Here is a 144,179-nt window from a genome sequence, read left to right as displayed (position 1 = left end):
CCATATCTGCTATCTTGTTATGAATTAAGGGGGGTGCCCTGACCAAAGGCTGGTCTTTCAGGTACCGCTTGAACTGAAGAACCGTGTCAACCACTGCTCTATGGATGCACCAATGTATTTTAGAAACAATTCATTTTGGAAAAGACCTTCATGTGATCGATGGGAGACTTATGTTGATATATAGTCATGATAACTCAGAGAAGCACTGAATCACTTATCTTTGTAGCTATCTTTGCAAGTGCTGGACACTAAAATAGTACCTAGTTACCATACTCTTTGGGGTAAAAATGCTTAAATCATTTTGATATTTTATGTTAGAAATAAGTAATTTACCCCCAACTATCTGGTAGTAAATGTAATCAAAAGGGGGGAATAGGTGTGCTAAAACATCAGTGTTACGATCTTCAGACCTAAAATGAAAAAGCAATCCCAATAGTGCAGCAAGCCTATAAACAACGAATGCAATATGCAGATATATGAAACTACTCACAAGCAACTTATGGTTGTCGTGCCTCTGTATGTTATGGGCTTTATCCGGACTTACGTCTATTTAGGTCGTGCCTGAGGGAAAAAAGCTAAAATAGTGCAATAGAGTGGATATTAGGTTTAGATGGCAAGATACCGTCTGCGCTTACCCCTCTGTAGTGTGTTAAGTGCGCTTATGCGGGTCGCCGGTCTGATCTCCCAAAACTGTAACTCTCCTCAGCGCCGTGTCTGTTCCCAGGTGCTGTGTCTTGAAGCGGCTCCTCCAGTTAGCGGCTGTGGGTATAGCAGGCGTCTACGGCTATCGAGGTGGTCGCCTCACACAGAGAATCCCTGGCGATGTGGTGGACGCTCCTATATGCACCGTCCGATCTCGTTCTCTGGATGGCGCCCTCCTCAGTGTGGTGTAAGTTCGGATTCGCTAAACTTCAAAGCGGCTTCTTTGGTTTCAGTTGTTTTTCGGTTTTTCTGACATTATATAGGTGCTCTGTTGGTAAATGCTCTCTAATCTCGTTTGCTTTTCTTCATTTCAAGCAGATTGTTTGAGGCTCCGGAACTGAACAGAACGATAACTAGGCCAGTGGTCAAGGGCAGGCAACAATAAAGGCAAGTCCGAGAAAGAGGCCAAGGTCGGGGGCAGGCTGAAGACAATAACAAGTCCGTATGGCAGGCCGAGGTCGGAGGCAGGCTGATGGCAAAGGGTAGTCCAGTAGTGTCATTAAGCATCACAGCCTGTTTCTACAGACCTGACATTACCTTGCCTGATTCCTGTCTTGTTCCAGAGTCCCCGTCTGGTTCCCTGTTCCTTCTTAGTGCCTGTGTTCTCCGCTCCAGTTCCCATTACCTGCTCTCTGTTGGATCGCCTGGTAATTGACCTCAGCTTTTTTACTGGACTACCCTTTTCCAGCAGCCTGCCTCCGACCTCGGCCTGCCATACGGACTTGTTATTGTCTTCAGCCTGCCCCCGACCTTGGCCTGTTTCTTGGACTTGCCTTTTACCTGACAAGTGGGCCAGTGGACCCACATTATATAGGTGCTGCTTGGATAGAAATAGGATATTAGGCACGGTTTCTTCAACCTCCCTTTACACTGATTATCTGGTAGTAAATGTCTGCTTTCTATAATGCTGCCTGCACATTTTTTATTATCTTGGACAAAGAACCCTTCTATCTTGGTTCAGTAATGTAGAGCTACGGTGGCCATCTCTTCCTGTGCTAGGCTTGCCACTTACCAGCTGCAGGAACTTGCTTCAAGAAGGACCTTGGGACTTGTAAAGATTAAAGTCCAGTAAGCTTCACAAAAACAAGCTGTTCATACAGGTAATAAAGACTTTTTGATTTGTCTAATCCACAACAAAACAAATTAGTGCTTAAATATTAAGAATAATTAAGAATTTTTTTTTTTGTTCTGAGTACTTTGATGTTGCATGTAATATTCAGCTGACTTACTAAGTGGGCTTTCAGAAAGGGCTTGAAGGCCTACGGTATGTAATTAAACGTCTTGGCATTGTGTCTGAAGGACATTGGCAAAATTCCAGAAAGCATTTTCCCCTCTCGAGTCATTTAATTGAAACCATAGGGAAGAAGAATTATTATTGGCAAAAGAAAGCAAGAACCTACACCAAAGGTTTTATGCTATTGGATATGAGCAGACAAGGCGACAAAGCTGATAAAACAGGATTAGCAAAGCAGTTTAGTTGGATGACACACACTGTGCCACAACACTACAGAGATGGGGTTTGGTAGGATTAATTTGAAGAGCATGAAGACGAAACAGACATGACTACTTTAACCATTCACATGCTGGCTTCAGTGTACACCTGAAAATAATAGTCATTCAATCTGTTTTAACTTTTTGGTGTCTAATCCAGTGGATATGTTTATATGTTTTATAACCCTGTATGACAGACATTTCTTGTGATTGATAAATATTTTTTCTTTTTACAATAATGCTTATAAGCTCTATTGTGAACCAGTTATGCTTCTTATTTGGTAACTCAGTATTATTAGACCAGTGGTGGACAACTCAGAAGCTTAACAAAAGTGCATTTAGTACTGTTCTCTTTTAGATAAATCAAGCCTCAGGTAGCACTTAGCAATACAAGGAAAGATGGCAAATGAACAAATTAGAATTAGAGTAATGTTGGGAAAAGACATGATAAATCTAAATCTAAAAAGAGATACTGACATCAGAAAATAACTTTTTTATATATTCATTATCTTTGAATGCTATTTATAATTTTGCCATAAAAGTATTTGCTTGATGCTTTTACATTACTTGTCTTACCCCCATGTTCCACTATGAGGTGGCTGCCATATTTGTGCAGCAGTAGTTTGTTAGCTTTAGAAACTCTAACTGACAGACTGAGATCGGACAGGCAGGTTGGCAAAACAATCAGGTTAAAGAACTTCAAGTTTTAATTACTTACAAAAGCAGAACTATCAGTAAAAAACGATCAACGTGACCTACGGTATATGTAACTTTTAATGTAGCATGATTGATATTTTGAAAATAAAATTTTTTGTGTCAGCATCACTTTACGTAAGAAGGTGCTACGTAGATAGGCAGGAGGATAACAATGAAAAGTGGGCTTTGGATTCTCTGGTAAGCCATAAGGGATCAGTTTTGTCTTTAATTTCTCTACAGCAGTGATCCCCAACCAGTTATTCGTGAGCAACTTGTTGCTCCACAATCCCTTTGATGTTGCTCCCAGTCGCATCAAATGGTGAAATTCGAATTTTCAAATTCGAATCGAATTCGTACTATTCCCTACTCGAAGTACACAAATATTAGCTCGATATTTGAATTTTTTAAATTCAAATTTTTACTTCGACCTTTGATAAATCTGCGTCTAACTTTCCTAATTACTATGGGGCCCATTTACTAACAATCGAACTGTGATTTCTCAAAAAATGTGTGGTTTTCCTATGTTTCTAAAAAGAGGTAAAAATTTTAGATTTATTTAATAAAAAAAAACACGAAAACCTTGCCAAGTAAAAGTTGTTGAGGTTCTATAGAAGTCAATGGGAGATGCGCTGATCCTGTTTCACCGCTTTAAATCAATTCGGACTTTTTTCAGATTTTTTTCTCCACTAGAAATTGTCAATAAATTGTCAGTAAAACTCTGATTTTTTTAACAAATCGTTTAACACTTTTTTTTTTGGTTGCACTTTTTATAATCGGATCTTTTAATCAGTTCAATGACAATTGTGGTTTTAGAGTTTGTGAGTTTGGTTGTGGTTTCAAAAATCTCTAGAATGCAACCTTTAATAAATAAGCCTCCAAATGTCATTCATGTCTGAATTCAACTTTTCAATTTGCCATTATCTCATTTTAGACGGTAAGGATTGCTGGCGCACTTGGCCTTCAAAGGCAGCTGCTGAGCTGAAGCCTGTCTAGCAATATAAAACTGTCTGAAACTGTTAAAACTAAATGCTGAATGCTCAGAGAATTACCCTGAATCATGTTTTTCTACTTGAATTTGTTATTTAGATCCACTTTAATAAATAGTTATTGGTACATTCCAAAAAAAGGTGGAAGCCATTTAAATGAGCAATGGAGCATGGTGGCGAATAGCTGAAGCTAGCCACAACTTTTTCATATCATTGCATTTCTATAAAATGTCAACACTGAAAATACACATGTAGGTAATCCACCTTACAAATATCTATATAGACCTGTGTTGTGGCACAAACAGTCATAATGATCATCTGGTGTCTGAAAAGCCACTGGCTATAATTGATTATGATACAAATTTATACTCACTCTGTTCAAATTCAGCTAAATATTTACCACTATGCAACTTCTACGTGTGGCTTTATTGTATGTGTATTTATTTGTTTCATATGGCTTCCTTGTCTGGCTGCACAGATTACTCACATTAACAATTTGTTATTTATGACCACATTATTGATCTATTACTTGCCCTGTCTGGGAATTTATAACGTATAATTGGGTTGCAATAGTCTTAAAGCGGTCCTGCCACCTACACATAAAAAGCTGTATAATGAAAGTCCTTTGCAAATTAAACATGGAACACAAATTCTTTTTTTCATTAAAATATCCATACCTGTTATAAAGGTATTTAAATATCTGAGTTGTCAATCAAATATTCCTGAAGCATTGAGGTGGGCAGTCCATTACTTTCACTTTCCATTCAGCAATTACTACATGACACTGCACTCTTCAAATTTCCCCTTCTGCCCTCACACTCTATAATGGCTCCCCATTCTGGTGCATACGCAAGATTTTGTGGTGATACACAACTTGCACAAAATGGCAGCTGTCTGCTTGTTGTGATTGTGTAATTACAAGACTGAAGGAAACAAAATGTAAATAATAAATATAGTGTAAGTAAAGTTTATTCTGCTCAACTAACATTATAGAAAATAATTTGGAGTTATTTCTTAGGGTGAAAGGTCCCCTTTAAGAAAGAACCCCAGGAGAACTCAAATACTAACTTAAACAGTACTCTCTACTTTATCTGGGACCTGGAGTGCCCCATTTCTTGTTGCATACATTATTATGGTAGTACATTTTTCACACGATGCAGTGTACTAGATTTACTAATTAGTAGATACTTTTATTGAGGTTTTGAATCTCTCTGATGGCCAAAATCCAAGTGGTTTCTATAAAAGCCAAAAAGTCTAAGTGGATTCTATGATGGCAGGAAATGTTATTCTCAGCTAATGTGTGAATTTCAGCCACATTTCTCTCACTGAATAAAAGGGTGTGCTTCATATGCATACAGGCTCTCGACTTCTTTTATATAGAATTTATAAAGATTCAAGGTTTGCACGACATCAGCTGCACCCTGGTATTGAAAAAACAGGTTGAAATAAATAGGAAGATTTACTTAAATATTGTATAACACACCTAAAAAACAGAGGTTGTTAGATCTTAAGGTCTCTTCCAGCTTTAATCCATCCCAGCAACCATGGGGCCATGCTATATTTCTGGACTGATTGCTTTTGGGTGATACAGTGGTGTGAATACCCAACATACATGGATTAAGCCCTTTTCAGACAGCAGATTCTGGCTAATGCTTTTTATGGGCATTATTAATCCTCCTCTGTGCAAATGCATTATATATCTTTTATCTGTGTGTTTGAATGTAGATCAGTGCTAGAGGAGGCAATGTAAATTACAGCATGCAAGGTTTACACAAGCATCAATGTCCTATTTCCCTGGCTCTTCTCCCAAAGCCATAGCTCATTCATATGTGCCTTTCTAATGGTATTACCGTAATGAAATGTCTGTATCCGACTAGATCTGCAAAAACGCCCTGGGGCTAAACTCTGCCAGTAACCATGCTGGAATTCAAAAGCAATTTAGTATGATTGAAATGTATATTGCTTCTTTATAAACATGCACAGGTGAATGATGCCAATGCAACACATGCTGGCAGGCATTGATCTCAGGCTCAGTTAGATAAGAATCACCAAGTTCTAAAAGAAATGTTATTGTATGTTTTAACATAAATGTATAATATGATGGAGGGCTGCTGAATATGTTGGTGTATAACTATATGTTCATTATAACATTACTAATTTGATATGTTTGCCCCATGAATTACACTCATATATTTTTTATAAACATAATGTATGACTGAGGGTACCTCTAAATTGGCATCTAGATACCAGCAACTGCAATGCAGGCAAACGTCATCTAAATGAGACTATTAAGGGATCTTTTTTTAGTATGGGTATGACAGTAAGCACTTGCTCCTCTTAGGGGGTTATTTATCAAGGTCAGAATTTATCTCAATATCGGCTGCTACAAACTCTAATCTAAGCCGCTCGGGTTTTTAACTCTTATTTATTATTAAATTTTCCCGAAAATCATCTTTGATATGCCGTGTTTTTATATTTGGGCTTTTTAGCCCTCGGGGTTTAATAAATTCCAAAAAATTCTTGATTTTTTTAAAAGCTATTATAACACAAAAAATCACAAATTTTTCAGATTTCGGGGAATTTCGGGTATTCGGAGCTTAGTAAATAACCCTTTTAGGGGGTTATTCATCAAAGTCCGAATTTATCTCACTATTGGCTGCTACATAGTTACATAGTTAAATAGTTAAATCGGGTTGAAAAAAGACAAAGTCCATCAACCCCTACAAATGAAAACCCAGCATCCATACACACACCCCTCCCTACTTTCATATAAATTCTATATACACATACCTATATTAACTATAGAGTTTAGTATCACAATAGCCTTTGATATTATGTCTGTCCAAAAAATCATCCAAGCCATTCTTAAAGGCATTAACTGAATCAGCCATCACAACATCACCCGGCAGTGCATTCCACAACCCCCTATGTTGCTTCAAATGAAAGTTCTTTTCTTCTAGTCTAAAGGGATGGCCTCTGGTAAGGTGATCCACTTTATGGGTAAAAAGGTCCCCTGCTATTTGTCTATAATGTCCTCTAATGTACTTGTAAAGTGTAATCATGTCCCCTCGCAAGCGCCTTTTTTCCAGAGAAAACAACCCCAACCTTTACAGTCTACCCTCATAATTTAAGTCTTCCATCCCTCTAACCAATTTAGTTGCACGTCTCTGCACTCTCTCCAGCTCATTTATATCCCTCTTAAGGACTGGAGTCCAAAACTGCACTGCATACTCTAGATGAGGACTCACTAGGGACCTATAAAGAGGCATAATTATGTTTTCATCCCTTGCGTTAATGCCCTTTTTTATGCAAGACAGAACTTTATTTGCTTTAGTAGCCACAGAATGACACTGCCCAGAATTAGACAACGTGTTATCTACAAAGACCCCTAGAGCCTTCTAATTTAAGGAAACTCCCAACACACTGCCATTTAGTGTATAACTTGCATTTATCAACATTGAACCTCATTTTCCAGTTTGCTGCCCAGTTTTCCAGTTTAGACAAATCACTCTGCAAAGTGGCAGCATCCTGCATGGAACCTATAGTTCTGCACAATTTAGTATCATCTGCAAAAATAGAAACAGTACTTTCAATGCCCACCTCCAGGTCATTAATAAACAAGTTGAAAAGCAAGGGACCTAGTACAGAGCCCTGCGGTACTCCACTAACAACACTGGTCCAATTAGAAAATGTTCTTTTATCTTTTAGCCAGTTCTCTATCCAGGTACATTGATTTTTATGCAACCTCGACAGGTTTAAGATGCCGTGTTTTTATATTTGGGCTTTTTAGCCCTCGGGGGTTTAATAAATTTTAAAAGCCTATTATAACATAAAAAAATCAGGGAATTTCCAGTATTCAGAGCTTAGTAAATAACCCCCTTAGTGTGTCTTATTTTAAGGCCCTTCTCCAGGGGATATTCTGGGGCTGTTGCCCCATATATTTTTATACATTGTTATCTTATCACCCCTTAAGTGCATCTTCTCCAGTGTGAACAACCCCAACTTGGCCAGTCTTTCCTCATAGCAAAGATTTTCCATACCTTTTACCAGCTTAGTTCCCCTTCTCTGCACCCTCTCTAATTCAACAATATCCTGTTTGAGCACTGGAGACCATAACTGTATGGCATATTGTAGATGGGGTCTTACCAGTGCTCTAAACAGTGGAAGAATAACCCCCTCCTCCCGTGAATCAATGCCCCTTTTAAATACAGCTCAAGACCTTATTTGCCCTTGATGCTGCTGACTGGCATTGCTTGCTACAGCCAAGTTTATTATCTACAAGGATTACAAAGTCATTTTCCATTATGGATTTGCCTAAATTCTATTCATATTCATGTCTCTCTTTCAAACCACTGACTGTTAAATTGGACCCTAGTAACCAGATAGAGACTGCAATTTCAAACTATACAGCCTCTGAACAAAAAGCTAAGTAATTCAAATAGGTGAACAGTGGCTTCCACTGGCATAAGTAGCAACAAACAAAAATTGTGAGTTAATCTCCAAAAAATAACAAAAATGTAATTAAACGTTCAAACCATTTATTTAGGACATACAAATGAGGGCCTAACGCGTACTTGCGTACGTACATAGGCTAATGAGCACACCTCTAAACATACCTTTTAAAGGGGTGACCAATCAAAGACAGTGTATACCTGAACCAATTACAATTGAGAAAGCACTTAACAATATAAGTATCTATTTACATACAGGCTAATTCAATCACAAGTATGGAGCCAACAATGTCACTTGGTATCTATTTACGTGTAAGTGATGGCAATAAGATCCGGAGAACACACAGAAGAAATATATATGATACATAGTACAAAAAATAAGCAGTACAAAAAATAAGCAGTACAAAAAATAAGCAATACAAGAAATAAAAAGTCAAAAAAGGAATAGGTACTACAAAGGAGTACCAAAAGGTTTTTCTTTCATCTTTTTTATTTAATTAATGGTGGTAGGTACTCAGGGAATAATATACACCTAGAAGTTAAGAACTTAAATACATCAATCGATAAATTGTGGTTCCAGAGTATTGGCTAATGTCATTCAATAGTATATAAATAATGTAGTCAAAGACTTTGAGGGTCTCTAAAAAAATTGTGATACAAGAGATTAAGATATTAATGGGTTTTATACAGCTCCTAAACAGCACTAATAATTTGTTATTTAAAGAAGCATGTGACATCAAAGTCACTATTGAGACAAAAGGGTTTTCTAGTTTGTAAATGGAAAATCCATTTGGTCTCTGAACAGAGTAAATTTGGAATGATGTCTCCCCCCACGTTTTCCACTTGTTATCCTATCTATGCCTATAGCGATCAGTTTGGTAGTATCACCACCATTGCATCCTTGAAAATGTTTCGCTACATTTGAATCAAGATTTACTTTTTTTAAGGTCTCAGACATGAACCCTCACGTGATTTTTGAGTGGACGGGAGGTTTGACCAACATACTGGATGTGACACGTACTGCATTCCAGTAGGTAGACTACAAAGGCTGTGTTACAATTGATGTATCTTTTTATAGTATACTCCCTACCTGTAACACTAGAAGGTTTTCTTAATATATGCACAAGTGAGACATTTCCTTGCTCAACATTTATACATACCATTAGTGTTTAGCCATCTTAAATTATTAGTGGAGGGAGGCTGGACTAAGCTAGGGGCCAATTAACTTCCTACTGTTCATGTACGGCGGGTCACAGATTTATAGCCTATATACAGAATTGTTTCAAGGACCGGATCAGTTCTTAAAATATTGAGATTTTTTTCAAAAATCTTTTTTATATTCTTATATTGGGAGCTATATTCAGTAATAAAGTAAGTGGAATTTTCCCCTTTATTATTTTGGGTGGTAACACTGGCATAAGAACAAATAGAGAATCAGTGTTCTCTTACAGTGTTCTTGAAATATTTCTCATGTCACTCTGTTACATGCAATTTATCATGAAAGTACGTAGAAACAGCAGATAATCTCTTGTACATTTCCTGTTTTTTCTGAGTATTTCCATGTACAGACAGAAAATAATGAATCTGAAATCTTGATCTAACTAGGGTTTTTGTAATATTGTTTTTTAATGAATACATTATACTACATAATAGGCATCTATTATTTGCTTGTCGCAAGGATTATTTATGTTAAAAATGCTAATCTTTTAGTTTGTGCTTGTTGTAGTGAGAATGTATGCTGCATTCATATGCCTCATTAGTTACAACAGGCAGACTCAGCTAATCATATTAATTACTTTATGCCTGTTTCACGTCATCAATTATTAAATACAGCTATGTTTTTTTTAGAAAATAAAGGAAACTGTTGTAGATACCCAAAAAGTCTGAAAGGTATTACTGAAAATAAAAATGTCATTGTACACCTGATACTGTGGCAATGAGGAAGTCACACCTGATTTAATATTGACCAAATAGACAGTTTAAACTCAATAATCAGAAATACAGTATAATAGAAATGTAAGTATGTGCGTTCTATTATTTTAGGTAAATTTATGGGATACTTCATCCAGAAACCCATTATCCAGAAAGCTCTGAATAACAGGAATTGTTTAATGTCCATTTTTTCTGTGATAATAAAACAGTACTTTGTACTCGATCAGGCCCGGATTTGCGGCAAGAAAAACCAGCTGCGCCGCCGTTTTTTCGCCGGCACGCTAGGAAGTGGAAGTGTAGGCGGGCGCTAGGACCGCGCGGCCGCCTGGTCGGACCGGGCAGCCGGCAAAGAAATCCGGCGCTGTACTTGATGATAACTAAAGCTGCATGAACTTATTTTGAGCTTTCTGGTTTATTCAAAGTTTAAGTAAGTGCAGTTCAAGAAAACCTCGACCCTAACCCGCACCCGGCTTTCCCTCTCTATTTAAAGACCCACACCGATCCTCCCGCTGATGATGTCACAAAAGGGGCAGGGCAGGCACATACCTATAAAAGTTGAAGCCAGCAGTGTGAGGGCGGGGATATACTCAACCCGAACCGGCCTGGGCCCGGAAAAGGTGTGATGAGGTCGGCCTGAACCCACCCCCACCTGCTGGTAAACCTGCAGGTATCGGGCTGGCCTGCACATCACTACTATATTTGTAGCAGACTTAGGGGATGGTGATTCAAATAACTTGAAAATCCCTTATCCAGAAAACTTCAACTTGTGATACTAGAAGATATTCCAGTACTGTAGATGTTCATTCTCTTATTGTATCATACCTTTGCTTATTCATATCAACTATTGAATAAAATGCATTCCACAGCCAAGGGACAGCTCATTAGAAGGGATTTTGAAAGCCACAATGTAATGTTTAGTTGATGAAATGCTTTAGAAGTACTAATATTCTAAACCTGTTGTATGTTTTTTATTCATCTATCATTCAGAAGAGATGCAGATGTTTATGTCACTTGTTTATTCTGAAGGCCAATCGACAGTAATTCATAAATAAAAACACAATGAACTATATGTATAGTCAGCAGTATATATATATATAACAGTTGTTTTTCATGTTTTATATACAGATTCTGCTCATCAGGAAGAGCAAGCCTTTAGCCATGAGATGGATATTTCCAGTGAATTATGGTGGATCCTGTGCTTTGAACTTTGTAAGGAACTTGGTGGGGCGCAGCAGCTGGTGTTGTGAATCAGGCCGTGACCACTGAGAAAACGGCTACTTCACAACACCAGGGTCGCTTCTCACCTCTGTCAGCATGTGGACATTCGAACTACCCCTCAGTGCCTGCAAAGGACGTTATATCACTATTTCAAGTGCATCCTTTTAACCAGCACTGTGCATTTAATGCATTCATCTGTTTTTACTTTGCTCTCTTTTATCAAACCACCCTACATCTGTTCAGTTATCCTTTGCATCTCATCTGCTTTTTGTAGGACAGCCACTTTCACATTATACCAACCCATACTGCAATTTACTGGCTTTATATCATACTGTACTTCATATTCCTCTCAATATTAAGTACCAAACTATAATCTTAATTTAGACTAAACACCTAATCTTCTTACATTTTGGGATTTATGGACCAATGATTCCAACACTATAGACTGCAACCAAACACATCACATTGACTATAAAGTCTCCATGCTATAAATCATCTTCATTTTGCCTCTCGATGCCAGCAACACAGTGTAATGAATAATATTTATTCACTCCATTATGTATCTTCTTCCTTGTCTGCCATATAAATGCTAGAGTGTCTCACAAAGAAATGATTCATAAATGAAAATAAACATAGTTACTGATGGTCTTGGATAATGTATTTTTTGGGGACAGTAATATATAATTAATTGTGTAGCAAGTATTTTTTAACATTCTACCAACACATTAATTTGAAAAGTTGGGTGAATGTTTTTCTAAAAGGAATAGCAAACAACAGTAAATTAAAGAAAAATAATATATTTTTTTTAACATTTTCCCCCAGTGTTCATACATCTAAAATACTTGGGGCATATTTATAAACGTCGACTGTATGCCAAAATGTTTTAAAAAACAATATAAAATAGACCATCGCAAAGAGTAAATGTATGTATGTTGAGGTTGGAAAGATGACATATAAAAAAATGTTTAAAGCTGCATCACTAAACATACTAAGAGCTCTCAACTACACATTCACAAAATGAGCACACAACTTAAATATATCTGTATCTCTCGGCCCACTGGCCATGAAGAATTTAGGAAAACTTTTTATGGAGTAGTATTGTAAGAATACATTTCTAATGTTCTGGAGTACAGTTCCCAGATTGCTTTAACCCTTTCAAATGTGTTGTAGCATGCTGATATTTGTACATGTGGGTATGGTTGAGTTATACTGTTACATACTGTACTGCGTTTCTGTAGATTAATTCCCTGTATTTCAATATTCTTTTTTATCTAGCAAATATTTTCCTGGGTGGGGGCACTATCTAGGCACACACCTCTGCTGACGCTAACTCCGGCCTGCAATCAGTTGCACATGGGGAAGCGATGGGGAAACAAAAGTAGCAGAAATGTTGCAGGAAAAGGTGGGGGGTGATGCAGAGCAGTGGGGAAGGATATGCACACCAGGGGCTTGCCTTGGGACCCTTTTGCCTCAGCTCTGCTAAATAGCATGCTGCATCTTATTTTAAGAGAATGTACAACATACAGGTATGGGATCCATTATCTGGAAACCCATTATTCAAAAAGCTCTGCCATAGACTCAATTTTAACAAAACAAAAAAGAATTTTCCCTGTAATAATAAAACAGTAACTTGTACTTGATCTAAGCTAACATAAAATCAATCCTTACTGGAAGCAAAACCAGCCTATTGGATTGATTTAATGTTTACAAGTTTTTCTAGTAGACTTTTTTCTAGTAGGTGTGAAGATCCAAATTACGGATCCGTTTCCAGGGAAAAAACCCAGGTCCCGATCATCCTAGATACCAGGTCCCATACCTGTATTTATTTTTTACGTACAGCATAAGATGGACCATTATAGATTTCTATAGATCTATCTAAAGAGTATATTTGGTTTTGTATACAGGTACTGGCTTTGGAAACCAGTGTAATATATATGGGCAACATTTTTGAATTATAAACAGAGTGAAGTCAATTAAAATGCTAATTATAACTCACTGAAATACTACTAAAAATGACTACAAAAATACTATTTAGCATAATGTAAGAAACTGTAATTCTAAGCAACTACTGGTCCTTATGACAGTACCATTAAAAAACAGTGTTGCAGTCATCAGCTCCCTTTCCATTTCCCACAATGTAACATAAATAATGCAGTTTATACTGTAACAGAGATAAGCAAATCTGTTCTGTAGATTTCATTCCATATATGGGATGAAAGCCGTGATAGAGACTCACCTCACATGTTGTTGGAATTATGCAAATATAGCATGTGTGAAGTGTACATTTGCATTTCATTTAAAGGGAGGGGAGATCTGTGAATTCCCAAAATAAATATAGCTAATTGTTTGATGTTATATGTTGCAAAGCTGTTGTTCTCAATCCTTTTTTCGAAGTAAAATAAAAAGCAAAATACGGGCATTTAATTGTAATTTATTTGTAAGCTTTACCAGATAAATAATCTTTAGCACAATGATTCAAAGGCTATATTTCCTAGTAACAATCTCCAGGAATACATAAAACCCCACTGAAACAATTAAGACAAATGTTTAAAGAAGGCTTGGCCTTTAAAGTTATTCACATGAGCCTGTGATCTTGGATTTTGGTTGACCATGTTCTCATTGTCATTTGCACTAAATATGCTCAACAGTCACTGGGCAGCTGTTGACAAGTTAAGTTTGGGGGTCACAAGAAAGCAGGCAAAGTATTCAGTAGTCTGTAGTAGTCTGCAACAGAAGTTGATGCTACAGGACTATGTATAATATTTTGATGCAGGGCCACCACATCATGTCAATTTGAATTAATTACCCACCGAAAATTTCCCCTGCTTACGTTAAATGTGTGCACGCTCAGTGTGCATGTAGTGCCGTTAACAACCTGTTCACTGGCGCAGTGAGAATTCATTGATGTGAGATCAGCCTGCATAATGAGCATTTGGGGACATCTCCCAATAGGCCACAACCATATTTAACAAGAAAGTTGACATCTTTGTTTTTGTCTGTTCCTGATTTGCCTTAACTGAGTAAGGTGAACTTCCATTATAAGTAATGTGTGAATTTTGCGTATGGATCAAATCAGAGCATATCTAGGATGTAAGCCTAATTGCACAGACTTAGAGCAGGGGTTATTATTATACTTTGTGTTTGGATCCAAAATAGGTCACCATTCTCATTTAGGGTGAGTCACCATTCCCATTTAGGGTGAGTCACCATCATTTGGTTAAATTGAGTGACATTTTTTTTTACAATAAATACAATATTTGTAGACAATAGTAACTAATAGTAGATAAATAATGCTTACTTCCAAGCACAATGGGGGTTCCACAAAGTCTTCATGTACACAAAAAGAAAAGTCACAAAGGAAGGGTTTGTAATACAGGTACCCAGCAAGCAGCTAATATAACCCTAAATCAGTGGGACTAGGTTAAATCCGACAAGAAGAACTTTTTGAATATCATACATTTATTTGTATAACCAGTGCCTCTCTACTTCTGCCAAATACCATTACTCTTATTAACTTATGCTTATGAAAATATACTGCTGTTTCTGGGGATATCTTATGTTTAAAACATTAGTACTACTATCCAAAACGCAACAGTTATTTAAAAATAACATTTAGGTTTTTATTTATGTTTCTGGATTTTAACACTATTTCTCCACTGCATGGTTGTGCAATGGGAAAAAAAAGCTGAGAAATGAATACATGTTTGTAATTTATAAAGAATTTCATATGTAAAACTCAATGCTTTGGCTTGTCTCCAACCCACTGGTAAGTTGGCATTCTGATGCCGAAGGAAATGATTAGACAGCATGGCATTGTGTTGCAAGGGAATAGTAGGAACCCAGAGGCTGTGTGCCAGGCTGGCATACTCCAATCCAAAAGCTGGTCTCTAGCCAAGTGCATTCTTACTCAATCACTGTTATTCCTGGCATCGCTCCAGCCCAGTTCTGGAAGCCCACCATGATCCATTGGCAAGTAAACTAGTAAGCACTATGTCTGCTCCATTTAGGCAATGAAATGACACACATCGTGAAGCTTGTGCTTTATAGGTACATTGAAACTGCATGTCTCAATGTAAATTGCACTTAAAGTAAAAAGTGATCAGTCTCTTTTGGTAAAACATGGAGAATATCTCCTGGTTGAGGCACAGTTAGTGTTGGGGTCCCTAAAAAGCCTGGCTAATTCATAGATACAGTAAAACAGAAATCAACTAAATGTTACTTTGTTGCTACTTATTCAATAGATGCCGCTATTTTAACATGTTTAAAAGGAAGTCAAAGTGACTAGGTGTGTTAGCTTGAAAAAGAGCCGGGGAAAGGCTTGAAACGTTGCTGTATCTGGTCTGTGCCATGTTTGAATAACGGCCTTTTTACTTCACCATAAGGTGCTGTTCTTCACTTCGTTAGATATATTACAGTGTGGGCGACCACTATTGAACGTGCACTTTAATACAGGAGAAGTTGTGTGATGACACTCAACTACGGACGTCAGCTCCCAGCACGCTTTAACCCTTGATATTATGTTACTATATGCTGGGATTTTTAGCACAGCGTAAGTGTGAATTAGATCTCCCTAAACATTTCATATTGATAACAATAGCCCTTTACCCCCTCCATGGTAATATCTATATTAATTAGGACTGAATTTCTGTACAAGTCTGCATCCTGCCAGCAGTAGACAGATGACACAAAATCTCTTACAAAGACAACTTTAGTCCTCTTCAGTATTTTGTAATTCCTCCCTGCTTTCTGCTAATAATTATGGTCTCTCTCTCTTGTGAAGGATAAAAATAGAACATGTTAGATCTTAAGGTCTTCTTATAAAACTAGGACACCAGAAAAATTCTAACAATAAATACAGCATTGCACCAAAAGAAAAAAACGATGCCATATCTCAGCAAACAGAAAGTCATGTACAAAAAATCCAAGAAACCGGCCCTATGACTGTCTTTTCTATCTGATATGATACAGCTGAGCTTCACAGGAACAAAGATGGAGGCACAGCAGTTGATTACATCACAAATACTGTCCACTAGGAAGAAGAAGATGCTCTCAGCAGTAGTCAAGAGATTTATGTATATTCAAAGGGGGGAAAAGATTTCTGATGAGTGAATGTGTTGGTAAAATATAATATAAAATGTTGAATTTTGCTACAGTCAAATTGTGGCTTTTTGAAATAGGTAGGGAGCCTTGATATATGTGAATGTCGTACATATTCTTTCATGTTTATGCTATGAGGTAAAATATATATATGACTATTAAGATAATTGATTTGTGAGAAGTGTTGGCCTGATTTTTCCAATACATTTCTTGCACTCAAGTACAGAAATAAAACTCCAGATAGAGAAGAACAAAACTCTAGTTCCATGTATATAACAAGTAAAGAATGTAGGAAAGGTTAAATATGTTGTTCAAATTATTAAACTGATAAATAAATTTATAATAGCGTTGGTTGTCTGTTTCTTCTTAAAATGTTAGTGGAGAACAGGAATGAGAGTATTTTACGGATTTTTTTCCAAGCCCAGAATTAGGATTTGATGTATTTTGATTTGGTTACGAGTCTGTTCTAATGTTTCCTATATACACATTACTTACGGAAAACTACCAAGTATAACTGCTTTTCCACATTTATATATGCCTCTTGGGGGTTTGACATAACTATTCATATGTATTACTTTTTTAGTAGACCCATTTAGAAGTGGGAAATTCAGTGCAATCACTGCAGGAATGTTTGTTCTTAATTAATGTTTAATCAGTTACTCAGTACCTTGCTAAAATACAGCACTAAAATGAAAAATATTTTTAGCAAAAAGTTGTCAAGGTTTAGGTAGGGGGCGCTGTGGAGACAGATGAGGGAACAGTGAGTCCTTGAGGCAGGAGCTGTATGTGCTTATGGGAACACGACAAGGTAAAAGCAGGACCAGGGTGATGAGGGCGTAGTCTGTCAGTGGAACAGGTGCAGAACAGGACGGTGCAGACAAAGATCAGGACTGGACAGGATGAAGAGAGCGACAAGTCAGCCTGACTAGGAGAACGAGGAGTCAGGACAGGAGCAGACTTGGTAGGAGTGGGATGGATCAGATCAGACTGGGGATAAAGTAGCAGGAGGATTGGAGCCGAGCCAGGCCAGGATTTCAGGCTGCGGCGCCCTGACGCCACTGGTGCCTAATCCTAGTGGCGGTACCAGGGTTCGTTCCGCCCCGCCACTGTGCGCAAGAACGCGCATGCATTGGAGCACTGGGGGTGATGCGTACAGCCTCGTCGGGCCTGACTAGAGCAGAAAGACTAAAGCAGAAGAAAAGGACTGGATAGTAGGAGAGAACTGGATCTCAAGAGAGAAAAGGTCAAGGCAAGGTCAGGATAGAAGCGAGGGGCAGAGCAAGGTTCAAGGTATAAGGCAGAACAGAAATAGAAGCAGGAACAGGCAAGGTCAGTTTAGGACAAGGCAGAAATAGGTTAGGGCAAAAAAGGATCAGAATAGGGCAAGGTAAAGAAAGGAAATGAGGCTGGAGCAGGAACCCTTAGCTAGGGGCGATGCCACAGTGCTAGTATGGGTAGCCAATGCTAGGGTAAAATAGATTCGGTGCATTCCTAATATTAACAGATTGACCCATTATAAGCAACCATTATTTTGAATGGTTTTAATTGTTTTAGAATACTGCTCTCTGCATCATACTACTACTTACTTGACATGAGCTTATTTGGTTGTATTAAACACTGAACTCATAAACATTATCTGAATAGTGTGAAATGATTTGAAGCATAGCTAAATCTTTCTGAAAGATCAGCAAATAAAGGATATGAAATTACGTAAATATGCACTTTGAAGTTTCATTTAGCTGTACATATATAGCTGTTCCAGTAACACCCTCATACTAATTTAACATGGTATGCTTTCTGGTAGATACAGTATCAACCTTATTGTTTTATAGATAAAACACTTCTTCAGATTAGCAGTTGTTACTCAAATTGAACTAGGATTCAAGCACAGTAAGTAATATTGGGAGAGCACAAAAATGTCTTCTCCCAAAAAGTCTTACAGGCAGGGTCAGACTGGGCCCAGACCCACTCCCTACAGCCACAGGTCTTTTCCGACTTCCCCATTTTGGTGCGCAAGAAGGGACACGCAAGCAATTACGCGGGGATGGGTAAAGAAGGACAGGGAGGGATTTGCTGGGTCAGGGGGCTTGTAGGGATTTGCGGCTGGAGAGGCCCGTGGTGGGGCCAGACCCCCTCAGTCAAATGCTGCTTACAGGCCGTGCAAAAATCCTCGCACTAGCTATGCATAAGTAGTAAGCAAGTAAGTAAGCAAGTGTTTAGATTAGAAAGGAGAACTAAACCCCCCTTTAGCCAAAAGTCCCTGCTAGCCTCCCCTCTAAATTGTGTCCCCTCTTAAAATACTGACCGCACATGTAGGGTCAGCGGAGCTCACGGGTGCCATCTTCCGGTGCTTCGGTATTCTTCAGGGTCCCTTCGGCAATTTCCTTTACCAGATTGCTCCAACCTGGCATGCGCCAATACGGTGCTCACATTATGAATGTGCGGTCAGTATTTCTAGAGGGGACGCAATTCATGAGTAAGACTGTGCAGGGGGGAGGCAGTGAGGGGGCCAATAGGGATTTTAGGCTAAAGGGGGGGGGGGGTTTAGTTCTACTTTAAAGACTATGTAAACCTTTCCTGCAAATCTCCAACATTAATTAGACATAGACAGTAAGACTATGCTCCAGTAACAATCAGCCCTAGCCTCTTTACATGAAAAGGAAATCTTGATCATTCTCGCTAGAGAAATCTCTTGTAGCATTATTAAAAAAATCTGGCAGTTCTAAATTGAAATGCAGGGGTGTGTGAATATCGGAGAATATTAGAAAAAGTTTTGTTCTTTTTAAAATGCAAAATTGATTCTGTATTTGATCAGTTTTTTATATGTGAATTATCTAAACCAAGAATTTAAAAATATTGCATTTGTATTATATTTTACATTTCTGAAATAGATACAAACCTGTGAGTACCTCACGGAAAAGAATGGGGTACTGAAGCCCATGTGTAATGGCCCCAACAAATAAATCTAAAAATACAGAGCATAAACATTATATCAGCTCCTAAACTGAGGCATCCAGTCTACCACATATTTTGACAAATATTTGTAATATCAAAGTAGAAATAAAAAACATCTAGAGAGCTTGTGATGCCTAATTTTAGTTGCCATGACATTTTTATATTAAATCCGTTCATTTTCAAATTAAATTAACTTTTACCATGTTATACAGTATATCAGACTTTAAAACAACAACATAGAAGGTACCTAATTCTAAAACCACAAAGAATGATAATAAAAACAAGGAATATTATTATTGAAAAAAAATGAAAAGATAACAGAAGCCACCATGGTTGCCTTTGACCTCTGCAAAAACCAGACAAGGGGGGCTGGATGATGGCATTGTGGGAGGAGCAGTGACGTATAGGAGTTGGGTTATGACATTTGGGGGCATGTTTGTGCCTTGTGTGTCTGGGGTTGTGACAGTTGTGACCCGAACAGCCCTAAGAAAAAACAAACTGTTCAGGTCAAAACCCAACAGGTGGCAACCCTAGAACTGAATCCTTTATCTGAGAGAGTGTAATTAAATTTGCAAATGTTAAAGTTTACACCAGCAATTGGAAATATATAGATTACCGGTAGTTTCATATTACCTTGTTAATCACCCATATTTGGGTGTTATAGGCACAGTAGTGATGTGTGGGTCGAGTAAAACCCAACCCGAAACCCACCCTCCCTCCACCTTTCCCCCGACTTCTGGGTTCCTTTTATAGACCCGTGCCGACCCACCCCACCGATGACGTCACAAAAACTATAAAAACCGGAAGCTGGAAGCTGGCAGTTTAAGGTGGCAGACAGGGAGAACAGGAAGAAAAGCTCAACCCAGACCCACGTGTCACCCACAAATGGGAGTGCAAGGTTGGCACGAACCCGAACCACCTGTGGATCCCGCGGGGATCGCTAAGGCATAGGGTAGACCAAGCCCTTTTATACGGGTCTCTGATAGCTGAGGCTGCATCTAATATGGTTATATTTTAAAGTAGCTAGAGATTGTTTCTGAGATTACAGGACCAAAAATATGAACTATGCAATATAATGTAAACATAGCTTACCCATATACTGCATAGAAGCACATTTGAAATTTATATCCAATCAAAATTTCAGGTCACATTCAGATTAATATAACTTCATATTGTACCTGAATGGAAATGTTTAAAGGGATACTGTCATGGAAAAACACATTTTTAATAGTGCTGCTCCAGCAGAATTCTACACTGAAATCCATTTTTTTAAAATGAGCAAATACTTTTTTTTATATTTAATTTTGAAATCTGACATAGGGCTAGACATATTGTTAGTGTACCCATTTGCCCTAGTCATGTGACGTGCTCGGATAAATTTCAGTCACTCTTTACTGCTGCACTGCAAGTTGGAGTAATATCAGCCTCCTTCCTACACCCCCCCCCCCAGCAGCCCATCAGCAGAACAATGGGAAGGTAACCAGATAATAGCTCCATAGTAAATTTAAGAACAGCACTCAATGGTAAAAATCTTTGTCCCACTGCAACTCTTTCGGTTCCATTGAGAAGGAGAAACAATTGCCTGCCTGAAAGCAGTTCCTGGCTCTTTCTGAAAACATGACCAGGCAAAATGACCTGATATGGCTGCCTACACATTAATATTACATCTAAAAAATACACTTGGGTTAGGAATGCAATTCTACATTGTAGAGTGAATTATTTGCAGTGTAAACAGTGTAATTTAGAAAAAAAAAAACACCATAAAAATCATGACAGAATTCCTTTAAAGAGATTCTGTCATGATTTTTATGGTATCGTTTTTATTACTAAATTGCACTGTGTACATTGCAGGTTTATTCTATCATTTACATTTTTTTCTTGAACCAATAAATGTATATTTTTTAGTTGTAATATTGGTGTGTAGGCAGCCAGTCATTTTGCCTGGTCATGTGCTTTCAGTGAAAACCAGTGCTGTACTATGGAACTGCTTTCAGACAAACTATTGTTTCTCCTACTCTGTTACTCTGTTACTGAAGGAGTCGAAACTTGAGTTAGCCAGACTTGGATTTTTTCTACTGAGTGTTGTTCTCATATCTACTATGTGAGTGCTGTTCTCTTATCTACTACTAGGTGTATGGTAGCATTTTTAGCAATGCACGTCAGAAAGCTGTTTTCTGGTTACCTTGCCATTGTTCTGCTGCAGGGCTGCAATGGAGGGGTAATATCACTTCAACTTGCAGTGCAGCATTAAAGAGTGACTGAAGTTTGTCAGAGTACACATAAGTCACATAACTGATGTCACCTGGAGAACTGAAAACAGTCTAGCCCTATGTCAAATTTCAAAATTAAAGTTTAAAAATGTGTTTGCCCTTTTGAAAAATGGATTTCAATGCATGAATCTACTGGAGTAGTGCTATTAATGGATTATTTTGTAAAAAACATATTTTCCTAAGATAGAATCCATTTAAGGATTTAACTAAACACCAGAGGTTTCATTTTTAGTTGGACTCACATTGTATTATTTATCATGCGGTGGTAGAAAAGGAGAGGGGGTAATCTGAGATAACTTTCTCCTGCTCTTTTTGAGAGGATGCTTTATTAATGTAGTATAGTAGGTGTCAGGGAGCCGGGAGCTCCCTCCAGGGAGGTAGTCAGGATCGAGGAGGAAGCCCTCTTGAGGGAGCAAGGTCGCGGTGTCCAAAGGGTTAATCCAAAGAGTAGTCGGAATTCAGGCAAGAGTTCACGGGCAGGCAGATAACAGCAAGTCCAGGGAAAGTATTCCTATACTTGGGCGCCATTCTGGCGTCTAGATGGCGTTTTTATTTTGAATTTGGCGCCATTGTGACGTCATTGGCGTCCTTGCGGCGACGTCGGCGCGCTGACGTCATCGCGCCGGCGCCGCTACCCACGTGGCGGCCATGGGCGCCGCCATTTTGGGAGCGACGCCGGCAGGGGAGGACGCGCCGCCCGGAGCTCCAGGACCTGCTCCGGGCGGCGATCGTGACAGTACCCCCCCCCTCACGGAGGGCCTCTGGACCACCAGGATTGGCTTCTGGGGAAATTTAGAGTGGAAATCCCTCACAAGACGAGGAGCATGCACATCAGAGTGTCCTTCCCAGGAGCATTCTTCAGGGCCAAACCCCTTCCACTTGATGAGGTACTGAAGAGAGCCCCTGGAGATTCTGGAGTCAGGGATCTTTTCCACCTCATATTTTTGTTGACCATCCACAGAAATAGTAGGAGGGGGAGACTGGTTCACAGAAAAGCGGTTGGAGGTAGCGGGTTTCACCAAAGAGACATGAAACACGTTGGGAACTCGCATCTCAGGGGGAAGCTGAAGTCTGACAGCCACAGGATTGATCACCTCCGAGATGGAGAATGGACCCACAAACTTCGGACCCAACTTAGGAGATGGCACCTTCAACCGAATGTTCCTGGAAGACAACCAGACTTTATCACCAACCTTGTAGGGAGGAGAGGGTCTACGTCTACGATCTGCAAACGTCTTGTGAACCAGAGCGCTCTTCTCTAAGTTCGACTTGGTTGCAGCCCAAATAGCATACATGTGGGCTGCATGGTCATCAGCAGCCGGGACATCAGACAACACAAAGTCTTGGGGGAAGGCTTGAGGATGCTGACCATACACCGACATGAACGGTGACCTTCCAGTGGAAGTGTGGCATGCATTGTTATGAGCAAATTCCGCCCATGGGAGGAGATCAGACCAGTCATCTTGACAAAGGGAGACGTGATTCCTCAAGAACTGTTCCAAAGCTTGGTTTACTCGTTCAGCTGCTCCATTAGTCTGGGGATGATAAGCAGAGGAGAACTGGAGAGTAATACCCAGATCTTTGCACAGGGAACGCCAAAACTTAGCAGTAAACTGAGAACCTCTGTCAGACACCACTTCCACAGGAAAACCATGCAGACGGAAAATATACTGGATGAAGAGCTAAGACAACTCCACAGCAGAGGGAAGCTTCCGCAGGGGAATGAAATGGGCCATCTTGCTAAAGCGGTCAATCACCACCCAAATCACAGTGTTTCCACTAGAGGGGGGAAGTTCAACAATAAAGTCCATTGCTAAATGAGTCCATGGACGAGATGGGATAGGCAATGGTTGTAATAACCCACTGGGGCGAGAATGGCTAGGTTTGGATGTGGCACAAACGGTACAGGCAGCAACAAAGTCTTTGACATCTTTACGAATAGTCGGCCACCAGACTAAACGTCTAAGGAGTTCAAGAGTCTTTTCAGGACCAGGGTGTCCTGCTTGCTTGGAGCAGTTGGTTTGTTGAAGAATAGGAAGACGTAACTCGGAGGGAACAAAAGCCATCCCAATGGGAGTATCCGGAGGAGCAGAAGACTGTCCAGCCAAGATTCGTTTGGCAAATTGGGGAAATAGAGATGCAATAATCTTGGTGGGGGGAATAATAGGTTCAAGTCTTTCTGGTAGACGATCGCCCGGAGTGAAACTTCTGGAAAGCGCATCGGCCTTCCGATTCTTGGAGCCAGGACGATAGGTCAGAACAAAGTTAAAGCGGGAGAAGAACAGGGCCCACCTGGCCTGACGAGGATTCAGTCTCTTGAGAGAATGTATGAACGCCAAGTTCTTATGATCAGTATAAATCGTGACCGGAATTGAAGAACCCTCTAGGAGGTGACGCCACTCTTCAAGAGCAAGCTTGACTGCCAGAAGTTCTCGATTCCCTACATCGTAATTCTGTTCTGCAGGAGAAAACTTTCTGGAGAAAAGGGCACAGGGGTGCAACTTCCCATCAGCAGAATGTCTCTGGGATAGAATAGCCCCAGCACCTACTTCAGATGCATCCACCTCAATGCAAAAGGGTAACTTAGGATCCGGATGACGGAGGACTGGGGCAGAAGAAAATGCGTCCTTTAGGGCCTGAAAAGCTTCTACAGCAACTGGAGGCCAAGACCTGGGATTACCCCCTTTTCGGATGAGAGTAAGGATAGGTGCAATACGGGATGAGAACCCCCTGATGATTTGCCGGTAGTAGTTGGCAAATCCGATGAACCTTTGAATAGCCTTGGTGCTCAAGGGAAGGGGCCACTCTTGGATTGCTGACACCTTAACGGGATCCATCTTGAAACCTTCTGGAGAGATGATATAACCCAAGAAAGGAATCTTAGACACCTCAAAGACACATTTCTCCAACTTGGCGAAGAGAGAGTTCTTCCTCAAACGAGAGAGTACTTCTTTCACCTGGGAGCGATGAGATACAAGGTCTTTCGAGAAGATCAGGATGTCATCCAGGTACACGACCACAGACTTTCCCAAGAGATCCCGGAAGATGTCATTCATGAGCTCTTGAAAGACAGCAGGAGCATTACAGAGGCCAAAGGGCATCACGAGATATTCATAGTGCCCATCCCGAGTGTTGAATGCCGTCTTCCATTCGTCCCCTTCACGGATGCGGATGAGGTTGTACGCCCCACGGAGATCTAATTTAGTGAAAATTTTAGCCCCTTTCTATCGGTCAAAGAGTTCGCCAATCAGAGGCAAGGGGTACCGGTTTTTAACAGTGATCTTATTAAGGCCCTGGTAGTCAATGCAAGGACGAAGGCCCCCATCCTTCTTTTCCACGAAGAAGAAACCTGCCCGGCAGGGGAAGTAGAAGGGCGGATAAACCCCCGCTGGAGATTCTCCTGAATATAATCTTTCATAGCGGAAGTCTCAGCTGGAGAAAGAGGATAGGTGCGGCCTCTAGGGGGCATGGTTCCAGGCAGAAGATCGATAGGACAATCGTAGGGTCGATGTGGAGGGAGGAATTCTGCAGACTTCTTACAGAAAACATCGGAGAATTCCTTGTAGAAGGAGGGTAGAGTCTTCAAATCAGATGTAGAGATATTTACCCTCTGGAGGGGTTCAGCAGGAAGACAGTGCTGCTGGCAAAATGGGCTCCAACGCGAAATCTGCCCTGCGGACCAATCAATGGTGGGATTATGCAGGCGCAGCCAAGGAAGACCCAAAACAACTGGAACGGAGGGGCAGGAAATAATTAGGAACGATAGTCTTTCTTTATGCAAAGTCCCAACCTGCACAGGCAATTCCCCAGTCGTCATGGAAATAAACTCAGCCTCCAGGGGTCTGTCGTCAATGGCAGTGACATGAAGAGGAGTAGACAAAGGAAATAAGGGAACTTCCATATATTTGGCAAATAGAGCGTCCATGAAGTTCCCAGCAGCTCCAGAATCAATGAACGCTGAGCCGACAATGGTCTTAGTGGCCAGACGAATCTGTAAAGGAAGGAGAAACCTGTGAGTGTTCTCTTGAGACTTCGGAGTAGTTCCCCCTACATGAGTTACCCTAGATATACCTCGGGGAACAGAACTCGTAGGCTTCACCGGACAAGAGTTCGCAAAATGAGATTGTCCACCACAATACAGACATAGGCCAGCCATCCGTCTACGGAGTCTTCCTTGCTCAGAGAGACGAGCTCTTCCAACTTGCATAGGCTCCTCCGAGGGAGAAGTAGAAGCTTGAGTAGCTGGAGTAGGCAAGAGAGGTCTTTGGAAGCGGATTGCCAACAAGGGTTGAAATTTTTTACTGTGCTCCTTCTCTACTAGATGCTCTCTGAGACGAGTGTCCACCTTAATGGATAGCGCAATCAGATCTTCCAGCAGGTCAGGGAACTCCCTGGAGACAAGATCATCTTTAATACGAATAGACAGACATTGATAGAATACGGCCCTATAGGCATCGTCGTTCCAGGAAGTCTGAGCCATCAAAGTTCTAAAGTCAATAGCATAGTCACTGACACTGTGGTTTCCCTGTCGGAGTTGCAGAAGACGAGAAGGGGCATTTGTGACCCGACCCGGGGCATCAAACACAGAACGAAATGCTTGAAGAAAAAAGCCTTGGCATCAAAAGTCAGTGGAGAATTCTTCTCCCAAAGAGATGTTGCCCACTCAAGCGGTTTGCCCACCAAACGAGACATCACATACCCCACCTTGGAACGTTCATTGGGGAAGTGCGAGGGTTGAAACTCGAACTGGATCTGGCACTGTGTAGCGAAACCTCTGCAGGCCTGTGGGTCCCCAATGAAGCGAGGAGGAGGCGGAATACGAGGCTCACCAGACGAGAAACCTGTGCTAGACGAGACGACCGCCATGGGAGGATTTACAGCCGCTTGGGAAGCAGGAGGCGCTGGAGGCACTCGGGTATCGAGTGCCTGTCCTGTGCGGTACTGCTGGGCTTCATATTCCTCCATGCGGGATGCCAGTCCGCGGAGCGCTCGTCCGACATCAGGCGTAGCTTCCTCAGTAGGATCCATGGCCCAAGTATAATGTCAGGGAGCCGGGAGCTCCCTCCAGGGAGGTAGTCAGGATCGAGGAGGAAGCCCTCTTGAGGGAGCAAGGTCGCGGTGTCCAAAGGGTTAATCCAAAGAGTAGTCAGAATTCAGGCAAGAGTTCACGGGCAGGCAGATAACAGCAAGTCCAAAGTCCAGGCAAAGGGTCAAGAATAATAATCAGGAACAAGATTAGCAATAATAGCTCACAGGGAAACACTTAGGGAAAGTATTCCTATACTTGGGCGCCATTCTGGCATCTAGATGGCGTTTTTATTTTGAATTTGGCGCCATTGTGACATCATTGGCGTCCTAGCGCCAACATCGGCGCGCTGACGTCATCGTGCCGGCGCGGCTACCCACGTGGCGGCCATGGGCGCCGCCATTTTGGGAGCGACGCCGGCAGGGGAGGACGCGCCGCCCGGAGCTCCAGGACCTGCTCCGGGCGGCGATCGTGGCAGTAGGGAACCTACTATGTTGTTTACTTATAAATCTAAGGTCTTACCAAAACCTATTTTATTGTGATTGTTAAAAAAAAAAACATAAGTACATAAATCAACACATTTTGTAGATTTAAAGCTGTTCACTTTTAACTTAACTTTTAGGGGTTATTTATCAAAGGTCGAATTGTAGAATAATGTGAATTTTTTTAAACTGTAATAAATTAGATTTTATCCACAATTCGAATGGTATATTATATCTAAAAAAAATTTGAACATCTAAAATTCGATCAAATAGTCCCGACCAGAAAATTTTAATCAAATTCAAACTCCTTCCCCCTCATTTCAGCTATTTGGAGAATACTAGGCATACAACACAGCAAACTACAGAGCTCTTATTTATGCATATCCTTACTACTAAGATTTATGGAGAGCAGGGCAGGAACTAGGGGTTAGCAAAGCTTGGGGGTGCCAGGCACGTACCTTTCACTGTTGCTTACCCCAGTCCGGTCTGCAGAGTCCTACTCTTTGCTCTTGTTTGCACACATGTGCTCGTCGTACATGAGGGGAGTGTGTGTATGGGAGGGGGGTGACGTGACCAGTCAGCGAGCATACTCGCTCACTCATGTACGTGCGCACGATGGAGTGGGCGATGTGGCCTACTGGGTAGCCTGGGCACCCAGCCGGCTTTGCTCGACCTTGATGGAAAGCCATGAAAAACATAAAATATGACTATTTAATGTGATTCATGCAGTAACTTGTACTGAAAGGGAAATTATACCCTCCCTCTTTTGTACATATTTTGCACAGTACTAGTACAGTAAGAAAAGAAGAAATAATTTGAAACAAGATGGTGATAACTCTGGCAGCTTCCGTTGCATGGGGATATAGTCTGTTCAAGTCAGGGGCAGGGTATTTTTTATCTTGCATGTTTTGCTTTATAACAGTAGAATTAGGAATGGTGGGACAGTGTCTGGGAAAACACTGAGAGAAGGTACATACATGCCAGAATGCTTTATGAGACCCAGCGTGTAAACAAAATTACCGGTAATATCTAATGCAGCTGCTGTGAGTTATGCCACTTCCTTGGGGAGCTCTCCACCAGGGAGGCAAGAAATGGGAAGTTTGTGAGAAGCTGGCTGAAGGAGTTTTCGCGTGGGGAAAATCCCCCGCGAGAGAGCAAAGGCTGATGAAAGCTATACAAGGCATAACTGCCTTAAGTGGGGTAGGACTTTGCCAGTGAGCCAGATTTTTTTGGTTAATGGATGTAAACTGTGAGTTCCTGTTACTTATGTAATATACTGTTACCATTTACTTCTCTCTTGAAAACCTGTGTTGTGAATAAAACAGACATAATTTCTCTCCTTTCTCCCTCACTATCCCTCCATTCCCTTACTGTAATCTGAGCCTAGAGTGAAGCCGGCAGCCAAAGACACAGAGAGGCAGGGAAATTACGTTACACAGAACTGATATGACAGCTACAATCTTAAGCAAACAGAGAAACCTTCTATTACTGTTTACTCATGTATGGTAGAGCAGCAGTCCCCAACCTTTTTTACCCCAGGGACTGTTTCAAGCAAGGCAATTTTTCCAATGACCGAGGGGGAGTGGGTGTTGCATAATAAAACTAGTCACAGTGCATACTGTATATAATTTAATTTAAACATATATAATGTAAATGCATTTATTACATTATGCATATTATGTCTATGAATTATTACTTTGAATTATATAAAATAAAATACAACTGACAATAATATACAATCAGTGGGACACCTGAGCTTGTTTCCCTCTCGGGGGTTATGGTGAAAGTGACACTCGAAGTGTGTTTCTTATGTCCAGTCTACTCCGTAATCTCATTTTGGTTGCTACAGAAAGCCAGCTTCACAAAGATAGGATGTTGGAAATGGAAGTAAGGTTTTTAGTGTTTTGTTGCAATTTCAGAAAATGCCGTCTTGACTCTATTCCAGAACATTCAAAAACTGTCCCTTGTGATCTTAAGCAGTTGATCCTCTTCTAACATAGACAATGTCAATTCACCTGGCTTATTCACAAATCAGTCATGGATCCATTCTTTCCCAGTTTGGTGATTGGTGGTCGTGCACAAACTGGGAGATGAAAGATCACTCTTAGGGGCACATTTACTTAGCTCGAGTGAAGGATTCGAAGTAAAAAAACTTTGAATTTCGAAGTTTTTTTTTGCGGTACTTCGACCATCGAACAGGCTACTTAGACTACGACCTCTACTCGAACGATTCAAACTAAAAATCATTCGACAATTCGACCATGCCATAGTCGAAGTACTGTCTCTTTAAAAAAAACTTCGACTACCTACTTCGGCACTTTTTAACCTACCGAGCACCAATGTTAACCTATGGGGACCTTCCCCATAAGCTTTCTATGCTTTTTTTGATTGAAGGAAAATCCTTCGATCGATGGATTAAAATCCTTCGAATCGTTCGATTCGAAGTATTTAATTGTTCAATCAAACTATTATCAAAGATTTTTCGGTATTTGCGGTAAATCCTTTGACTTCGATATTTGAAGTCGAAGGATTTTACTTTGATGGTTGAATATCGAGGGTTAATTAACTCAATGAGGTCATTGAGCAGGTTGAATATGTCCCACAAGTAATCAAGTTTTGCAACCCATTCTGTTCTACCGAAATGTGCTGCGAGTGGTGACTATTTATCTAAAAAATCTCTGGAGCGGCTCTTGTAACTCGAAAACTCTGGCCAGCGATCTACCTCTGTGTCCATCTCATCACAGAGCTGCTCAAACAGACACAAGTTAAGGGCATTTACTTTTATGTGGCTGATCATTTTAAGCACATTGTGTAAAACGTTAAGTTCTAGTACTGACCAATTCTTTGCAACTTTTCAATTGGTTTTTATTATTTTATTTTTTTTATAGTTTTATAGTTATTTGCCTTTTTCTTCTTACTCTTTGCAGCTTTCAAATAGGCGTCACTGGCCCCTTCTAAAATTCAAATGCACTGTAAGGCTACAAATGTATTTTTATTGTTACTTTTTACTATTCATCTTTCTATTCAGGCCCACTCGTGTTCATATTCTAGTCTTCAGATCAATGCATGGTTACTAGGGTAATTTGGACCCTTGCTACCAGATTGATTAAAATGCAAGAATTGCAGAACTGCTGAATAAAAAGCCAAAATACTCAAAAACCCTAAAATAATAAAAAATGAAAAACAATTGCAAATTATCTCAGAATATCACGCTCTACATCAAACTAAAATGACGACAGATGGGTGGTTGCTATGTATGGGTTATGAAACTTGGCATCAGTTACTACATTTCTGCTGAAAAACAATACAGTATAACAGGTAAATGGTCATTTCTTTACTTTCGGGAAAGAGAAAGAGTTTTGTGAATTTAGCAGAGTTGCATTTTGAAGTGCACACTTATATGGCAAGTGCTGCAAAAGCCATAATATATTCAAGGGTGTTAGGACACTATTGGTTTGTAGTATGGTTTAGCAGCACTCTCTGCCATGGAGACATTGTAAATGTCATCTCCAACACATTAAACCAACAGAGAAGTGGCTAAAAAAATTCCTTCCTGACTCCAAGATGCAATCAGATCAGTCTCTGGATCAGCTTTGTACTAAGATCTTTAACCCTGTATTCTTTATACCCCCAGAACGCATAGCCGGGTGGCACAGTGGCAACTCTATATACTGTATAAATACCCCAAAACTCATAGAATGATGAACATTATGTCAATTTCATGTTTTAATACCCAATTAACTTACAAGTACAAGTAATAAAAATTGCAATACTTTTCTTACTAGTAGCGGCACTGACAAATTTTTAGAGATTCGTGGGAAAGAAAAATCAAAATTCAATTGTTACTAAATGACCCTCCTAAGATATGAACATCCTAATTATGGAAAGATCTGTTATCAGTGACATAAATAATTTAGCCTGGGCCCGGGTGCAGGATGTGCACCAAGGCCCCCTGCTGGGCCCCACACCAGACTTTTACACAATGTGCACATTTACACAATGCAAATATTATATGCTCTTACAGTGGTGGATCAAAGTAACATGTACTGTAAAAGAAGCAGAAATCATAGATCCTTTTCTTTTAGGAATACCAAAAAGCAAAAATTAGAATCAGAGAGAAGAAAAGATTTTACCAAAGAGCTTAGAAGATCGTAAAAGCTGTTTAGCTTGTGATACAATAATCTAATTTGCAGAAAGGCAGATTTGTTGTTCTATTCAAAAGGCTATGCTGGTGAGTTTAGTGAGAAGCTGAGGTACATCATCTTCTCCAGTCTAGCAAAAATATACAAAATACAGTACATTTTTGTACAGGGCAGCAGTTTTAATCATTTAATGTTCTATATTAAAGTAATTTGTTCCAAAATAAATAATAAAAAGTATTCTTGCTCATTCCAATATTTAATTATATTGGGAATAATGTATTTCAGTTTGTATCTGAGCAGCAATCTTATTTTATGTCACAATGCTGTTCATCCTATGGGTATGTAGGCAGCTATGAATGAGACCTCTTTTAGTGCATTCTCAAGTGAGATTGGCATTTTCAGGCTAGTACATTTTGAAAATATATGTTCAACAAGGTCTTACGCGTTACAGATCTCTGGCCTTACTGCAGCACATGGGATAGTAAGAATAGCTTTTGGACCATAACTGTAGGAACATTTATAAACTAATTGTCACGACCGGCACCCAATACCAGAACAAGTGCCAAGCACCCTGGTCTCAGCTCGGCTTCACCAGTCCTCGGGAGGAGCCCTCAGCTTACTTGGGTGCCACTTGGACTTTACGAGGGGTGCAAGGCAAGATGTTCTGGCTGGCAAAGGGGCATGGCTGTTAGCAAAGTCTTTTTGGTCCGAAGGTCACGGTACAAAGGATTAGGCAGAAGAATGGTCAGACAGGCTGGGTCGAGGCATGCGGATATCAGAATAGTCAGGCAGGCAAGGGTCAAACCGGGTTGTCAATCAAGGGGTTAAGCTGAAAGAGTTGTCGTAGGCAGGCAAGGGTCAGGATACAGAATGCACAAGAGATCCGGCACCTGCGGCCTAGCTGAAACCGCACGACGCAGCGGGCGTCCCCGCCGTGGGGGCGGCAGGCATCCCTGCTGTCCCCCCACTAGACCAGGTATGTTTCTTACACTAATGTGAGATATCCATAGCAACATGTGGTGTTTATACCAATGGCCTGTATATTGTCACTGTGCTCAGACTTATACTGTGAATACTTTATACAGCTTAAAAGTGAAAGTTACTGTTGTGCAGTGTCGGACTGGAACACCAGGGGTCCACCCAAATACCTTAGACCAGGGGCCCACCAAAAAACCTTAGACCAGGGGCCCACTCTCTGTACTATATTCTTCCTCTCCTCACTCAACCTCCAGTCTCCTAGTCTCTTTTGTTTACATACCATAATCTATTATTACATCTATTTAGGCTCTTTGTTCTCATAGAATGGCCATGAAATAGGCCATCATTGAGCAGGATGAGGGCCCACTGACACCTGTGCCCACCGGAAGCTTTCCTGGTATCCCGGTGGGCCAGTCCGACACTGCTGTTGTGTAATGCCTGCATGACTCTGCTAATAACACACTGTTATACTCTACTCATCCTCGGCTACACAAAACATGACAAATGGCGACAAGGATGGCTCTTCTACCTCTGCAGCAGCCTGCACCTTTTCTTCCAAACCCTGGTGAGCCTACCATACCTTTTACTGCTTGGATTTGTATGTTTGAAAATTACATTATTGCTACTGACCAAGGGGAGATTTCTGCTGCTAGTAAGCGTGCTTTACTTATTTTACCTATGAAACTGCTCTTACTGCTATAAAGAACTTTTTTGTGCCAAGAGTAAATGTGGTGGCTGAAAGATATAAATTTCGCCAACATGGGCAATGTAATGGCAAATCCACAGAACAATTTGTAGCAGCTGTGAGAGAGCTGGTTGTTACCTGTGAGTTTGAGAATCTAACAGATGAAAATGAAACCCAGCATCTATACACATACATACTGACCCATCCATACTCGCATAAACTATATATATATACTCATACACTAACTATAGATTTTAGTTTCACAATAGCCTTGGATATTATGCTTCTCCAAGAAATCATCCAAGCCACTCTTAAAGGCCTTAACAGAGTCAGCCATCACAACATCACCCGGCAGTGCATTCCACAACATCACTGTCCTCACTGTGAAGAACCACCTACACTGCTTAAAATTAAAGTTCTTTTCCTTTAGTCTGAAGGGGTGGCCTCTGGAGAGGTGATCCTTTTTTTGGGTAATAAGGTCCCCTGCTGTTTGTCTATAATGTCCTCTAATGTACTTGTAAAGTGTAATCATGTTCCCTCTTTTTTTCCAGAGTAAACAACCCCAATCTTGACCAGTTTAGTTGCATGTCTCTGCACTCTCTCTAGCTCATTTATATCCCTTTTTAAGAACTGGAGCCCAAAACTGCACTGCATACTTATACATAGGCAAAATTATGTTTTCATCCCTTGAGTTTATGCCCTTTTTTTATGTAAGACAGAACTTTATTTGCTTTAGTTGCCACAGAATGACACTGCCCAGAATTAGATAACTTATCTACAAAAAAACCTCAGTTAAGGAAACTCACAACATGCTGTCATTTGCATATATATAATTTTTGCCAAAGTGCATAACCTTGCATTTATCAACATTGAATCTCATTTTCCAGTTTGCTGCCCAGTTTTCCAATTTAGTCAAATCATGCTGCAAAGTAGTAGCATCCTGCATGGACAATTTTGTTTCATCAGCAAAAATAGAAAGATTACTTTCAATGCCCACCTCCAGGTCATTAAAGGAGAAGGAAAGGTTAAAACTAAGTAAGCCTTATCAGAAAGGTCGATCAAAATATACCAGTAAACCTCAAAAGTAGTGCTGCTCTGAGTCCCCTGTCAAAAGAAACACTGCATTTCTTTCCTTCTATTGTGTACACATGGGCTTCTGTATCAGACTTCCTGCCTTCAGCTTAAACCTCATTGCCCTGGACAAGAGCATGCTCAGTTTGCTCCTCTTCCCCCGCCCCCCTCCCTTCTCTACTGTAATCTGAGCCCAGAGCAGAGAGAGACTCAGGCAGGAAGTGATGTCACACCACGTTAATACTGCAGCTCCTATCCTAAACAAACAGAGTGTTTCTAGAGCTTTTTATGGTAAAACATTATACAGAATAAATATAGCATTCTAGCTTGCACTATTGCAGCTAATCGATTGGCAATAATATGCCTCCGTAGCTTTCCTTCTCCTTTAATAAACCAATTGAATAGCAAAGGACCAAGTACAATGCCCTGCGGTACTCAACTAACAACACTGGTCCAATTAGAAAATGTTCCATTTACCACCACTCTTTGTAATTTATTCTTTAGCCAGTTCTCTATCCAGGTACAAATAATATGTTCCAGGCCAACATTCCTTAAAGGGATACTGTCATGGGAAAAACATTTTTTTTCAAAATGAATCAGTTAATAGTGCTGCTCCAGCAGAATTCTGCACTGAAATCCATTTCTCAAAGGAGCAAACAGATTTTTTTATATTCAATTTTGAAATCTGACATGGGGCTAGACATATTGTCAATTTCCCAGCTGCCCCAAGTCATGTGACTTGTGCTCTGATAAACTTCAATCACTCTTTACTGCTGTACTGCAAGTTAGAGTGATATCACCCCCTCCCTTTTTCCCCCCAGCAGCCAAACAAAAGAACAATGGGAAGATAACCAGATAGCAGCTCCCTAACACAAGAGAGGTTGTGTGGAGGGTGTGCTCTGTTTGCTGTGTTTTCTCCCAGGCCCTTGCGGGTCTGGGGGGTTAGTTTTCTCATTTATTTTTTAATTTATCTTTTCTTTTTTTTTCCCCCACCCTAAGTTTATTTTTCTGCAAAGCTACCCCCTCCCCATTTTTTTTTCCTCCCCCTCAACACCCCTTTAGCCCCTCTTCTATCATGAAGAAGAAGGGAGCCTTGCCTTCAAGCCGTGTGCTGAAGACCCGGTTGGGTTCTAGCAGGAGGACTGCCACTTCCAATATGGCAGAGCTTGTGGAGAGTGCTGTTGTAAGCAAGCCAAATCTGACGCTGGCTACAGATGAGACTCCGATGGAAAGTGATGGCTTTGCCTACGGTGAGGCCCAGGAAAGTCTGGAAATGGACGCTGCGCTGGAGCAGGGAGCTGGAGTTGGAGTATCTGCGGGAAGCTGTAGAGCTGCAACAAAGGCAACCTCAAAAGTCAGTGCTGAGACTGCTGGAAAAGGCAGTATGGAGTCTGGTGAACAGAAAATGGCCGCTGATGCTGAGGAGCCAGGTTGCTACATTGCACTGGAAGTGGCTGAGAGTGCTCTCAGAGACAGCATGGAGTTAAAGCATTCTCCGATGGAGGCAAGAAATAAGAGGCCGGTGAAAGAGGGGATAGTCGGAGCAGAGACTGTGCTACCAGGTGAGGGGGAGGCTGAAGTAGAGACTGCAGTGACCAGTAATGGAGGGATTGTGATACAAACTGCATTGCAAGGTGCTGGTGATACTGGTGCAGAGACTATAAATAAAGGCAAAGCTGGAGCAGAGACTGTTATAGAATATGAGAAGATCATTACATCTCTAAGAGACATAAAATGTTTGGAGGGTAAACAGATTTCTCTGACTAAAGGTATTGACTCTCTGATTCAACAGCTGAACCTGCTAACTGGGGAAAGCAGAGCCAAGGCTATAAGGGAATTGGCTTTTGTAAACAAGGAGTTGGAGGAGACTGACCTGCAAATAAAAGACATTTTAGACTATACTGAGCCATGGAAAGAACTCTATGATAATAAAAAACGCTTTGAGGAGATGCGGGAGGGTGGAAGAAATGTTGCATCTGTGAGAATAATGAAAGTTATAGAGCTGCTAAAGAAAAATGTTTCAATGCAAAGTTCTCATGCAAATAGTTCTGTTTCTGTGGGTCAGTGTACAGGCTCAGGTGTGCTGAATAATCCACTAAATGGCAGGGGGAGGGGCAGCTGGGAGTGAGTGGCAGCTGGGAGTGAGTGGCTGCAGGCAGGAGAGTGAGCAGCAAGGTGTTTCTCTGCCTGGGGGTCTCCGTGCAACTGCTCCAGGTATGTCTGCAGCGGGAAAGGGGGCAAATGCTTCATCTGGAGAGATCACAAATGTTACATAGTTGCTTAAGGAAAATGTCCCTATGCCAAGTTCTGATGTTAACGCTGCTATTACTTTGGATCATGATACTGGCTTAGGTGGCTTGTATGATGAAGTGAATGGGGTGTATGGGGGGGAGGTGCAGCTGGGAGTAAATGATTGCAGGCAGGTGAGTGCAAATGAAAGTGAGCAGCAAGGTGTCTCTCTGCCTGGGGGTCTTTGTGCAACTGCTTCAGGAATATCTTTTGGGAGAGAGGGGGCAAATGTGTGGGGGCAAAAGCGTCTGTTTGATGTGAATGCAGATGAGGAGTTGGAGGAAGATTTTGACAAAAGAAGGAATGTGGTTAAAATCAAATGGGTGAAAGAGAGGGAGGAATTTCCAGGCCGGCGCTTTGTGGCAAGAAATTTGATTAAAGGACTTATGGGATTTACCCCTGCTGATGTGTATGCCCTGCTAAGTATCACTGACACTGAGTTTGATGTAAGTTACAAACTGCCACAGGGTCTGGAGGAATTCTGGAGATTGTACCATCTGCAGAAGGGGACAAAGGAGTGGGAGGGTTTCACCTGTCTCTAAGCCACAAACTCAGAATGTCACCATAAAAGTGAGTCTGTGCACCCAGAAGACATTATCATGTGGCTAAAGCAGCAGTGCACTGTGTTGTCTCCCCTAGTCAAGATATATGATGAGGAGGATTTCTGGGTGGGGGGGGGTACAAGGTCCAGGTAAAACTGAATTCCCAGGGGTATGTTCAGCAGCACTTGGCAAATTCATTCTTTATTGGTAAGAGCAGGGGTGTGTGTTACTATGTTGATCAAGTAATAAACTGGTATAATCACCCTTGTTGTTTTTTCTTGAAGGTATCTTAAACCCCTGCATATTTGCAACAGAATGTAACTGTTTTATTACTGTGTTTAAAGTATGCCTTAAAGTGTTTTTGTCCTTGCAATTACCTTGGAACCATTAGGAACCGAGGGGGGAGAAGTTTATGGTTATTTATTGAATGTTTCACTGTTGTGATTTATACACTTGAAAAAGAGCTACCTAGCTCGAAACATGTAGTGTGACGGTGAATAAAGGCACCTTTGCAGCTATAAGCGATTTTTGGTATTCTTTCCCCATCTCGTTTGCTTTGTGTTACTATGTTGGGCAGCCAAAGCTGTGCTTTAAATGTGGCTTAAAATCCCATTTTTCAGGGAAATGTACTGTACAAAAGTGTGCTTTCTGTGGGGAGATTGGGCATCCCAGCAAAGTGAATACGATCTGTGCTTGAGGGAAGGCCATGCTTATAGGGACTGCCCAGAGGCCTGGCGCAACATAAAGAAGTCCTGCCCAAACATAGAGGAGCAAATGAGCAAAGAACTTTCTAAAGCTGTTCCCTCTGTATTGAGTACTGAGTGTGTGCTGGGTGCTGGGGAGAAGGAAGCTACGGTGCCCATTCAGAAGAGAATAGAGGGTGGGGGAACAAAAAAGGTACAAAGAGACACACATGCCCCTGCAAAGAGTAGTCGGTGGATGAGTGGAAAACTGTGGGGAAAAAGCATCTAAGGCAAAGAATATACCTGGGAAAGTGACTTTTTATACTGGAAATAGGTTTGCGGTGTTGAAGGGGGGTTCTTGGGGTGAGATGGTGGAGGAGGAATTGGGGGGAGCTGGTAAGGATGACTGAGGAGGAGGAGGAGGAGCGGGAGAAAATGAAAAACACTTGTCAGAAAGACAGTGTCAGTAGGAAAAAGAAAAAGAAAGATGTTGCTGGGGAGTCTCAGGAGTTAGAGTGGGAGTCTCTAGTCTAGAGGAAGAGGAGATGATGGATGAAGGGGAAGAGGTGCCTTTAGGGCCAAGAGTTCAGGGGAAGAGAGAGGCCAGTAACAGATCAGTTATCAATAAAAACAAAAAACATAAAATGCATCTGTCGCTTGATTTCCATACTATAAATGCCTGTAGCATTAAGAACAGTAGAAACCGCTTTGTTGCCTTTGAATATCTGAGAAATACAGAGGCAGACATTATTTTCCTACAGGAGACCAGACTTTCATCCCTACAGGAGATCAGGGAAGCAATAAGAGATTGGAGGGAGGGACTTTCCTTTTGGTCCATAGCCTGTGAGCCAGCGGGGGAGTAGCCATTCTCTTCAAGGGCAGTAAGCATTTTGTGGTGAAGAAGGTGGCGGACATACAGGTAGGCAGGTGTATGATGCTTGATATTCAGCATGAAGGGAAACTCCTACGGCTAATTAACATGTATGGGCCTCAGTCTATTTCTGAGAGGAGGGCTTTATTGACTGATGTCAAGCAGTTTCTATACACTAATGTCCCAATCATTTTTGCTGGGGATTTTAACCAGGTCTTAACTGCTGAGGACAGAACTGGGAGGCTGAATGAATATGAGATAGACTGTGATAGAAGATGCAGAGCTGCAGGACTTAGCCATTGTAAATGGGAGAAAAGGAAAATACACATATAGTTGTGGGGAGCGCAGCAGAATCGATATGGTTTTTATCAAAATGAAGGAAAGTTTTTCTAATTTTAAGGAAATAGGGGTTGAATTTTCAGACCATTTAGCTTTATTTTTTCATTATGGTCTGTTAGGTAGGATGGGTTTTGGCAAAGGGCTTTGGAGGTTGGGGAAGGAGCTGCTAGAGGAGGAGAGTGTTAGAATGACTTTTAAGAATCTTTTACAGAATGAAGTATCTAAGAGAGATTTTTTCGATTGTGTTTCAGATTGGTGGGAATCAGCTAAGGATACTTTCCATACTTCTTTCCGAACTGCCTCTTTTAAAAAAGGGAGGGCTAAAGAGAAAGAGAGCTGGTCTCTAAGAAGGAAACTTGAGATCTGTATTTCGAACGGGGAGGGGGGAGAAAAAGTTAACCGGCTTAAGTACTTGTTGAGGCAGTGTCAGTACAACCGGCTTAAGTCCCTGGTTCTGGAGAGGGACTACGGGAACTCAAATTCCCCGGACCCTTACCAGAACTGTAAGGAGACATTTAAAAAGAAGTGGTTTGAGGGCCTTTTCAGGGTGAATTAGAAGTTTCTAGGGAGGGTATCCTGGAGGTTGTGAGGTCTTACTACATTGACCTTTACAAAGAAAGGGCTTTAGATAAAGGTAAGATTCAAGCTTTCCTGGAGGCGACCCCAGTTTCAAACACTGACAATTTGGACTTTTCCCCTTTGGTGTCAGAGATAACAGAGGAGGAAGTACTGCAGGCAATTGAAAAACAGCAGAAAAGGAGGGCCCTTGGGCCAGATGGTTTCATTGCGGAGTTTTACAGCACGTTTAAAGAAGAGTTGGTTACTGTTCTTACTGAAGTCTTTAATGACTGTCTGACCAGGGGATGCCTTCCTAAATCTATGCAGTCCTCCTCTCTGGTTCTGATATCAAAGGGGAAGGATTTGAGGCACGTTGAGAATTGGAGGCCAATTGCCATTCTCAATTGTGATAGGAAGATTCTGGCTAGGATTCTCTCGCAAAGGTTGAGTGTGGTGGCTGAGTCTCTTCTTTCTAATTATCAGTTCTGTTCACTGGTGGGAAGGGACATTTTTGTTGCTGTTCCATCTCTCAGGAAAGCACTGGAAAGGTGCAAGGCTTGGCAATGGGGCAACTACTTTCTCTCTTTAGACCAAGTAAAAGCCTTTGATAAAGTCAATCATGAATATCTATGGGCTGCTTTGCAAAGATACTGCATTCCGGATGAATTCATTAGATGGCTTAGGGTTTTGTACAGTGGGGCAAGTAGCTTCCCATTGATTAATGGTTGGAAAGGTGAGGACTTTTTGGTGAGAGCTGGCGTGAGACAGGGATGTCCTCTGAGTCCACTTCTGTATGTTTTCTCATTAGATCCATTCTTGAGGAGACTGCAGTATTGTGGGCTTGAGGGCGTTCCATTTCCGTCGGATCGATCCTTTAAGTCCATAGCCTATGCAGACAATGTCTTTCTAGTAATATCAAAACCTGAGGAGGAGGGAAAGGGTTTGGAGTGCATTGAAAGTTACTCTGAGGCCTCAGGATCTCAGATCAACCAGGAAAAATCTGAGGCTTTTTGGACTCTAGAGGGGGAACCAAGCTTCAGGCTTGAGAAATTCCCAGTGGCCCCAGGTTTAGTTAAAATTTTATGGATTAAATTTGGGAAGGGAGATCTTGCTAAGGCAAATTGGGAAGACAAACTGAATGCAGGTTTGGCAATGGTTCAGCGGTGGAAATCCTGGAAGCTGACCTTTAGAGAAAGGATTCACATTATTAAGACTTTCCTGGTTCTTCTTTTTCTCTTTGTTTCTTACATCTTCTTGTTACCAGAATCTCTCTATGCCCGGATCCAGAGCCTGTTCTTCCAAATGCTTTGGGGGGAATAGGCTCAACCTGGTAAAATGGGGGATCACGTTCCTGCAGAAGAAAAGGGGAGGGTTGGACATGCCATGTCCCGTAGCTTTCTTCTGCACCATCTTTCTGAAGTTTAACTTTGGAGGGGTGGTGCGGGGGAGAGAGTCTCTGTGGGAAATCAGTATTAGAGACTGGGCATCGCGTTTTATTAGAGATTGGTTACTCGGTGGCAGAGTGAAAGAGGTCCGGATAAGAGGAGGCTTTTTACCCACCTATCTGAGGCAGACTGTAAAGATCCTGAAGAATTGGAACATTAGTGCAGAGGATTTAAGATCAGTGCATAGGAAAGTCATTTATTGGAGAGTTTTAGATCTGTATTTTGTTTCTCCAATAAGTGTTGCAGATTGTCCTGGGGAGGTGATGGAGGAGAGTCTCCATTTTCTTACTAATAAGAGATTGCCAAGAAAGTTTTGTGACATCACATGGTTATCTCTGCAGGGCAGACTATTTGTCAGAGGCAATATGAAATATTTAAATGTGGTTGACAGGGAGTGTCCATGGGGTTGTGTGGTGGAAGAGACGCAGCAGCATTTCCTACTGGAATGTCTAGTTTCCTCCTCTCTAAGAGACAGTATGGCAAGAGCTTTAGCTCTTAATATGTTCAGAGATTTGGACTTTGCTGAACTTTCTTATGGTGTCATTAAGAACGATAAAGCAGGAAACATAAACAGACTCACACTGTATATAATTCTGGCAGTTATGAGGTATCACTTATGGCAAATGAGGTGCAGAATGACCCTGAGTCAGTTGCAACTGTCAATTGAAAATGTCACCAATGCTATTTGTCGAGATATTGTTATTATTAAAACTAAGGAGACTGGGTTTTTTGATATGTGCAAAGATTTGTGGGAAGGGGTTAATTTGTATTTTTCAAATGTTTGATTTGTAAGTAATGTAATATTTTTCTTTGTTCTATTCTGATTTGTTGTTGTAATTTTTATTATTTTAAATAAAATTCCCTAACACAAGATAACAACTACCTGGTAGATCTAAGAACAACACTCAATAGTAAAAACCCATGTCCCACTGAGACACATTCAGTTACATTGAGAAGTTAAAACAGCAGCCTGCCAGAAAGCATTTCTCTCCTAAAGTGCAGGCACAAGTCACATGACTGGGGGCAGCTGGGAAATTGACAAAATGTCTAGCCCCATGTCAGATTTCAAAATTGAATATAAAAAAATCTGTTTGCTCTTTTGAGAAATGGATTTCAGTGCAGAATTCTGCTGGAGTAGCACTATTAACTGATGCGTTTTGAAAAAAAACATGTTTTCTGATGACAGGATCCCTTTAATTTAACCAGTAACCTTCTGTGTGGCACTGTATCAAATGTTTTAGCAAAGTCTAAGTAGATTATATCTCCTGCCATCCCAGAATCGAGGTCCTTGCTCACCTTATAAAAATAAATTAAATTAGTCTGGCACGATCTATTATGCATAAAACCATGCTGGCACAAATTCATAGTATTATTATTTGTAATGAAGTCAAGTATTTTATCCCTTAACACCCCTTTAAAAAGCCGATAGTTTTGAGGCTGAGAACTCATAAATGCTCATATCCTGTGGCTGACATCAGAGCCCATGTCGATCCAAATATAAATGTTTAACTTTGTATAAAAAAAATTTTAACAAATTTTCACTGGTCCTGTGGATCCGTTTGAGTGCCGGTCGGCCCTGCTTCTTCTTCAAATCCTGTGCCTTGCTGCTCTCTAAAGCTGGGGGTCTGGAGCTGGTGCACCCAGACCACATTTACTATCTGGTGAGTTATTTACAATATATTCTGGGGCACCTTGTTTTTCCCAAACTTCTCCTTGTACTTGATCAACTTGTTGGCTGCCCCGGCTAACTTGAAACTTAACCACCTCAACACCAACACTTCTATTTTTGATTTTATTTTGCAAAACTGTTCCTTGCTTAAAAGCTGAATAAATTAAAAATTCTGTACCATTTATGAAATAATCAAGTTAATCTTCAATCTCCCCCTCTGAGCAACCTGTCTCTCTTCATTCAGTACTGTAGGTGGAGTCAATTGATGATGAAAATCCTGTTTCATCTGTGTAGGGTGTTTGCTAGAGTCTGTTATTTTGTTACCTTTTGTTTGTGCTATAGTCGGTTATTTGAGTTATTCTGCTAAGAAAGGGAACCCCCCTAAAAGATGTATTAGACCAACCTTTCAATCAAAACCTGAGCCAGACCTCAGCATGAAAGGAACAGGCTGTGGAGAATGAGATAATGAAGAGTATTTCTTAAACAGTACAGAATTTTTAATTGATTGTATTTAGAAAGTGTTTTATATCAGTGGGATGAAGCTTATATTATTTTTTCATTTCCGTGAAGGGTCTCCTCTAAATGCTCACCCACACGAATGCTATTCAGTAGAGGCATGTTGGTGGGTAGATAGTGGGCAGTCTACAGATTCAACACATCTGGAAGACACTAGACATCAATAATTTCTACCCTAATCCTTTCATTTCCCCCACCACTGTGATCAAAGGGCATGACCTGGGCTACTGCAGCACGGTTCGAGACAGGCATGGCCAGGCATACCAAGGTCCTCTTAAATTCAGGTTGGCTCCTCTGATAAACTGAGTATATTTTGTAAGCTTGTAAACACTTTTGCAAACAGGGCTATATGGGCCACAGTTACAGACCCCAAAGAACACCATTCAACTTTCCTGACTCCCTCAGTTCCTGAACACTTACATGCAGCCCCTATTGCATTCCCTGAAATCTCTTAAGGTGCATGCAACCTGCTATATTATTTTACCCATATTGCAATGTTATTTCCAAGACATCAAGCACAATTGGGAGAGCCCATAATGGAGCATGGGGCATAACTTGCAAAATGTACTTATCCAGATGGCATTGCATTAGTAAGTTGTTAACTTTAAGTATGTTATAGAATGGCTAATCTAAGCAACTTCTCAATTGGCATTTTTCTTTTTTATAGTCTTTGAATTATTTTCAGTGCCAGGCCATGTGTCCAGGCTCCATAGGCAACCTGGCTGACTGTGTTCTCCCTCCTTATGCACAGAAGAGAGCACACTCCCAGGATAAAGGAATTGCTGTCATAGGCGAGGGACACAAGGGTATAAACTAGGGGAAGACAGCAGAATAGGTACGTGCCAGACACCCCTCCAACTTTGCGCCCTAGGTACCTGCCTAACCCTAGTACCGGCCCTGATTATTTCACTTCTTCTTCTGACTCTTTTTCAGCTTTCAAATGGGGGTCACTGACCCATTCTCTGTAGGGCTACAAAATTATTGTTATTGATACTATTTATTACTCATCTTTCTATTCAAGGCCTCTCCTGTTCATATTCCAGGCACTTATTTAAATGAATACATGGTTGCTAGGGTAGCTTGGACCCTAGCAACCAGATTGCTATAATTGTAAACTGGAGAGCTTCTGAATAAAAAGCTAAATAACTCAAAAACACAAATAAAAATAATGCAAGTTGTCTCAGAATATCACTCTATATTTCATACTAAAAGTAGGTACAACAATTCCTTCAGGCAGATATACCTCAAAGTGGTCCAGATCTCACCCAGTGGAATGGTCAGGGAAAAGGAGTGTAAGCCTGACGCCCTATCAACTGTGGTCCCTTCACTAAAGGAGCCTTGGGAAGCTACTCCCTGCTACAGATCCTTGATGGAGCACAAAGCTGCTCTTGCTATCTGAGCTCTCTATCTTACTCTCCTAGAGAGTCTGTAACAGATATTGTTCTAGCTAAACCTTGTTCATTGGGTTCCCTGGTCCCTAAATTAGACACTAAAGGTGCTGGTCCCTTTAGGGCAATGGCTTTACTGGGCCTTGGTGTACCCAGGCTCAATGGTAACATCCAGTATGTAAGGACATCAGCAAAGAGGAAGATCCACCCCTTTCCTAACACTATATTGAAGTGTGGTAATAAGTGGTCATTACACCTCTTGGCCAATAATGTTAATATAACTAGATACATGGGATTTTGCCCAGCAACTAGGAAGAAAGGATTGAAGGGTAGGGATTTAAAGCTATAGAAGTCTATTAATCCTATAGGTCCCTACATATATTTCTAATGATAGTATCACTTTAATTATACAAAATGTCATGCAAAAATGTCAGGTATGCTATTATAGTAGAGGTAATAGAACCTGTCTTTTTCTAAATTCACAGCTTCTCTCTACAGATTTGCTTTCCTAACTGTACCCTATAAAAAATTTACCCCTAGTAATTGCTAGACACAAGAATACTGAATACATTCCTTGGTACAAACAGGTAAGAAATAAAGGTGACCAGGGCACAGATCCAGATGTTGATGCAATGCCATCTCACTACATCTTATGCCCCTGGGTAGGACTAACAGCAAGGAAATATTTTGTTCTTGGAAGGTATTCTTGGAAACTAAAATCCACCTTATAAGCAGATGGGATGGGGTCATATAGTTTAAATGCCTCTAGATTGTAGTTTGAGTAAAAATAAATGATCATTTAACCATGTGTAAAGTTTTAAATTACACATTTGCCATGAAAGTCTGCACACTAAGTAAAACACTCTCTTTCGATATTTATTGTTGGGATTCATAAGAAATTCCATTGCAGTTTTAGATTACTTAGATGTTTTTGTGTCTGGAGAAATAAACCCACTGTTATCGATTTAGTGCCATCTAGTGACACACTTCTGAAACTGAAAGTTTATATGGTGCAGGTTCATTTAAAGATGACTGCAGCTTATGTGTTTTTGTACAGTTTTAGGGATCCAGAGGGGTGCCAGTTACCACCAGAAAAACTTAGACTACAGGTTCACTGTCCAAAAAATGTTTACCTTCTATCTTCACTTTATTTCTTTATTCTCTTAATCACTTCTCCTTACATACTATCATCTATCCCTCTTCCTTCCATTTCTCTTCTTATTACTCATACAGAAATGGGGAATGGCTGTGGTATGGGCATACAAGTCAAATGGTTGGCTGAGTAGAAGGGCCAACTGAGACCTGGGCTAACTGGCAGTTTTCCTAGTATCTTGGGAGGGCCAGTCTGACACTTAAAGGAGAATTTAAGCCTAACTAAAGAAGTAGGCTAAAAATGTTGTATATTGTGTTTTTGGATTCTATACCAGCCCAAGGCAACCACAACCCTTTAGCAGGGAAGCTCTGTCTCTCTGAAGATGCCCCAGTAGCTCCCCATCTTCTTTTCTGCTGATTCACTGCATATGCTCTGTGCTGCTGTCACTTACTGAGCTTAGGGGCCGACACAAAATATACAATATGCATAAAATATAAATGTCACAATATAAGGCTGATTAGTAATTAATACTGATAATGCCTACATGGCAGCACAGAAACCAGTGCAACTAGCATCAGAATTTAATAATCTGCTTTGAAGCATCAGTTTATAATACAAGCCAACCTCATTTTCTGCTAGATAATTACCAACGACCCCTCAGCTTAGCTTCTCAACAGCTGCTCAGAGTGAGAGCGTTGCAGACACTTTCGAAGATGGTGACCCCCTGTGACAAGTTTGAAGCCCCGGATCATTGCTGCTATTGAGAAGCTGAAACTTTAGGCTGGTGCAATAAGTTCAGTATATAAAATATGGCATTTTTAGCCATATTCATTTTTAGGGTTTAGTTGTACTTTATGGCACAAAATGTCTCAATGTCTTAAATATATTGTTAATGTGTGACTACAGAGGATTTCTTGTTTTTGTCTATATATATGAGGGATGCACCGAAACCAGGAATAGGCCTTTTTCAGCAGGTTTCGGATTCAGTCGAATCCTTCTGCCTCGCCGAACCAAATCCGAATCCTAATTTCTTTTCCAATTGTTTTTATTGGCATTTTTGAATAAACAAAAAGTACAGAAAGCAGCAAAGCAATAGCTCGGCCAAACATTTGTCAATTTCATAATAAGAAGAGAATTAATACACAACAATTCATTCATAACCAAATATCAAACAAAGATAATAAAATTCATCAATGAAAGTAAAATTATATAAAATAAGATACAGTAAAAAAAAAATTTTCCTCTCTACCAACCAAAAAAAAAAAAAGAGGAGTCTTCGCCAGAATTATACATACATTTTTCTATATAAACCATATCTTCAAACCCACATTCCCATACCTAAAATCTATTGCTTCATCTATGCAGAGAGACTTAAGGTAGGATAAAATAACCTTAAGATCTGGAGAAGTTTCCTGGATCCAATATAAAAAAATGGATTTACGGGTAACAGCAATAGCTAGATGTACAAAATTCTTATAATTATTCCAAAATTTTGTCTTTGGAATACGAACAGTAGAAGATGTTACCCGACAATCAAGCAGTGCAAATTCAGGAGACAATTTAAGATCAATATTCAAATCCTAATTTGCACATGCAAAGATGGTGTGAAGTTTGAAGTCCTGGATTATTGCTGCTATTGAGAAGCTGAAACTTTAGGCTGGTACAATAAGTTCATAAAATATGGCATTTTGACCCATATTAATTTTTAGGGTTTAGTTCTCCTTTAAGGATCCATTATTTTAACTTTAAAGCGCTAAGTTATGTAACGATGTGTAATATCTGTGTCCATCAAGCAGTCTGCCCAGGCAGGGTGCCCACTTTAGTGCAAACAATGTTCTACTGTGATCTTCTGATATTCCAAGATAGTAATGCCTCTGTACATGAACTTTAGCATAAACATTAGAACACTGTTATTAGGATAACTTAAACACTTTCCATATCCCCCTAATCACCAGATCTAAACATAATTTACCAAACCAAATCCCAGCAACATATACAGTATGTGGATCACTCTTTATAAGATACTGTAGCAAAATTCCAGATAACAACTAATCAACATGTAGAATTTACCTGCCAACAGCTTTTTTAATCAGACATTTGATTGATTGGTTGCTATAAGTTACAAAAATGAGTGCAAACTTTGATCCTTTTATTGCAGTATCCCTTGGGGGCATAATTATAAAGATGTACAAAAAGACCAGTTAAAATAATTCATGCTACTTGAGTATTTCATGCTTCATGTGTATTTTTAAAGGTGTGTATTGAATGTGTAAAAAATTTCAAAAGTTGGTGTAAAGGTGTAAATCAAACAAAACTTTATAAATCACACCACATTTTTATTACATGCACTTTTTATGAGATTTATTTCATTCTGCTTTCTATACTGTTTTGTGATGTCAAATAATTTACAAAGCTTTATATATATATATATATATATATATATATATATATATATATATATATATATATATATATATATATATATATATATATATATATGCCCCTTAGTGTTCACTCTCTGGGGTATATTTATCAAAGAGTGAAGTTAGAGATCGCCACAGTCTGCTAGAGTGATTTTAAAAGGCGTTTTTATCGAATGATGAGCTTTCACTTTCACCCTTTGATAAATTTAAAGGAAATTTGTAAAACCCATTTGTAAAAAACTGAGTACCCCTCACCCCAGGTAGACCACCTCCTCCCCCCAGGCTACCTCCCCCCCCCCCGGGGAAATGCCCCATACTTTATACTTACCCCTCGGCACAGATTCTGCCAGCGGAAGATCTGTAGTTGGAGCAGTTTGCTGGATTGCGACAACTGTGAATGCGCGGAATTACATGGAAATTGGCAATCTCCCAGTCAGCTTACTGAGGACGTGGAAGATGGATGCGTGGAACTCCGCTGGCAGAATCTGTGCCGAGGGGTAAGTATAAAGTATTTCCCGGGGGGGAGTTAGCCTTGGGGGGGGCATTTTTACAAATGTGTTAAATCCTCCTTAAAAGACAAAAGAAATCATATAATGCCATAGACATGAGCCCACTGTAAAATGAATGTTCCATGGCCCTCAAAGATGTTAACCCAAAAAAAATTTGTTAGGACTTTTGCAGGCAATCCCGATTAAAAAAGGAAAACTCGCCAGCGTTTTTTCAACTTTACTGCATTTTCGGCAGACAGGATATGATGTCACTGACATAAGATTGATGAAGATCTAGCTTCATTTTAGCAGTTCGCATGGTCTGAGGTGGCGAAGTCAACGTTCAGTAAAATCCGCCTAAGCGAAAAGTCACCTGGCGATAGAGTGCCAACAAACGCTAGTGACGGTCTCTTTCACTAGTGAATTGTCGTCTGCACCTGTAAGTGAATTGGCGATGTCCCTGCAGATTGGATTTCAGGCGAATTTTAGCTAGCAATGGCCTCTTCAGTAAATCTGCCCCTTAGTGCCTCTCATGTTTTTTACTTCAACTTTCCCAAAGATTTCATTATATTATAAGTTGATAGGGACATATCAGTATGGGTAGCAAAGCAATCATTTGCATTTGTTATTCTGCTGCCAGATATAATGCAAAGGAAGAACACTAATCTTGCTGACATTTCATACACCCATACTATTTTTCATTACTGCAGCCAGAATAGTCTATTTTTAAGATTTTTCCCATTTACTGTACCATGTCAATTGTTACTGAGAAAAGCGAGATTGCAAAATACAGCTGCATGCTTCATCAATGTAACTATGGCAACGGACAACCCCTATGTATAATACTAGTAAAAAGAAATTGCCATTTAAATTGTTCAGTGCACCATGTTTTCTAAAACGAATGGCAGATAAAGTTGGATAGAGATTGTATAATGTTTTGATACCCATTATATAGTCTGACAAATGGTATCATTCTTGACCATGCCGCAAGCACTACACTAATTAAACAAAAATTCTAATTTTTTTGTCATAGTCCTTGAAAAATAAATTAATATATTAATATATTTATTTCCAGAGATTTTTTTCATATAGTGTGCAGGTGCTTAGAAATCTCAGGTAACAAAAAAAAGGAAAAACTTGACTTGATGTAAATCATGACAATAAAGTATACTGAAAAAATAGCATAGTTATTAGTTGATTGACATCCTATCTATGATTTAGTTGGTCGCAATGCTGACCTTGCCTCAATGCCGAATTGGCGACATGCTTTCTCTTTCATGGCCATTCCTAGTGGAGCCAAACCCAATCAAGCCACACCAGCATTTTGGTAAAGCTCGCCATAGACTCAGAGATCCTCTCGTTTGGCGACATCGCCAAACGAGCGGATCTTTCCCGATATGCAACTAACGGCAGGGCTTTATCGGGGGGAATTCGAACGTTCGGCCGTATGGCCAAACGATCGAATTACGATACACCAAGGGGCTCCGACGGGTCGGTCGGTTAAAAATCAAACCTTCCCGATTGATATCGTGGCTAGATATCGATCGGCAAGTCCCGTCGGAAGCCCCCATACACGGGCAGATAAGCTGTCAAATTGGTCCGAACAACCGGTATTGGCAGCTTTATCTGCCCGTGTATGGCCACCTTAAGACCCACATTTTGTGGGCATTCAGACTAGAGCTATCCCACCAACATATACACAATTGGAAGGAAAGCCAAGATTTACTGCTCAAGCCCCACTGCCCTACAGTTATCTGGACACACTATTCCCACCAGGAAACCTGGGCTTCTGGGCAGATTTATTAAGGTTCGAGTTGTAAATTCGAATTTTCAAGTTGGATTTTTGGTCAAAACTCACAAATTCGAGATTTATCATACCTTGACCCTGGGAACAACTCGAATTTGACTATTCGCCACCTAAAAACTGCAGAGTTCATGTAGAAATCAATGGCAGAGGCAGAAGATTTTAATAGTCTTCCTGACATTCAAGTTTTTTTCAAACAAGAAACTCGATTCGAGTTTAGTCAAGTTAGTCAAGTTTTTGGGTCGGTAATATTAATTTGATATTGAGTTTTCTTAAATAAGAGACTATGCAAGTTTCCAGTTCATTTGAGGTAAAAAAAAAAACTCTATAACTCGACCTTTGATAAATATGCCCCTAAATATCCTGAAGCAATTTTCATAAGGGATATCCACAGTGGGACTCATTTACAAACAATGGGTACAATTGCAATAGTACCCAACCCATAATAATATATTATATTTGCTTTAATTTTCTTGCACCTGATTTATGAAAACTAATTGTTGACCAGTGCATTTTTTAAAGAAGCAGATAGTAGGCCTGGCGTATTTATAATTAGTATTAAGAGTTAAGCAATTAAAGTCACTTGGGGGTGCTTAACAAATTGTCATCTTTAGTGACTTTACCTTTTTTTTGTTTTGACCGAGTCACAGTATAATTCTGCACACTACAATACACATTGGCACCCCTAGATGGGTGGGGAAGGCTGCAGCCGATAAACGCTATATCATAAAAATAAGAATGTTTCTAAACATAATTACTTATACCCGTCTAAGCAATCTGTCTCTCTTCAGTTTCTGGGTGAAGACAAAAGGTCCCCCATTATCAATAATTAAGGTCAATGAGACATTATGTGCATAAATCAAATTTAAACAAAACAGGGATTGTTTGTCCACATATTGCAATGAGGCCGACCGCCTCCTGCGCAGAAAATGTGAGCGCCGTGAGGAGGGGTCGGGGTGGCAACGGAAGGCGGCATAAAGGCGCGGATCGTCGCTGACAAGAAGGCTCTACACTTACCTTATATACAGGATATTATTTAATGCAATAAACTACTAGAACAATGTCCTCCCCTTTAAACAAAACAAGGATTGTTTGTCCATGTATTGTAATGTATTCAAGCTGGCTAACTACATCAACATCATCCCTTACCAGGGATCTATAAAGAGGTAAAACTAATAGCCTATTTACCATAATAGGTAAGACAATTAATGGCAGAAAAACAAGGTATAAAAAGGCTATGTAAAATAAATAGTGAAACTATCAAGGTGTATGCTTTATTTTACGCCACCCGAACACTCCGCACCACTTCACCAGGTGCAAATTTGCCACCACTAGGCTTATTCACTAAAATGCGAAGTTGCGTCTCTGCAGTCAAATGCTGGCGAAGATTCACTAGTATTAATACGTCAGCACTAGCATTTTATCGCTAACGTTTGCGGCAAGCAAAACTTCGTTACTGTTACGCTTAGGTCAATTTGAATAGGGCGGGTACATATATATATTATATATACACTGTACATATAGTCGTCTTTATAAAAGATGTTGGTGCAAATGCTTGAAGTGGCCATTTATTATTACAAATGTCCTAGAAAGCAAAATAAAGACTAAAGAGATCCTCTTATGCCCTGCCTGTTGTGTCTGCTTGCCATGTGAAAGCCCCTGCTCAAATCCAGACAGCTCCTGCATTGTTCACACCTGTTCTCTAACTGTTCACACCTCAGAATGAAAGTTCCCACATTGTTCCCCTGTTCACACTTCATACAAACTGCGATATGTAGCACAGTATGAACTGTTCATCTTACAGTGATCATGGTTTTCCTGTCTCCTGCTGTATTCTGCCTGCCCTACGATCCCTGTGTGTGCCATACTCTGCCTGCTATATGCTCCCTGTGTGTGTCATACTCTGCCTGCCCTATACTCCCTGTGTTTGCCATTGTCTGCTTGCCCTATGCTCCCTGTGTGTGCCATACTCTGCCTGCCCTAATCTGCCTTTGTGTGCCCTACTCTGCCTGTCCTATGCTCCCTGTGTATGCCCTACTCTGAATATTCTATGCTCCCTGTGTATGCCCTTCTCTGCCTGTCCTATGCTCCCTGTGTGTGCTATACTCTGCCTGCCTTTGCTCCCTGTGTGTACCAAACTCTGTCTGTCCTAGGCTTTTCCTCTTCTTTATGAATTAGTGTAATAATTGCTTCATAGAAGAAAGCAGGGAGCATTTTAGTTTCTAGAACTTCATTGAATACCCTAGTAAGGGGCAGGGCTAGCTTAAAAGCCTGTACCAGGCAGCAGGCAGGCCATCGCGCCCTTAAATTTTGTGTGTTTGGTGGGTAGGCTTGATATTGCTAAATCAACTTCCTGTTGGGAGATGGGATTATCTAAAAGTTACTCTGATCTTTGGTCAATTGAGATAGTGGTAGGCTAGCTAAATAGACGCCCAACTCTGCTGCTTCCCCTGAGTCTGACTCTTTACATGCCTCCTTGAAGTATCCCAAAAGTTGAAGTTATCGGGACTTGTAATAAAGGCCCCTGTGCTGTCTCTTATAGTGCTGATAATGGTAAAAGGTACAGAAGTCTTTGCCAGGTGTGCTAAAGTTTTGCTATTTTTATCCCCAGATTAAAATGTTTTCTGGCTGTAATAAAAGAGTTTTTTCCTAGTCATAGTAAAATGTTGCAACTTAAGATCTCTTTTAGCCTTTAGTAGTTGTTGGAGATTGTCAGCAGTTTTATGTGCGGCATAACTTTCGTGAGCTTTTTGAAGTATAGACCCTTTTTCTTTCACATAGAGTATTAATGGGTGCTGTGGTAAGGTTGTTTTCCCAATATTCTTTGTATTCTTCCGTCCATCTATCAATTATACCTTGGTCTGTTAGCCAGAGTGGAGAGAGCCTCCACAGTGCTGTTCTGTAGGGTGTCCTCATTCCAGCTCTATTAATAATTATTGGTGAGTGATGTGAATGCAGTGGCGTAACTAGATGTTACTGGGCCCCACAACAAATTAATTTTAGGGCCCCAAACATATCCAGAGGTTGTCCTGTTTTACCAAAATGTATTGAAATTGTATATGAATTGAGCCTCATGGGGCCCCCTAAACCTCCTGGGCCCCCTGCAGCCGCAGGGTCTGCTTCCTCTATAGTTACGCCCCTGTGTGAATGCATCCTCAAAAGGCACTCAATTTTATGAAGGAGTTGAGTGAATTCTAGTGTGCCTATGGCAAGATCTATTCTGGAAAGCGCTCCATGGATTGTTGCAAGACATGAGTGCTGTCGTTCCCCTGGATGTTTTGCCCTTCACAGTTCCATTACAGTTAGGGCTTCCATCCAGCCTATAAGAAGATTGGAGTAAGGATCTATTCCTGACAGTCTGTCTATGGAGGGGGTGACTGTACAATTAAAGTCCCCAATGTAGCATATGGGGTTAGGTGGTAAAGCTACTATTTTTAGTGAAATCTGTTCAAATAGTACTAAATGAAGGGAGGGGGTACATACATGTTTACAAGAATTAGAGGCTGGTTATTAACATTGCAATGTAGCACTATGAACCAGTTGTTAAACTCGACATGTATGTTGAGCAACTCATATGGAATTCCTTTATTTATTAGAATGGCGACTCCTCTAGAATGGGTGGAAAATGGGGTGTGGTGAGCAAATAGCGTTTGGCCTGTCAGATGTGTTTCTTGAAGTAAAATAACATCTGGTTGGTGTCTGAATATGTAGTTGAGGATCAGGGCTCTTTTAAATTGAGTTTAGACCTCTTACATTCCAGAAAAAAAATGTTGTGACCACCATCGTCTCTGTTAGATATGTCTACTACCTGTATAAATCTAGAGAACTTTTGCAGTGGGCGCTGCCAAGAATTGATTTTGTTACCACTGTTAGACAGCAAATCCAAATAGAAAACTATATACAAACCAGAACATACATTCCACCAGCTCTGCCCATCCCCCAAACATGGGTGAGCCTAAACCCATAAACTGTAACTTAAAGGGAAACTAAAGTCTAAAATAAATATTTATAGAAATGCTGTATTTTATATACTGAACATAAACATTTACAACTTACTGCACCAACCTAGAAGTTGCAACTAAGCAAATTTGAAGCAAAGTTGAACTAAGCAAATCATTTATGCTTTCAAAGTTGGCCACAGTGGGCTGCCATTTTGTAACTTTGCTAGCTCATCTTTGCATGACCAAGACCATGCACATGCTCAGTGGGCTCTTGACTGCTGTTGGGAGGCAAAGCTTAGGGATCGTCATAAATGACAGCAACATCTGTCATAGAAGTTGATGCAGTAAGACTGATTAATAATTAGAATATGCAGACTAGTTCCTGGTTCATGTAATTTAATATGGATTTTTGAGACGGGATTTGGTATTATTTAATAAAACTTTCCCCCCAATTCTCCAGAGCCAGCAGTGATATTAATATGCAAAGTAAATCCCCAATAAGATTCCCAGCTGATCTGTATAAATCAGGTTCCTAATTTTGGTCCTGCAATTGAAGTGGTAACCATTAAACACGATTTCCCAGCTCTAAACAAGTATGTCCTTTATCCCCAGGTCTGATTCCAGTGTCATATGATGAAGCCAGAAAATACATTATTATCACTGAATGTAAGATAATAGCAAGATGGCTGACATAGTACTAGGAACATAATCAGCTTATTGGTTAATTCTCATGCATCTATTATTACGTTTTTCTTCAATGTCTATAGAGCACTAAGGGGATCAAGAAAATGTACCCTGGAGGGATTCCCATAAATTATACTGACCAGATACATCCTTAGCACATAGAGACACAGGTAAATCATAGTTACAGGTACATGTAAACCACTGCTACTCTATTTTTATATAAAATATGCTGAGTTTTTAATCAATAATCAAATTAGATGCATGCTGGGAATATAACAGCTTCCACTTTATTATATAAATAAACTTATTTACTAGCTTAAAACCAACATGCAGACTAAACTATAAAAAAAACACCACATCACAATACTTTTTATACACAATTGAGATACAATCATCTTACTTGCACTGTTCATTAGACATGAGGAGATCACAAGGTGCATATGCAAATCAGTATATTACATCTAGAGAAAATATATAGAGACTTTGCAAAGAGGATATTTCTTCCCAAATATACTGTTTTACATAAGGAAAGTGGCAAAAATGTTGGTCACAGTTTGTGGTCTTCCTATAGTTAATGGCTGTACATGAACAAACTTTACTTGCTTTGGGTATAGTAACTTGTATTGCATTTTCTCTGTGGATATTTGTAGGTTTTTGTCTACAGTGTGGGCAATGGTGATAGTGTTTGAGCTCTGTGGCTGATAATTTACAGAATCAACCTGCTACTGTGGGCAGCTTCAGAGGCATGGATCTTCATTTCTACAGAGCTTTAGTGGCTTTGGACTGGTACAAATACCCAAAACACATAGCCAAACATTTCTAGCCATATTCTTTTTTAGGCTTTAGTTTCCCTTTAAAGAGGCGTGTCCTCTGGATATTGTGCTTCCTCAGCTTGATCAAGTTCAGAGCTTCAGCCGAGAACATAGTGTATCTGAATAGTATATCATGCTTCAATGCCTTCTTGACATTTTAAAGTGGAGCTTAACTCATACCCTGTGTGCCATTGGCAAATACTGGCTTATGTGTTCATGTAATGGCCACTGAAGTTCTGGCAAATGTTGGTTCATGAGTGCATATCTGTTAAATCAGTATCCCTTTGTGGTACTGTAATCTGGCACACTTTTCCTATAAGAGTTCCATACCTGTGTAGATAGATGTTCATTTATAAATATATTGCAATATATGGACAAACAATCCCTGTTTTGTTTAAAGGGTAAGGCATTTTTCAGTAGCAGTATGCACAAAATGTCTCTGTCTTAAATATATTGATAATGGGTTGAGTGCAGAGGACCTTTTGTAGTTGACTATATGTATTTTGTGGTCACACCCTCATTGCACCCCCGCCTAATGATTTTAAAAAATAGTGGTGAGCACAACATTCCCTTGTTTGTTATAGTTATACAGGAGCAGTGACCAGCTCCTTGTTGTAGCTCCCACCCTTCCCAGCTATAGTCAGGTGATCCCACTGGTGTCTAATAAAAGGGCAGCCAAGTTTGGGAGTTTTACTTTGAAAGCAGCTAGTAAGTTGCAGGTAAAACTTAGTCCCTTTGTAAAATGTATAATTAAGCAATTGAATTCTTAATGAATCAGATGAAAATTAAGCGTAGGACTGGCCAGATATGGGATGACTTTGATGTAGTTGGCCAGCTTAAATATATTGCAATATATGGACAAACAATCCCTGTTTTGTTTAAAGGGTAAGGCATTTTGTAGTAGCAGTATGCACAAAATGTCTCTGTCTTAAATATATTGATAATGGGTTGAGTGCAGAGGAATCTTGTATTTATCTATATGTATTTTGTGGTCACAGCCTCATTGCACCCCCGCCTAATGATTTTAAAAATTAGTGGTGAGCACAACTTTCCCTTGTTAAACCCCTACCCCACATAGACCCCCTCCCTTTTCACCCCCAGCCTAGCTGCTACCCCAGGCAAATGCCCCTAACTTTTTACTTACCCCTCGGTGCAGATTCAGGGATCGGAGTTTGCGGCAGCCATCTTCCAGGTTTGCATGTCTTCTTACGGTGCTTCTGCAATTTCTGTCCATTTTGATGCATGTGCATTGTTGCTAACCGGGAAATTGCTCAAACTGCGCAATCGCCGCTCAGCCGGTCTCAGTCTCAGATTACCAAAGACCCAGAAGATGGCTGCCGTGAACTATGATCCCTGAATCTGGGGTAAGTAAAAAGTAAGGGGCATGTGCCAGGGGTAGCAGCTACGCTGGGGGGAGAGGAGGGGGGGTCTATGTGGGGTGGGGGTACGGTTTTTTTTAATAAGGGGTTTGTTTCTCCTTTAAGGGTTTATGTGTGTTTATCAACTGCAACAGATTGTTATATAATTATCTATAGATGGGTGCTCACCACAATGTCTCCTTTGTCCTGCTAAATTCAACAGCAAAACCAGTGTAACCAACTTTATTGCACATTCCATATAGTCACATACTTGTCCCTTACTGTTTGTTGATAATACAGTAGTGATCTCTGATGATGACTTCTAATGTCTTTCAGATAAGTTGTGCACTTTTGTTTCCATTTTACTCCAGTATTATATCTGTTCCTTGTTCCTCTATTGGACACAATGAACTTCTGCTTTCTTTTTCTGAAAATCCTAAAATAATCAATGATGCAGTCGCAAGTATCAATAAAAAAAGGCAACAGGGTATTCATGAGGTATAATATAACAACTGTATATTTAAAGCTGGTATTAGTATTGGCAGGGCATTTGCTTTGCACCCAATACTAAGAAGACACTAATGCATGTAGTTAAAGTACAGGAATCCAGTGTCGGACTGGCCCACCGGGATACCAGGAAAAGTCCCGGTGGGCCCAAGTGTCAGTGGGCCCTTGTGCTGCTAAACATCTGGCCTATTTCATGGCCATTCCCTATTTCTATCAGAACAAAGAGGCAAATTAGATGGAAAAATAGATTATAATATGTATAACTAAAAGAGACTAGAAGAATAAAAGTTGAGTAAGGAGAGGAAGAATAATAGTACTGAGAGTGGGCCCCTGGTCTAAGGTTTTTGGGTGGGCCCCTGGTGTCCCAGTCCGACACTGCAGGAATCATACTGCTTTAGAATAATTGATATTCAACTTTCATTCAGACACTGCAGCTATACATATAAGCTCTACCCTTTTCAACCTTTATGCCTTCAGACCCTAAAACCTTGCCTTCATTTCACAGCCCCCCTTGATTTTCTTGTTCCTCTTTCTAATCCCAAATAGAATTCCATCAAACTCTACTGGGATAACATGCTTAAAGTCTTTTGGCGAGAGGGACATTAGTCCTTTACTCCATTTGCATGACTTGCATTCTTTTGTCTTTCACTCTGTATGAGATTTACATTGCTATGTAAATAACAGACAAGAGACTGAAATGCTGTATACATATACAATCCACTTGTGAATTTTCCTGCTTGCTCATTTTTAGATGAAACTGTTAAAAATGTCACATGTGAATGTGTATTCCCACAGCAGTCAGTGAATTTTGGAAAGTATATAGAAATAAACCTATTATAATAATAATAATAAATGGCTCTATGTCTGCCCGGATACAGTACCTATAGTAACCAATTAGATGTTTGCATTTAAACAGGTGACCAGTAAAATATTTCTGCTGTAGTTGAAATTCACAAGTGATGTGTCTATTGGACACAATGTAAATATTGTTGATTCTGCCAATATGCTTGGAAATAAGAGATTTTTCTTTTTTTTTTATAGATTGGATTTTCTTGAGCTTATGGTTGATGCACAAAGCAATGAAGTCAAGTCAGTGCCAGAAGAGCAAACACATAGATATAAAGGTAATAAATTAAAGTTTACTGTCCATATTACAGTTCAAATTGCAAACAATGATAATACAATGATTTTATGTGTTCCTTTTGCTGATTGCAGTGATTGCTATACTACATTAGAGTCTATTAATCAAACATACAGAATAAACAGGAGTGCTGGAGCAGGCTAAACCCATTTTCAACATTATTGACTGTTTGTTTAGTCACTGTTTGTTTAGTCACTGTTTTGTCACTTCTCCTGTGCACTTGGGCACTATAAACACAAATAGTCTTCATTTTAGGAGATGTTCTCTGAGTATATGGTGCATGAAACCCAAGGACAATATAGCATTATGGAACACTGGTACAGATGTTGTGGTTCTGCCGGATAGCTTCCTTTACTACTTGGCAACAAACATTTGCCAGACCTGCCATACACTTTTCTTTTCCACATCTGTGTGGAGGAATGTTTCTTTGAGTGCCTGCTCACCTATAATACGGCAAGGTAAACAATCAGTCAAGAATTATTGGCAGACTATTATTTTATACTTGTGTAAAGGATATACACAGATCTGTCTTCAAATCCGTTGTTAATTCATTTTCTGCATGTCAAAAAGTATGTCCTTAGATGTGTACATAATACCGTACAATAATATACTCTCTACAGGCACCACCAACCTATGATGCACTTATAAAAATGGAATATATGGATATGGGGATTAATGAGAGCTTGAGATTGTTCCCTCTTGCTATACGAGTTTGTAAGAAGACAATGGAAATGAATGGTGTAACAATCCCAGCTGGAGTTGTAATTGTGGTACCATTATTTGTTGTCTGGCCAGAACCAGAAACAACCACAAAGTTATCATAAATGAAAGTAATACAATGTGCATAATTGCATAAAATAATGTTTGTATTAACTGGTTATTAAAGGAACTATCTACTACTATCTAATGATTTTTATTAGGGAAGCACTAAATCCTGGATTCAGTTTGGGATTGAGCGGAATGCAAGCTATTTTTAGCCAAGAGCCTGACCGAACCAAATCTGGACCATATATAATTAGAAAAAAATTGTCTCACACGCCAAGTGCGCACTCCTGTATTTCCACCAGTGCACCTCTTTTCCGGCACCAAAGAAGGGTTTCGGATTTGGTATTTGGCCAAATCCTGAAAAGCAGGGTGCATCCCTAATTTTTATACCATGCTTTTTATTCCCATCATATAACTACAAGGTAAACCCTCATGCTTCTGTTCGTATAGCAGAAAATTAACCATATTCATCTAATAATTGTTGTTTAGACTAAGGAGAAAAGGTACAGTATATGATTTTCTTTACCTTACACCATGTTGTCTCCAGCAAGTTATACAGCATGCACTTCCCACCAACTCAGGACCGGATTCCTTTCTTCGCCGCCCCGAGACCTCTTTGTGCACGGGGTCCTAGCGCCCGTCAATTTAGCTTGCAAGCCCCTACAGACGCGTGCATGCTTGCGCCGAAAAGCTGGCGATTAGCGCCTCTTCGAATGCGGCAGGGCGACATGCCACCCCTACCATCTTGCCGCCCTAGACCCGGGCCTTTTTGGCCTTACCATAAATCCGGGCCTGCTCCAACTGATGCCATCCCCCTCCTCAACCAAGATGCATATATTGACATTAACATACATTTCTGCAGTTTACCCTTTTATTTTATAAATGTTACACTTTTTCATTTTTTGTAAACAAAACCTCCAAAACAAACAGCCCCCAAAATATATTTGCTTTTCTGTGCCTAATAAAGGGAAAGGCATATGTTAGACCTGGGTTTACATATTCTATCTGTATAGAATATAAATACATTTAGGGGTTCTGCCACTGACGGCTTAGTCTTTATCACTCCCCAAGACACTGTTCTATTATAACATAGGACAAGCTGCCCACACCATTTCTGACAGCACTCTTATTTCTGAACAATCAGTGGGCAGATGTTGCCTGACCAAGATGAGCCCAGATAAGTGGTATATAAGATTCCTGGGTGCACCATCAGCTTCTCACATTACAATTTGTATCAGATCCATTAAATTATAAGTAGCCTATGAATAAGGGAGTGATTGCCAAAACGTGTCAGGCATAACCATCAGCAGCTTGTTGCAATAAACCTGCACTTTAATCCAGAGTGCTGTCCATCTTCTTGATTTTGCTGCATTGAATTATAAGTCCTTTTTCATTGGCTGTGATTATTGCTGGAGCTGTTTTATATTTACTATGTTCTGTTACTTACCAAAGCCTGGTCCAGCTGTGAATCACAAAGGAAACCTGTCCTGCAGACTTATATGGGGGTGAGGAGAGAAAAAGATTAGATGCAATTAGCTGAATGCAGATTTCTTATGAAACATTGGTGTTTGGTTTAACATATCTCCCGACATTTGAAAAATGTAAAGAGGGACAAAAACATAAGCCACGCTAAGCGCAGTAAATTTGTGTGGCCATGCCTATTTTATGGCCACACCCACTTATTACCATGTCAATTTTACAAAATTTGTCAGGTTATGAAAGTTTGAACACATTTCTGGGAGATTTAAGGCCATGTTTTATTTATTTTAACAGTTTTGCTAATGAAGCTGAAATTGGCCTTTAAGCTGTGAGTCACAATTCTCCCAGGAGTCTTGTTTATCTTATTAGTTACAATTGTATTTTTGCTCATCTTAAATTGTTACAAATGTATCTAAGTGCAGGCATTGAGTGTTGTGGGCTCTTTGCCAAAAAGCCTCTTTTTTTTTTTTTTTACTTTAATTAAGTTTTTAGAAAAACTTTGTATCTTTTTCTGGCGTCAGTGCAGGAGATCAAAGAGAAACTGAGGACAATTCAGTCAGAAACTCAGGACTGCAAGCTGAGCTGTCAAAATCGGGACTGTCCCGCAGAAGAAGTGACAGTTGGTAGTTTTGTCACATACTCTATACTGAAAAATTCTATATGCCTGTATAGAGTACAATGTCTTATGGGGTGGATTTAAGTTGTTTTCACACTTTTTTATGCCAGAGAGATCATTTCATTTTAGAGTGGTCCTCAAACAAATTAAGAAGGGTATTAGTAAAAATACAAAATTTTGGTGAGAAAACCAAGAACAGAATTTTTTTACTATTGCTGAAGTACTACATATAATTATCAAATATACAACATTTTTGTGCTATTATAATAGGAAATTAAGTATATTGTAATATTTCTTTCTGTATTTTAGATTCATTAAAGAGAATCAAAAGAACCAGGACCCCTACAACTTTCTGCCTTTTGGAACTGGGCCCAGAAAGGGCATTGGAATGAGATTTGCCTTAGTAAATATGAAACTGGCTCTCACCCTCTTGTTGCAGAATTGCAGATTTGAAACACGTAAAGACACTCTAGTAAGTAGCAGCCAAATTCCAGATGCACCTACTATAATGCATTTCATGCAAAAATTATATGGTAGCGCACCCTCATTTAGATGTCTCATGCAGTGGCGGAACTACCGGGGGAGCAGGGGGTGCGAGCGGGCCAGGGCCCCCCGACAGCTCACGCGCCACTGACAAATGTGGCCAAATGCGGCCGTACGGAGGGGGCGGGGCCTGGCTGCGCGTCACGCACCAGGGCCCGCCCCCCTCTAGTGACGCTACTGGTCTCATGTCTTTACTGAACTGGTCAAATTGGCCCCATAATAGGAGCCAACTCATGCTGTGAGAATCACAGCCTAGGAACTGTTGTTAAAACTGATACACGTGCAGACCCTTGACCCAATCTGTGCTGGGTTTCGTTCAGTAATCCGAAGATTTTATGGTTTTCAGGTGATTTTTCAGTGACAAATCTGAAAAATTCATGCAATTCATATTTTTTCATGATTTTATCGTCCTAACCAGCACAAGTCATTTTCATGAAAATGTATTGATAAATAGGGGGGGAAGTCAGTGCGGATTTGGTAGGAGTGGTTTTCAGAAAATAGTGAGAAAATTGTGGATTATGATAACCCCCTAGAAATTACCTTGTTAAAACCAAAGTATTTTTTTTTTATTTTTAGGATATAATGAAAGTTTGTACCAAGGGACACCTAAAGCCCACAAAACCTACAGTGGAAGAATAGCTATAGGAACAATCAAATCCTAATTTGCTCTTTTTACAGTAGATGTAATGATTGAAATCAAATATGTATTATAAGAGTGCCATACGTTACTAATCCAAGGTCTACTTTTAGTGATGTTGTCCCATTATGATCTACATCCATAAAATATTGTTAGCATTTTGTTCCATGGAAAATATTACTTAAATATTGATTTATGAGAAAATGTATATTGCTATATTTAACAAACAACTTATTATGTGACCTTAACATAATAAATATCTAAATGAAAAGCTTGAAACAGGAGGGTGATTTAGACACTTTGGTTTTTGACAGTGTCTTGAGATCTACTGGTCACCAGCTAAAGGTCTACTGGTAGATCCCGATCTACCTTTTGGGCACCCCTGTTATTATATCTCTTTTTTTGTGTATATTTTTTGACCCATGCTGAAACTAAAGTAACACTTTTGCTTTTAGAAAGTCTTGGTCATTATTGGTTACCTTATCCCCAGTGAAAGAATTTTGTATATACAGGTATCCAGAAACCTGTTATACAGAAAGCTCTGAATCACAGGAATGCTATATTTTATAGACTTAATTTTAATACATTTAATCAAATTTTTAAAAAAGAGTTTTTACTCTTTTTTTGTAGGTGATCCTAATTACAGAAAAATCCCTTATCCTAAGCATTCTGTATAACAGGTACCATACCTGCACTTGATATTGTATACTATTGTTTAATTTTTTATTCTTAAAAAGTGGCACCTAAACCAAGACATACCAACCTAAGGCTAGGCCTCCTGCTGTTCTAGCTCTATACTACTTCGCTAAGAAAACTTATTTGGTCGTTTGGACTTCAGTATCACCTTTATGCTGATGACACCCGACTCTACTTGTCTACTCCTAAACTCTCTCCTTCTGTCCTTTCCCAAGTTACAGACTGTCTCTCTGCTGTCCTCCTGTGCTGTCACAGCGCCACCTGAAACTGAACCTTTCAAAAACAGAACTCATTATATTTCCTCCAAGATCTTTCCCTGTCCCTCGGATAACACCACCTTTCATTCCACCCCACAGGCACACTGCATAGGAGTTATCCTAGACTAGCATATGTCTTTTTCACCACACATTCAAACACTTGTCGTATTCAACTGCGCAACATTCCCCGAATATGACCATATCTCAGTTCAGAATCAACCTAAACACTTATTCCATCTCTTATCATCTCCTGCCTTAATTAGTGCAACCTACTCCTCGCAGGTATTCCAACAAATCACCTTTCACAACTCCAATCAGCGCTCAACATCAGCTGCTCCCATATGTATGTCCCTTCACTGGCTCCCAATCTCCTCTAGAATCAAATTCTAATTACTAACACTCACATTTAAGGCCCTTAACAGTGAAGCCCCTTCCTATATTTCATCTCTGATCTCCAAATACTCTCCTTCACGCAACCTTCACTCTGCTTCTAACCTTCGCCTCACTTCTCCTCTCATCACTTCTGCCTATTCTCGTCTACAAGACTTCTCTCGGTTTCTGCTTTCTCTGGAACTCTCTGCCTCGAGCTGTCAGACTTTCTCCTTCTTTCCAAACTTTCAAGCGCTCCTTAAAGACCCACCTGTTTAAAGAAGCTTATTAAATGTACCTTAATTAATCAATCATTGCTGTTTCATGAATCACTAATTCTAAATTCTAAAATTCTAAAACCCTAATGTCTCAATTGTTCCCTAACCTTTAGTTTGTAAACTCTAATTTATAGGGCCATGTAATCCTATTGTACTCTGTAAACCCTTGTTTGTCATCCACAATGTATTCCCTGTTTGTTATAACCAAGGTAAAGCACTGCGTATCTTGTCAGTGCTATATAATAAATGATGATGATAGCAACTAAGGCGACCAAAATATCTGAACACTACCTATCCAGGAAACGGGTATTGTTAAATTGGTCTGCATTTTTCACCGATTTTTTTCCACGATATTTGTGGATTGTGGACTACAATGAACTGTGTATTTTATGGACATACATTGGATATATGCACCACTATTGGATTGTATTAGTGGTTACTTTGTATAACTGGTTACTACACATTGTAGGAACTAATTCTCTGATGTATCTGTGTAATTAGTAGGGATGCACCGAATCAGGGATTTGGTTCGGGATTCAGCCTTTTTCAGCAGGATTCGGCCGAATCCTTCTGCGCGGCAGAACCTAATCCTAATTTGCATATGTATTGTAATATGCATATGTTCTGTATTTGGCCGAATCTTTGCTCATTGAGCACAATAAAGGCATTTTTTATATTTTAATATCTGTGGTGTAGGGTGTGTGCTGAGTTTACCTAATTCCTTGCAGGGACATTGGACAACCTGAGTGTTTTCAGGCCTTTCTCTTTCTTAAGAATATGCATCAGGTGGGATACTCAATTTTCTTAACAGGATTTAGAACACTAAATCCCCCAGTTTTTCAGGCCACTGCCAACAAGCAAAATCCACTATTCATAGCTGTCAGTGTATAAAGTTAAATTCTTAATATTATATCCTTCTGTTCCATGAATTTTGCTACCAGGGCCTCGTTGTTTTCTGTGGTAAATGTGCCCATCTATGTAGCAAGAATCATATCACTGCTAATAATTTATGTGTGTAAAGACTATGGCACACAGGAAGTTTTGATTGCTGCTGCCATAAAGCAGAAAACAATGGTGATCATGATCACTATTTAAAGTATGCATAGTGGTGACAGGTGGACCCAGATGGACCTTTTAAATTTTAGGAAGCCGTCTATCTGAAGACCAATAAGCAAATAGGATATTTAGTAAAGACTGCACATTACTTAAAGGAATTCTGTCACAGGAATTCTGCAATGAAATTAAAAAGATAAAACAGATTTAGTTTATTTAATTTTGTCATGGGGCTAGACATGTTCTTAGTTCCCAGGTGCCCTCAGACATGTGATTTGTGCTCTGATAAACTTCCATCACTCTTTACTGCTACACTGTAAGTTGGAGTAATATCACCCTCCCCCAACAGCCTATCAACAGTACAATGGTAAGGTATCCAGATAACAGCTCCTTTACACATGCATTGCTAAAAATGCTACCACCTAGTGGTAGATATCAGAATAGCACTCAATAATAAGAATCAATGTCTCTGCTCCAGGTCCGGACTGAGAATTAAAATAGGCCCTGGTATTTCAGGTACACACAGGCCCAATTAGCCCACACAGAGGCCCAAATAGCCCCCAACAGCCCACTAAATGCTGACTTTATATGGCTCCTTATAGCAGCCCCTCTGGCATTTGCCAGAACCCACAGATTGCCAGTCCAGCCCTGCTCTGCTCTCTGAAAGCAGTTCCATTGCTGGATCTTTCTGAAAGCACAGGATGAGGAACAATGGCCTGAGATGGCTGCCTACTCAACAATATTCAGGACCGGAACTGGGGGTAGGCAGAGTAGGCACGTGCCTAGGGCGCAAAGCTGGGGGCGCGAGGCTCATACCTTGTCTGTTGCCTACCCCATGTCTCCTCATGCACACATTGATTCTTGCATGGGCACGTCCAGCCAGCCCCGGGACTGGCGAGGTTGTCTAGGGGCCTGACCAGTCTGACCCGGCTTGGAAGATATTAATATAACTATCAAAAATAGATTTATTGGTCCAAGAATACAATTTTAAATGGTAAAATGATGTACAGTGTAATTTAGCAATAAAAACGATCGTCCAAGAAAACAATTTTAAATGTTTTAATAATTTAAAGTGTAATTTAGTAATAAAAACCATCTGAAAAATAACTATAGAAAAACGAGGTTAGACCTTATGTTGTTTACCAGCCCAGAAACCTTTAATATAATATTTTTTCTATTAGGTAATGAAACATCCAATGAATATGAGGTCATTTTAATTCACCTTTCCAAAAAGATTTCAATATCTTATGTTACAAGTTGATAGGGCCATAGCAATATGGGTGGCTAAGCAATCGTTTCCATTTCAGTCATTCTGCTGCCAGATATAATGTAGAGAAAGAACACTAATTTTGCTGACATTTCATACACACATACTATTTTTCATTATTGTAGCCAGAATAGTCTATTTTTTTGAATTTTCCCGTTTACTGTACCATGTCAATTTTTAATGAGAAAAGCGAGATTGTAAAATACAGCTGCATGCTTCATCAATGTAACTATGACAAAAGACAAAGCCTATGTTTAATACTACTAAAGACAAATCGGCAGTTAAATTGTTCAGTGGTGCACCATATTTGCTAAAATTAATGGCATATAAAGAAACTGTGTAATCTTTTGATACCTGTTAAACAGTCTGATAAGTGGTATATTAATGCAAAATCTTGACAATGCTGCAAGCACTGTATGGTTCATTCTGAAATTCAAATTTTGTCACAGTACTTGGAAAACAAATAAATATATTAAACAATTAATTTGCAGTGATTATTTTTTTCATTGATTACAAATTGATTACTTTCTTTCTCCTTCCTGGCCACACCTAGTGGAGTACAATCATTTTCCAATCAATATCTATAGAAATAAGTAAAATCAACTGGACTTGCTGTGTTTTTTTTCTCCTTGAAGACGTTTCACCAGTCATCCAACTGGCTTTCTCAATTCCGAATAACTTGGAAATCTTCTTCGAATATATATATCCTCTGGAATGTTGCTCCAATCAGCATAATCTGTTTATCATAATCAATAATAATAACATAATGATAATAATCAATAATAACAATAATGTCATTAAGTTAGGTGTTGATTTTGAACATTTTGGTAAGACCCACATTTTTTGGCGATTCACACTGAAACTATCCCCCCAAGATATTCACAATTAGGAGGTAAGCCTTGAATTACTGCTCAACCCTACTGCCCTACAGTTATCTGGAGACAACATTCCCTCTTATTGTCAGGGGCTCCAGGGGCTATATTTATATTGGCTCCAGGAGATACATTTATATCCTGAAGCAATTTTCACAAGGGATAGACAAAATGGGGATCCTTTACAAACACTGCCTTTGTAACACATAACTAAAATAAAACATTGCAGACTGGTTGCTGGTTGCCTTTCTATAATTTGGCTTATTTTGCACAAGCACTGTTAACTCTAGGGTCAGTGCTGATAAATCATGGGTAGCTTGTTATATGTGCTCAGGGCACATTTCCTGAGCATACAGGTTATTTGTGCTAGTATAATGATAAGCACTAAACTTTAAAATTCATAGTTCCTTTCATCATTATTTCCCTACTTTTGTCTTACACCAGCTTACCCTGAGCCAATACTTCACCAATCCATAGTGCTTAACAAATTGTCACTCTAAGTGACTTTACCCTTCCTTGTTTTGTAAAAAGTATTTGTTTTGACCCAGTCCCACTCTAAATTAAGTCCCTGTTAAAACTGGAACTTTTACTGAAAATAATTTCATAAAAGCAGGGCAAATCCTGCCATGAGCAACTCAGATGGCAGTGTGCAGCAGGTTACCTGGGGCAGCAAATAAACTCCTTTAGTAACTTTAATTGCCAAATTCATGTTATTCTTACAATACTATTTAGTTAAACATTCTGTATTGATTCTGAATTAATCAAGAACATCTTCATATGTTCTCTTCTAAGCAATCTGTCTCTCTTCATTCTCTTTTTATGCAGGAGTGAGAATCAGCGTTTGAATGACAACTCTAATACACCACTGGTATGTGCTCTCATTGCTTAAACAATGCTTTAGTACTAATTGTGTTTTAAACAGCTGTCAACCAATATCTGACTGACTTCTGCATAAAGAGCCGCAGACTGCTGAGAGAGGGATACAAAGGAATATCTTGATTATTGCTAAAAACATTATAACATTTTGAATTAATCATACATAGAAAGCTCCTTTTTTCCATGAGATCATATTCAGGGGCAGATTTATCATAAATTGAATGTGATTTTTTCCACCCTTAAAATTTTTTTTGCACCCACAGTTACATTTTCGAAAACTCCAAGTCTGAGAGTTAATAAGAAAAAAAAATAGAAAATTCTAATGTAAAAATGTGTTTTTCATCTGAAAACTCAGTCAATTTGGGACATAAATTTGACTAATTCGAGATTTTTTTTCGGGACATGAACTCGATCGTTAGAGGTTTTTTCCCCTGACATTTTTTCGTGTGATTTTTTGACATTCGGATTTTTCCATAAACACACAAACATTTGAATTTTGAGGTTATTCAAAGTAGAAAAACCCTCACACAACTCAAAAATTAGATTCTTAATAAATATGTCAATTTTCATGATAGTTTCCCTTTTAAAGGACAATGTAATGTAATGCAACCCCCAGCAATTACTGTCACTGAGCAGAGACCTGAGGCTAGAGCTCCCCTTGTACACCAGCCTGGAGTTAATTTTGTGTTGTGTGACAAAACCATTTTACCCCTTTACTGTGCATGCACAGTGCAGAAATTGTTCAGCATTTTCTAGAGCGGGCATATGCAAAATTGCATTAAGTGCAGAGGAGCATTGTGTTGAATGCAATAAATTGCTTACCAGGCAGGCAAAAAGCTGCTCCTGGTACCTTTAAGAACCACATTTTTTTAAACTGTAAATACAGCTTAACTAGAGAGAGCGCAATTGCTCTCTCTGCATTAGTGTTATGGCCTTCCCCTGGACGCCAGTTCAGGAAAGGTAAGCGGGTGAGGGGGGTGGCATTGCAGAAGCCGCCTCAGCCATTGATCTTACTGACAATTTTGGAGTTAATGGAGTATGGAGGCACAGTGACTTTCTGTACTATGATATATTGAAACTGCTTATTACTTAAGGTCTCACTCGCCCTGTACTCTCCTGGGCTTCCCTGCAACTGCAGGGTCTGTGTCCTTGTAGTTACGCCTCTAAAATTAGGTGTGATATTTCAGGAAATGGTTGTGGTTAATTCACGGCGCTGCACACAGAAGATGTTTTTATTTCTCTTTCTACTTTTCACATGCTGTGAGGTTTGCAAATATAAATCCCTAAAAATAAATAAGAGGAAACCTAACAAAACGGCAAATGCATAAGGGTGCCTGCTCAGTTTGCAGTGCATTCATTCCAATGTGAAGGAATATCAGTTAGTTCCTGCACTAGCTTTCTAGATGTATTACTGGTACCCCAGTATATTCCTGACTCCTCATATTCCTGCTCTGTTGACTAAGTGGTCTGTCAATCACCTCCCAAAAAAAGAAGGAAAGAAGGACGTTCCCTGGCCTTTCCTTGGGACTTTAGTGCTGATCTTATGTCTATGTTTAGCTTACCTATATTAGCCCTGATCTGTAAACTGTGATAATGATTCTGAGAAACTCTACCTGTTACTCAGTGCCTGCTTGCTTATGGCCTTAACAACTCTGTCCCTGAAACTGTGACCTTTTTTGCAAAACAATCATCCGTACAAAAGATTTTTAATAATCTAATGGCCATGCATCAGGTCTTAATGGTCTCAAACTATAATTTCATGTTATTGAAGATGGTGCTTTGGATATAATTCACGTGTAATAATAACTTGAGTATTAAAAGCTATCACAAGCATGGTTTCTGGATTGGCACCAAAAAAACTACATACCCAGGATTGCCACTGAAACACTTAAAAGTGCAATGCGTACTTTTGTGAATAGCGTTTGAATATACAGTATAAATCAGCTTGTTTTCCAGAGTTAATTGTGGGTGCTATATGACATCAGGTCTGGCCGTGATAGCACTAACCATGTATGCCCAATGATCCAGGCAGAATTTAGACACAGATTACTGAAAAAAATCAAAAAGTGAGCAGGAAGATGTGAGAAGTGTCGGTGAAGCAAATAAGAATGAAACCACCATCTGAGCAGTTTTCCATGTGGCACAGGAGAGGCTCAGTAATGTGTTATTAGGCCACAAACTGAGTAAAAATTTACCACAATGTATGTGAATGTGGTAGGGCCTCCTCCACTGGGAATATTTTTTTTTTTTTAAAGTTTTATTTATTACTAGTGCATGGTTCCATAAACAGCGTTACATGCTTGTTGTACAGTAATAAATGCAATTACAAAGGACACATTGCTCTACTGGTTTTTCTTTTTCAACCCTGGGAAAAACAATTAATAGACGGGAAGAGAAAAGGAAGAAGAAAAGAAGAAAAGAAGTGAAGGTTTGTAAGCGGGAGATCCAGTACTTAAGACATACATGTAGTAAATAACAATATGTTAGACTCAAGGTGGAAATTTGTCTATATCAATATTCAGACACATTGGATGAAACACCCTGCCTTTATGTCCTCGGAGCCAAAGTCTCATGCCCTGACGTGAGTTTCAAATGCCCATTATTAATCTGACCAAAATAATCAATCAAGTATAGGTTGAGATGAATCCAGTTCACTGTTTAAATATGACTCGTTTTGTAATATCCACAGTGTCCAAATAGCTGTAAATTGAGCGGGGCATCCTCTCGAGTAATAGATTTGCTCCAAGATAGGTATTCCTTGTTCCACAAGAGTTATCCAAAAAGCAATGGGGGTGGGTGCTCCTCTTTCCACTTGATAGCAATAGCCTTCTTGGCATAAAAAAGTGAGGAGCGTTTTTTCTGTGCAAGAAGTAGTTGTATACGAGAGGTAATTTAGTAACAATACTGATGGGTGTGTTTCTATTGGTAAAGCCATAAGGTGGGAGATGTAAGAGGCAATCTCCATCCAAAATCTCTCAATTAGCGGGCAACTCCAGATCAAGTGAAAGAAGTCGGCATTATGTCCTTTGCAGCGATTGCAAATATCAGGGAATGCAGGGTTAATCTTGTGAAGGATATACGGTGTATAGTAGGCCCGATGAAGGTATTTGAATTAGCCTATCAGGGGCTCGAATTAGTGGCGAGAGAGATTCAGCGAGAGTGACATTCCATTGTTCCTGAGTTAAGTCAGGTATATTTGTAATCCATTTTTGATAAAGCTCCGGCATGGACATGTGTCCAGTGGGTCTGATGGAGTTGTAGATAGTAGATAAGGGCTTATGAAGACAGGCCTTGCATAGAACTTTTTCAAGCGGAGAGTTTTCAATGCGAAGCTCAATTGACTGGAATTGTTGGGTCAGGGCATGTCGCAATTGAAAAAATCTAAACAGCATGCTAATAGGAATATTGAAATTGTCCTTAAGCTGTTGGAATGAAAGTATGGAATTCTTATCATTATAAACATCCCCAAGACATTTCACCTTGTACTGAACCCATATCTGTGGGTCCGGTACTGTGGCCAGCTCATGTAAAGCAGGGTTATACCAAAGTGGTGTGTGTGTGGTGAGAAGACCCTAGGATCCTTTTGTGTCCTAGCAAAACTCCTCTGCCATGCCCTTACTCTATTGTGTACCATTGGGGTAAGGAAGGCTATACCCGGGGGTTTTCTATAGACCAAGTTCCGCAATCCCTCCAGTGAACTAACCATTTTTGCCTCTGGTAACGTCACCGGGTCCTCCGGGTCTGAGCTGAGCCAGCGTCTAATAGATGTCAATTGAGCAGCTAGGAAATAGCCCAACATATCTGGCGCAGCCATGCCCCCTTCTGTGATCGGGGAAGTTAGTACTTTATATTTTACCCTGGTGGAGCCTGCCGACCAATAAAGTCTGGTTAGTTGACTTTGAAGGTTCCTAAAGAACCCATTTGGTATCCGTGTTGGAGACTGATGAAAGAGATTTTGGGCAGGAATTTCATTTTAAATAAATTTATCCTACCAATTAAGGATAAGGGAAGTCTGAGCCATTTATCAATTGTATGAACAAGTTGTGACATCAATGGGTCCAGGTTAAGCTCCTTGAATTTGTCTAGTTGTGGATGTATAACTATGCCCAGATACTTTGTTGTTTCTACATGAACCAAGGGAAGTGATGAGTCCATGTTAGTTAGGGCTAAGGGATCTAGTTCCATTATAGATGATTTTGCCCAATTAATTCTAAGGCTGAAAATTGGGTATGATTGTTGATTAAAGATAGGGCCTTATGCAGTGATGGACCTGGGTCATTGAGATAGAGAAGTGTATCATCCGCAAAGAGCGAAATTTTTTCCCTAAGATTCCCTATTTCAAGGCCTTGTGTATCTGGCGTTTCTCTAATCAGACATGCTAATGGCTCCATGTCAAGCGCAAAGAGACCCGGTGACAAGGAGCACCCCTGGCGAGTTCCTCTAAATAGTCTAAAAGGGGGAGAAAGCTCTAAATTAGACCGGATCCTGGCGGTAGGTTGGTTATATAGAGCTTGGATCCAAGTTGTAAAGTTTTTTCGGCAACCAAATAGTTTCAAGATTTGCCACAAGTAGTCCCATCCGACTGGGTCAAATGCCTTCTCGTTATCCAAGAAGGCAATGACTCTAGTACCCATGTTTGCGTGGGTGATTGCAAGATTAGTGTATAACCGTCTAATATTTAGTTCTGCTGCTTTATGAGGAATGAAACTTACTTGGTCGGAAGCTATTATCGAAGTTATCACATGGTTTAACCATCGTGCAAATATTTTAGCGTCCGAGTTAATTAATGAAATGGGCCTATAAGAGGAATGTAATTGGGTTTTTTTTCCTGGCTTCAGGATTAAAACTATTGTGGCATCTTGAAAAGATAGGGGAAGGGCTTCTGTATGTGAAGTTTGATTAAAGATAGTTGTGAGGAGCGGAGCTAGTTGTTTAGTATACGTGTGCTACCACAAATTTGGTATTCCATCTGGGCCTGGGGTTTTCCCTTGGGGTAGAGCAGCTATTGCTTCCACTACTTCCTGTTCTTGAATAGGGGCATCAAGTAAGGCTCTATGTTCTAGAGACAGGTTTGGGAGATCTAATTGCTGTTAATAAGTTATCTCGGAATTGGATTTCTTTAATTTGGAAGCATATAGGAGCTGCTAATACTCGTTTTTTTGGTTAATTTCCAAAGGATTAGAAATGATCTCTGTATCGTTCTTGACAAGGGTATGGATGGCTGGTCTAGTACATTCTTCCCTTGCAAGAAGGGCCAGCAACTTGCCATTCTTATCCCCTTTCTCATACAAGGCAAATTTACTGTGCTCGTGACTTTTTTGAGCGCATTTCCACTGTGCCTGGGTATATTGGCGCTGTGCCAATGTGAACGTTGGGGTCTTGGATGTAGCTTGCCTCTGCCTCACGTAGGTCCCTTTCAGTTTTTGCCATATCTTGAGTAGCAATTTTACGGACATGGGCAATTTTAGAGATGTATTCACCTCTGATGTACGCTTTCATAGCATCCCACACTAAAGGCCATCTCAGCTATGTTTGTATTAGTCTGGAAGAAATGAATTATAGATTGCTCTATGGCTTCCTTAATATCTGGATGAGTAATCCAGTATGGATTTAATCTCCAGTTTTTACTGGTCTCAGCTGAGTGAAGCTGCCAAGTAATTTTTAAAGGAGCATGATCTGAAATTCCTCTGGGGAGGAACTCAGCTTTAATAATTTTGGAAGACATATCTGGTGAGGCAAAGGCAAGATCAATCCTCGACATAGCACCCCTCGAGTAACATGAAAACATTCGTTCCTCTGGATGGCATACTCTCCAAACATCGACCAGACCCGCTATCTGTGCCCATTCCCGTAGTGCCCCTGTACCTGCTCTAGAGGTTGAAGAAGAGGTTAATCTATCTTCGACATTATCCATTACAGCATTGAAGTCCCCTAATATGAGCAATGGGTCTGGAGGTAAGGAGGTAATAAAGGGCAACAGCTCATACAGTAAAGAGTCATTTAATGGGGGGTAAATACACACATACAATAATATAGGGGAAACCTGCCAAAGAGGCATGTAAAATCGTAAACCTGCCTTCTGGATCATTTCGGATACTTAATAGATGGAAGGGCAAAGACCTGCTTATTAAAACAGAAGTTCCTCTAGAGCAGGGCTGTCCAACTGTGCCAGCAGCAGCCAAAAATAAATCTGATCACATCATATTGCCCCCAAGTATTTATGTACCTGCCCAGCAGCAACAGCAAACATATGGCGAGGCGAATTTTTTCGCCTCGTTTCACCAAAAAAATTTCGCCGCGCAACAAAAAATTTTTGACGCCCATAGACTTTAATGGGCGTCTGCGACATTTCGCCAGCGGCAAATTTTTGGCAAAACGAAAGGGGTCAAATTCGCCCATCCCTACTTATGGGCCCCAAATCTGTACCTGGCTGTGCAAGTAGGAAGCTTCACACTTTACAGTAATAGAAAGAAAGTCTTCAGTTCAGTGCAACTGTGCAAGGCTGAGAGCAGCGAGAGCGAGCCACACCAAGAAGCCCGCCAGCTCTCTGCCTCTCTCTGTCATCACATCAGGGATGTCATTGACGCGTGTATGCACGTCGCGGTGCTCTGCACAGAAGGAGCTATTACTTGCCGGCAAGAGGTAGAAGGGGAAGGAGATGGATTCCACCCAACTGGGTGAACATGATTACTGAAACAAATTATTGAATAAACGCTTGAAAAAAGTGCGCCTCTCAATGATGGCGCCCTAGATAGCCGCCTACTCTGCCTACCCCTAGTTCTGGCCCTGATCCCTACAGTGAGCACTAACCATCTGTTTTTTTTTTGGTGTGCTATTAATGTGGACATGGTCTTGCGGTAACATGGGTGTGGTTTAAAGTGGGTGTGGTCTAAAAACAGGGAGTGGCTAACACTGGCTTCCGTTATGGGTCCCCCACCATGTAGATTGGAAAAATTCCGGCCCTCGGTACCAACAGCGCTGCTCTAGAGTAATTAGAGTAGACTGACTGATAGGCATGGGCTATCCACATCTTTTTAAGAGGAGTGGAATTTGAGGATTTACAAATATGTGTCTCCTGGAGACAAATAATGTGAGGACTATATTTCCGTAGGAAGTTAAATACTAAGGTTTTCTTTAAAGGATAATTAATTCCTCGCACATTCCAGGAGATAGCTGTGATTTCAGCTGTCATTTTTAGTCCCAGTTTGAGCATATGAACTCCCTCTTAAGTGAGCAGAAAGAGAAAGGAAAGAAGGGGAAATAAAAGAAAAGATTATAGCTAGTAAGAGAAAGTGTAGATAGACAATCAATCCCAAAATCCCCCACCCTACTTCCCCCAGCATTGGAGAAGTGTTGAACCCTTAACATATTGTATCTTAGAGGGGTGTGCCAAAACTATACAGCACATGTAACCGAAAAATACAACTTTTGCAATAGTTAACCAAGTGGCAAACTTAGAATCAAAAACAGTCAGAAGTTAAACAAAAGTTCACACAGTTGAAATAAGTAGAAACCTCTACGCGGTTCCCTGAAACCGCTATGCAGGATGAATGTCTAGGCTGAGTGGTTTAAACAAGCACAGTGAATAGCTGGGCTTAAGTGGTAACCGGCCTGATGGTTTCCATAGTTGTGGGCCAATGGAGGTGCCCCAACGTATTAGCAAATATTCGCCATCCTGTACTTACGCATACTGAGAGTTAAGTCCTGCAGTTGTTATGTTTAGGAGCGTCGATCTAACCAATTGGAGGCTTCATTTGGAGAGTGGAAGAAATGGGCTTTGCCCTCGCAGAGACCCTTAATTTTGTAGGGTATAGCATAGAGTATTGTAATCCAACCTCTCTAAGGCGACGTTTGACTCCCATGAATTGTTGACGTTGCTTTCGAAGCTCATTTGAAAAATACAGATATAACAATAATATGTGAATTTTCGTATGCAAGCTCCCCTTTCTGCCTTGCTGCTGCCAAGGCCGCATCCCTGTCCCTGAAGTTTAACAGGCGAGCTATAATAGGCCTAGCTGGAGCCCCAGGCGGAGGTGGCATAGCAGGGATGCGGTGTGCTTGCTCAATAATAAAGGCCGAAGAGAAAATATCAGGGCCAAGTTAGTTTTTGAGCCAATTTTCAAGGAATTTTGTGGCATCCGATCCTTCTAATCTCTCAGGGAAGCCCACAAATCTGATGTTATTCCTTCTTAAACGATTTTCCAAATCGTCAGATTTAGCTTCAGCTGCCTCTAGTCTGCGATGGAGATTATCCATACGCTCCGGTATTGGATTACAGGTGTCCTCCAGATCACTTACGCGATGTTCAACTTCGCTAGTCCGTTCCCGGACCGTCTGGAGGTCCTGCCGCAGGATTGCAAAGTCAACCCTCAGTTCCTCAACCTTCGCCATTGTTGCTGCGTGACAGGTTTGTATAGTGGATTGCAAAATTGATACAACCTCTGCTAGCGCTAAGTCATCCGTTTCAGGAGCCTCCTTTGGCCTGCGAGGATCTGCCGATTGAGGCGAAGTAGTTTGCGCTAAGGCTTCAGTTGGGGTCTCCTCTAATGTTTCCGCTGATACAGTTCTTAGGTTGCTCCCGGTGGTTAGTGATAGTCCATAGACAGTTTCAGTGCTATCAATATCAGGATATTGTCCGGATAAAGTGGTTAGACAACGGAGCTAAAGGTACGTGCGTCTGATCACATAGCTAGTTGGCCACGCCCCCCACTGGGAATATGTTGATGCTATATAAATGAAAGCTAATAATAATAAGTCACTATATTGATCTGCCAGACAGGGCCGGAACTAGGGTTGCCCCCTGGCCAGTAAAAATTATGGTTGATCCCAATGTAAATAACAGGGGAAAAAAAGATAAATATATATTTTTTTCAAGAAAAGGTGGCAACCATAGCCGGAACTTGTGATAGGCAGAAGAGGACAGGCCTAGGGTGCAAAGGTAAAGGGGTGCCAAGCACGTACCTCTTCTTCCTGGCTGGCCCTAGTTCCTGAAGAAATGGGCCGAGACAGAACTCCTGCCTCTTCCTCCTGGCCCGCACAGAAAGCCTGTCTCCACTCCTTGTGCATATTACTCTGAGACCAAGCACGCTCTGACACGCACATGCCAGTGCAAACTGTTCACACACCAATGCAAACATGCACACATGCAGGAGAAGTGCAGCTTGGGGAGAGTGCTCTGCCTGGGGCGCACTGATTTACTTGCCCGGGCTCTGCTGCCAGAATAAACCAGACTTAAATATAATTGTATGTAGTGTTGCCCTTCAATACCAACTGCATATTAGATCCAAACTCATATGTCAAATTAGCATTTAATTTAGATGCATGCTGTAGACTGAACTGATTTATGTGCAGCCATGAACCATGCATTTAAGGGGCATATTTATCAAGGGTCGAATTTCGAATTTGAAAAACTTCGAAATTCGAATTCAAAAAGACCAAACGAAATTAAGTCAAAGTTTTTTTCCGTTTTCGATCGAATAGGTCTGTATTCGGCCGAATTCAAATCGTACGAATCGAATTAATAGCGCATTCGATCGAATTAGATTAGTTTTTCAATAAAAAACCGTAGATTTTTCAAAGTCCACCAATTGACTCCAAATAGGGTTGCCACCTTTTAAAAAAAAATTTACCGGCCAGTGGTGGGGCCGGAAAATAAAGGGGATGGACGTGACGCAAAAAGGGGCGGAGCTGATGAGGCGCCCCACTAAAGGGATGGAGCCACGGTGTAGGTCATCGCCCAAAGCCAACAAAAATGTAAGTTTTCATCGGCGGGCAAGGGATTTTCTAAATGGTATTACAAATTAGCGGCAGCTGCATTGCCGGTAAATTTGTAATACCGGCCCCGGCAGGTGTTTTACCGGCTATTTTTACACTAACACCAAATAGGTTCTAGGAGGTCCCCCATAGGCTAAAATTCGGCACGTTTTAGATGGTGACTGGTCGAAGTAAAATTTTTAAAAAGACAGTACATGATAAATTTCAATATTCGAATTTTCGAAAATCCACCTCGACCTTTGATAAATCTGCCCCGAAATGTATTGTTAATTAGCCATGAAGCGTGTGGATTCAATATGTGCTGGTTATAAAGGGGTCATTTGGTTACGTTAACGGTATGGTGGGTTTCATAATCAAGTGAGGGCAAGTGCACTAAACTGATGGTCTGCCCCAAACTCAATCCTTTTGAAAAAAGCTGTAAGGCAGTTTGAAGGCCAAATCTGACCTTTGAGTTGTGGTTGTGGGGGTGGTATTATTTTATACAAGTACCACCTACTCTTGAGAGTCTTGGTGGGTTCAAAAACAAAATAGCTAACCCGAAAGGTGTGCCTTAATTTGAACAGGCAGAAACCTTAACATGAAGGAAACATCATGAAAACATATCCAGGCAGCACAGCAGCCAGTAATAAAACTGATAGTTTATATGGCAAATCAAAGGTGTAAAGACTATAACATTTCAGAATTGAATCTATTACGAGACATAAACTAAAACAATATCCCTGTCTCCGCTTTATACTCTATTCTTGGCCTAACACTAATTTTCCCTCACAGTACAGAACGTGCGTCACGCTACGTCATCAACGTGAGATCAGCGTAGTAGGCCGCGCGGGCGGAGCTGAATCGTGTGACTTCCGGATACGCGCCAAAAGTGGGTGTTGCTGTAGGACACTGGTTGCGGAATTCCATAGTTGAGAATTACGAAATGGGAGATCAATCGATTTAATGAATGTGTAATACACACGTTACTGGATTCCTGAATATGCAGGGGGATGTGTAATTTGTTCAGGACGCAGAGATACAAGGCTTTAGAGGAAGTTCAGCTTGATGCTTGTTTTTATTGCGTTATTATACTGACTTTTATAGTGTGTCGCTAGATCCTTATTATTTCATTAGTTCTGCTTTCTTTCTGGGTTTGTGGTTTTATCTCTGGGTCTGGGGTCTGACTCAAACCTACGTGGTGAGTTAGTTCTATGAGCAGTCCCTAACATACACACTTTGTATTACATTTGTTTTTGGGGTTGTATCTGCTCTGTAGGCTTTTGCATCATCATCATAATAATAATTGTGTAAAGTGATTTCACCAGAGTGCAAATGTGTGTTTCCTTGGCAAGCATTTAGCTTGATGTTTACTTTGGGATTCTTTTAATTTTCTCTTGTCCTTGTATGTATCTACAGGCTTATTTTGCCATTCATTTTTTCCAGAGGTAGTTTGTAGCTGGAAAAAAAATCTATAAAAAACAAAAATAATTGGGCCTAGTAAGTGATTTTTCTTTTCCTTAATTTTACACTCAAGGAAAACAATGAAGCCGATTCCACCCAACCAGTCTGAATCCAGCACAGTTGCAGAGGTTTGTGATGAGGTTGATACTGAAAGAAATGGTTCAGTTCTTATCAGTCCTGCACTTTCTCTGCATTATCCCTCTGAAGCTATTGATCAGGCTGGTGGGGTAAAGAATCTGCCAGGTAGAAACCCAAAGGCTTTAGAAAGTGTTGTGATTGAGTCTAGTGGAAGCAAAGTGGTGTCTAGAGAATCTGACTGTATCAGAATGAATGATACAGGGACAGAAAAATTAGCACTTTCAGAGCCTGTTCTTGCCTGTAATGACTCTGGAGGAAGTATTATTAATGCTTCAAGCTTGCAACCTTGTCAAAGCTGTCTGAAAAGACAAACCAGAAAGAAGGCAACTAAAAAAGAAAAGTGTGAGAGTTTAGTACTAAATCAGGATTCAGCAAATATAAAGTGTAAGGATACAGTTCCAGCTAATATTAAGAGTATGTGCAATCCTGCTCATTTGCTACATAGACAGATAAGAGGAAAGAAAGCAAAAACCGAGAAGGAAGATGTAAGTAGTGTAGGAGAAACACAAGGATGTTTGAAACGAATAGGAAAGCAAAGAGGAAGGACACCAAAATCCGAGCAGAATTTTGTGTGTAGCAAGGGAGAGACTCAGGAACGTGTACAAATAATAGGAAAGAAAAGAGGAAGGAGACCAAAATCTGAGCAGAATGTTGTGTGTAGCAAGGGAGAGGTTCAGGAATGTGTACAAATAATAGGAAAGAAAAGAGGAAGGAGACCAAAATCTGAGCAGAATGTTGTGTGTAGCAAGGGAGTGGCTCAGGAACGTGTACAAATAATAGGAAAGAAAAGAGGAAGGAGACCAAAATCTGAGCAGAAAGTTGTGTGTAGCAATGGAGTGGCTCAGGAACGTGTACAAATAATAGGAAAGAAAAGAGGAAGGAGGCCAAAATCTGGGCAGAATGTTGTGTGTAGCCAGGGAGGGACTCAGGAACGTGTACAAATAATAGGAAAGAAAAGAGGAAGGAGACCAAAATCTGGGCAGAATGTTGTGTGTAGCAAGGAAGAGGTTCAGGAACGTGTACAAATAACAGGAAAGAAAAGAGGAAGGAGGCCAAAAACGGAGAAAACTGTGTGTGGCATAGGTGAGACTCCACAGTGTGTTGAATTAATAGAAAAGAGGAGGAAGCTAAAAACTGAGAACAATGTGAGTTGCTCAGGAGAGACACTGAAATGTCTTAATAAAATAGGAATGAAAAGAGGGGGGAAACAGAAAACTTTGCAGAAAGTTGTGAGCGGTGAAGGAGAATCGCAGAGATGTGTAAAAGTAACAAGCATAAGAAGGAAAGCAAAAACTAAGCATGAAGCTGTGCATGGCACAGGAGAGGCCCAGGCATCTGAAAAACCAGTAATAAAGGAAAAAAGGAGAAAGCTGGGAAATGTTGGTGGTAAAAATAAAATTGGTGCTGGGTGTTATACAGAGCTAGATAAAATGCCTACCCTTCATGTCAGGGTACAGAGATTGTCATTTGAAAATGCCCCCCAGGTTGCACATCTGAGGAGTGTGCCACTTCTGGAGTATAGGCAGAAATGTGGGGCAACAAAAACAGAAGAGAGAAAGGATGCTACAGATGTCACCTGCTTAAAAAAGAATCGCAGGAGTTCTAGTAAGACACTTTATCTGTTTAGATGTTTGTTATTAAACATGTTTAGATTTTTAACCCAATATTTAAATTATACCCTTTTTCTTTTTCTCATATTGATTTTCAAGGAAACTGGGAGGGGCTACAGGAAGGGAGGAGGGAAATTTGAAAATCTACCGCATCTTTATACAACTAACACATTAAAAAAATACACTTTTGTTATGTGTGAGTTGTGTAATGGTTTACTAAATCGATCACTATAGCAGGTCTTGCAATGCAGTCATAAATCTATGGGCAACAGTTTACAATCTATTTTGCTATTTTTGAAAGTTGGGTAGTGTACAGGAGGCAGGGAGTTGTAGTTCTCTATGCGTTAGAGTGTTGAAACCTGTCCATTTCTAAGTTGAGGTTATAAAAAGTACATTTACACTAGATTTATTTTTTTTGGTTACATACAAGACTACCTCTGCAGTTTTTAAAAGTTGCCAGCAATGGAGTCTGTGTCATGGCAAAGTAATACCGCTCCAGCAAGAGAGCTGGTAACCATAGCTTTTTAATATGGAATGTTATATAAGCAATGATATCTAGTAAGGATGCACCAAATCCAGGATTCGGTTCAGGATTCTGCCTTTTTCAGCAGGATTCGGCCGAACCGAACCTGAATCCTAATTTGCATATGTAAATTGTGGGGAGAGCGGGATTTTACGTGACTTTTTTTTTACAAAACAAGGAAGTAAACCAATTTTTTCCACTTTTTCCTTTCCTGCCCCTAATTTGCATATGCAAATTCGGTTCGGTATTCGGCCGAATCTTCCAAGATGGATTCGGGGATTCGGCCGAATCCGAAATAGTGGATTCATTGCATCCCTAATATCCAGTAAGGAAATAGTTAACTGTCCTGTTTGTTTATATAGCAACAGCATTTTCCTTGATGTTCTTCTACAGTACTTTTAATAAATGCATATATTAATTGTCACAGTCAATGTGAGATTTAAAGTGCTAATTATAGTTTTTTATTGGCTATATTCTGCACAAAGTTTGCATTTCATGGATTGGTAGCAAGGGTTCTGTTCCAGAGTAGAAGTCTGTAACTTATACAGGAGGGGTGGTAGTAGCTTTCTCAACTAATTCAGAATAGCACTGAAGCTATAGAAGGCTTTAGAAAACATAAGGTAAAGGTTCATAGGGATGCACTGAATCCAGGATTCGGACAGGTTTCGGCCTTTTTCAGCAGTATTCGGATTCGGCTGAACTGAATCCTAATTAGCATATGCAAATTAGGGACGGGGAGGTAAATTGCATAACTGTTTGACACAAAACAAGCAAGTAAAAAATGTTTTGCACTTGCATTTGCAAATTAGGATTCGGTTCCATATTCGGCCGAATCTTTCGCGAAGGATTTGTGGGCTGAATCCATTATACACTATTCTACATCACATCAACATATTTACTGATGTGTTTAGTTATGCTACAGTGATAGAATGAGCATTTATCCCCTGAAAAATATGGGGAAGGAACTTTTCATTTTTTTTAGGAAAAGTAAAATCACTGAGTGGGGGTACCAAATTGTTTGCATCTAAATTAAATGAGGCTAACCCTATAATACATTGCAGTAGTATTGCTGGTAACCGGCTCACATGTGAGCAGCTATAGCTCTTTGGCCTAATGAACATCTGGGAATTTAAACAAATTACATTATTCCTGAAATGAATATGATTTCAAAAACAAATGGATGGACTTGCTGTCATATCCTAGCAGTGCAGTAGAATGTGAGTTCTTACAGTCCGATCCAACATTGCTGCTGTGGGCCAACGTTATGGCAAGTTTGTAAACTTGGTCCAGTGATATAAGTCAGATCTCATAGGAACTGGCAATGCAATGCATATCAAAGTATTAATTGGTGTCACTAGAGAGGGGCCTTGTGCACTTCGATCCCCATCCTCCCATCCACTTCCCATCCCAACCTCTGCCTATAGGGGCAGATATAAACATTGAACAAAAAAGTATATTTATTCCAGAATGCTTAGTTAGAATTTTGTATTCTTATCCTTTTTAAACTACACTGACACCTTATTCAGTGCCTGTGCTCGGTGCTCTGCATTTTATTTCTGCACTGATAATATATATTCCAGTTTTCTTTGCTGTGTATTCCGATAATTGTTTTCTTAAACTCAGCATATCCAGTAAATGCTTAATATTTATGCTGCAATGTATAGATTTAATCTAAAGCTTTATTATTTGATTTGGATATGCATTTTAAGTAGTGTGGTGGGAACAGTCTTGCCCACTTATGTGGCTACGATTAAAGGGTATATTTGAATGGATTTATGACTTTGTTAAATAAGAATATTTGATGCTAATGTTTGGGATTGGTAACGAGTGGGAACAGCCTTCCTTTCCACAGGTGAAGTTGTCTCATGAATTTCTTGTGGAACCACTTATCAGTATATAGGTATTTTATTACCTGAGAATTACAAAATAATTTTGTTATTAAAGGGCACCTGTTGGCATAATATATTATTCCCAACCAAAGATGCGGGCTAACAGAGCATTCCCCCGCAGTCCGGCTGGAGTAACAGTACCTTTTTTTTTTTTAATCACAGCCCCCCCCCCCAGTGCTTGGACACTTACACCGCCAGAAACCAAGTTGAGGCATTCACTCATGCGTGTGCCCCAACACGGCTGCTTGAACGTTGAGCTCCCTCCAGGTGCGGATGGCCTAGCATGAGCGCTGGAATGCGGGCTTTGGTTGGGGATAATATATTTCACCAACAAGTGCCTTTTAAACCCCCATTTTTGTATACTAAACATAAGAATGAACTTACTGCACCACAAGCCTAATCAAACAAATGATGTATGCTTTGAAAGTTGGCCACAAGGGGCTGTCATCTTGTAACTTTGTTAAACATCTTTGCCTGACCCTGCACATGCTCAGTGTGGTCTGGGCTGCTTAGGGATCGTCATAAACAAAGCTGCTTGAGTTCTGCATGGCTGTTAAGTAAGGCGGGGGCTCCCCCTGCTGTTCATAAGTATGATTGTTTCCCTGCTCAGCAGTTAGGGACCATCTGACAATTCCTATCCACAGCAGTAAATGAAGGGAGAATTTCACTGCATACATTCAGGTTTCTTATAAAAACGGTAGATATTTTTTAATTAAAGTATATTGGAGATAGGTTTCTTTTTCATTAAAGAAATTAAAAATGGGATTTTATTTTTTTGCCTTTCCTTGTCCTTTAAGAGACTTCTGTCAATTCATTAAAGGGTTTACAGTGAAACTGCAATGTTACATCCCCTGACCTTGTTTTCCTGCATTTTAGATTGTGGTCTGACCAATATATAATACAAAATACATTTCTTTGTTGTTTATTTACATTTCATTTTTTTTCTCTCTGGTCCCCTGAAAACATCAAATGGGGCTTCTGTGGTATGTGTATATATTAATATAGAGTAGTTGCTGGTTTCCTTAGTAGTTTAGTCAGTAGAAAGTTATAACCATAAAGTTCTCCATACTAACTGAGATACCTGCAATTTGCTGTTGCATTGATAATTTTGCTCTCTTCTTGGAAAAGGATGTTCCCTGACATGTTTTGTATTTGGCGAAACACATTGAAGGCACAGTATATTGTTCTAATTAGGACATATCAACATTAGTTATTTATTGTTCTGAGGCTTATGCCAGATGTGGATGAAACTCAGCCTGCTGAAAAATACAGGCCACAAATTAGCCCCTATGTTGGCACTAGCATCCTGTCCTGCCTGGACAGGATGCTAATGCCAGTGTAGAAGCTCATTCTCCTGTCTGTGTATTTCAGCAGTCCAATGTTCAGCCTTGTCTGGCATTAGTGTAAAAATTAAAACTAGCTAAAAAGATAGGATGGGCAAAATAAAAAAAAATGCTAATACTATTAATTAGTCAAAAATGTAATCTATAAAGGTTGGAGTGAATGGATGTCTAACAGAACAGAATACTACTTCCTGCTTTTCAGCACTCTAATTCTGAGTTAATCGGCAACTTCGACCACATGGGACATGGTACATAACTGTTCATTGAGTTTGCAACTGATCCTAAGCATGTAGCTCAGATTCAAGCAAACAGCTATGACCTATGTACCCCCCTCAAGTCACTGATTAGTTACTGCCTGGTAGCCAATCCGTGGAAACCAAGAGAACTGCAAAGCATGAAGTAGTGTTGTGGCTATTATGTTAGACATCCAGTCACTCCAGTCTTTATAGATTACATTTTTGGCTAACTAACTATATTGAAAACATCCTATCTATTTACCCAGTTTTTATTTTAATACTAATGCCAGACAAGGTTGAACATTGGCCTTTAAGTTAGCCATACACTATAAGATTTTTTTCCCTGACAATGATTGGAATAGGCACTGACTGGATGAGGCGAAGAGGATTAGTAGTCAGCACTCACCCTTAGGGAATAATGGACGGTGTGCAAGTCTGTGGTGGCCACCTCCACCTAGTCCGTAGATCCAATCAACAAATAGACAGCACCACACGTTTGTAGTATCTTTAAAAGGCCTTTAATAAAAAAGGGCTTAGTCCTCAAACAGAATTACAATAGCGACGTTTCAGGCACACAATCGCCTTTTCTCAAGCTGAGAAAAGGCGATTGTGCGCCTGAAGCGTCGCTATTGTAATTCTGTCTGAGGACTAAGCCCTTTTTTATTAAAGGCCTTTTAAAGATACTACAAACGTGTGGTGCTGTCTATTTGTTGATTGGATCTACTGACTGGATGAGGACCACATCAACTAGCCAATGCAGTCCTTGATCAGAGGTTAAAAGTAAAACTGCAGATTTTTGGCTAGATATCGATCGGGGAGACCCGATTGGCAGCTTACAGTAAATCTGCTCATGTATGGCCAACTTAAATGGGGCATAATTTGAAAATGAAGTCAAACTTTACTTCCTGGTCCCAGTGATTAATGTCAAACTCCCCAGTCCACTTATATGTGTATAAATATACCCCTCACTTCCCATAGTTTCAGTCTGTTATCCTTTTCGATAAAGAGCAGCTCATTATACAGAGGGCTTTTCAGTTTGACTTTTATCATTGGGACTAGGAAGTAGAATGTGGCTTGGGAATGTGGCAGGGGTACCCAAACTTTTATACCCATGAGCCACATTCAAATGTAAAAAAGAGTTGGGGAGCAACAAAAGCATGGAAAAGTTCCTGTTGGTACCAAATAAGGGCTGTGATTGGCTATTTGATAATCCCTATTCGCACAGGCAGCCTACAGTAGGCTCTATTTTGCAGTACACCTGGTTTTTATGCAACCAAAACTTTCCTCCATGCCAGTAATTAAAAAAAACAAAAACAAACTGGAAGCAAAATAAAGGGGTAGGTGAGCATAATGTTGCTCATCACTGGTTGGGGATCACTGCTTTAGGGCAAGGCCACACAAAGCGTATGACTTGCTTCTCTCTGCCTTCATTATTTAGGCAGCTGGAGAGAAGTGGATCTGCTCCTATATGCTATTTTTGCATTTTTAGGCAGGTACGGACCAGCTCCTATATGCTTCCAGATTTGACTATATTGCCAGGCTTTACCACAAGCCACAAACAAACGTTTATCTTTAGATGTATTACAGATGTATGTATAGATATGTATTTGAGTGTTCTTTATCAATATCTTGTATATACTGTATTATAGGATGCATAATCAAAAAGTATGTTACGTTACCCTGTAAAATAATTTTCATGTTGTCTGGACTAGCTTGGAAGGACAAATACAGATGAATCCAGAAGGGATTGTGCGTCTGACACATTGTAACCGAGAAAGCAAAACACACTAGGGGGCATATTTATCAAGGCTCGAATTTCGAATTGAAAAAACTTCGAAATTCAAAAAGACCAACTGAAATTAAGTCGAAGTTTTTTTTTGCCAAATAGATCAGTTTTTGATCGAATAGGTCTGTATTCGGCCGAATTCGAATCGAAGGAATATTGGAACAAAACTTCGATTTTCCGAAGTCCACCAATTGACTCCAAATAGGATCTAGGAGGTCTCCCATAGGCTAAAACAGCAATTCGTCAGGTTTTAGATGGTGAATGGTCAAAGTCGAATTTTTAAAGAGACAGTACATGATAAATTTCAATATTTTAATTTTAGAATTTTTTTCAAATTCAAATCGAATTTGGACTGTTCACTAGTTGAAGTACACAAAAAATTGATCGAAATTCGTTTTCTTTTCATTCGAAAATTCACCTCGACCTTTGATAAATCGGCCCCTAGTTGTTGTGCAGGGAGATGCGCTTTCCTGACCTTCAGCAAAGATAAGCGTTTAAATTAAAATAGACGCAATTTCAGTAATGGACACCAGGTGGTGCCTGTTCTAGTTTTTATATCTAAGCCACTTCTGTCTAGGTCACCTGTGAGAGGTAGCAGCACAACATAATACCCGATTATTTTCTGTTAAGACGCTTGGTATAATCCTAAATACATCAGTGGGATATCCATAGCGGAGGATTAGTTTTACGTGACTTGGTATATTAGCCCAAAGAGAGAGTTTTGGTAGCAGCCTTCATTGTCTTGTGATTAAGGGCACCAGTATAGCAGGTTGTGAGTCTGAACCTACTGAGCGGTTTTTCAGTATATTATATTGATGCCCTTATTCAATATAATATGCCATAACTAAGATCTAGGTGCCGATTTCAACTTTTTGTTGTACTGTAGGTTGTACTGTATGTGGTGCCATTGACCTTCTTTGTTATTAAAGTCAAGGAAATAAATTACTGCAGGTAGGAAATATGAACTGCATAGTATTCAAGTCCCTAACACTGCAGTACCTGCCTGTAAAGATGTAAGAGGTCATTTATGACCATATGTGTAGTGCAAGGTCCCAATTTTCTGCCCACTCAGATTTCTGTTTAAAATGTCATATGCTGCCCATTAATTAGCTAATTTCTCTTACGAGCTGAGACTGTGACATCACGTCTGGGTGGAAACCAGACTGGCAAATGCCAGAGAGGACGCTTACTTTAACGGCTGAACTACACAGTGCGGCTAGTTCCGATCCTACCTACACGCATGCGCCGAATATAATTTAAGTAATAGGAATGTCGGACCTAAAAGCTACATGCATCCAACATGACTCGAATGTCGGACGATGACACGTGCAGCGTTGGATTCGACAGTCGTGTCGCGTTGGATGCACGCAGCTTGTAGGTCCAACATTCCTATTACTTAAATTATACGCATGCGTCTCGTCCCATCCACTTCCTCTTATTGTGTCGGATCAGAACAAGCTGCGCCGTGTGTTTCACCCCTAAAATGTAAACAGACCATTAGCCAGTCCCTTTAAAACTCTAACTGAGGGATCTGTGATACTTGCGCTAATTCTTTTAGTAGTGTCAGTGCAGGTGGCAGCTTATTGGCAGGAAAACTTTTTAACAAATTAAATCTAGTGCCTTGAACATTCTTCTGAACCCACCACTTGCCTCCTGCCATTCAATAGTAAGTGCAGTCTGGTATACCCTTAGGCTGCTGCCACACAAGGTGAATAAACGGAGGCTGAGAATCTGCCTAGTATAATATTAGTCTTTGCCTCACTACCCAATTAAAGAAGCTCAGGTCAGGCTGTATACATTGTGGATTCAGGTTTGGAATTACAGCAGTAAGCCCAGAGTGCATCCAGAGCTGAAGCCTGCAGTTATCCCTTATCCTTCTGGCTTCTGCTGATAAACATGGACAATATTGAGAGGGCAGCTGAAGTTGGTGCAAAAACGCCAGCCCTGTGTGGCAGCTCAGAAGCGAAAGAAACCGCAACATCAAAAAAAGAGTATCAAAGTAATAACAATATAATACACAAAAGCCATGAATATCTTGTAAATAATATCATTATAAACGGTGACTAGTGATGTCATCAGTTATAAACGGTAAGTAGTGATGTAATTTTTGTCACATGACATTAAAACTTGTGTATTTTAATAAATAAAGTACCTCTTGTTGGAAAATATGAGGCTATTAGAAGTAACCTCTGAGTTCAATGACCTGTATAAAGCCTTCGACCTCATGCTTTTATATGGAACGCCTCGGTGACTTATAATATCCTTATATTTTACAATAGGGGGTACTTTATTCACTATATAATGTACTGTTGCCCAGCACTGGTAAAAGTTCTGTGTTTATTTCAGAAAATTTACTATAGTTTTATATAAACCCATGGGGGCAGCCATACAAGCTGTAGAAAAGACACAGGTCACAAAGCAGTTAACAGATAAGCCCTGTAGAATACAACTGTGTGTTATCTGTTATCTGTTGTGTATACTGTGCCTTTTCTTCTTTTCTTTGGCTGCCCCCATCTGCAGCTTGTTTATATAAACTATAGTGGTCTTTCTGAAGCTAACACAGAACTTTACCAGTGCAGGCCAACAGTATGTTATATTTTAATTACTTTGATACACTTAAAATTGTTGGTGTTACTGTTCCTTTAATTTACTACTGAAGTGAATCCTGGTTCTTTGGCTGAAAGTGATGGGGATTTGGTTTTGAGAACGCAATGCACCCAGGAGTGCCATGTTATCTGGGTGATAGTGAAACCCACAGGTCAGGCGTGTTCGGGCCGACTCCTGCACAAAATCCTCGGGACGCTACCTAGCGGTTCCAGCGCTGGAATTTATAGACTTCCGCCCCTTTTGTGACATCACTGCAGAGCGGCGCAGGTCTATAAATAGAGGACGGGTTAGGGTTGGGTGCGACTCGAGAAATTCTCGACCCGCATATAACTACTGGGCGATGAGGGCAATTATTTCTATCCAGTCTTTAAGAAAATAGTGTCCAGGGCTCAGCAGACAATTGAGAGCTGGGCATTTAAGCACAGGGGAACTTGGGGTGAGATTAGGGTTGCCACCCGGTCGGTATTTTACCGGCCTAGCTGGTAAAACACCTGCCAAGGCCGGGGCCGGTATTACAAATTTGTAATACCCTTAAAAAAAAAAAAACCTCAGCCCCCCCCAATCCCCTGTAAATGTATCTTTTGTCCTCCGTCTTTAAAGCTTCTGTGCCGTGGCCACGCCCCTTTGCCCCCCTTTGACGTCACACCCGCCCCTTTTTTGTTCCCGCCCCCAGTAAGAAAATTAGGAAAAGGTGGCAACCCTAGGTGAGCTATATGTTGCAAGGGCCAATTTTAGGGCATAGGATGTTGATACTGTATAGGTTGACTATATAGGTGTGTTTGTAGCAGTAGCAGCTCTCTCCTCAGTGCTTGCTCTCCCAACCCCCGCCTAATGGTATCTTTGGAAGAGATCATGCTAAATAAAGAGAAAAGCAGGTATGGTCTTTCTTCCCCCAAAGATAATATATATATTTTTTTATTTAGTTAGTATTGACGCATAGACACTGCCTTGACGGGGCGCAGCAGCTTATGCATACTTTGTACAAATTTTGTAACTAAAAGTGTCTCTTTTTACTAAATGTTACTTTTAAGTTGTGCAAAAATAAGTTTTCCCTGGGGGCTATATACTGTAGTGCTGCGGTTAAGTTGTGAAGTATGTATTACAATACACACCTATGTGCACCCAATAAAAAGGGATGAGCTGCATTTTTTTATATTCTATGCATATGTCTGTATGTGTGTGTGTGTGTATATATATATATATATCTATATATATATATATAGATATATATATATATATTCCTTGATAAAGGCCCTAATGTAGGCCAAAACATTGTATACGCATGTTTCAATAAAGAAGTTTGATTTACAATATAAAGAGTGCGAGTCCTTCTGAGCCCTTATCAAATTTGTAAAAAATAATTATTTTTGATCTAATGCAGGGGAAAAGATTTTTGATCAAATGCCGTAGAAAATATTCAGCATTGTTGCATTTGTCTATGAAAATTGGATATTCATTTTCCTTTGTTTTTGTTTTCTAGGACAGCCAAAACTCTGTGGATTCCATTGTTGTGTTTCAGAGCAAAGGAGGAAACAACAGAGTACACAGCAGAAAGCTTTATGTTCTACGCACAACTGTTATCTCACTATTACAGATCAATCGCACATGGTAAATGGAATAAAGTGCATGCAAAATCCATTGCTTGAAGGAGCAAAAAATACAGAAAGTAAATGTTCATATAGTTGTTCCCAGTCTTTAACATTTCTAAATCCTGTAGTAAAATTACATAACTGCAGCAACATGAAGAGGCTTATACGTTGCACAAATCTGAGGGTAAGCAGTACCAAAACTGAGAATACATGTCCTTCAGCAACAGTAAAAGAACTTGATCTTCAGAAACAATTACCATGTCCTGTTAACACTGTAAATTCAATTGTCAGTACAGATTCTACTATTGAAGGTAATAATTCCAAAAAACTGCAATCTATTACCAATGGATTGGCAAATAGGAAAATTAAAAGAATATTAAAGGTAAAGTGGGACTTTGGAAAAAAAACAAAGAATTCTACAACATGCCCTAATGAACATACCCAAGCTGATTCTGCAGCGTCTGTCAAACAGAAAACTGAAGACTTAAAGCATAGTTCTAATTGTTCAATCAACACAGAACCATCAGATCCTTGCATTGGTACCTTGGAAAGGAATATTGAGGAGATGAACAATAATAAAAGTGACTCTGTAAATTGGAATATGATGGAAACTCTTTATGATCAAAGCACAAGTCAAAACAAAAATGAAAGTTATGTTTGCCCTCCAGAAGTATGCAGGACTACACAATTACCACTTATTGTATCAAAGTATAAAAGAAATGATAGGGAATCCCTTGACTTGGAGTGTTCCGCACTTATCAGAACGTCTGTAAATGAGCCAGTGGTTGGTGGATTTTCAGAAGAAGATGTTAACTTTGTAAATAATCATATAAATGAGAATGTGGAGGAATGCAAAACCTGTTCCTGTCAGAGAACTATTCCGTTTACTGGAAAAACCATATGGAAATGTTCTTGTGCAAGGACGTGTGTATGGGCTTTCCCAAGGAAAAGAGCTTCTCCTTTAACAAGTACAGATATACTTGGACTTGACTCAGAATGGTCTCTTACCCCTTATCCCAGTGATATAAATACTTTATTTCAGAGTAATGAAGCAGAAACATTGCAGAGTATAATTGATGATACTGACAGTGAAGGGATATGTAAAAAACCAAAGTTAGATTTTATATCAGAAAAAAACACTCTTGATATTAAAGGTATTAATAATGAAGGGTTACCTCGCCATCATTCAGAAACTCCTGAACTACCAAATACTGTAATTGAGGAGGTATTTAACATCACTGAAAATATGCACTCGCTAGATGAAGAAAACATCTATGAAAATTTCGATAGTTGGACATGTAGTTCAACTAGTATTCAAAATACCATTAATATTCTTACTCAACCACTTCTTGATGATGAAAATGTTACCAGTTTATCTTCTGCCACTTTTTCTGAAATGGAACCTTTTTTACAAACATTTGATGACATGGCACCGAGCAGTTCTTTTGAAAACTCTGAACCAAGTGTTTATTCCAGTGCCAGCTCCATGGAGCCTGAGTGTTTTCTCCTGTCAGAGACTGTGCAAAAAAGTATACATGTGTCTCCAATACATGAATGTTTAGACAATGAAAAAGAAAACCATAATGATGAGGAAGAGTTATCCTTTTTTGATTGTATGCATGAAACTGCAAACGATAACACTTGTCTAAGTGAGGAACATTCCACCAAACAGCTTGATAATATTGTTGACCCATTAGATGATTCAAATTCAAGTGATTTGGCATTAACGCGTGTCAAATCTCCAAAGAAAAGCAAGCTCATGGAATTCAGAAGTAATTCAGATGTGATGAAAGCTTATGAAGATGATGTGCTGTTTATAGATGTTATTCCAGATGATCCAGATCTTTTTGGGAATCTTAAAGAACCTTATAAAAGTCCAGCTTATAATGCTGACAACAGTGAAACCAATAAACAGAATTATCTGAGTGCATTAATGTGTAATCTACTGGAACAGGAGAACGCACAAATCATTGAAAGGTATTTTGTAAGAATATGGTTAGCTGGCACAACATGTCTGGCTTGCAATTTTTGATACTTTGTTTTGTTCCTTAGTGATCCCTGCTTGATCGGGTTATTGGATGCCTATGCCTATGAATGGCAACTGGCTGCATTTAGAATTGTAAGGGTATTTTTCTGCTTTTGAGATTGAGTTAATAAAGCAGTCAAAAAAAACCAGTAATGAGTCTTAAGGGTGTACAAAAAACAGATAATTTTTCGCCAGCAAATATATAGTCTTTGCAGAATCTGCATGCAGTTAACTTAAATAAACAGAGGAATTGGTTTTATAGATATATATATATACATATCGTGGCGGACTTTCAAACATAGCAACCAATCAGAACTTTTCAATCATCATCTAGCATTGGTAAAATGCTTAAAGCTAATTGCCGACTAGTTTATATTGGCAGTTGAACTTGAGCAATCTAGGACCTATTTGTAAATGAGCTCTAGCATTTCTTAGTATACCCACTGGAAAAATGGAATGTGAAAATGGAACAAAATTATAGCCAGTTTATATGACAACAGGGGACGAGAGGCACCCCTCACAGTGAATTAAAACTCTACATTTTTGTCCATGGGCTTCTGTACTGGCCCTAGCTAAAAACAAGCAGAGAGGCACTTTCCACTCTATACCTAGCACTGTTTGGTGCTTGCTTATGTACAGTGAAATAAAATAGAAAATTTTACTCTACTGCGCATGACCTAGACAAGGACACCTGTGAACATGTTAAAAGGCACCTTTCATCAATTTGTTTCCTGTTACATCACAGGACAGTACAGTAGTACACCCATTTTACATTTTTCAGGCGACCAGAAAAAAAATGCTGTAATATCAGGGAAATGTATTATGCATTCTATGTATTGGTGGGCCCCCAAAAAGCATGCAGAAAAGGCATAAACAAAGGATTTAAAATTTGAGGTTTCACTGTTGTTGAGTAGGTGTTCACCCCTAGAAAATCAGCACACAAGCACATTTTTTCCCTTTCATTTAATAACCTGGTCCTGGTAGATTTATTTGTTATTGGTATAGCTGTGCTATCTTGTCTGCTGTTTGAATGGTCTTTTGCAGCAGCTCTGACTTTGCATGTTTAATACTTTTCCATCTATTGAATTGACATATGTGCTGCTCATCTTTTTAGTTGAAGCCACTGCAAAAATATAAGTGCATATGATTATTATTTAGGAAGTATTAAACATGGGTATTTTTGTACACAGAAATTCAACTTCAGATCATTTCTTTTTTTCTTCTACATTTTCGAACATTTTTATCAAAAATTGAATACTGGAATGGGAGCTAGGGACCTGGGTTTTTACGGATAAGGGGTCTTTCCTTAATTTGGATCTTCATAACCTAAGTCAGCTAAAAAATAATTTAAACATTAAATAAATCCAATAGGATCATTTTTTAAAAATGCTAATTATATCATTATAATTGGGTTTATGGGAGATGGTCTTTCCTTAATTTGGAACTTTCTGGATAACTGATTCTATACTACAGATTAATTATTTTCTTATATGGCACATTATCTTGTTTCTTGTTGAGCTTGTTTAAAGGAGAAAAAAAGACTAAATCACTGGGGGGGGGGGCTGTTAAGGCATCTGGTGGATTTTATGAAGAAGTGGGGAACTAGCCTGTAGTAGGGAGTAAGCAACTTAGTTCACTTGAAGGTGTCTATCTGCCGCTCACAGTGATTTATCTTTAGTTCTCTTACAATGATCTAAAAAAAAAAAACTCATAATGGTTTGGTGACCGATCTTCTCTCTAAGCTGTCAAATTTTAAATGCTTAGTGCACAATTAATTGTGGTGTGCACACTAAATTTTGTACTTATTCTGACTCACCTGCTTTGCTTTTCAACAAAAATACCTTCAAGGGAACTCCGATATTCTGAAAAATTGGCTTTGCTTAGCTCAAAATATAAAGCTTGAAAAATTACTACTGCATAATAAATACCTAAAACAGCTGTACGTTATAACAGAAATTGATTTTAAACTATGTATGTGCTCAGAGGGGGTTATCAATTTAAACTACAATATACAGTGGTGCTTGAAAGTTTGAACCCTTTAAAATGTTTATATTTTTATATGAATGTTATCTGACATCTGTTTTTCAAACAAGTCCTAGAAGTATGTAAAGAAAACCTAGTTAAAGAAATGAAACAAAAATGATTATATTTGGTTATGCATTTATTGAAAAAGAATTATCCAATAACATATCTGCATGTGGCAAAAGTAGATGAATTCTTAAGATTATCATATAATTTGAAGGTGAAATCAGAGGCTGGTGGTTTCAGTCAATGTGATGACAATCGGGTATTAGTGAGAGACCATGTTTTATTTAAAGAACGGGATCTTGCAAAGCCTGATCATACACACATTTGTGGATGTGTATCATGGCTTGAACAAAGGAGGTGTCTGGAGAAAAAAACATACTGCATTTCAGCATAAGAACATTATCCCATCTGTGAAACTGGTGGTGGGATTGTTTTGTTTTAGGCCTGGGTGGTTTGCAATCATTGATGAACAATGAGTTTTGAACTAAACCAGAGAATTCTAAAGGAAAATGTCAAGACATCTGTCTGTGAACTTAATCTCAAGAGACAGTGAGTCATGCAGCAAGACAACCATCCTAAACACATTTACTAAAGAATGGTTAAAGAAGAATAAAGTGAAGTCCTGACCTTAATCCAACTGAAATGTTGCGGAAAGACCTAAAGCGAGCAGTTCATGCGAGGAAACCTACCAACATCCAAGAGCTGAAGCTGTTATCGATAGAGGAATGGGCTACAATTCCTCCACGTTGATGTACAGAACTGATCAACAGTTCCCGCAAACATTTCTGCACAAGGGGTCACACCGAATCTGAGTGAAAGTAGTTGAATACTGATTCACTTACGAGAATGAAGCCCAGCTACTTTTACAAATAAACGCAGCTTTGCAACTAGGTCAGGTTATTATTATGGTTGACTTTAATTATCCAGACATTGACTGGGGTAATGGGGTTGCCAAGACAGGAAAAGCTAACAGGTTTGTAGATATGCTGAATGACAACTTTTTATTTCAGCTCGTTCAAGAACCAAATAGGAGTCAGTCTCTTTTTGAATCTTGTAATAACTAACAGTACCGAATTTGTCTCTACCATTTAACCATCATAACATGGTCTCATTTGTTTATGTTTATGTTGCAGAAACCACTCTATAAGGGAACAACTAAAAAACTATATTTTTTGACGTGCAAATTTGACAGTAAAAGAGCATCTCTCCAACATATTAAGTGGAAAATGCTTTTCACAGGGTGAAACACAGAACAAAAATGGGGCATTTTTAAAAAGCTTAAGGACGTTGTTGCAAAACAAAACCTTTGTGGTTTAATAGAAGTGTTAGTGTTGAGGTGGGTAAGAAAAGACATGCTTTTAAGGCTTTCAAGTTAGCTTGGACAGCTGAAACATTTTATCTGGTACAAGGAGGCCAATAAATCATACAAAAAAACTAAAATTGATATGGAAAAGGGTATTGCAGTAAAAAGAATTAAAATTATTTTTTAAATATGTAAATAGTAAAATAATGAAGCAGGAAGGGGTGGGACCCTTAATATCAGCGGGGGGGGGGGTCAGCTGCTTGATGAGAAGAGAAAAAAGCAGACATTCTGAACTCCTGTTTTTCCTCTACACAAATGTGGAACCAGTTAATGAAGGTTTCCTTCTTAAGTGTCCCAATCCTAGTAATACAACTAATGCTGCATGGTTCACGCATGAGGAAATTCAAAAGAGACTAGAAAATGTTAAGATAAACAAAAGTCCAGGACCAGATTATATTCATCCCAGGGTACTTAGAAAGCTTGGCTCTGTGATTGCCAAGCTGCTTTACTTAATTTTTCAGGATTCATTGAGGTCTGGTACGGTGTGGAGAGACTAGCGTATTGCTTATATGGTGCCGCTTTCAAAAAGGGATCCCGTTCTCAGCCTCAAAACTATAGGCCGGTTAGACATCAGTGGTAGTAAAGCTCTTCGAAGGGGTATTAAGGGATATGATACTTGACTTCATTGGATATCATAATACTATGAGTTTGTTCTAGCATAGTTTTATGCATAATAGATCTTGCCAAACTAACTTAATTTCCCTTTATGACAAGGTGAGCAGGGACCTCAATTTTTTGGGAAGGCAGTGGATGTGATCTACGTAGACTTTGCTAAAACATTTGATACAGTGCCACACAGAAGGTTACTGATTAAATTAAGGAATGTTGACCTGGAACATAGTACCTGGATAGAGAACTGACTAAAAGATAGATTACAAAGAGTGGTGGTAAATGGAACATTTTCTAATTGGACCACTGTTGCTAGTGGAATACCGCATGGCTCTGTACTTGGTCCTTTAATTTTCAACTTATTAATGACCTGGAGGTGGACATTGAAAGTACTGTTTCTATTATTGCTGATGATACTAAATTGTGCAGAACTATAGGTTCCATGCAGAATGCTGCCACTTTACAGAGGAATTTGATTCAATTTGAAAACTGGGCAGCAAACTGGAAAATGAGGTTCAGTGTTAATAAATGCAAGGTTATGCACTTTGGCAAAAATTATATAAGTTATACACTAAATGGCAGTGTGTTGGGAATTTCCTTAAATGACAAGGATCTTGGGGTTTTTGTAGATAACAAGTTGTCTAATTATGGGCAGTGTCTGTGGCTAATAAAGTAAATAAAGTTCTGTCTTGCAAAAAAAAAAGGGCATTAACTCAAGGGATGAAAACATAATTATGCCTCTTTATAGGTCCCTGGTAAGGCCTCATCTGGATTATGCAGTGCAGTTTTGGACTCCAGTCCTTGAAAGGGATATAAATGAGCTGGAGAGAGTACAGAGATGTGCAACTAAACTGGTTAGATGGATGGAAGGCTTAAATTATAATGGTAAACTGTCAAGGTTGGGGTTGTTTTCTCTGGGGAAAAAAAGATGCGTGACAGGGGACATGAATACACTTTATGAGTATATTAGAGGACATTATAGACAAATAGCAGGGGACCTTTTTACCCATTAAGAGAATCACGGCAGCAGAGGCCACACCCCTGCAGATTAGAGGAAAAGAACTTTCATTTGAAGCAGTGTAGGTGGTTCTTCACAGTGAGGTTGTGGAATGCACTGCTGGATGATGTTGTGATGGCTGATTCTGTTAATGCCTTTATGAGTGGCTTGGATGATTTCTTAGACAAGCATAATATCCAAGGCTATTGTGATACTAAAATCTATAGTTATTGTATTATTGAGTGTATATAGTTTATGTGAGTACATGGAGGGGTCAGTGTGTGTATGTATGGATTCTGAGAGGTTGAACTTGATGGACTTTCTCAACCCTATGTAACTTACTTTTGCCATATGCAGATATTTTATTGAATATTTTTTTTCAATAAATACACAAACAAATATAATATATATTTGCTTCATTAGGTTTTCTTCTACTTTAAGGACTTGTTTGAAAGTCAGATGATGTTTCAGGCCACATTCATATGAAAATATAGAAAATTGTAAAGGGTTACAAACTTTTAAGCACCACTATACATACAAAAAAGGAGAAAGAATATTGCCTTTTTTAAAATTTCAAAACTCATTCTTCTTGTGTTCAAGATAAGTCCTATTAATTAAGTTATACTTTCAAATGTTATTAAACTGAATCTGTAATTGTGTAGTAGTTAACGAATAAAGTGCATTCATAGCCTCTTCATGTATCGAATAGACATATCACACAATCTCTGACCAGCCTTCACTCAGGTAACTGTAAAGTCCCCTAAAATTAATTAAATATTGCTTTAGTGTATTTATTATAAATATTATTCTTAACGGTTGTCCACTGAAAGGACTATATGTTATGAAAAAAATAGTAGAGCATATCTGTTACCTAAAATACATTCATAGAAATAAATGTAGCAGTATTTTTTCTCAGCTAGATAATGTTATTTATTGTAACCTTGCAGCAAAAATGATGTCATTACTGAGAAAAATCAAGAAGAAAGAAGTACATGTTTTGCGGAAGTAATCACTGGTAAGAATCTAAATATCTTCATATAGAGCTGTATTCTCTGGAAATGTAATTGCAGTTATGTACTGCTAAGTGAAACTTTCCCATTTTGGTTTGTCTAAAAAATTCAAAATTTCACGAAAATTCGTTTTCAGCCAGTGGGTAGAAAATGACATTGCAGTTAAGGCTTTTTTTTTTTATCTCTTCAATAACATATAGTTTGCCATACCTTGTTCTAGAAGGTCTTTTCCACTTTGCTATAGCTAATAGAAAAAAGGGTCTGCTTTTGAATATGTTATCAACGTCTGTACCTTAGCTGTAGGAGTAATGATATCTTGATAGCAGCCTTCATGAAAATACGTATTTCCTTCATGAAAATCTGAAGGATGATCTTGCTGTTTGGGATCTTCTCTCACTTTTCAGAAATCCTGTGTGTTGCAGAGCTATTACAGTGTGCTGCTGTCTCTCAAATCTCTGCATCTTCAGTCTTATCTTTCACAGTAGAGGTGCCAGTGCAACTGGCAGCAACTTGTCTTACTCTTGAGTTGTAAAGGTGCAGTAGGTTGCTGATATACTTCTGTATTGTGGCTAGAGCAGTCTTCTTCTCAAGAACTGCCCCAATAAGTCTAACGTTTCAGCTTGGGTCCAAGGTGGGAGTACCCTTAGGCAAAGAGTCCTTATTCCCAAGTAACTTCAAACCCAAATTCTTGTTCTTCTTTCAGTTTCACATCTTTATAAAACCATTTTCTGTTAAGCCTTCCTAAACTCTGGTGTAGTGGGGGAATTTTCTACAGAACTTTGAAGAGTGTCTTTGGTCCCCAAAGATAGAGAAAAGCTAAGCAAGTGCATGTACTGCACCAAGAACCCACAGAAATATGTAAGCCTGTGTCCTCTTTCAGCCCCATGAGAAAAAGGCTTTGAATATTAAAAAATCGGTTCCATATTCCCATCCCTGGACCTCGGTATAGTCTACTGTGGAATTCCATATTATTGGCAAACTACACAGCAGCGCATTTTGGGCAAAAATAAAACGTATCATAATTTTAGTTTGTATAGAATAATACTTTTTAGACTCACTATCAATAGAATTGTATACAATGTAGCATTCAGTAGTACAACCTGGCCTTATGTTATTGAAGCAACAATATTGGCAGGCTGTGACAAAAGAGCAAATTTGTCCATACAAGTGATTCCTACAGATATGCCTTTTAGTATGGTTTAGAGTCAAGAGTGAGTTTGTGATTTCATCCATATATGTTTGTACAGTAAACAGTGAAACTAAACAACGTTCCTCTAGGACCATGGTGCTACACACAACATAGATGTACCGGACAACAGACAAAAAGTGCAAGTGCAAAAATATGCAACTCCTGCAAGACAGGACAGCATAGTGCAGGGCCAGGACAAGACAGTGTAATATGTTAAGTAAATAATGCTAAACATCAGACATGATGGGTGTATCATTGTGATATGATATTAGTAAAAACATGATAAAGAACATGATAAAGTGCAGATGTGCTCATAGAGAACAATTGTATCCAATAGCTATACAATGGTGTACAGTGGCAAACCTCAAAAGCATTCTCATAATGTTATCTAAGACCCCTTGCTTTGCCCATGTGCCCCCTTTTATGATCAAAATAGTTTGTGTATCTTTGCCATTAATTTGAAAATGAAATGCTTTGCAATGCAGAGTTATTTTTCAAAAAGTATTCAGTTATTTTAACCTCAGAAAAGTGCCTAGTACCTTAGTCTGTGTTTTAATATAATACAAGTATGGAACCTATTATGCAGAAGGCTTGGGACCTGGGGTTTTCCAGATAACAGATCTTCAATAATTTGGATCTTCATAACTAAAATCTACTAGAAAATCATGTAAACATTGAATAATCGGCTGGTTTCTAATAAGGATTAATTATATCTTAGTTTGGATAAAGTGCAAGGTACTGTTTTATTATTACAGAGAAAAGCAAAATCATTAAAAAATTTGGTTTATTTGAATAAAGTAGAGTCTATGGGAGATGGCCTTTCCGTAATTCAGAGCTTTCTGGATAAAAGGTTTCTGGATAATGGATCCCATACCTGTAATTACAGTTTTTCGGTAGTAGAGTATAGGGAGAGCACCACAATTAGAAGTAGCTGAAAAGTGACCCTATCGACTCTTACAGCAATAAAATGTGGCAAACTATCACTTGATTGTGCTTGCAAATGAACCTGCAGGCAAATACAGTGGAATCAACCTGGCCAAAAGTGTCCGGTGTCATTCCTCTAAGGTTTTTTTTTTTTAAATATGTATGTTGTTACCTTTCAGATACAAGATACAGCTGGAGATGTATTTTTCAATGTAAAGCCAATTAATTAGTAATTCATTCCTGCTTCATTTGTAAACCTGTTTCATTGATGTTGAACAGATGCAGTTTTTCTAAACAAGTTTTGTTGTGTGTTGAAAAATGGGTTGTTGTGTGAAACAGTCAGTTTACCCTTGACTTTGGACTGGGTGATTGTTTTTTTGTGTCTAGGATTTTCAGTTCTTTCAAAAAGTTCAACTTTAAAGTTAGAACTTTAGTGAAGAAAATTAGCTCTTCCTGCTATGACAAAAAGAACACAACTAGACTAATAGAGAACTGTTCTTTGATCACATGATACTATTACATCATGTGAGGGATGATATTATGTCCCCAAAATGATAAGTGAGACAGAAAATCCTGCTTTGCTAAGGACCAGTAGCAACTAATACTACCTTAATTAATGAAGTTCAAACAATAATAAAGATAATCTGCTGGGTTTTCTGTAATTAATTTATTTCAGTAAACTTAAGTTTCATTATTTTAATGGTACCATAAAAAATGTACAGTGTTTTTAAAATATGTATATATATTTATTTTGATTCTCAGCTCTCCCTTTTTGGCAACCTGTGGCTGCTTCACATAACACACTTAAATAGAAGCTGCAGCTATGAAGCATTATTAAGCTCATTAAGCTATATAAAATGATGCAAGATTCCACATGCAAACGAATGGGGGAAAAAAGACGTGCATTAGTGATTAATTGCCATGCTCCCCTTACAGTGTGTTAGATGACACCCACCAAGAAACAAGAGCTTACTGCTATGAGAATCTGAAACCACACTACTATCAAATACAAAATAGCTGATTGACTTAAAAGTTATTTTAATTTGAGTAAAACCTCCTATATACTAGTCAGTTCATGTTGTAATATGGATTTTATATTGGATGATCCTGTTGGGCTGGTAATTTCCCTTAGTATTTGATTTATTTATTCCAGTTTATCCTGAGTTCATTATTTATAGCTTGTATTAATACAGTTAAATACATTACCCAAAATACAATTAATTAAACTTGTTTATAATGTGTATAAGATGAGTAAAGATTTCACAATATAATTTTTTTATGTTGGAAGAAAAATCAAGGGGACATTGGTTGAACTTGCACCAGTGAGCACTAATATTAAACATTTACCATTTTAAGTTCTTGCTTGCTGCTGATTGCATTGTTTAAAGTAGCTGTATGTATGAAATAGACAAAAATAACTTAAAAATAATTGTATGCTTTCCAGATCAAGAAGTTAAAAATGACCCACTGATCAAACATAACACTTTGGAAGAGAACAGTGAAGATTTTTATGATGGTGAACAGTCTGATTCTGAGGAGTTCAGAGATCATCTTGGCATAGATAGAGAGGTAATGTTATAGCTATAAAGTATCTATCTATGTAATTTTCATACATATGCTTTTTCTTAGAAAATTCCCGTAGTTGACCATCAAGATGTGCAAGTAGACAAAATGCTTGGGAATATTCCCCTGATTCAACATGGCAGGTCCTAGCTGGGATAGGTAGCACTTGGGGTAGAGAAGACATGCAGGATGATAAGGTAATCAGTTGGGTAACAGTAGTAAGAAGAAAATAGTTCTACTTGAATTTGTAAATCCCAACAGTTTTTTCAGATTTCGAGTAAAATGGGTGTGAACTAAGAAATGACCAATTTATAAAATAGCAGGATTTTGGGATTAAATATATAGCAAACATATTGGTATAGAAAATAAGGGGTTGAGTTTATAGAGCACTAGGTTGATTTTTGTTTGGGGTCTGCTATGCTAAACTAAGATTATGATGGCTAAGAGTTTATAAGAGTATTTAAATGGGGGTCAGAGAGCAGTATGGGAAAGCTAGTGTAGATAGGCTGTGGGATTAAAATGGGGAAGGATTAATGTGGTAGATAGTATACCCATAAGAAGATCCCACTGTTAAAATTAAAATTTTTATAGATTAACCCTTTGTTGAATAGGTACTTGTAATACTAAAAAGTAACTTGGCATGTTTGCTTGCAGAAAAAAAGTAGGAGTGTCATTAAAAACTGGAGAGCTATATTATATGTCCAGCACATTGATATGATTGTTATTACTGAGACCTGGGGAGATGAAATGTGACTTGGCTGTGCATTTAGATGGTTATACACTTCATAACATTAAAAAAGTGATGGAGTTTGACTTTTTGTTGCACTAAAAAAATGATCAGCGGAGTACTGGGGAGAGTGTGGCAGCATTGTGGGTAGATATTTCAGATGGATTTATAATTGGTGTATGCTTTAAACCGTTCAAGTATACGTGAGGCCAAAGAAGCCCCGCTACTCCAGTACTAGTATGGGTAAGCATTTATGGTATAGTGATCATAACATTCTTTTTTAGCTTATGTTGCAGACAGGGAGGCCACTAAAAAAACACATTTTAGAAGTGCAGACATGTAATGATTTGCTGAAAAGCAACCCATTATGGTGATCTTGGCACTGCTGCCTGAGAAATGTGTCTCTTAAAGTTACCAGAGGCTGCTTTTTGGTGCACCTTGTAACTGGCCGCTCGCTGTGATGGCAGGAGTGTCCCTGTAGAAAAGGCAAGCATTGTGGTTGGTGCATTTAAAGCATTCAATTTAGCTGGGTCAGCTAAAACTTTTATTAGGTGCAAGGATGGCAATATGCAATCTGACAAGCTGAAATAAAGAACGAAAAGGGCTTTTTAAGCCAGATGTAAAAATAAATATATAAAATCCCAAATTGTTTTTGAAATACAGGTATGGAATCTGTTATATAGAATTCCTGAGACCTGGGGTTTTCCAGATCTTAAAGTAATTTGGATCTTCATACTTTGTCTACTAAAAAATTATGTAAACATTAAATAAACCGAATAGGCTGGTTCTGCTTACAATAAAGCCTAATTATATCTGTTTGGATCAAGTACAAGCTACTGTTTTATTATTACAGAGAAAAAGGAAATCATTTTAAAATTTTGGATTATTTGATTATAATGGAGTCTATGGGAGACAGCCTTTTGGTAATTCTGAACTTTCTGGATAACGTGTTTCAGGATAATGGAATCCCATACCTGTATATTAATAGTCGGGAACCATTCTTTTCAGAGGGAGGTGAATTGGTTGATGAGTGCAGGTGAATGCAGAGATTTTAACATGTTTTTGAAGAATCATTTTGTGAATACTTCCTTTTTAATAGACTCGTTTCTAATAATACAAGTATTGGCAAATGGTTCAAAAGATACTAGAACAAGTGTTAGTAACAAATGTGTTGGAAGAGCTTAGCTCTGTAATTGTCAAAACATGTTAATTTTCCAGGATTCTTTGATATCTGGCATGGTAAAGAGATATTGGCAAATTGCTAGTGTGGAGTAATTTTCAAAAAGCGATCCTGTTCTCAGTAGATCTTGCCAAAAATGTTATTTCCTTCTATTAACAGATGACCAAAAACCTCGACATTTGTGTCACAGTTGATGTGATCTACTTAGATTTTGCTAAAGCATTTGATAAAGCACCACATTGAAGTTTACAGATTAAGAAATATCGGCCTAGGACAAAATATTTGTAATTGGATAGAGAACTGGGTGATGGATAGATTACAAAGAGTGAAATGGAACATTTTCTAATTGTATCATCATTTAATGGAGTACATCAGGAGTCTGTCCATCACTATTTAAATTATTACTAAAATACATTGAGGGTGACATTGTATACATTGTCTCTATTTTTGCTGGTGATACTAAATTTTGCACAACTATGTGCTCCATACAGGATGTTGCCTCTTTGCAGAGAGATTTGACTACATTAGAATACTGGACAGTAAACTGGCAAATGTGGTTCAGTGATGATAATTGCAATGTTATGCACTTGAGTAAATAGACGCATTTTGGGGATGAGGGGTAGACAACCAATTGTGCAACTCTAGGCATTATTGACTTGAAGAATGAAAAACCCCTAATATAGCCATCATAGTTACCTGTTTCTTTCAAAAGTATGAATAAATACTATGTTTTATGCTGAAATCCAGCTGTTCTTCTCTTTCTGCATCATTTGAAATTCTGGCAGGGAAGGAGAGACTAAACACTGATGTTACAAATTGTAGCAACTTCTGCTCTGCTTACAGACAGCATGCAGGAACTACATAACCCACAATTCATCACATGTGCAGGGAATTGTGGGGTTTGGAGGATGCAGACTAAGGACAGATGGCTGCTGATAAAAAGTAACAGTAGTCAGTAAGCTCAGCAAAGTAGTCAGACAGATCAGCAGGAGAGTAAGGGGCTAGACTTAGGGAACTGTTCCAAACCATTAAAAATCATGAAAAGTCTGCATATTTTTTAATTGATGTAGATTGCAAAGTTGCTTGAAATTATGTTTACTTTTCAAAAAGCTTAACTAATTTGGTAAAAAGAATGAACTAGTTCATCTATAAGGGAGAGATAGCAATGGCTGATTATTTTTTCTTTAGAAAAGGAATATAGCAGGGAGTTTTTTTTTTCTTTTGCATAAAAAAGAACAAAGTCACCCCTTTAGGCTTGAAATTAAATTTTCCTATTTGCTTTTCAAGATTGCGCGTGGTGAGGTTGAGAAATTCCTTGCCTGTATGATGTTGTGATGGCAGATTCTATCACTGCCTTTAAGAGTGGCTTGGATGACTTCTTAGATCAGCATACAATAAAGAGAGAGCTGCTAGCCCTTTGTGTGGTTAACAGTGAATACATAATGTATCAGATAGTTCACTGAAGTTAGAAACCAATACAGAGTTAGTTGTACATGCTTAACTGCTGTTCCACTCGGCGTCTGATTAAAAAAAATTAGGTGCTTCAGAATCCAGTACACAAATGCCTTAAAATACACTGCTTACTGTAGAAAGCCTTATTTATGTGTCATGATATTTTAAACTATCACTACTTAATGGATCTATTTATTGAAATATAGTGTACATAACTCAAGCTCATAGTTATGAGCATGACTTTTTAAAGAGATTGCAAATAATTCTTATTTTTCTAATTACAATATATTCTTCAGGTAAAATATGCTGAAAAGAATTCATCTGAAAGTGGAAGCAGGTTGGTATTTTAAAGTACCGTAAACCTTTTATAAATACTAATGTTCCTATTAAAGAAATATGTTTCTTCACAATATGTAAACATTCTGGCCCTTTTGCCTCCAGGCTATAAATATATATAAGTAAATATATGCAGTTGAGCAACCGCTGGTTGTCTAAAACTTTGTTGTCCTGCCTTTTGTAACATTATCCTGGCTTTCCTGATATTCCAAACCATATTGTGTAATTTTTTTAACAAGAGTTGCCACCTTTTTGGTTTTGAAGCAGACAGCCCGGTTACACAAGAGGCTGCCCTGTTCAAAGACTCCTGCCTCCCTGAATTTTATTGGCTTCTCTATGACATATTTACAGTTTGTGCTCTATTTCAATTTTCTTTAGATTATAAAATATTATTTTCTTAGTTTAAACCTACATTTGTTACACTTCATATACTGACTGCCCTCCTTAGCTCCCTTTGTTTAGAAGTTATAAAGATGCATGTGCACAGCACCAAATTACTATGATGGTGTCCGTGTGTAAGCTGTAATGACCCACTGTACTTTTGCAGCTTGGGTCAGTAAATTGTGTATATAGACTGAAATCTAAGCATATGTTTGCATATTGATATATATTGATAAAGGAATTTAAAGCTGCACAGTCCTAAAGTAGAATATTTGGAAAATATATATTCGTCGGATAAGTAACAAAATCTTTCTCACCCTGTAACAAAAGTGACCTTGGTGTAAAAACCCCAGGGCTAACGCTTGAATGTGAAGTACAATGTGAAACCACTACTGAAAAAAGGGAATAACACTCACCCGACGTCTCAAGTGGTCCGGGTGCATCGCCCCGAACCCGTAGCAAGGGGTGTGTGTGCTTTGAAGTATGAAGAAAATCAGCAAGCACTCCGGAAGCCTCTTGTAGTAGGTAAAATTCAACTTTATTTCAACTATATTACCTACTACAAAAGACTTTCGGAGTGCTTGCCAATTTTCTTCATACTTCAAAGCATATTGATATATAGGCACAGTCAGTAAAACTGCAAAACCTTTCAGCAAATATTTGTGTCCTACATTTCATAAAGAACTCAAAAGCATTCGGTCAGATGCAGAAACTAAGCCATTGAGATTGTGCATGCTCTTAAATATGTTGTATAGAAAACCGTTATCCAGTATGTTAAAATATTAATTCTGACCCCCATCGCTACTTTAAAGGAGAAGGAAAGGTATTTTTATACTTTTATTGCAAACTGTTGGTTGTGTTCCCCCCTCCTGAACTCCATAGTTTGACTTAAAAATTTTGTTTAGTTTACTTGTACAGGCCCGTTGAAAAAAAAATCACCGCTGGGGACTTTGCAGCCACCATCTTGGTTAAGTTCGCATCATATCCCCTTTCTCCCAGTCCAAAAGTGCTCATGTGCCAAATTAATTCCTCCTCTATGACTCCTTCGTATCACACTTTCAACATCCAATATAGACTTTAGACAGAACTCTTTAGTTTTTGTCCTGAAGATCACTCCCAAGACACTGCCAAGCTAAAGAAGGAGAAATGTGGAACAATCGTGTTGATATGTTAACCCGACGCGATCGTTGGTATTGGTGCTTAACAATGAAGGAGAGGTCAGTGATGACGTTTGTTTTTACCACATGACCAGAACGTCATATCTGGCCTGGGGGAAAGTAGATTATAGTTTGCTCATGCTAACGCAGGGCTTGGATGATTTATTCTGAGCATGTGCAAACCCTGGTTTTGCAGTTTTTTTATCAGCAGAGGGATGTCTTTTATATTTTATGCACTTTTCAATGTTTTTACAATAGATCTTTGCATACAGCTGAAGTATTGAGGCAGCATCATTGTAAGTCGCTCTTCACTAAAGGGGCAATCCATAGGGCTTTATTTATATTTTACCTTTCCTTCTCCTTTAGAAGAGCTTGATTACTTGGTGGATTGCATAATTTTCAAGTAGTACTAAAAGATAAAAAGGAGACTGATTGATTCTTTTTAATGTGTTTTTTTTTTTTAGCCTGAGTTTTGAGTCCTCGTCCAAGGATGCCTCTCCAGGATCATCTCGTTCCCACAGCCGTCTCTGGAGAAGAGATCCCTCACATACCTTTAAGCCTCTGCATTGGATGAATGGTAATAATAGCATTTCCCAGCCAGCAACTGGCTTCAAACTTACATTGTCTGCCTAGAAATATGTTTCTAAAGTCTGGAACAGCGTGAGCCCATTGAATAAATGATTGTATTCTTTTAATTCTCAGAGACCATTCAGCAATAGACATTTTGACACACATATCTTCTACTGCTTATATAGTTTTTTTTTTTTAAAGGTAAACTTTGATTTTGTGTTTTGTAAAATACAGTAAAGAATACATTTGTCACTGATCATAAAAGTGTTATTTACAATATATTTGTGAGCATTATCATTCCTACTGTGTCAATATCTACATGGCTTCCAACTATTCCCACCATGGGCTCCATATCATCTCAAATATCTTTTGGGTACCTCTGGCCCCATGAATGACTATGATCACAGGAACCACAGTATTTCTGTGGCACACATTTTTAACTATGGGTATTTCTGTGGCACACATTTTTAACTATGGAAGTGTTCTTGAAGCATTCTGGAGGAAGCCTGCTGTCACTTCAACCACCTGTAATAGGCAGTGGTACTGATAAAAAGGAGAGTGGTTATTTTGTATGTGGCTTTTTTTTGTCTGAGTTTTGAAGAGTCATTGGCCAAGGATGCCTCTCCAGGTATAATTGGCACTTTGTATTTACAGTTTTCATTTCAGACACCTGTAGGAATAACTTGTGGTTCTGGCCTCTGGATTATTGCACCTATATGAATAACTAGTGGGTGTGGTCTCTGGATTATTTCCTTACATATGAGTAAAGACCATGAAGAATTAGGAGGGTATGCCTCAGTTAAAGGAACAGAAGCACCAAAAATTATTTAAAGGAATAACAATATAATGTAGTGTTGCCCTGCGCTGGTATAACGGATGTGTTTGCTTCAAAAAGACAACTATAGTTTATATAAACAAGTTGCTGTGTAGCTGTGGGGTAGCCATTCCAGCACAGGATACCCAGTAGATGAAGAATCCCATTGTATACTACAGAGCTTATCTGTTATCTACTGTGTATCATGTGCCTTTTCAACCTTGAATGGCTGCACAGCAGCGTGTTCACCATTGTGAGTTTCTGAAGCAAAGCCAAGAAAACAAGAAAAGGAATAACTACTCCAGCAGATTAACTGACACCTTGATAAAGGGTATTGGCCTAATCTATGTCATGTAACCACAACTTGGAATGCATGGTTTGCAGTTAACAAGTTCTTCTTCCTTTATTTGTTTTTTGGCTTTGATTTTGATTTTGGCATAGAGTAACTGTGAGGAAGTCGAACACTAAATATATTTATTTTACAGACCACACAGTCTCTCTAAAGCAGTGCGGCACAATAGTACATTATGTTTTCATTACTTAAAAAGACTTGTGTTTCTGGGTGTTTCTGTTCCTTTAATGTAATGGGCCATTTATCCCATCTATCTATTTTACCACTGAGAGGTGGCAAGGATCATTTTTGTTATACATCTCTGCCACACAACAACAATTTTTACTCAGCATCTGCACTTGAAATTGCCCTAAATGCCCTTTATGTGTCTTCTCCTTATTGTTCATTGGTATTGGATGTTATGGTCGAATAATTGTGGCCTTCTTTTAAATGTAAATTTTGTCAATATTTCTGTAACACGCTTGTGTTGTAGGGTTTTTTTTGCCTTAGTATAAGACTTTTTTACACACTGCACAAGTCCATTCATAACATAAATACCCAATATAGGAGCCAGAGTTCAATAAATAGAAAATATTAAATATTATAAATGATGGGCAACTTGAATAAGCCTCTCAAGTCCTGTTTATTGTAGTCAAGACAGTCACATCCACCTTAAATAGTATGTCAAACCAAATAGCATGTAAAAAACAATTAATGAAGAGGGGATATGCTCCTGTAGTTTAAACCAGTTACATGAATTTATTCTATACAAAATACAAGCATAAAGAATAAATTCCGAATATAAACTGCTCATCAATATGGCCCAACACGTTTCATCGTCGGTTCATCATCAATTGCTCGATGGCAAATGCAAGATGCATATTGTATACCATGCTCACACTATAACATGATTTTTAATTAAACAAAATGTTAAGTTCAGCTGTATTTTATGATAGATAGAATAATGAAAAGGTATGGCTGGTAATTGTTTTCATTCAAGCATATTAAGTAAGGCATGCCAATCTGCTCTCCTGTTTGTGAATAATTAATATATATATATATATAGTTTGCCACCACTGATTCTTCCATTATACTAGATCAGAATTGAAAGGTGTTTGGTTAAAGTGATGTAGCAGAATTTTTCTTATCTTTACTTAGATTTCAGATACTCTGGCAAACACATTGTAATGGCGGATGTGCTTACTTCGGATCAGAAAGGACCGTGGAATCTAGATGATGCCTTTTACGTGAGTATCATAAACTGCAGTTAGGGAAGTCAGATGATCTCTGAGGCAGCACACATACAATCATGAAATGGGGGTTCAAGGCAATAGATATAAAAGGGCGAAATTTACTTAAATATATAGATACAGTACTTTAATATGCCACACAATTTGATATAACTTATCTGTTGCTCAAGTATTCAGTTTTTGGGGTATAGTTTTCCTTTAAACACTGTTTGCAGGAAGAAGCTATTATAACAGCTATTATAATTATAGGGCCATGCTTGCATTGCAGACAGTTGACTGTGAAAATATTGGAGGGGAAAACTAGAGGATTGAAACGTTGGTAATATTTGTAACTTGGTTCAAGCAGCCTGAGTGTTAATGTTAATACTGTGCATTAAAGGAAAATCATAGCTTCAGAATGAATATTTAACTAACAGATGGTTTGTATTATATTTAGTGGCCTAGAAAGGAATCTTACTAAACTGTAATATATATATATATCAGTAAATTTTACCCTTCTACCTTAAACCAACATTTTGTGCTGGTCTGTGTTCTCCCTCGGAGATCACTTGACCAGAAATAATGTAACAGCAAGACATGTGGGATTAACATGTAACTGCTGTTTTGAAACTTAACATGTATGTGAAACTTGTTTGTATGTACCATGAAATGTAGGGTCCCATGGGCAGTGCATAGTACTTTAAATTGCAATTTTGTATTTAGAATTACCAGGCAGTAACCAATAAGTGACTTGAGGGGGATGGACACATGGGCCATAACTGTTGCTTTTGAATCTGAGCTGCATACTAAGGATCAATTGCAAATTCACTGAACACTTATGTCCCATGTGGCCCCCCTTCAATTCATTGACTAACTCAGAGTTAGAGAGCTGAAAAGCAAGTTTTGTTCTGGCTATTACGTTAAGACATCCGCCCACCCAACCTTTATACATTACATTTTTCACTAACTAACTATTAGAAATATTTTTGTTTTGCACATACTATCTTATCTACCCAGTTTTTATTTTTACACTGAATTGTTCCTTTAAAGGAATCGTTCAGTGTAAAAATAAAAACTGGGTAAATAGATAGGCTGTGCAAAATAAAAAATATAGTTAGTTAGCAAAAAATGTAATGTAAAAAGGCTGGAGTGATTTGATGTGTAACATGTCAGTCAGAACACTACTTCCTGCTTTTCAGCTCTCTTGGTATACACTGACTGGTTACCATGGCTACCACATAGTAACCAATCAAAGATTTGAGGGGGGGGGCACATGGGTCATATCTGTTGCTTTTGAATCTGAGCTGAATGCTGAGGATCAATTGCAAACTCACTGAACAGAAATGTACCATGTGGCCCCCGCTGACTAGCTCAGAGTTAGCAGGAAGTTGGATTCTGGCTGTTTTATTAGACATCTGTTCACTCCAGCCTTTATACATTACATTTTTGGCTAACTAACTATATTAGAAACATTTTTTATTGTGTACAGCCTATCTATTTACCCAGTTTTTATTTTCACACTGAACTATTCCTTTAAGGGTCACTGTAACAATATGCTTTTATGTAAAGGCAAAAGTAAAGGACAACAAAATGCTAATTTTATAAATTCAAATTCATCACTAGCATTGACTTAGATTTTCACCTGCACTGTATATTTACACTTTCCATTTCCACGGTACTGTGCAAGCGCAAGTAATGTCTTTGCCAAGGTTGACTGAGATCAAGCTAAGATGCTGGTGCAGCAATGATTTCTGCACTTTGTAGTTTTTCTCTGAAAAAAATTGCTGGACCCATGATGAAAAACTTTAATTCCGCGGGGGATGTCTAAGATATGTTGCCACCCCTCAGTGAATAAGTGGTTTCTTGTCTGTTAACAAAGCATTAGACCTTGATCTTTAACTATAACAGTGCCCAATGTATGCAGTCAAGTTGCAGAGTGGCACAACCAGCACTTGTGTTATTGCTTTATAGCATGAGGCAGCAATTGTTTCTCACATCCAGGGATGATTGAGCTGCATCTCCTATTTTTCTTTTGTATTGGTTGACATATGCTTGTGACACCTGTTCCTTTCCATATATACTATTTTTTAAATTTGTTTTAATTAATCTGATACAAGTGGTTGACGTTTCTTAATACATTAATTTTTGCAGGATTGTAAACCTATACAGAAAACCCTCTTGCCTGTTTGGTACTGCAAATATTTTTTTAACACTTTCCGTGGATGCATGAAACCGAATTGCTTGTACCAGCATGTACCATACCAAAGAGATGAAAAGGTAATGTCTTGTTTAAACTGCGTGTAAAGAGTTAATCTATCCATATCATATACATACAATGTTCTATTTTTTGTATTATAAATGCTAAAATATACATGAATGGGAATACATTGAAACTTTAAAAAGATACCTATTGTATAATTATAAACTGATTTAAATTTGTAGACCGTAATAAATGTGGTGTATGTGGTGCTGGTACTACTTTATTGGTGCTTCCTATTGGTACTACATCCATGACTGTGTTTTAATGGAGGGGTGGGTGGGTGTATCCTAAAAGTCCCTGACAGGAAGAACAGTAAAAAGACAGGCTTTAGTTCCCTATCAGGTCAGCCTAGGAAGTGAAACTAATGGGTGAGAATAGCACAGTTTTTGGAGAAATTTTTGATAAATTAGTCTACTTTTTAAAGCATGTTTCTTCTGTAATTTACAGCATATAATACACTGGCACATTCATGGTATTCGCACACTGGGGCAAATTTACTAACCTCCGAAAGTTCGGCAGCGACGGCGTCACTCACAGCGCAACATTTAGCCAGGCGTAGATTCGCCAGGACAACACTAATTCAATAAAATACGAAGTTGCGTCCAGGGTGCCGAACGCTGGGAAGTTGCACTTGCATTACTGCGCCAAGCAAAGCGAAGTTGCGCTAGCGTTGCCTTATTTGCATATGGCTGGAAGTTAAAGTTCAATGGACAAATATGTTGCAGCAAATGTATTACACTTCACAAGCCCGGGAAACCTTAATAAAAGAAAATAGAGGTGTTATATTGCCCTACACATGAGCCCAGTGTATAGTTTATGTGCCATATGTTAGGAAATGTAGGGGGAAGCTGGGTACCCCCCAAAAAAAGTATGCTATTTCATAAAAAAAATTGACGCCAGCGTTTTTTGGGACTTCGAAAATTTTTCAACAAAATTTTGAGGAAGTCTCCTATCTACTCTATTGCACTTCGTCTGGTCTGAGGTGGCAAAGGCAAGTCTGGCGTAAGAGGTAACGTTCAGTAAAATCCGCATGTTAGTGAATTTGTGCAGTTACGTCCATTCGCCATAGTGCAAATTCGCCAGACGTTAGGGAGCGAAGTACCACTAGACTCTATCTCCTTTGCTAGCGAAGTTACGCCAGTGACTGTTAGTAAATCGGCGATTTTTTTCAGCGTTTTTTTTTTTGTCAGTGTTGGTCACTTCGCCCTTTAGTAAACTTCCCCCACTGTGTGTCATACTGGCATAGCTGTATATATATCTCTACTTAAGAACCCCAGGGAGTGGCAGCTCAAACAAAGTTTATTTCAGGCCAGTGCACACAGGTTGAGTTCACCTTGTCTGGATGTGATGGTGTCTACATTCAATAATCTGTTTCCTTGATTTATCTCAACCATCAAAGATCCACAGGCAGAAGCAGTGGATGCACTAAACTGCATGTGGTAACATAGTAACATAGTAAGTAAGGTTGAAAAAAGACACATGTCCATCAAGTTCAACCTTTTTTTTTTTTTTAACTACCTATCTGCCAGTTGATCCAGAGGAAGGCAAAAAACCCATCTGAAGCCTCTCCAATTTGCCTCAGAGGGGGAAAAATTCCTTCCTGACTCCAAAATGGCAATCGGACTAGTCCCTGGATCAACTTGGACTATGAGCTATTTCCCATAACTCTGTATTCCCTCACTTGCTAAAAAGCTATCCAACCCCTTCTTAAAGCTATCTAATGTATCAGCATGTACAACTGATTCAGGGAGAGAATTCCACATCTTCACAGCTCTCACTGTAAAAAACCCCTTCCGAATATTTAGGCGGAACCTCTTTTCTTCTAATCGGAATGGGTGACCTCGTGTCAGCTGGAAAGACCTACTGGTAAATAAAGCATTAGAGAGATTATTATATGATCCCCTTATATATATTTATACATAGTCATCATATCACCCCTTAAGCGCCTCTTCTCCAGCGTGAACATCCCCAATTGGGCCAGTCTTTCCTCATAGCTAAGATTTTCAATACCTTTTACCAGCTTAGTTGCCCTTCTCTGTACCCTCTCTAATTCAATAGTGTCCTGTTTGAGTGATGGAGACCAAAACTGTACGGCATATTCTAGATGGGGCCTTACAAGTGCTCTATACAGTGGAAGAATGACCCCCTCCTCCCTTGACTCTATGCCCCTTTTAATACAGCTCAAGACCTTATTTGCCCTTGATGCTGCTGACTGGCATTGCTTGCTACAGCCAAGTTTATCATCTACAATGACTCCAAGGTCCTTTTCCATAATGGATTTGCCTAGTGCAGTCCCATTAAGGGTATAAGTGGCTTGAATATTTTTACATCCCAGGTGCATGACTTTACATTTTATCAACATTGAATCTCATTTGCCACTTAGCTGCCCAGATTGCCAGTTTGTCAAGATCATGTTGGAAGGATGCCACATCCTGGATGGAATTAATTGGGCTGGATAATTTTGTGTCATCTGCAAACACCGATACATTACTTACAACACCCTCCCCTAAGTCATTAATGAACAAGTTAAATAAAAGTGGACCCAATACTGGTGTTCCATTCATTCCTAGATTTCTGGACAAAATCAGAAAGGAATAAATATCCAATATCCTAATTTTTACTTGGTGGCCAAGACGAACCTGGCTCCATTATCGGCAGACCAGCATGCACTTTGCCAAAAATACCAGATAATCTTTAACAGGCTTACAAGTAATTTAGTAAAAAAGCCTTTTCCCATTTCTGCCTTCTAGGATGCCGAGTGCTTAAAAACTGGCTTTTGGCAGGAAAGTGCTACAGGCAACAATAGTTACATAGTTAAATTGGGTTGAAAAAAGACAAAGTCCATCAAGTTCAACCCCTCCAAATGAAAACCCAGCATCCATACACACACCCCTCCCTACTTTTAATTAAATTCTATATACCCATACCTATACTAACTATAGAGCTTAGTATCACAATAGCCTTTGATATTGTCATCCAAGCCATTCTTAAAGGCATTAACTGAATCAGCCATCACAACATCACCCGGCAGTGCATTCCACAACCTCACTGTCCTGACTGTGAAGAACCCCCTACGTTGCTTCAAATGCAAGTTCTTTTCTTCTAGTCTAAAGGGGTGGCCTCTGGTACAGTGATCCACTTTATGGGTAAAAAGGTCCCCTGCTATTTGTCTATAATGTCCTCTAATGTACTTGTAAAGTGTAATCATGTCCCCTCGCAAGCGCCTTTTTTCCCAGAGAAAACAACCCCAACCTTGACAGTCTACCCTCATAATTTAAGTCTTCCGTCCCTCTAACCAATTTAGTTGCACGTCTCTGCACTCTCTCCAGCTCGTTTATCCCTCTTAAGGACTGGAGTCCAAAACTGCACTGCATACTCCAGATGAGGCCTTACCAGGGACCTATAAAGAGGCATGATTATGTTTTCATCCCTTGAGTTAATATCCTTTTTTATGCAAGACAGAACTTTATTTGCTTTAGTAACCACAGAATGACACTGCCCAGAATTAGACAACGTGTTATCTACAAAGACCCCTAGATCCTTCTCATTTAAGGAAACTCCCAACACACTGCCATTTAGTGTATAACTTGCATTTATATTATTTTTGCCAAAGTGCATAACCTTGCATTTATCAACATTGAACCTCATTTTCCAGTTTGCTGCCCAGTTTTCCAGTTTAGACAAATCACTCTGCAAAGTGGCAGCATCCTGCATGGAACCTATAGTTCTGCACAATTTAGTATCATCTGCAAAAATAGAAACAGTACTTTCAATGCCCACCTCCAGGTCATTAATAAAAAAGTTGAAAAGCAAGGGACCTAGTACAGAGCCCTGCGGTACTCCACTAACAACACTGGTCCAATTAGAAATTGTTCCATTTACCACCACTCTTTGTAGTCTATCTTTTAGCCAGTTCTCTATCCAGGTACAAATACTATGTTCCAGGCCAACATTCCTTAATTTAACCAGTAACCTTTTGTGTGGCACTGTATCAAATGCTTTAGCAAAGTCTAAGTAAATCACATCCAATGCCATCCCAGAATCGAGGTCTCTACTTACATTCTCATTAAAAGAAATTAAGTTAGTCTGGCAAGATCTATTACGCATAAAACCATGCTGGCACAAACTCAAAGTATTATGATTTGCTATGAAGTCCAGTATCTTATCCTTTATTAACCCTTCGAAAAGCTTTCCTACCACTGACGTCAGACTAACTGGCCTATAGTTTTGAGGCTGAGAACGGGATCCTTTTTTGAATAGAGGCACCACATTAGCAATTCGCCAGTCTCTCGGCACTATGCCAGATCTCAATGAATCCTGAAATATTAAGTAAAGAGGTTTGGCAATCACAGAGCTAAGCTCGCTAATTACCCTTGGATGAATACCATCTGGCCCCGGACCTTTGTTAATCTTAACATGTTCTAGTCTCTTTTGAATTTCTTCATGAACTATGCATTATTAGTTGTATTACTAGAATTGGGACTGTTAAGAAGGAAACCTTCACTTACTGGCACAAAGTTCCTGCTCAGTCATTTGTTAACCACCCTTTTTAGATGGCTTTAGGACTTGCTCAGCCATCCTGCTCTGACAGGTAGGGCTGGACTTAGAAAATGAGAATTTCTTATTTAAAAAATGATTTTCTGGAAGACCCATACGGTCGGTGCAGCATTCTACCCATTTTTGCCAGTTCTCGCTGCTGTATTCTGTTCATTCTCCACTAGCATGCTAAATACAATACTGGTGGAAGAGTTGGAGACTCAAGAAAAGAAGGAAGGAGGAAATGTTTGTCCTGCCTCCAGAGAGGAACAAGTTAACCGCAGTTATCCTGCACTGACTGTGCAGGCCTGCTTGAAATTTTTGAGATCAGAAAATCTTTTTGTCATAGTTGATTATCCTTCAAATTTCAAAGACCTTTAGTGGATGTCTTCCAGTCCAGTCTGGGGCCTGTAAAATCAGCCACACTTTAAATATCAAGACGGTATCTTTTTTTTTCCTAGTTCTAAAAAGAGAGTGTATGTAAATGTTAGGAAAGTAAATGTCTAAAATGGAAGATGGAGTGTATCTAAATTATCCATTTTTGTTTCATTTGAGCAAATTGGTATTGCCGTATATCCATTATTAGAGTAATGTGGTTGTATTAGTTTACTACTCATACAGCATACAAATGTATTTCATAATTTCTCATTAATGTATAGGTGTGCATGGAAGTGATTCAAAAACTTTTGAATGAAAATCACACATCATTATTGAAACGTGCTGGTATGTATTTTATCCCATTTGTGACAGTGAATAGATTTTCATATGAAACCAGATTTACCTTTCTGTTGATGCATTGTCTGTAAAAGGGTATCTAAACCAAAAAGTTAATTGATGCAAATGTGGTGTTCTTCTGTGAGCATTTTTGCAGTTTACCATTAAACGCAATCCATTGCCATTTCTGATTTATTTGCATTTTTAGACTCTTAATCCCAGGCTTTTTAGCAATATTTGTTTTAGCAATCCAAGGATTAACTTTAGTACAGGAACTGCAAGGACTTAATTGCTGAGACTGACCTTCAAACAAAGCTGTTGAGTTAATCCTGATATTAACAGTCTAAAAGTGTTACTCTGAGCAAGTTATCAGGGGCAGCAAAAAGCTGCTCCTGGTAACTTTGTTTCTGGTTTTTAAACCGGAAATCCAGCTGTTCTAGTGCAGAGCGCTGTTGCACTTTATGCACAATAATGCAGCCCCCTGGACCTCCTCTGGTGCAATAAAGGTAAGTGCGGGGGGCAGTGTAATGTTTAGGGGTGCCCCTGGATAGCCCTTAAAGTGGACCCGTCACCCAGACATAAAAATCTGTATAATAAAAGTCCTTCTTAAATTAAATATGAAATCCAATTTCTTTTTTTTATTTTGCTTGACTAACATGCTAAAATAGGATTTGGATAATTTTATTTGGGTGACGGGTCCCCTTTAAATACTTTTTATCAATCAATTTTTTGGTTTAGATGTCTTTAATGGCTAGTTTAGTGCTCTTCATTTAAACCAAAAAGTTCTATTTTGGCTTGATCCATCCACAAAACATTCTTCCAGTATCCTGGTGTGTCCACATGATCTTTAGCAAGCTGAAACCGATCAGCAATATTTTTTGGGGAGAGCAGTGGCTTTCTACTTGCTACTCTACCCTGCCTTACACACCATTGCTGTTCAGGGTTCTCCTGATGGACTAATGAACAACGAATTGCGTAGAAGCTGCTCAGTAATGTACTAAATGTTATTCTTGATATAACTGAGTATTTGTATTATTTGCAGTTGCCAAAAGTTTTAAGTTTTTGTAGTATTTTTTTTTTTCATGTTTGGTCAGCAATGCCCTCTCCTACTTAAGCCATCATGCTTTTATGGTATTGTATATATATATATGTATTCTGTGTAACAGTGTCTGGGGAAAACTCTAGATGGAGATTACATACAGTCATATGAAAAAGTTGGGAACCCCTCTCAGCCTGCATAATAATTTACTCCACTTTAAACAAAAAAGATAATAGTGTTATGTCTTTCATTTCCCAGGAACATCTGAGTACTGGGGTGTTTTCTGAACAAGATTTTTAGTGAAGTAGTATTCAGTTGTATGAAATTAAATCAAATGTGAAAAACTGGCTATGCAAAAATGTGGGTACCTTTGTAATTTTGCTCATTTGAATGCATGTAACTGCTCAATACTGATTACTGGCAACACCAATTTGGTTAGATTAGCTCGTTAAGCGATGTGTCCCATCATGAGAAAAGGTATTTAAGGTGGCCAATTGCAAGTTGTGCTTCTTTTTGACTCTCTGGGAAGAGAAATTTGCCCAGAACAAAAAATACTAGATGTTTATGTGTATATACTGTAGGTTTATTATTATGTGTGGTTATCATTAAGGTTTGGCAGTCAGCAGCATATGCAGCAATGACACACAAGGCAATTATTAAATGCCCAAATTTCTGTTGGGTCCCAGGTACTACAATTTCTTCTACTGAGGCTTATTAATTAAGGGATTATTCTATGTCCTTTAAATGCTTCTCACAATCTGTCAAAGCCAATAGTGAAGCACCAACCCGGATGTGCCTGAGATCCTCAGAATCTACTTTGCTATTACAGGTATAAGATCTGTTATCCTGAATGCTACTTTTTATTACTGAGAAAATGAAAATCATTGTGAAAGATTAGAATTATTTGCTTAAAATGCAATCTATAGGCGATGTGCCTTTGTATAACGGATAACTGCTTAAGGAATAATAAATCCAATACCTGTAAGTAAAACACCCTGTTGCTGCTAAATGTTATATTTATTTAAATATGCATGCTTTCACATGCATAGGAGGATTCATTAATAAGAGAGTTCAATCAATATATACATTTATTTAAAAAATAGACGTCCCCTGTGGAATGCATAGTAACAATTATGGAGTTCGATCACATATCCTTTTAACAGTAATATACGCTAGCATTATCTGGCATGCAGCTTCCATGTGTTACAGACAAACAGCATGAGTTCTTTGGTTTATGGGTATCTGAAAAGGTTAAAGGATTGTGAAAATGTAAATATAAAACAAACAAAAAAAATATTTTTTTTTTTTACAATGCTGTTTTGAGGCTTTTATCATTGTGAATACCCATAGCACAATCAAACATTGAAATTAACAACCTTTTTTTTTTCCAATATTATACCAGTTTGGATATTTACTAACTACTATAGAAAGTATGTTCCTGGTGTTCATTACAACTGTAATCTACTGACCAAAATCCTCCACGCCTTATATGTTCGTCAAATATGGGGAGATGTATTTCATTTGTTGGAAACGGGAGCGAATGTCAATATATTGGTGAGTTCATTTCAGATGTCGTCATTTCAACATATTGTTGATATTCCATGTTAGTAGCAAGGTGCTTGAAATGACCCTGTATTTGAGTGTTTATATGCTAATGTGACCTACTTAATTAACAATTTATGTTAGTGTGCTATGATTATAGAATGGGTTCTATACTGGAATATTACACCATGCTTCAGTATGTTGTATATATATATATATATATATATATATATATATATATATATATATATATATATATATATATATATATATATATATATATATATATATATAGCTATGTCTGTAGTAAACAAAAATAAGAAATAGTAAACTTTTTGTTAACCTGCTACATATTGTACATATTCTGTTAAGATCAAGAAAAAGACTGATGTATTCTCCAATTGTTTGGTTATATGTCATCAAATCCCTTTCTAGAAGGAATGCACAGAATACTGAATCTCCCTGAAATGTGGCCAATTACTGAATTAGAATCCAAATCTGTATATTGGAATTTGAGGAAAGTTTAAAAATGGTATAATCTGTAAACCTTTAAAGAGCTTTATAGTAGCTTAGGTGCTGCAAAACGTGCTTAGATTTAACCAATTTGGTTACTTTCTTGCAAACATTTACATCTCATACTCGCGCTAACCGCAAACACAAAGGAGTTTTAAGCATTTGTATGATAGCTTTCTATAGGAATCATCAGTTATTCCACACAAAAGCTGTTATCTCCAGAGGGCTTGCAGGTTTACATTTTCAGGTACAAATTGCTTTGTTCAATAACACTACAGTTCTATCAAAGATGGCATAAAATTTGGCTGGGGGTCAAGATGGCTGACTTGACTCCAGAACTCCATTGCCAACCACTTTGCTCAGTCTACAACATCACCTGCAGAGGCCATGGCCAGTTGGCGGCTGTCTACCTCCCCTTCTCTCACTACTTCAGGAGACAACACTGACACCACTCAAGAACCTACAAACAATACCTGCTACTAGCCATCAAGAAGAATCAACTAACATGGTAACCCAGCTAGAGATTAGTAAAATAGATATTTCTCACCTTGGACAAGATCTGCAAAACTTGCAGGACAGAACCTCTGAAGGAGAACAGTCTCCAAACCAGAATTTGCCTCCAGGTCTGTCTCAACAGAGCTTTCTTGTCTCGCTAAGCACCTGATGGAGGTACCACTTTGCAGCAGGCCCCATCAGTGTTTCCCTCTGGGTTATCTGTTGGCTCATTCTCACTGTTGTCCAGTTTTCACTTTTATGCAGGTTTATCAGTACCTGCACCATCTCAACCTAGCAACTGGTCAGATAGGGGATAATAAATGTCCAGTGTTTACTTTTATGCAGGTTTATCAGTACCTATACCATCTCAACCTAGTGACTGGTCAGATAGTGGATGATAAAGACCCCACCTATCTGCATTTTTCTGCAGTAAGTTTTAGAGAATCAACATTATTATAAAAATTCTCTTTTTTGCACAGACATTATTATACTGTTCACCTAACAGGCACCAGCAATTAGTGCACTTCCCCCCTTTCATTTAGACAGACATGTTGCATTAATTGGCCATGCCACATACTCATGAGCCTTACACATGGGCAAGCATGTTGGCTGCCTTGCAGCACCGGGGTCTTGAGTTTGATTCTAGCTTGGGCACTATCTTCAAGAAGTTTTATGTCCTCCATCTGTCAGTGTGGTTTCCACTGGGTACTCTGGTTTCCTCCCACACTTAAACCTACAGGCAGTGGCTTCAGGTAAACTTGGCCCCACTGTGTGTGAATTTGATAGACTCTACTGGGCAGGGACTAATGTGAATGATATAATACTCTGTACAGTGCTGCCAAAATGTATTGGTGCTGTCTAAATACAGGAAATATATAACCCCTGGAGTTCCTTCCATATAGCTAGCATTTTTTTGGGTGTGCGAACTTGGAAAACTTTTTGAGATCCTTTGTTATATTACCAAACACAGGTAAAAAAATAATCTGGGATTCGCCAAACAGTGTTATATACTTATGAATATGAATACCATTTTTGTATTCTCTCCTATTTGGCTCGCTATATGTAAAATTTGTTACATACTAGAGTAGCCATTCTTTTGAGAAAGCAGGGAGCAGAGAGAATGCACACCACTTTACAAAAATACTAATAGATCAATGAATTGTTACAATATGATATGATTAAAACCTCACCTAGACCTTTGTTTACATCCTATAGAGGTTTTTCACATACAGTAATGAATTGTTCAAAGAAATCTCTATAGGATATTGATGTTTGCTGTGTATATCATATACATACAACCACAAATTCATATATCTTTTTAAAAAAAAAAATTCAAAACCTAGATGAACAATTGCTTATGACATGAGTTTTGGGACAATTTGTGGTGTTTTGTCCAAAGGAGAAGGAAACAATGTGTGGCTAAAAATGCAAGTGTTGTTGAATACGTTTTAGTTATGATTATTAGATTTTTTGCCTAGAAATTGTTTTGGTTTTTTTTTGTTTTTTTTCCAATGACTGCAAATAATGAGACCTAATTTTCATAAACTATTGGTCATTCCTAAGCAAGTTATACATGTAGGTTAGCTCTTGGAGAGAAAGTACTTATAGCATCATCTAAAGCTACCAATACACAGACTGATAAAAGCTGCCAATTCAACCCCCTCCAGTCTGCAGTTTGTTGGCCTGTGTATTGGGCCTTCTATAACAATTTGTCTTATATCTAGCAGAGAATGAAGTATATATGCCTGTCTGCCAAGGAGAACATTGACCTGTTTATGAGAAACTCTTTCAAAGGGCTTTGCTAGGCCTATATTTAATGTGCATATATAACATTTACTGTATTTGTTATCCTGTATTTTAGCAATGTCCACAACCATTAAAACTCCAAAAAAAAGGCCTGTTTTTAAAGGGCTGATGTTATTACAATTCTATTTCAATAACTTTCTTGTTTCAGCCCACCTCTGACATGCTCATCAAGTTATTTGAAAATATTGCCAATGCAGGATTAACAACAGCAGTACCGAGTTTAATGGATGTATTCTGCAAGGTATGACTCTTATTTATTATAATTTATTTTGTTATTGAAATTCTGTATATTGGAATGTACCAGAAATACATCATCGAGCAACATAGGATGAATTGCAGGTATGTTAATTAGATACCCTAACCTACACTGTACTCTTCTGGGAAGGCTTTCCACTAAGTTTTCAAACGTTGTTATTGGTATTTGCTTCCATTAAGGCACAGCAGCGTTATTGAGATTAAGCACTGATGTTTTCCAATCATGCTTGGTTTGCAGTCGGCATTCAGATTCTGTTCTTTTGGGTTGAGGTCAGAGCTCTTTTTAGATCAGTCAACACCAGATGATGAAGTACAATTTATTTCTCCAGAGAATGTGTTTCCACTGAGTCTAGTGGCATAACACTTTAAAGGGGACCTGTCACCAAAAAAAAATATGCAAAATCCTATTTTATCACATTAGTCAAGCAAAATAAACTTTGATTACACTATATAAATTATTTAAAATCGTGTTTCCTTCAGTCTGGGAATTCCTAATTATAGCAAGCATACAGGAGCCATTTTGTGCACACTGTTATTAAGACAAGCCTTGCATCATCTCAGAATCTTGTTTGTGCTCCAGAATGGGGGACCTGATGTCCATCCCCATGCCCTAGTTATACAATGAAATGTGGAATGTGGGGAGAGCAGTGACATCTAGGAAGTGCTGAATGGAAAGTGGTAAAAATTGCTTGCCCCACCTCTATGCCTAAAGCATAGAGGAGGGACAGACAATATTTGATTGACAGTTGAGATTTTTAAATGAGCTTACAACAGCTATGAATGCTTTAATAAAAAATAGAAATTGGATTTCATGTTTAATTTGAAAATGACTTTTATTATACTGTGTTTTGTGTCTGGGTGACTGATCTACTTTAATACAACCAATAACTGTTTTAAAAGCATTATCTTCCAAAAAAATATAATCAAATAATTTAAATGTTGAAAAATGACTTCCTTTCTGTAATAATAAACTAGTACCTTTCAGTTTATCCCAACTAAGATATAATTAATCCTTATTGGAGGTAAAACAATCCTATTGGATTTAATGTTTAAATTCTATTTTTTAGTAGACTTAAGTTAAGGCGGTCCCTAACTCAGAAAAGCACAGGTCCCAGGCATTCTGGATAACAGATCCCATAGCTGTATTTGGTCTGTGACCATCACAGTGTTGTGTATGTTAATTTGTTTTTAATCTCAACAATGTGTATATCATATTTTGTAAGCAAACTGATCTTTCAGTACTGTGCATTAATTTAAGAAGACTACTGTGCTATTGTCCTACAGCTTGTGGAAGCTGGAATGATGCTGAAGCCAGAGGAAATTAACGTGTTAATAACAGCAATGAACCATCTCCAGGCATCGAAAAATTACATCAGCATAATATTAGACATAAAAACAAGGTGAGAATGTGGATGAGGTATTGTATATTGACTGAACAAATCCTTTATGTAATGGTATGTATATTTAAATTATTAGACCAGTTGCAAAGTATCTCAGAATATCTATATTATACTAAAATTTAAAAGTAGGCCCCTTTTATGTCTATTTTTAGTGGAAAGAAAATAATGCTATCATAGTTGAATCCACTGCCATTATGATGCGAGTCCCACTGGATTAATGTGAATCTCTCCTGATACTTGTGCTATGTAGCAAGTGTAAAAAAAAAGTATGTACCATCCTAACTACTAATTTCAATAATGTTACTTTTGCAGAAATATCTGCAAAAATCAAAAAATATATATATATATATATTTTTTTTAAATGTGAAATTCAGCTCTAGGAGTGTTCCCATGTAGAATCTAGAAAGTATTCAATTGTAAGATATGACACATTTTTGTGTGTCATTAAAGGGGTGATTCACCTTTAAGGTAACTTTTATTATGCTATAGAACAACCAATTCTAAGCAACTTTTCAATTGGTCTTTATTATTATTTTTTTTTTATAGCTTTATAGTTCTTTGCCTTTTTTCTTCTGACTCTTTGCAGCTTTCAATGGGCATCGCTGACTCCCTTCTAAAAAAACAAATGCTCTGTAAGGCTACAAATGTATTGTTATTGTTGCTTTTTATTGCTCATCCTTCTATTCAGGCCTCTCCTATTCATATTCCAGTCTTATTCAAATCAATGCATGGTTGCTAGGGTAGTTTGGACTCTAGCAACCAGACTGCTGAAATTGCAAACTGGAGAGCTGCTAAATAACTATAAAAAAACACAAATAAAAAAAATTAAAAACAATTGTAAATTGTCTTAGAATATCGCTCTCTACATCATACTAAAAGTTATCTCAAAGGTGAACAACCCTTTTAAAGGGGTGGTTCATCTTTGCCTTAGATTTTAGCATGGCTAATTCTAAGCAACTTTTCAATTGATCTTCATTATTTATTTTCTATAGTGTTTTAATTATTGTCCTCCTTCTTCTGTCTCTTTCCAGCTTTCAAATGGGGGTAACTGGCCTCATCTAAAAAGAAATGCTCTGTAAGGCTGCAAATGTATTTTTATTGCTACTTTTGATTACTCCTCTTTCTACTTAGGCCCTCTTCATATTCCAGTCTATTTATACCGTAACTGTTTGCAAAATATAGCAAAAGCAACTGAAAGTTATATATACAGATATTTTTATTTTTGCAACGGTTTACTGCCCCTTTTGAATAAGTGAACATTAAAGGGGAACTCCACACAAACATAACTTGAACTTTTTGAAAAGTAAACATAATTTCAATCAACTTTGCAATATACATCAATTTTAAAAATATGCAGACTTTTTATAATTTTTTATGGTTTGGAACAGTTCCCTAAGCCCTAGCCCCCTGCTGATCTATCTGACTACTTTGCTGAGCTGACTGATTACTGTTACTTTGTATCAGCAGCCATCTGTCATCAGCCTGAATCTTCCAAACCCCACAATTCCCTGCACACGAGGAACAGAACATCCCAGTGCAATGCATTGTGGGTTATGTAGTTCCTGCATGCTGTAAGCTGTGGAGTAGTTGTTACAATTTGTAACATCAGTGTTTAGTTCCTCCTTCCCTGCCAGGATTTCAAATGATGCAGAAAGAGAAGAACTATTAAACAGCTGGATTTCAGCATAGAAAATTGCATTTATTCATACTTTTTGAAGAAACAGGTAACAGTGGTGGGTATATTAGAGGTTATGTGGGCCTCTTCATCAAGTTTTGGTTTGGAAGCCGGAGTTCCCCTTTAATAATGAGGTGTTGTGTTATTTTGCACATATAATTGCTTATCTCCATTTTAATTATTTCAAATCCACAACGGAGTGCATATTTTGCCAATTAGTCTGTGCCTCATACAGTCATTTACAAATAACTGCTTTAGGGTGTGCAAAGAGGTCTTGTACACGCCCCCCCATAATGTAACATTAAATATTGTAACTTCATATTAAAACTGACTCCTGTGCTTATATCCTTTGAGTGCTTGAACAATAAGTTCTGTTGCCCTAAAATTTTGTAAAGGAGAATTCCCCTATACAATCTCAATCTTGATATATAAGAGAGCATTTTGTCTTTTTTAAAGGTTTTAATCAGTAACATAAAGTAACATTTAACTTGTTTTTAATCAACATTTTATGTAATTATTTTAGCATGGATAAGGTTTTTCTTTTGTAACAGAATTGACATTTCTATGTGAATTTCCCATTTATTTTGGTTTTTATGGTCATGATAACTTCAGAGACCGGTTATTAATAAGCGTAATGTTACACATTTACCAAACATGCTGCTGTAATACTGGGTGACGTTCCATTTTAGGAAGAAAAAATTGCTGTTAGATTGGTTTTTCTGGGAAAATGTGCTTTCTATGCGTAATCTGTACTTTTTTTATCTCGTGTTTTGTTTGCATGAAGATTTGATATGCAACATTCAAAAAAGAACTGGCTGTGTAACTTGAAAATAGCAGTTGCAGAAGTTGGGGTATGTAGGATTATTTTTAAAATTCCTGCATTACTTTTATAATTTGATACATTTCTATTTATTTATCATTTGTGTTCTAAATAAAGTGAAGTAGTTCACGTAACAATAAAAAACAAAGAGAAGGTGTAGCAGATGGCCATGCAAACATAAATTGAATCTACAAGCAGTAGGAATGTGATTCAGGTGGAAATTCTACTTAGATTAACAGCTACATACATGTGCCAAGCACTTTTGGTTATTCCCTGTTTTATGGCAGATACTGGACAAAGCCACTGGGTTGGAATGTGTTAGAGGACTTTGATTTTAGTCAAAAGTATGTATGACATTTTTTAATACATGGTACTCTGTTTTTACCAAATAATCTGTAACATAGTTTTTAAGTAAAAAAAAAATATTAATTTCTTCTCTTCTTAAAAGCCCCTCCTCCAGGGCACTTCTGAGCGAACACCACAGAGTGATCTTATTCCTGCTTCTTTGCATCGGGTGTTGCCAGTGCAGTAACGTTTTCACTATACTGTGAATTCATTGTTTTTGATGCTTTGATGAATAAAGAGTTGGAAGAAGACACTCGCTCCATGGTGCTCACACAGACGTAGCAGTTGGTGCAGTTTTCTACTATCAGGGGCACAGCCCCCAGGATATTTGGTACGTGAATATTGGGTGGTACCTAACATTTGGTGCTCCCAGTTCTTTCACCTTTCTATGGTTTAGTTTTTATTGCTAAATTACACTGTGTATATTGCACGTACTTCATTCTATCATTTAAAAAAATGTCTTGAACCAATGTATTTTTTTATTTAGTTGTAAAACTGGTGTGTAGGCAACCATCTCAGTAAAGTATCAGCAAAATGAAAGAGATTCCATTATTGTTGCGGGTGGGGAGCTTCCCCTTTTATTTTTCACTACTAATAAATCAACGTTTGGGGGGGGTTTTATTAGAGGTGAAAAATAAAAGGGGAAGCTCCCCACCTGCAACAATAATGGTGTTGTGCGACTCTCTTCCATTTTGCTGATACTTCAATGAATGACGTGTGCCGACCGTCTAGGGCAGGGTTCCCCAACCTTTTTTTTACCTGCGAGCCACATTCAAATGTAAAAAGAGTTGGGGAGCAACACAAGCATGAAAAAGTCCCTTGGGGGCCAAATAAGGACTGTGATTGGCTATTTGTTATCCCCTATGTGGACTGGCAGCCTACAGGAGGCTCTACTTGGCAGTATACTTAGTTTTTATGCAATTAAAACTCGCTTCCAAGACCGAAATTCAAAAATAATGGCCTACTTTGAGGCCAACAAGAGCAACATCCAAAGGGTTGGAGAGCAACATGTTGCTCACGAGCTACTGGTTGGGGATCACTGGTCTAGGGAGTAATGCACCACTAAGCAGGAATTGGCATAGGAAAGGCGAGAGAGGTGCAGAAATTTTTATGTTAAGCAACCATCTCAGGTCATTTTGTCTGGTCATGTTCTTTCAGAAAGAGCCAGCACTTCACATTGGAACTGCTTTCAGACAGGCTATTTTTTCTCCTGCTCAAGGAGTTGCAGACTTGGATTATTTCTTTTGAGTGCTGTTCTCATATCTATCACTAGGTACATGGGAGCATTTTAGCAATGTGGGTGTCAGGGAGCTGTTATCTGGTTACCTTCCCATTGTTTTGCTGAAGGGCTGCTAGGGAGGGAAGTGGGGTGATATCACTCCAACTTGCAGTACAGCAGTAAAGAGTGAAGTCACAAGACTGGGGGCACCTGGGAAAATTACGTCTAGCCCCATGTCAGATTTCAAAATTAAATATAATAAATCTGTTTGCTCTTTTGAAAAATGGGTTTAAATGTGTGATTCTGCTGGAGGAGCGCTATTAACGGATGCATTTGTTAAAGTTTTCCTATTACAGAATCCCTTTAATCTGGGAACAGAGATTTCTCTATACTGACAATTGTACTACTAAAGTCTACTACCTCTCCTGGTTATTGCATGTTTCCAACCTCTTCTTATGTAGACCGAATTATTTTCCAGCCTGAGAACATTTCTTCTGAAATCTCTTAACTGCCTTTCAGTGTATCTTCTCTCTTCCTTCTTCTATACATGAAAAAGTCAGAACAAGATAAGTGTCTCTACCTTTAAAGATATTTACAGAATATGTGAAGAAACTCACTATCTTTACATTTATTTTTACCCAGCATTGTAAAGAAAAAAATGATTGGAAGAAACTGGGAACATTGTATCTTAATCTATGTAAAGGTTGCGAGAATGTGACCGACCTTAAAAAGTTTTCTATTTGCATTGTGGGGGCACTTCAGAAAGAGACAAAGGATGATAAATCTGAAGTTCCATATTGGGACTTTGCAGACACAGGTAATTGCTATCATCATTTTATATAAATGTGTATGATTTTGCAGTAAATTGGCCTTACAATTGAAAGCATACGTAGGTTCAAACATTCCTCTAGAAATATCAGAGATATGGCTCTGGCTATGATAATTTAACCCTACTGTACAGCAGGGGCACAAATTTAATCTTTCAAATTGTCACCCTGTTTGAGCACAAATATATGCAAAAATACAAATAGATATTTAGTAGGGAAATGATTGTGGCCATCCATTTGGTACTTTAGTAATCAAGGTTGGCAATGACTGGCTAAGTGTGAATATTCCTGTGCAAACATGTTTGATACCCTTATTCTGTAGGCTTGTACATTTTGTAGCACTCTTGTGTTTTACTTTTTGTTGAATTGCAGTGAAAATATGAGGCATCTTTTCACAAATTTTATAGCGACTGTTTATGTTTACAGCTAATACTTGAATTTACCTTTGTTAAATGATTGTTTGCAGTGTACAGAGATGCCCAACTAAGTGAAATTGACAAAAACATTTTGGGAAGAATAGGAATCTCCATCATGTATCACTATTCCAGAAATAAACATTGGCAAAAGGTAATTTATCTGTGTACTAGCTGTCTTAACAGATGTTTGCCCTTGGGATTGAATTGCGGAAATGGGTATGTGTTAAATTAATTCAGAATACATTCTTTACAGTAGGTGCTGGTATACATGACCATAGGAATAAACCACCTTATGCATCAATGCCTTACACCAGTTTCCTTCATTTTTAATAGGGAAAGAAAGTTCTCCGAAAACTTCAGGAAATGCAGATTAATTTCACAGTCCTCAATGGACTCACAGGGGATGAGAGTAAAGCTACGCGCTGTCAAGTTGTAAACACAGCTGTAGAGATCTTCTTAAACTGTGAACACTTAAATGATGCACTGGCGGTTTTGCGAGGTAAGTGCGGTTTTGCGGTTTTTGTTTTAGTTTTTTTAATCTTGAAGGGGGTGTATTGTTTCTTGGAGATGAAAATGCGAGTTCCAGCAAATGCAAAAAAAAAAAAAATTAATAATAATGGGAGAGTGTAAAAAGCTTAACCTTCCAGTAGAGTTGTTAGATCCTAAAAAATGCAAGTCAAAAAGAGTCAGATCAAGGCACATGGTGTTAACATAGAGTATGCAATGCTATTTTGAAGCAGTATAATAAATAGGTTGCTAATTTGCATGCAAGCTGTGAACAATTTCTATGTGAAGCGATTTGCTGGGGATTTAGAAGAAATGTAGAAAATTTGTAGCAACTCAGTAAATACATTCTTATGATACAGTACCCAAATGTTTTAGTAGCCAGACTATAAACAATTTATTTGTAATGTTCTATTTATCCAAGAGTCAGAATGGATTATTAACACACAAATGTGGCCCTGTGAAAGGATGGATGTGCTGAATCGCCATAACCTGCTGTGTACAATTGCATATGAAACGCTGAATAAAAACAAGTTTGATGTGTGTCTGGAGGTCCTTCAAAATCTGCCAGGATTGCAGTGCTCATTGAGTAAGTCTAAGAAGAACAGTTTTTTTTTAGTGAAAAGCCATACACTACAAGGAGCCCATTCAGCTGGATTTCAAGCATTCCTCACAAAATAAGACAGTGGTACAGAGGAATACTGCTATAAAGGACAGGTTATTAATTACTGTATTAGGAAAAAAAATAATCTATCGTTGAAAATATGATCTATATAACAACTATAAATATAGTTCAGCAGCAGCTTATGAATACCTTGATACATTTAATAACCGGAAGGGCTCAAAGGACAAGTTGCTTTTGAGCAAAACTGGAAATATTATGTGTTTTTTGTTGCTGCTCCTTTCCTTGGCTCTAGCTTACTAAAATAACAGGTTGCTTAAAACAGCTACGGCTATTGCTGTAAACTCCAGAGACCCACTACTTGTGATTAGGGATGCACCGAATCCAGGATTCCACCTTTTTCAGCAGGATTCGGATTCAGGTGAATCCTTCTGCCCGGTTGAACCGAATCTTAATTTGCATATGCAAATTAGGGACAGGGAGGGAAATCGCGTGGATTTTTGTCACAAAACAAGGAAATAAAAATGTTTTCCTCTTCCCACCCCTAATTTGTATATGCAAATTAGGATTTGGTTTTGTATTCGGCCGAATCTTTTGGGAAGGATTGGGGGGTTGGGCCAAATCCAAAATAGTGGATTTGTTGCATCCCTACTTGTGATTAAGCCATGAGCTGTTGCTTCACAGACCCTTTCGGTCTTGACCCTCAACTTTCCAACAGTGAACGTTTTTTAATGATACTGGGTATGGAAATTTAACAGGGAGATAATTAGATGTTGGAAAACCCTTGCTTGTGCCAACCATTCCCTAAACTTTGGGAGCACTTGTGTCTATAACGTCTTGGTCTCAAGAACTAAGTTCCAAATCTTAAGAAAGATCCCAATAAGAACTGAAAACGTTGACAATAAATTTTTCATTTTTTCACTACATTATGAAGTCCAGGAGTGCGTACATTTTTGCAATACTTATCTATGCCTTATGGGACAGCACCCTGACATGAACTAAGAGTTAATGGGACCTGTTATCCAGAATGCTTGGGACCTGGGCTTTTCTGGAATAACTGATCTTTCCATAATTTGGATCTTCATACTTTAAGTCTACTAGAAAATCATGTAAACATTAAATAAACCGAATAGGCTGGTTTTGCTTCCAATAAGAATTAATTATATCTTAGTTTGGAACAAGTACAAGGTACTGTTTTATTACTATAGCGAAAAAGGGAATCATTTTTAAAAATTTGGATTGTTTTCATAAAAAGGCTTTTCGTAATTCAGAGCTTTCTGGATAATGGGTTTCAGAATAACACACCTATGTGTGTGTGTGTGTGTATCAGTATTTGAAAGTTAATTCATCTCCTTAAGTTTAAGTCAGTTAATTAAATATTCTTATTGTTCCTTTGTTTTAGCGGATGTGGATGTCTCTCAGTACAGCTTGCTTTTTAGCAAACTTTTGGGATCCTGCATAGAAAATAATACACTTGGTGTATCCTCAAATGTGATAGATTTTATGGTTGCAAAAAAAATACCGGTTGACTTTTTCTTACTCAGAGCATTAATCACATCCTTGGGACGAAGTTGTCTATGGCTCCGAGCAAGAGAACTTTATAAATGTGAGTAAATGCCAAATTGTTCGAAGATAGAGCAACCTGACAATTCTACCTTGATTAGAGTACACACTGTGGCACCATTGTATGGCCCTGTTAGCATAGATATGTTTGAGTTGTATAATTATTTAGATGCTAAACAATGAAAGCAACTGCCAGTGTCTCAAGATACTAGAAAAATAATGCATTTTACTTGTAAAATCATAGGCCTTTGAGAACTTAAGCCTTTTTCATTGTTTCACAAGTATGGATCACTTCTGATCAGTAGCGTACTAGCAATACCGCATTTCACAGGCTACATTAAAATCACAAACTACCGGGATAGGGTTCTGTGCTAGTGGTGGCTGCAATATTTGTTAACCACTGTTGCATGTTCAATTTTAATGACGGACAGGATTTAGAACGCTAAAAAAAATTATAATTATCCTAATTTTAGGATGGTTTTGCCACCAATATGGATTTATGCCGCTTATTTACCATCAAGATAAGGTACTGTGTCTATGGGATATGGCCTTTTTCATAATTCAGAGCAAATGTACCCTTAAATATGTTGCACATAGCACAAGTCATATGTTACATCAATAACAAACTATTCTTGGCAATAAGTAGCCCAGATGCATTGTGTGTTGGCTAATTCTCAATAATAAGGGCATCTCTTAAGCTTAACAATTAATTTCTGCCATTGATTACTGAAAGCATTAAAGAAGATACTTTATCAAGGTAATATCAAGGTTTAGTATAAAATAATTTCAGAAGAGGAGATCCACGCTTGGTGAGAAAAGGGGGCAGCTGCACTGCGTCCTGCATTTTGTATGGGCAAGAATGCTCTGCTTTAATGTTTTAAAATTGGCCAATGAGGGTGCGATCAGCCTTTTTTGGGGTTGGGGCAGGTTTCATACTGTATTGCATTGTGTAAGTAGCCACAGGCCTACGACAAGCACTGACTACTACCCAACCATGTGCATCATTCAGTCGCAAGCCTCTATAGGACTCTGTCATTACTGCCTGCGCTAGAGTAGTGGATAAGGACGGAGCTAGTATGAAAATGTATACTACAATGATAAAATCATATGCACTTCAGCAACCATTTATGCAACATGCAAGTGATCAAGGCAACAGTTGGTAAACAGGACAGGATAATATGCAGGTGTCCCAGACAAAGGAGTCTGCAGGGTTTATTTTATTAACAGTTGTGCTAGGTTTTTGATTTCTAGTCAAATCTTGTCATTATCTTACTTACCGGGACAAAGGTCTCTGTATGTGAATCAAACATTGAAAATAAATTCTTCTCAACTTTATTTGAAAGACCTATAAGTGCCGTCACTTCTGCTGTCCCAGGGATCCTATGTGGCTTTCCTGGGCAGTGAGCGTGCGCAATAGAGTCAAATCATAATGGTTGCTAGGATAATTTGGACGCTAGCAACCACATTGCTAAAATGGCAGACTAAAAAAAGCTACGAATAACAAAGATAAATAACTCAAAAACCATAAAAAATTAAAACCAATTGCAAATAGTCTCAGAATATCAGTTTCTACTTCATACTAAAAGTTAACTCAAAGGTGAACAACCCCTTTAAAATGCTTATTATGAATGATTTAATGTGATATTTTTTAAGTTAATTACCTTTCAACTAGTGTACAAATGTCTAGATTTGGTAGATTTAATGTAGTAAATCCTTTTAAAACATGTTGCTTGAAAATATTTGCTCTTATTTTAAAAGAACTGTATATACCACTTTGTTTCTTATTTTTCTGCACTTTCTTCCCCAGGTGCAATATCATTGGGTTGCTACCCGCCCATGGAAGGAAATCTTTATCGTAAAGTGCTTTTCATCCCCTGTTTCCTTTCTGAGATAGAGATGTTATTATCCATTGAAATTTTCATGGTATCGAATGCCAGCAGCATTCAGTCACCAGGAGGCAGCAATCAGATTCTGCAAATCATCCTGAAAAGGTTGGTTTCAGCGTATAAAATGCACAAAGCAAAGTTATACACCTACATTAATAATACATACAGGTTTACACTGCAACATATATCATTTATGTTCATAGTTGCAGAGTTGCTTATTCTGTATTTGCCAGACTGGTCAATGGCAGTGGAAGTACCCAAAACATTGTTAATGGAATAGACAACCAATAGAACTCTTTTCTAGAAATACATATAGTCTAGGGATCCAGCTGCCTGGGGCTTTATTCATTGCTCATCTTTGCTTATTTGGTTGACATGTTGTTGTGTCAATTTTCCATTAAGCAAAAAATGTTGAAAAAAGTCTGCACTTCAGCTAAAGGCTCCAAAAAGTGCAGTTACCTTATTTTCTCACAGTAATTGCAAATTACTAAAATTAATGAGCCCACCTCATGCACACAGTAATTTTTAATTTGCCACGCTGGTGATTTCTAAACCCAAAATCACATATCAAACGCATCACATAATTTTCATCAATCATAATAATAAACTGTACCAAATTTATCAGTATAAAAACCACACAAAAATTATGTTCATCGATTGGGTCAATTCTGCACACGTAAATACATAACTATGTTATGGTTAAGGCCGTGTACAGTTCATACTGTGAAGTTCAACTCTACGATTGGGCAACCGTATTGTTTTATTGGATTTTCCCCAGACTCCATGAACTGGACTTTATGAACTCTGCAGAATCTTAAGCATCACATTGTTATGTATTTGTGCGCAGAATGGACCTACTTAATGAACTTAACTGCTCTGTAATTGGAAATACAAATATTGGCCTTTGTCAGTAAAGTTGGAGAATTTGTCTTTCCATGTACAGTCTTTATTTTGTGAGATACAGTGGAACCCCCATTTTACGTTTTTTATGGGACTAGTAAAAAATTATGTAAAATCTGGGGAAAATGTAAAATCAGGGAATGTAACTTTTTCTTCAAGTACTGAATGGATATAAGCACAGGGGTCAGTTTTACTTTGAGAGACAATTACTGTGTTAATAACAAGCGCTAAGCATTGCAGTGTTAATGTTACACTATGGGGGGATGTGCAAGACTCTCTGTCAGTCACATACACAAGCTAAAGCAATAAGTGATTGGTGCAGGACTGGATAAGGGGCAGACTAATTGGAATTGACCATTTACAGACAGAACCATGGCAAATATACATCTGGTTAGTATATTAAACCTCTCTATTTCACAAATAATAACATTCATAGCGGAAAAAAACAGTTTTTGGGAATTTCAGGACAACATTTTAATGTAAAATCCAGAAAAACATGACTTCAGGGAAATGCACCCATTGAAATGCATTATAAATTGGTCGGACCACAAATAAAAAAATGTAAAATGTGGGAAAACTTAAAATTAGGGTTCTTAAAATTGAAGTTTCACTGTATATGATAATGTGTGGTATAATATTCTGTTATAAAACAGACATACTTTGCACCAAGCTGTCGTGTCCCCTTTTGCAGATGTGAAGAAGAGCGAGTTCAGCATAAAGATTATCCCAGATGTAAAGATGGCTATCAAGATGCAGTGAATCGGCTGGTTCAGGCCACTAGGTTCTCAACACCAAGACTCTGCATAAAGCAAATGACTGTCAATAATGCAAACGAACAGGTTTACATCCTTGACTATACCTGCTCTCTCAAATGGTTGCATGAAAACATGAAATGGGCTGGGAAAGTATGGCTTTTTCAGTAAATTCTAGTTTAAGGAAAAATCTAACTTGATATTAGTAGGGATTATCTTTCATCAACTATTTTTTTCCTAAAATAAGTTCAATTTGAGGGTATAGGTTAATAGTTTGTACACACACACATAGTTCAAATCTGCATATTTGTATATGAGTTGGAGATACTTATCCTTTTGTTTGAGCATTACTTGTTGTCTGTAACAGAAGTATATGCTGTTTGTCAAAATCTCTTGATAAATGCAAATTGTGTGCCCTCCAATTAACTTTCTGATGAAGATAAAACAATTTGAATATAACCCCTTCTGATCTGGGACATTTTTCCTGTAATAGATGTATCTTTGAGAAACATCTTTGGCTCTTAAAATAATTGACAATAAGTAATAAATAATGTAAATAAAATGTATGTTTAATTTGTTTTATTAATGTGTGTTTCTCAATTTTATTGTGCTTTATCGGCACAATAGTTTAACTGTACACAAAATAAAATATACAGCATAAAGAAAACAGGTTGTCTTCTACAGTTGTTCTAGGCTTATATTTGCCTTTCTGTGCCAGTTTCCCCCCCATTTTAATTGTTCACTGCAGGAACATATAATAGTATATAACAGTGTTTTGTAATATATCACTAGTGTTGTGCCTGTTTTCATTGTTTATGAGAGAGAGAGAGAGAGAGAGAGAGAGAGAGAGTTGGCTTAGATATTAGATGTGGGAGATATCTCAACATGTTGAAGGTGTATCTTAATATGAATAAAAAATATCCACCTGTGCATGTTCCTAGTTTAGTACCTTCAGTCACATTGAAAGTTTTTTTTTTTTAGTAGAAGGGTCACTAAGAACTTTAAAGAAATCTTAATATGCAAAGTAAGCATTCTTTTATCTGAGCACTGCCACATTCTGTTACTATATATTGCATTAATAACACTACACCTAATGTCTGTAAAATTGAGTTATTACAATAATTTACTTTTGTGAATTCCTTAGGTAGATCCCGTTTCTAATTGTCAATATATAAGAGAAGTAAAGTGCAAAATAATTGCTGTTTTCATGCTATGCTGTAGGCATAATATAAATGAAATACAATAATAATTATACAGTAGTAATTATTACTGTAATCATAAAATGGTAACTTGTACTTGATTCTAACTATGATATAATCCATAATGAAAGCAAAACCTGCCTATTGGGTGTATTTAATATTTACTTGATTTTCTAGTAGACTTAAAGGGTACCAATCATAACTAAAATCATTTACTAAGTAAATACACTATGTTATAGTTCAAGAAATCGGATTTTTAAAACAGTTACAATCATTTGTATAATGTAAATCATCAGCTCACTATACCTTCTGCAAGATCTCCCCTATCTCCACTGCAGTTCTAGTTGAGGCAGGCATCTTGGATTTCACTGCCTCCTCCTACCTATATATTCACAGCCAACTACAGCTCTGATATCTCGCACATGCTCAGTTGAAATTCCTTGGTTGCTTAGCAACCCTTCTAAGCTATTTTAAAATCAACCAAACCTCTGTGTTAGCTGCTATTCAGAATTGCTGCTACCTGTTTGGAAGTTAGTGTGTGTCCTTCATTTGCATAATAACATCACCAGCAGGAGACAAGATAGGGAAATCTCGTGATACTTCTAGTTGAGGAGTTTACTAAAGCTAGGCATTCTGGGTAGAATACTCACGGCAGTGCTAAAATCTGAGCATGCTTGTGAACTCATTTGCATATTATAGTCACAGTATGGACTCCCTCAGGGAAAGAACCCATTTACATAGTTACATAGTTAAATTGGGTTGAAAAAAGACAAAGTCCATTAAGTTCAACCCCTCCAAATGAAAACCCAGCAGCCATACACACACCCCTCCATACTTTCACATAAATTATATATACCCATACCTATACTAACTATAGAGTTTAGTATCACAATCGCCTTTGATATTATGTCTGTCCAAAAAATCATCCAAGCCATTAGACAAAGTAAGGTTTTTTTTTTAAAAACTGCTGTATTTTTTTTTTTTTTTTTTTTTTAAACTGTATACAGTATGTGGTTTGATTAAACGTGTTTAGGTTGTACTGGTCAGATTGTTAATATATGTTTGATTTTGGCTGTGATAGGTGCCCTTTAAGGTATAAAAAAAAAAACAAATTACAGAAAGATCCATTATCCGGACAGCCACAGGTCCCGAGAATTCTGGATAATAGGTATCATGCCTGTACTTAGAGGATCAAGGATTAACCTGTACGTACGTATACCCTTTTTTTCGCCGTTAACAATTAAAAAAAAATATCCTAGAAGTTTCAACATTGCCTGTGGAGATTTCCCTGGAAGTGTCTTTAGTTGCACATCCTGTATAAGATCTGACAGAAAACATACAAAGTCACCCACACCAACAGAAGTTTTTGTCAAATATTGATTTTACTGCAGAATAGTTAATAGTATTGAGAATTGCAAGCACATGGGCTCCATACTCACCAAACGTTTCAGACTCACTGGGTCCTTAATCTTAGGCATATGAAATGAGCCACAGAACTAGCATATATTAAGAAACAGGCAGCATGTTTTAAAGGAAGTGTAAACCCTACATTTTCCTACCATGCATATAATTGAGCACATCTCCCAACCCAAAGAGCATCATATGAACTTTTTATATCTCCTCCGTTTGCCAGCACTGTCACATTCTCCTAAAACAACTGATCACGTTTGCCTAAATTCTTGCCTATACTACTCTAGAGAGATATATCCGTAAAGTTGATCCAAAAAAGCATTTTTCTCAGTAGGTTCTAACTAACTGAAATGAAAAGTCTCCATTTAGCATAATAACAACCCTGTTTCCTTTTCCGGAATTAGCCTATTTCTCCATAATTGAAGTCACCCATAATAACAGCTGGGCTTTATTTGTGAAACCTCTTCCTTTTGTACAGTAGCTGGGCTGTATTTTCCTCACTTATAATGTGTGTTTTGTTGCATGCACTAATGATCATTTTCTTAGTGACTACCCCCGTGCTTTCCCTGGTAGTTTCTTTAGTGTGTGCCTTAAATTCTGGCATTACATAAAGATAAAATCATCCTGCCCCTCCTAAAAAGAGTCTGAAGAGATTTGAACTCACAGCACATCTACATTATCTATGCAACCAAATCTCAGTAATACTACTCATATTTGTTTCTATATGTGCAGTACAAAAATTTAATCTAGCATTAGACTTCCTTGTTAATTTTGTTGTCTCACTTTTAAATATTTACATATTTATTTTGCTACTCTCTGGTTGCTAAGACTTGATTACTAACACCCAGGTAGCAATTTTGAGGTCAGAATGGAATATCAACAGAAGAAAAAGAAAGAAAGAAACCCAACTAAAAAATGGCATTCATTAAATGAATTGTTCAGTGTAAAAATAAAAACTAGGTAAGTAGATTATATATACAGGTATGGGACCTGTTAAACAGAATGCTCAGGACCTGGGGTTTTCCGGATAACGGAAGCTGTTTGGGTCTTAATGCCTGAAGTCTACTAGAAATTCATTTAAACATTAAATAAACTCAATAGGCTGGTTTTGCTTCCAATAAGGATTAATTATATCTTAGTAGGGATCAAGTACAAGCTACTGTTTTATTATTACAGAGAAAAAGTAAATCATTTTAAAAAATTTAGATTATTTGGATAAAATGGAGTCTATGGGAGACAGCCATTTGGAGCATTCTGGATATCGGGTTTCTGGATAAGGGATCCTATACTTGTATAATAAAATAAAAATGTTTCTAATATAGTTAGTTAGCCAAAAATGTAATGTGTAAAGCCTGCAGTGACTGGATGTCTAACATAATAGCCAGAACACTACTTCCTGCTGTGCAGCTCTCTTGGTTTCCACTGATTGGTTACCAGGCAGTAACCAATCAGTGACTTGAGGGAGGGCCACATGGGTCATAACTGTTTACTTTTGAATCTGAGCTGCATGCTAAGGATCAATTGCAAACTCAAACAGTTATGTCCCACATGGCCCCCCTTAAAGGAGAACTAACCACTAAAAATGCCATGTTTTATATACTGAACTTATTGCACCAGCCTAAAGTTTGAGCTTCTCAATAGCAGCAATGATCCAGGACTTCAATCTTGTCACAGGGGGTCACCATCTTGGAAACTGTCTGCAACACTCACATGCTCAGTGGGCTCTGAGCAGCTGTTGAGAAGCTAAGCTTATGGGTTTTTGTAAATTATCAAGCAGAAAATGAGGTTTGTCAAATTCTGATGCTAATTGCACTGGTTTATGTAGTAATTATCCATATTAATTGCCAATCAGCCTTATACTGTGACATTTATATTCTATGTGTACTGTATATTGTGAGTGGGTCCCTAAGCTCAGTAAGTAACAGCAGCACAGAGCATGTGCAGTGAATCAGCAGAAAAGAAGATGGGGAGCTACTGGGGCATCTTTGAAGACACAGATCTTTACTGCTAAAGGACTGTAGTTGCCTGGGGCTGGTACTGAAGCTTAAAACATAACGTACAACATTTCTAGCTACTTCTTTAGTTTAACTTTCCTTGTCCTTTAAAGTCTGCTGACTAACCCAGAGTTAGAGAGCTGAAAAACAGGAAGTAGTGTTCTGGCTATTATGTTAGACATCCAGTCACTCCAGCCTTTATACATTCAATTTTTGGCTAACTATATTAACATTTTTTTTATTTTGCACAGCCTATCTATTTCCCCAGTTTTTATTTTTACACTGAACTGTTCCTTTTACATGCGACTGTGACCTTCTATAGAATACTTTGCAGAGGGCAACTAGGTTTTCCTTTAATGATAAGGATGCAAAGGTGTGAGTCAAATGAAAAAAACTGTCAAGTCACAGTGATAACAGATTTCATGTTTATTGATGTTCAAAGTTTGGAATGCTTACGGCAATGTAAAACTTAGATAATCGTCAATAGACTTGTAAGATGAATTTTGTCACTGTTTATTTAGAAAGGAAATCACCTTAAACTAGATTTCCATCTTGGTAGGTGGGAACTAAATAAATGTGTTCACAGCAACCAAATAAATTGACATACAATGGGGCAAATTCACTTTGTGCCGAAAATGCGCTAGCGACGGCTTCGCCACACTTCGCCAGACGTAGTTTTGCCAGGGCTGTGCAAATTCACGAAGATCCGAAGTTGCACACAGGTTACCGAACAGTTGCAAGGTTGCGCTAGCGATAATACGATAAGCAGTCCGAAGTTATGCTAGCAATGCCTAATTAGCATACGGAGTGCAGTTAAAGTACAGTGGACGTATATGTTGCAGCAACTACATTACACTACACAAAGCCAGGGAAACTAAAATTAAATTAAATAGAGGTCTTATATTGCCCTACACATGTGCCCACTGTATAGTTTAGGTGCCAAATGTAGGGGGGAAGGAGGGTACCCCAAAAAAAATTATGATCTTTTTCAGCCTATCACCCAGTAAAAAGTAAAAAAACGCCAGCGTTTGTCAACTTTTTTTTGACAAACTCCTATCTACTCTGTTGCACTTCGCCTGGTCTGAGCTGGTGAGGTAAAGTCTGGCGCAAGAGGTAACGTTCAGTAAAATGCGCAAGTAAGTTAATTAAAGTAGTTACGTCCCTTCGCCAGAGTGCAACTTTGCCTGGTGTAAGGGTGCGAAGTAGCACTAGAGTAGGTCTACTTCGCTAGGGAATTTACGCCAGGGACCATTAGTAAATTGGCAAAGTGGCAAAATGACATCACGCTGGCGAATTTTCGCTAGCGTTAGCCACTTTGCCCTTTAGTAAATTTGCCCCAATGACTTTGATCATAGCAACTGCAACCAGCCTAGGGTGTATTTCAGTCTCAGCCATAATTCTCATCCTGCCATACTATAAATTTTAAAGTTGGATATCTGTGTCCATTACCCAAAACATCCTCAAGGTGTGCCTTCATTATACAAGAAAACAATTTCCTTTTGATGATGGACTTTTTCTTCCTTTTAGCCCACTTTATTGAAGTTGGTTAGTTTGGTAATGCAAGTAGAATGATTTTTCCTTCTAGAATTAAGAAATTACATATTTTTCTGTGTGATTGAGTCCATTTGAGGGGAAACAATTTACTTTTTGAAAAGGTTTTAGCCACTTAGACGCTACCCATAGCTGAGATGACCTCCTGTATTGGTCAGTATTTGTATTTAATTTTTCTTGCTGATGTATACACCTTCAATTGTCCAGTACTGTGTGAATATAAATCATGAATTATAAGAGTCCTAGAGTTGGGATATAGACCCAATTTTCTCATAAGGATTTAGAATACTACCCCTCTTAATTCTTTGGAGTTTTGTTTATCATTGGCTGAGCTTTCAGTAGCAACTTCCTTTTAATATAGAACATGCCTTATGGAAACAGTAGTATTTCAACAGTGACATGAACAGAAAATATGCATCATAACAAAATTAGACAGGTGCATAAATTTGGGCACCAAACAGATATTACATCAATACTTAGTTGAGCCTCCTTTTGCAAATGTAACAGCCTCTAGACGACTCCTGTAGCCTTTGATGAGTGTCTGGATTCTGGATGGTGGTATTTTTGACCATTCGTCCATACAAAATCTCTTCAGTTCAGTTAAATTTGATGGCTGCTGAGCATGGACAGCCTGCTTCAAATATCCCATAGATTTTCCATGATATTCAAGTCAG

General features: G+C 38.7%; 1 protein-coding gene across 1 annotated transcript; it reads left to right on the top strand.

Moving 5' to 3' along the window:
- Nucleotides 1–35,419: 35,419 nt before the first annotated feature.
- topaz1.S (testis and ovary specific PAZ domain containing 1 S homeolog) lies at nucleotides 35,420–137,907 on the top strand. The gene is made up of 23 exons (XM_018269306.2): nucleotides 35,420–36,396; nucleotides 58,634–58,716; nucleotides 61,903–62,065; nucleotides 68,391–68,433; nucleotides 91,268–93,353; nucleotides 99,347–99,414; nucleotides 102,967–103,091; nucleotides 106,741–106,781; nucleotides 108,783–108,895; nucleotides 111,192–111,280; nucleotides 113,414–113,539; nucleotides 118,718–118,781; nucleotides 121,214–121,365; nucleotides 124,316–124,408; nucleotides 125,707–125,822; nucleotides 128,282–128,348; nucleotides 130,524–130,698; nucleotides 131,175–131,275; nucleotides 131,458–131,623; nucleotides 132,053–132,217; nucleotides 133,653–133,856; nucleotides 135,621–135,804; nucleotides 137,291–137,907. Exons 5-23 carry the CDS (start codon nucleotides 91,393–91,395, stop codon nucleotides 137,520–137,522), a joined length of 4,242 nt encoding a protein of 1,413 aa, XP_018124795.1. The 5' UTR covers nucleotides 35,420–36,396; nucleotides 58,634–58,716; nucleotides 61,903–62,065; nucleotides 68,391–68,433; nucleotides 91,268–91,392; the 3' UTR covers nucleotides 137,523–137,907.
- Nucleotides 137,908–144,179: the final 6,272 nt, after the last annotated feature.

Source organism: Xenopus laevis, chromosome 6S (assembly GCF_017654675.1).
Source record: "Xenopus laevis strain J_2021 chromosome 6S, Xenopus_laevis_v10.1, whole genome shotgun sequence".
Taxonomy (NCBI): domain Eukaryota; kingdom Metazoa; phylum Chordata; class Amphibia; order Anura; family Pipidae; genus Xenopus; species Xenopus laevis.
Note: the sequence above shows the minus strand (reverse complement) of the source record. Positions and strands in the feature narration are given on the sequence as shown.

Bases quoted from the DNA above. Each gene is read 5' to 3' on its own strand.
- topaz1.S (XM_018269306.2), top strand. From the start codon at position 91,393: ATGGTAAATGGAATAAAGTGCATGCAAAATCCATTGCTTGAAGGAGCA. The intron at 103,092-106,740 runs GTAATGTTATAG...TATATTCTTCAG, and splicing joins ATCTTGGCATAGATAGAGAG to GTAAAATATGCTGAAAAGAA. The intron at 130,699-131,174 runs GTAATTGCTATC...GATTGTTTGCAG, and splicing joins TTGGGACTTTGCAGACACAG to TGTACAGAGATGCCCAACTA.